Source organism: Neolamprologus multifasciatus, chromosome 19 (assembly GCF_963576455.1).
Source record: "Neolamprologus multifasciatus chromosome 19, fNeoMul1.2, whole genome shotgun sequence".
NCBI classification, from domain to species: domain Eukaryota; kingdom Metazoa; phylum Chordata; class Actinopteri; order Cichliformes; family Cichlidae; genus Neolamprologus; species Neolamprologus multifasciatus.
Genome location: NC_140457.1, coordinates 5,729,367 through 5,869,578, shown reverse-complemented (window position 1 = coordinate 5,869,578; position 140,212 = coordinate 5,729,367). Strand labels below are relative to the sequence as shown.

The window sequence follows — 140,212 nt, the reverse complement described above, 5'->3', positions numbered from 1 at the left end:
GAGAGTTTAGCGTTTCAAGAAGATTTTAACAGAGAGAATCCGTGTGAAATAACAATGTCTGCAACACAGGATTATAATACTCAAACCCCACTGGTCGTATCACCAGATGAGCTGTCACCGATTATCGATAACGCCTTCAACAAGCTCGATGATGTACAGTGGACTTTAATAGAAAATGGAGCTTGGGATTCTGATATTCAAGCAGTTTTGGCTGATATGATTTCTGAAATCATACAGATCACCTCAGTCAACATTTTGAGACGTGCTCTTCCCGTCATTCAGAGCGATGCATCTGCAGAAATAGAAACAAATCCATCATTTGGTGACTCCATCTCAATCACTATTGCAAACCTGCTCAATATCCCAAAGCAGATATGCGGCAGTGCTAAAAAGCTGACACAGATGGTTGAGGAGGAGATTTCAAATAAGGTCAAATATATAGTCGCCCTGGTCAGAGAGCGCTTCAATTTACCATCAGACCCCGCTGTTTACGTCAGTGGGGCAATTCGTAATATTAGAAAACTGCGTGTCATGGTTTCTCATGCTCTCTCATGCTTGAAAAGATATGCAAGTAAACTGAAATGCCCGTGCATGGGAAAGGAAAGCGATTCAAGTAAGTCTGAGTCCAGCAAAGATAGCATTGAGTCCAGCATCTCAGTCAAATCAGCCACCCAGGAGGTTAGTGAGATTCTGACCAAATGGTGTCAAGATTCAGATTTTGCAGATGATGAATTATCGGATGATGACAGCGATATGGAAATTGAGCCACCCGCTAAAATAGAGCAACTTTCAGAAAAGAAAGAAAGTTCAGAAAGTGGCGAATGTGCAGAAGCTGAAAGGCAGGCAGAAAGTATTCCACCTGAGACCCCAGTAGAAAAAATTGCAGCTGACATTGTCAATATTATACTTGACAATCTCCAGTGCACTGACACTGATTATTCTTGTCACAGTGAGAAATGTACCTCACCCAAATCTGGATTCAACGGGGGAGTCATCTTTGATAAAGTGAGAGAGTTTTTTACCTCACGTGCTCGTTCTGCACCGCAAAAATCACGCAAACTGCATTTTTCCAAGATTGCAGGAAAACATTTTGAAAAGATGAAAGGGGAGCTGAAAACAACAGTGAAGAAGAGCAAAGACTATTTTATTAGTCTGTCAAAGGTAACCCACTCCCCTGAAACTGAGAGAATGGGTTCCCACGACAGTATGAGTGTCAGCCTCCCAGGTTCAGCATGCGAAACTCCTCATTCAAATTCTAGCATGTCTGTCCGTGCCCCTTCTAGAAGCTCATCTACTCTGGGAAACATGATAAAATCTGCTACTCCAACTAGCTTTAATGTCATCAAATCTGAAATTAGTGACATATACAGCGAGTTCACAAAAGAGAAAGAACATGACAGTATCCAAGAAAGGCTCGAAAACATTCAAATAAGCGAGAAAGTGAAGAATTTCTCGAGAGAATTGACAGAGAAACTGTACGACCATTTAATGATAAGTCGTATATACCAAATTCCCACAACTGTTATGGGTAGAAGTCTATCAGACTCCGTCATCTCCAAGACACCACAGCAAGTAGCTGAATCCAGAGTTTTCTTTTCTCCTGAAGTCCTCTATGTAATCATAGAAGACGCAGTTGGAAAGTTTTTGCAAAAGATTCTGCTTTTGGTTGATGGTGAAACAATAAATGAAATTGTTCAGAGCGAAAAAGTGTCTGATGCTGTTGAAGAGATCCAAAAGGTCATTGCAAAGGGACAGAAACGGGCAAGAGACACAGAATCAGACTATTCTCAGAAAAGTGTCAGAGAATCTAAAAAACCCTGTCCTTCTAGACCAGCGTCTCTGGAAAAGCAGGTCAAGTCACCAGAGAAACGCTCAACATCCTCTTGTTCAAGTTCAACACCAGTTCTCGAGAGGATGGAGGAGGAAATGTCTGGAAAGTCAGAGGACAGATTCTCAGGGGACATACCCTTGGAAAAGTCTGAGGAGAGTTTAGCGTTTCAAGAAGATTTTAACAGAGAGAATCCGTGTGAAATAACAATGTCTGCAACACAGGATTATAATACTCAAACCCCACTGGTCGTATCACCAGATGAGCTGTCACCGATTATCGATAACGCCTTCAACAAGCTCGATGATGTACAGTGGACTTTAATAGAAAATGGAGCTTGGGATTCTGATATTCAAGCAGTTTTGGCTGATATGATTTCTGAAATCATACAGATCACCTCAGTCAACATTTTGAGACGTGCTCTTCCCGTCATTCAGAGCGATGCATCTGCAGAAATAGAAACAAATCCATCATTTGGCGACTCCATCTCAATCACTATTGCAAACCTGCTCAATATCCCAAAGCAGATATGTGGCAGTGCTAAAAAGCTGACAAAGATGGTTGAGGAGGAGATTTCAAATAAGGTCAAATATATAGTCGCCCTGGTCAGAGAGCGCTTCAATTTACCATCAGACCCCGCTGTTTACGTCAGTGGGGCAATTCGTAATATTAGAAAACTGCGTGTCATGGTTTCTCATGCTCTCTCATGCTTGAAAAGATATGCAAGTAAACTGAAATGCCCGTGCATGGGAAAGGAAAGCGATTCAAGTGAGTCTGAGTCCAGCAAAGATAGCATTGAGTCCAGCATCTCAGTCAAATCAGCCACCCAGGAGGTTAGTGAGATTCTGACCAAATGGTGTCAAGATTCAGATTTTACAGATGATGAATTATCGGATGATGACAGCGATATGGAAATTGAGCCACCTGCTAAAATAGAGCAACTTTCAGAAAAGAAAGAAAGTTCAGAAAGTGGCGAATGTGCAGAAGCTGAAAGGCAGGCAGAAAGTATTCCACCTGAGACCCCAGTAGAAAAAATTGCAGCTGACATTGTCAATATTATACTTGACAATCTCCAGTGCACTGACACTGATTATTCTTGTCACAGTGAGAAATGTACCTCACCCAAATCTGGATTCAACGGGGGAGTCATCTTTGATAAAGTGAGAGAGTTTTTTACCTCACGTGCTCGTTCTGCACCGCAAAAATCACGCAAACTGCATTTTTCCAAGATTGCAGGAAAACATTTTGAAAAGATGAAAGGGGAGCTGAAAACAACAGTGAAGAAGAGCAAAGACTATTTTATTAGTCTGTCAAAGGTAACCCACTCCCCTGAAACTGAGAGAATGGGTTCCCACGACAGTATGAGTGTCAGCCTCCCAGGTTCAGCATGCGAAACTCCTCGTTCAAATTCTAGCATGTCTGTCCGTGCCCCTTCTAGAAGCTCATCTACTCTGGGAAACATGATAAAATCTGCTACTCCAACTAGCTTTAATGTCATCAAATCTGAAATTAGTGACATATACAGCGAGTTCACAAAAGAGAAAGAACATGACATTATCCAAGAAAGGCTCGAAAACATTCAAATAAGCGAGAAAGTGAAGAATTTCTCGAGAGAATTGACAGAGAAACTGTACGACCATTTAATGATAAGTCGTATATACCAAATTCCCACAACTGTTATGGGTAGAAGTCTATCAGACTCCGTCATCTCCAAGACACCACAGCAAGTAGCTGAATCCAGAGTTTTCTTTTCTCCTGAAGTCCTCTATGTAATCATAGAAGACGCAGTTGGAAAGTTTTTGCAAAAGATTCTGCTTTTGGTTGATGGTGAAACAATAAATGAAATTGTTCAGAGCGAAAAAGTGTCTGATGCTGTTGAAGAGATCCAAAAGGTCATTGCAAAGGGACAGAAACGGGCAAGAGACACAGAATCAGACTATTCTCAGAAAAGTGTCAGAGAATCTAAAAAACCCTGTCCTTCTAGACCAGCGTCTCTGGAAAAGCAGGTCAAGTCACCAGAGAAACGCTCAACATCCTCTTGTTCAAGTTCAACACCAGTTCTCGAGAGGATGGAGGAGGAAATGTCTGGAAAGTCAGAGGACAGATTCTCAGAGGACATACCCTCGGAAAAGTCTGAGGAGAAATTCTTGGAAAAGTCTGAGGAGAAATTCTTGGAAAAGTCTGAGGAGCAAACCTCAGAAAAGTTAGAGGAAAAACTGTCTGAAATGTCTAAAGAGAAACCCTCAGAAAAGTTGGAGAAAAAGCTCTCAGAATTGTCAGTGTCATCTCAGGCAGCATCCGAGAACCTTGCCATGTGTCTTGTAGCTAGACTCATGGCTCAGTACAAAAAGAGCCTAAAAAAGCCGCTTTCATTACCTAACAAAGCTTTAGGAGACATCATTGAACATCTCAACAACTTGGTGCAACCTGAAATCAGCATTGAGGAGTCTATACCAAATCTGGACAAGAATGTGAGTCAATTGACCAAAAAAATGTTTAAAGGACTCGTCAAGGAGTTTGGCTCCACAGAACAGGTCATGAATGCTGCTTTTGCAGGTGATAGTTCATTTGATGAGGCTATTTTGAAGCATTTGAAAATCAATTTGGGTGTCCTCACAAGTCCTCCAAAAAAGTCCAGAATTGCCAGGTTCTTTGCAGCAGTGGGAAGAGCTATTATGAAACCCTTCAGGTGCTGTTTTAAGGGCAGCGATGACTAAAGACCTTGACTTTTCCACTGCCTTGCTTCAAATCAAAATTCCTAAAAGTCTTTACAGTTTTCCTAAAAAACTATTATATCTTCACTGTGTCTCCTTTGTGTTTTCCATCGTACCCAGCCAGCCGCAGCAGATGGCTGCCCCTACATGAGTCTGGTTCTGCTGGAGGTTTCTGCTTTTTAGAGCAGTTTTTCCTCCCCACTGTCGCCAAGTGCTTGCTCATAGGGGATCATTTGATTGCTGGAATTTTCTAAAGATGGTGTTTTGAACTGTAAGGTGGAGGTCCTACAGGCCCTCCACCTTACAGTTCAAAACACCTTCGGGAGACTTCTTAGTTAATTGGCACTAAAATTAAATAAAAAAAAAAAAATACAAATTAAAAACAAGTTGACTTTTGTTGTCTTTTCTTGATGTCAACCACAAATTAAAAAAGTGTAGCATATGTATACTCTGGTCATCAGTACTTGTATTTTAATGTATTACAGTATAATTTGATATAGTGATCATTCTGTGTCAAAACCAAACCTTCTGCTCAACTGTTCACAATGGAAAAGTTTAACGTTTATAATGTTTGCTGTAAATTTTAGCTTCATATATCAGATACTTTTGTCAGGATCTGACGGCGCCCTGACCGGTCGACCTGCCAATGTGTGTATATTTGTGTGCGTGTGTATGTGTCTCTCCTATCGCCCTGTCTTCCCCTCCGGCTCCGCTGTGTGTTAGGAGGTAACCTAGCAACAGGCTACCTCCGACCCGGAAGTGCTGTCGCCCGGAGCTGCCGCACCTGCAGTCAATCCACCAGCTGCTGCCCATCAACTACCATCTTCAGCAGGGCTACTTAATGGTGTGGCTGAGCGACAGACAGCGCTGGAGTATTGCACTAAAGCCTGGTAGTGTTTTCGAGTCGCTAACGTTATTGAAGTACTGTCTGATCTTCGTACTCATTTTGCTGTCGTCATTGACGGAGGATTTACGGACACAAAGGAAGCACTTGGAGGAGAGACGGGCACTCACTACCACGCACGGGCTTACACGGAAGGAGGGACGCACTATCACCATCGTTGCATATTTGAACTGTTGTCACCTTGCTGCACTGTAAATAAATGCGCTGTCATTATTTCTGAGCTCCGCGCCTGAGTCCACTCTTTAACAACCGTGACAACTTTCCTGTTTTCAAATATTGGTTTAATGTTAAGAGATATATTCTAAAACACTTCTTCAGCTGAGAATCAGAGAGGAGAAACACACAGTTTTACTTGTTGCTTAGTGTAACGGAGGGAAGGTGATGTTTTTCAGTGTTCGTTTAAAGGAGGGGAAACCTTCCTCCAAAACGGACAGAGCAGTGGAGCCGCCAAGGGAAAGCACGCAACTTTAAAACTGTATAATTAAAATATAATTTATTATATTTAAATAATTAAAAATGTAAAATGAATTAAAACAACCCTGGCCAGGGGACAACACAATAAAAATCAATAAAACACAACATTAAAATCCGGTGGCGTCCGCCACGATATAAGAGTCACTTATATTTAGGGGTGGCTGTAGCTCAGGTGGCAGAGCGGATCAGCCACTAACCGGAAGGTCGGTGGTTCAATCCCAGGTTGCTCCAGTCTGCATGCCAAATATCCTTGGGCAAGATACTAACCCCATGTTGCTCTCCGATGCATCCATCGGAGTATGAATGTTAGATACTGCGCACTTAATCTTAGAAGTGCTTGTGTGAATGGGTGTGATTGGGTGAATGAATTAGCTGTATAAAGCGCTTTGAGTGCTCGGACAGAGTAGAAAAGCGCTATATAAGAACCAGTCCATTTACCATTTACTAAAAAGTTAAAAATCCAGCGGAGCGGTGCAGGAGGGGAACCCGGCGGCGTCCTCGCCTTCCTCCCCACGTTCTGCGCCCCGGTGCGCCCGGGTGGGCAGAGCTCTCAACTCCGCCCGCCGCTTTTGTAACTGTCACTCGGCACCGGCCCGTCTCGTCGCCTCCAATTCTCTGCAGACGCGTACTCTGGCCTCGTGTTGCTGCAGCAATCGGCCCGCTCGCTCTGCGTCTCTCGTTGCCGGCGCTGTATCCTCCTCTCTCCTTGACGCTAAGCTCCCCCAGCCTTATGTGTCCCTGCGCACTCTGTAAATTACTACTGCCGTTCCTCTCAGGTGTGTCAAATTAATAAAAAGGGGGAAACGGGTGGAGTCTCTCCAGGACGAATTGACGGATGCAACCAAAACATGCGGCATAAATAAAAACACTCCACAAGATACAAAACATGCAATATAAAAAATAAATAAGCACACTTCACATTAAAACACAGCAAAGTAAAATAACATCCGTCTTCCCCTGGATGACATCCCCCCACACTGAAATATTAGCAGTCCCTACTAATGCTCCATCTCCCTATAACGCTCTGGTGGAATCCCACGCGTGGTCCTAGTGGACCGCCTAAAGGACATACCTGAGTCACTCTGGTGAGATGACACACAGTCAGTAGGGGGTGAAAACCCATAAAACACTGGCACTGGGAAATCCGAAGGGCCTGTGGTCGGCTCCTCCGTAGGAGGGGTAAAGTCTGGTTGAGGAGCAATGCACACTTTTAAGGCATTCCTATGTAAAGTTTGTATATTACCCCCCTTTTCTGGTTTGACCTTATACACTAAGCCCGTATCTCCCACCTGTTCCAGCACCACATACGGCTCAGGAGACCACCAGGAACACAGTTTTCCTTTGCCCTGTCTGTTTCGGTCACGTACCCAGACTCTCTCCCCGGGCAACAATGGGAGGGTACAACCTCTCTTCTCATACTGGCTTTTGTGTTGGGAGGCCGCACTATACATCCTCTGCCCAGCCAAACGGTAAGCTAGGGAGAGTTTCTGTTGATGAGAACACACCCACTCACTTACATCCTGCCTCGCCTGCTGGGGGGCCACGCCTAATGCCACGTCCACGGGAAGTCTCAAGTGTCGACCAAACATCAAATAGGCAGGCGCATAACCTGTGGAACTATGGATAGTATTGTTATAAGCGTGGACGAGTTCTGGCAGATTTCCTACCCACTGACTCTGTCTTACTGATTCTAGTGAGCGAAGCATGTTTAATAGGGTCTGATTGAAACGTTCTACACTACCATTCCCTGCAGGGTGGTAAGGTGTCGTGTGGCTTTTAGTTATACCATAGGTATCACAGAGCTGTTTCATTAATGCAGATTCGAAATTAGACCCACGGTCAGAGTGGAGTCGGCCTGGGCAACCGAATGGCTGTATCACATACTTCCACAAAGCCTTTACTGTAGTCTCTGCTGTTTGGTTTATTGTAGGGATAGCCCAAGCGAACCGTGTAAACAGATCAGTAACCACAAGTATGTTTTGATAAGTGTCAGTGGGCCGGCCTAAGGACAGAAAATCCATGCCTACAACCTCCAAAGGGTATGAAACTGAAATAGGGTGCAGTGGGACCCTAGGTTCTACCCTCTCCTTTTGTAGACTACAGGGGACACAACCCAGATGAAACTGACGTACCTGTGCTTCCATGTTAACCCAGTAGAACCGCTGCCGTATCCGAGAGAGGGTTCGATCTACCCCCGCATGGGCAGCAGCCTCATGGATTTTCCGCCACACCTCATGGCACCTGGAACTAGGACACACAACTTGATAACGAGTCTCCTGGGTATATTCGTCCAACACTTTACGGCACAGTATTCCATCTTTAATAAAAAGTCTTTTTTGTTGCTGTAGGAGTCGTCGCACACCATGTGACAATGTCTGACGTTCTAGCTTTGTGGGTGCGACCTGGGCTTCCAGAAGTTGCTTTACCACTTGAATATCTGGATCACGAGATTGTGCTTCTGCCCAGTCACTCCCCTCTACCTCACAAGTCAGTTCAATGGCTGCTGAAGTGACTCCACGCTCTGATCCAGCCCCCTCCAGGTGCTCTGCTGGGACAGTGGGGAATCGAGAAAGGGCATCAGCATTAATATTGCTCTTACCCGAACGATACTTGATCTCGTAGTCGAAAGAGGCCAGCTGGGCAACCCAACGTTGTTCTACTGCGCCCAAGCGAGCAGTCTGTAAATGGGCCACAGGGTTATTATCAGTATACACAACGAATCGTGCACCAGTCAGATAGTCTTTAAACTTTTCGGTAACTGCCCACTTAAGGGCTAACAGCTCCAACTTGAAGGAACTATAGTTGGCGTCATTCCGTTCCGTGTGGTGTAAGCTTCTGCTGGCGTACGCTATTACCCTTTCTTGGCCCTCTTGAACCTGGGCCAGAACAGCTCCCAGCCCGCGACCACTGGCATCAGTATACACAATAAATGGAAGAGAGTAATCTGCGTATGCTAAAACAGGTGCTTGCGTTAAAGCTGCTTTGAGGGCCTCAAATGCCGTTTGACATTCTGGGGACCACTGCACTTTGCGACGGTCTGTTTTCTTGTTTACAGGGACCCCTGTCAATAATGCATTTAAAGGGCGTACGATTTTAGCAAAGCCGGACACAAAACGTCTGTAGTAGCCAGCCAGGCCCAAAAAAGATCTGACTTGTCTGATGGTATCAGGGACCGGCCAATCCATAACTGCAGAAATTTTATCAGGGTCTGGTCTTACACCACACTTATCCACTACATGCCCCAGAAATTTCACCTCCTGTTGCAGGAACTTGCACTTGTTCGGCTGTAACTTCAACCCATGGCGCCACAGCCTCTGAAACACTTCATCTAGATGCTGTAAATGAGACGAAAAGTCAGGTGAATAAATGATAATGTCATCTAAGTACACCAATAAAGACTCTGCAATCTGTCCACTCAAACAGTGCTGCATCAGCCGTTGAAATGTAGTGGGTGCATTGCACAGACCAAACGGCATCCGCTTGAACTCAAACAACCCGACTGGGGTAGTAAAAGCAGTCTTTTCCCTGTCCGTCAGGTCCATTTGGACCTGCCAGTATCCGCTGGCTAAGTCCAGGGTGGAAAACCACTGCGCTCGAGTAAGGCTTGTCAATGTCTCTTCTATTCGTGGCAGAGGGAAAGCGTCTTTATGTGTCACCGCATTCAATTTTCTATAGTCCACACAGAACCGCCAGGTGCCATCTTTTTTTTTCACCAAAACAATGGGTGCGGGCTACAGCTTTCCCGGATAACTCCCTTTTCCATCATATCTGCCAAGAGACTCCTCATTTCTTTATACATTGTAGGGGGCAAAGGACGATACCTCTCTCTAATGGGAGCTGCATCACCTGTGGGGATACAATGATGCACCAGGTCAGTCCTCCCAAAATCTTCGTCATCTTTAGAGAACACCTTCTCCCATTTAAGCAATAAAGCACGTAGCTCGCCCTGTTGCAGTTCAGACAGGTCAGATCGTTCAATCAGTTTACTCATCTCCTCAGGTAATCTCTCCTCCTCCGTGGGGGCACCACTGTCGACCAGAGCCACCTCCACCACACCATCCATCCCAAGGGACAGGCTCAGGTCCTGTGAGCCATGTACGTCGGCCTCATCCACGCAGGATAGCTTTCCCAGTTTCTGGTAGCGACCTATAAAAAGAGGATAGGGGTGTGGGTTACAAATCCTCACTGGCACTCTCCTGGCCCTTACCATAACAAGGGTTCTCGCCACCCCCACATCAGGGGTATCAGGCAGTGCCTCCACCAGGGCACAATAATCCGTTCCTTGCGGACCCGTCTGAGCCCGGCCCCACACCATTATTTCACTCCTCGGGGGAACTTTAATTTTGCGTCGGCCAGCTAGCCGTACATACCCCACCATTCCGTCCTCCACTGTACTTGCTTCTATCCGTCTGCATGTTGCGAAGGCAGTCCTCCAGGCCTGTTGATTCGTTAATTGCTGTGGGACAGGAGCAGTCTTTTCCGGCCACTTAAATACATTCCAACAGGCAGTCACAACATTCATACCAACAATCAGTGGGTGCGTACAATGGTCATCTTTTACCACCACAACCCCGCGTCCAGGAACCTTAAAACCTTCTATTTCCATGTCCAGGACAGCATAGGTGGTATAGGGAATTTCCAGACCATTGGCGGCTCTCAGCTTAAAGGCGGTTGGAGTTTTCTCAAGCTTAGCCTGGGAAAAATGCTCATTAAACAAACTCTCCTGGATCAAAGTCACTTGTGATCCTGTATCTAACAAGCCTTGAAGCTCCACCCCCTCAATCACTATCTTCACTGTTGGACACTGCCCAATAAATGTTTCTGTGGCCCTTAATTCCTTAGGTGAACCAAAAGCCCCCGCCCCTCGGACCTCAGCAGCAGGGTCATCTAGTTTAAACTTGGCTGGGAAGACATGGAGGTCTGGCAAAACCTAGCTATATGTCCTGCTTGGTTACACCTCCGACAGATAGGCCGACCTTGCGCATCCCAGCTAGCATTCGATTGTCGCAGTCTTCTCCTAAACTGAGGTGCAGGCGGAAGAGTAGCTACAGCTGGCTGAGTGGAGCCTCTAATTTCTCTTACTAGCTCTTGTGCCAATCCCTTCATTTGTGCCTTGACATCCTCCAATATCTCCTGCTTTAACACCTCTCTCCAATCTTCTTTCTGTTCATCCTTAAAAGGAGCATGAGACTTATTTACAGACAGGCAGGTTACCTCAGACTGGGGCTGTACATGTTCTGAGTCTAGCAGCAGTGCCTCCTGGCGTATGGCAGCAAAATCTTGATCTGGGTTACGCCGCACATAGACCTTCAGTGCCTGACTTACAGGGCCCTCCCGCAATCCTAGCAACAATTGATCTCGCAGGGCTGCATCAGAGGGGACATTATCTGTAAAAAGAAATCCGTAAAAATACAGTACAATCTACTGTATAAACGTGAAGGAATTTTCCGTATTAATAATTTACAGGTATTTTTCTGTATTTCTCAACTACTGCAATGCATTGTGGGAAAAAGAACCCGAAAAGGAGGGAAAAGTAAGCGCAAGAGCAGCCATTAGGCTTCTTTCAGGCTTCATGTGGATTTTGAACTCTGAAGTTGGAGAAACTGCCTTCAAATTTCTGTGGTAAGTATTAAAACTCATGTTTCCCTTTATTAAAATAATGTTTTTTAAAAGACTCCACGTTTTTATTTAGAAAGAAATGTTAATTTATTTGTTAACTGGTTTCGGCTGTCTCCAGACAAGTCAGGAATATTTTGCTGACTCATTTTTTAAAATAAGTGTTATTTAGGTTTAACATGACTTAAGCTTTCCATTTTAGTTAATGTTAAAATAATTTTTACTGTGATACCACCAGTTTTGCCCTTCAGTGGCTGAACAAGTTTTCATATTATAGTTAGCTGTCTGTGTCTCTCTGGGTATTACACAGCTGTGACTGCTAACTAGCTAATTAGCGAAAGTCAGCGATGTGGATAACGGGAAAAGTGAGAAATTTATGGTTCTAGAAATTATTCTAGGACTCTAATAAGTACTGTATCAATACCTGTGTTTTACAGTTGGCTCTACTGTACACTTTAAAGGGCTTCAGGCAAAGTTACATTAACCCTAGTTTATTTAGCAAATGCTAATGTTAGCCTCTGATTTGGGCTGCTAAAGTAAATACTTTTAGCTAGCTGACCAGCATAGATTATTTCGGTGGTTAACAGACTGTAGTGGTAATATTATTGAAAGTATAGTTTCACCTCAGCACATTTACAATTATGTCTATTTTGTAGCACATAGAAATGTTTAGTTAATATTTACAGACAGACACATTTTCCCTGTAACTGTGTTTTTACTCCAACATTTGTTGAAAATGTAATTTATGAAATGCTGAGCAGCATTTCTAGTATGTGGAATATTTTTGTCACCCACTGTGCTAATGTGATTAAATACTAATAATTATTACTAAAAAAAATTCAATAATAAATCAATAATACCTATTTCTCGATTGAACTATAATGTAAGCGCAGTGCTGGTGTGCAGGGTATTTATATGCCTTGTGGGGGATGCTGACATATTATAAACTTTTGTGTCTATATCAAGCTTTTAGCCAAATATAAGCAGAGATATTTGTATCTTTCTTAAAAATCCAGATCCTTACAGATTATTTGAGAAATGGATCAACAGCTATCACTACTTGAAGCACTCTAAGTCCTGCAGTGGAAAAATATCCCTTATTTCACCTTTGATCACACACTTTGGTTTTCCAGTGCAGAGCAATGGCCAAGAAAAGGAAAGACTTCCCCGAGTGGAAAAAAAAGATGAAGATACAAGCTGGTGATGAAGAGCAGCTGGTCTCAGGAAATGAAGAAAAACCCTGATCACCTTCTCTACAGAAACAAGGTGAGTTTAATGTTGTGGTTGATTTAGTTTTTCAAGGTATGTATGTTACTTTGATTATAAACTGCTTTTGTTGCAACCGAATGGTGTTATATGTATGCAACTCTACGTGAATTATAATCCTTTGTAGGGCTGTGTGATATGACCAAAATCTCATATCCCAATATAAGACATATGTCTCCTGATAACAATATATATCACAAAATAGTGCATTTTCTGTAAATTCTGTGATTTAAAACGTTTAAATGGCCGCCATTTTCTTTCCGAGTATTTATTACACGGCGTGCTGCGAGGAAAAGCCTGTTCTAACGTTTGAGTCTAAGGATTATTTTGAGCACCTGACGGCTCTTTTTTGCTTTTCATTCGTAAACTCTCTCAAAACTCTTTCATGTGATTCTTGTGTTGGTGGTTAAAGAGGTTTGTTGTGTTTGAGTGGTGGTGGGGACCAGTTTGTGGCATAATTTGCATAGTACAGTTTTCTGGGGCGTGTCAGACTTTTCATAACCAAACCATTTCCATTGCCCCTCGTTTAACAATAAGGTCCTCGATTTGTTTTGACTGGTCCGTCTGTTTGGAGCTAGCTGGTTCTGCCTCATCCTTGCTGGCCATGCTGGTATTCTCTGTGCCTTCATCTGCGTGGTGACTGTAAGCGCCATTTATAGTCACTTCATGTTTTTATTTGAGGTCATTTGTTTGATGCCTATTCTGAAAATTTGTATGAGAATAATGTATATCATTTCAGTTTATTTTGAAAAGTCTCAACAGAAACTTGAGCTTTATTGTGAAAGGTTTATGTGGAAAATAAACAAGCGGACAGTGGAGCCACACAATGGTTTTACCATCATTGTTGGTAACGAAAGTACACGTAAAAACAGTCACTTGTCCGTCCATAGTGTGGTTATTGTAAGTATAAGAGAAAGAGAGAACTTTAAGAAATAATATAGCAACTACAGTGACCATCAAAATCATGAAAAAAATATTGCCGAAAACAGTTTATTTTGCAACACCACAAAACAAACAATAGTGTATAATATGAAACAATAGACATTTTTATATCATCATCTGATATATATCGTCATATCGCACAGCCCTAATCCTTTTTTGTTTATGTTGTTTATGTTCTAGGTAAAAAAAATATAAAAATACAAACTTTTTAAAAGTGTCTTGTTGTTTCTCTTTTTTTCCTCAGAATAAATTGCAACTAGTCTCAATGGCTGACATGGAGGAGCAACACAGCGACACGTTAACCCCGACTGCTGCAGTTCCTGTATGAACTGAGCAACTCTGAAAATCCAAGGAAAAGCTGAGTGTATTATATTTAAAGCTCAGATGGACCTTGATGTACTAACATGCAGGCAGCATTCAGGACTTTGTCACACTGGTATATGAAGAGTGGTAACAAGACTTTGTAGTAATTTGTCTTACTATTGTCTTATTTGTTGTGATTTAGGGTCTGTGCGCACAAGCAGAGATTTTTGTTTGTAACCATAACCTTGTTTTCAGAGCCTTGTCTAACATTTAATGGTCATGAAATATGTCAGACTTTTTCCTCTACTTAAACAGCTAAGAGCATTTGAACACCGTGGAGAAAAAGGTGTGCATTAAGGATTTTGAACTATGATGTTTAAGTGTTGTCACTGCTGAGGATTCGTGGACACAGATCCTTATTCACTACGCTGCTGTTTACAGTTTAACTTTTCATCAGAACAAGCACTTCTAATTGTACTTTGCTCCTCACTGACAAAACAAGTCCAGTAAATACACTTTTATCTTTAAGTTTGGGACAGTAATCTGTCTTAATTTATTTTGTGTTTTAGTTATCATATGGGGAAAAGTCCTGTGGTTATCCATCCGTCCTGTTCGAATAAACCCAAAGTTCAGGAACATCTTCTTTAGATCTGTTCAGTTTTGGCACCACTTAAACAGTCAACAAATTTTGACTCAAGTATGTTATAGTATGTAAGGTAAAGACCCCAAAGAGTTAATCTCAGACAAATGTTCACACAAATGTGAATTGCATTCACTTCATTAATGAAGTGAATGCAATTCAGTAATCAAAGGTGTTTGGCTATAACTGACTACATGTGTATACTGTATCATAAGTGGACAGACATGGATGTAAACCACACCTTAACCATTTGGCTGAGACAAAACTACCACAAGGCAGTGATTCTAACTAATAGGTACTCTGGATATTATTAAATGTGAACATGTCGTTAAATATGACATTTTTTGTTTGTCAGGTGTCCTGTTTGAAGAAAACACTTGGTAGCCACTTGAATGAATGTAAATAAACACATTTACATGAGGGCAACCTGATTTCGAGGAAATAAAAATGCTCAAATTTGAAAGCTTGTGAGTTATTTTGTTCATGTATCAGCTGTTTAGTCGTTTTATGACAAGATGGATGCTGTCATTATATTTTATAATGTGTTTGAGTTAAGGAGAATAAAAGAATATTTAACATTCATTGTACCAATGTTGTTGTGTACGAAGCACAAATTAATTTAAGTTTTAATTTGTAAATTTTTGAGTACATGGTGTACTAGGTTGTAATTGCATAGAAATATATGTTTAAGGATATAAAGAACTATATTTAATGAGTTACAGTGAAAAGAAGTGTTTGGAAATAGTAATATAAACAGAAATTTCAATTTTTCTATTAACGGAAAATATCAGTTAATGATACAGAAATTATACTGTGAATAAACGGAATTTTCCGTTTTATAGCTGAAGGAAATGTCCGTAAATAGTACAGAGAGTATACTGTAAATCTACAGAATTTTCCGTTTTATCATTTACAGAAAACTCCGTCAAACGTCCGTAAAAAAACAGAAAATGTACTGGCAGAAAATTACCAGGACATTTTCCGTTTTTCTACGGAATTTTTTTTTACAGTGTGGGTCATGCTTTCGCAACCTACAGTATAATTCTCTCAACCGCAAAATAAAGGAAGATACGGTTTCACTTGGGTTCTGAGTGCAACTAAAAAACTGTGACCTAAGAACTGGGGTGGGGACACGATCACCATATAAAGAGTCTAAAAAGGAAAAGATTTTTTGTACTTGGTCTCTTTCACTGGGTTCAAGAACACTGACCTGACGTTTAGCCTCACCTGCTAGCGCTCCCAACACAATAGCAACTTTCCTCGCTTCAGGCAAATCCTGTGATCCCAGCAGCCCCCGCATCTGCTCCTTCCAATCCTGATATTGCACATCTTGATCAGGCCCTTTAAATTTCGGCAGCCACGGGGCTCCGGGATATAAAGGCATCATCATCTTTGCTATTCCCCTGACTAACCCAACTGCTCTTGACTCCGTATCCTGTCAAAAATGCCAATTATGTAACGGAGGGAAGGTGATGTTTTTCAGTGTTCGTTTAAAGGAGGGGAAACCTTCCTCCAAAACGGACAGAGCAGTGGAGCCGCCAAGGGAAAGCACACAACTTTAAAACTGTATAATTAAAATATAATTTATTATATTTAAATAATTAAAAATGTAAAATGAATTAAAACAACCCTGGCCAGGGGACAACACAATAAAAATCAATAAAACACAACATTAAAATCCGGTGGCGTCCGCCACGATATAAGAGTCACTAAAAAGTTAAAAATCCAGCGGAGCGGTGCAGGAGGGGAACCCGGCGGCGTCCTCGCCTTCCTCCCCACGTTCTGCGCCCCGGTGCGCCCGGGTGGGCAGAGCTCTCAACTCCGCCCGCCGCTTCTTTGTAACTGTCACTCGGCACCGGCCCGTCTCGTCGCCTCCAATTCTCTGCAGACGCGTACTCTGGCCTCGTGTTGCTGCAGCAATCGGCCCGCTCGCTCTGCGTCTCTCGTTGCCGGCGCTGTATCCTCCTCTCTCCTTGACGCCAAGCTCCCCCAGCCTTATGTGTCCCTGCGCACTCTGTAAATTACTACTGCCGTTCCTCTCAGGTGTGTCAAATTAATAAAAAGGGGGAAACGGGTGGAGTCTCTCCAGGACGAATTGACGGATGCAACCAAAACATGCGGCATAAATACAAACACTCCACAAGATACAAAACATGCAATATAAAAAATAAATAAGCACACTTCACATTAAAACACAGCAAAGTAAAATAACATCCGTCTTCCCCTGGATGACATTAGCAAGGGCAGCTCTGAGACTGCCCTGGTCTTTATTTTATACATCAGTGGGTGTTTGTTCCTTACATTGGAATGTGGATGTGTGTGTGTGATCAGGGTTTGTATATGGACGCAGTGCAGCTGTTCCCTCATCACCTGCAGGAGTTTGTAGACCTGTTGACAGAGAAAGAACTGTGAGTGCGACTGCCTTTAGAAGAATTGGACATACTGCTGGAAAACTGAGCACACACACAATCTTAATTCAAGTGTGTGTTCAAATTGTCAAATTTGATGGGAAGAAAAGGACAAGCACAAAGGCAAACTCTACACATATACAGCTGCAGTAATTTGAGCAAAGAGCTGGGTTTTGGTTTTTTTTGGGTGTTTTTTGTATAAAGTGACACAAAATGCTTTAATTGCCACAACAAACCACTAAAACTGTATTCCTTTTTACTTGATATTGTCAATAAATACAAGATTGATCTATGTGACATGCCTTAAAAATCCAACTTATTAAGAAAAACTCTGTGGAAGTGAGAAAGGAAAACGCTGCCACTCGGCATATTACCATGTTGCCACCTCTTAAAGAGTTTTTAATATTTTTTTTAATCATAATAAATCAAGTAAGGATTATATTTTCTTTTCTTTGTTAACAAAACATCTACTGCGGAGTAAATGGGGACAAACTTGCAGGATAAAAAATAGACGAACTCTGCTGTGTTTCCGAGTAACCGTATTATGGAGAGAAAAAGAGCAACAAAATTCAAAGTGCGGCCGACATGACCGCAGCCGAACACGTGAGAGCTCACTGGACCAGTTTCTCGTTGATTCACAAGTCCAAAAGTTTAGGAAGACATCCCTCTTTTTATGTGTTCTCCTTTGAACTTGTACAGTATCTTAACTCAATTAAGAACTCCACTAACCCAAAAGTTATAAAAACTATTGGTGTTTGTGAAAAAATTAAGATCTTTCAATCACTTTATTCTTTGGCTTGATCAGTTACTTTTCCCCTAGCATATTTATATTGTTGTTTCTGAATACTGTTCTTGTATTTTTTTATCTATGCATACAATTCTTTTGTAAGTACAACACCATTATTGTGGTACTGTTTAATTCCATTTTTGTATTGTACTGATGTTTAAATAAAGGTTTAAGGAAAAAAAACAGTTTTCTTCTGCCACGCGCATCCGAGTTACGAGCTTAACGCGGGCGGTTGCGCATGCGCGAATTCTCGTGCATTCGAACGACTTACCTCATAGAAGGTTTTGATGTGTTACGTCAAAGAAGTCATTTAATGTGGTTTTACTTTGAACCGGGAAAGTCCTTAAATAGGAGCCAAGCGAAGTCAAAAAGTTATCACTACCAGAGACCCCCTCGACAGTAGTTACATGTCAAACTTACCACGCTCTTTATATTCAGAAAGTTTAGCGTTTCAAGAAGATTTTAACAGAGAGAATCCGTGTGAAATAACAATGTCTGCAACACAGGATTATAATACTCAAACCCCACTGGTCGTATCACCAGATGAGCTGTCACCGATTATCGATAACGCCTTCAACAAGCTCGATGATGTACAGTGGACTTTAATAGAAAATGGAGCTTGGGATTCTGATATTCAAGCAGTTTTGGCTGATATGATTTCTGAAATCATACAGATCACCTCAGTCAACATTTTGAGACGTGCTCTTCCCGTCATTCAGAGCGATGCATCTGCAGAAATAGAAACAAATCCATCATTTGGCGACTCCATCTCAATCACTATTGCAAACCTGCTCAATATCCCAAAGCAGATATGCGGCAGTGCTAAAAAGCTGACAAAGATGGTTGAGGAGGAGATTTCAAATAAGGTCAAATATATAGTCGCCCTGGTCAGAGAGCGCTTCAATTTACCATCAGACCCCGCTGTTTACGTCAGTGGGGCAATTCGTAATATTAGAAAACTGCGTGTCATGGTTTCTCATGCTCTCTCATGCTTGAAAAGATATGCAAGTAAACTGAAATGCCCGTGCATGGGAAAGGAAAGCGATTCAAGTAAGTCTGAGTCCAGCAAAGATAGCATTGAGTCCAGCATCTCAGTCAAATCAGCCACCCAGGAGGTTAGTGAGATTCTGACCAAATGGTGTCAAGATTCAGATTTTGCAGATGATGAATTATCGGATGATGACAGCGATATGGAAATTGAGCCACCCGCTAAAATAGAGCAACTTTCAGAAAAGAAAGAAAGTTCAGAAAGTGGCGAATGTGCAGAAGCTGAAAGGCAGGCAGAAAGTATTCCACCTGAGACCCCAGTAGAAAAAATTGCAGCTGACATTGTCAATATTATACTTGACAATCTCCAGTGCACTGACACTGATTATTCTTGTCACAGTGAGAAATGTACCTCACCCAAATCTGGATTCAACGGGGGAGTCATCTTTGATAAAGTGAGAGAGTTTTTTACCTCACGTGCTCGTTCTGCACCGCAAAAATCACGCAAACTGCATTTTTCCAAGATTGCAGGAAAACATTTTGAAAAGATGAAAGGGGAGCTGAAAACAACAGTGAAGAAGAGCAAAGACTATTTTATTAGTCTGTCAAAGGTAACCCACTCCCCTGAAACTGAGAGAATGGGTTCCCACGACAGTATGAGTGTCAGCCTCCCAGGTTCAGCATGCGAAACTCCTCATTCAAATTCTAGCATGTCTGTCCGTGCCCCTTCTAGAAGCTCATCTACTCTGGGAAACATGATAAAATCTGCTACTCCAACTAGCTTTAATGTCATCAAATCTGAAATTAGTGACATATACAGCGAGTTCACAAAAGAGAAAGAACATGACAGTATCCAAGAAAGGCTCGAAAACATTCAAATAAGCGAGAAAGTGAAGAATTTCTCGAGAGAATTGACAGAGAAACTGTACGACCATTTAATGATAAGTCGTATATACCAAATTCCCACAACTGTTATGGGTAGAAGTCTATCAGACTCCGTCATCTCCAAGACACCACAGCAAGTAGCTGAATCCAGAGTTTTCTTTTCTCCTGAAGTCCTCTATGTAATCATAGAAGACGCAGTTGGAAAGTTTTTGCAAAAGATTCTGCTTTTGGTTGATGGTGAAACAATAAATGAAATTGTTCAGAGCGAAAAAGTGTCTGATGCTGTTGAAGAGATCCAAAAGGTCATTGCAAAGGGACAGAAACGGGCAAGAGACACAGAATCAGACTATTCTCAGAAAAGTGTCAGAGAATCTAAAAAACCCTGTCCTTCTAGACCAGCGTCTCTGGAAAAGCAGGTCAAGTCACCAGAGAAACGCTCAACATCCTCTTGTTCAAGTTCAACACCAGTTCTCGAGAGGATGGAGGAGGAAATGTCTGGAAAGTCAGAGGACAGATTCTCAGGGGACATACCCTTGGAAAAGTCTGAGGAGAGTTTAGCGTTTCAAGAAGATTTTAACAGAGAGAATCCGTGTGAAATAACAATGTCTGCAACACAGGATTATAATACTCAAACCCCACTGGTCGTATCACCAGATGAGCTGTCACCGATTATCGATAACGCCTTCAACAAGCTCGATGATGTACAGTGGACTTTAATAGAAAATGGAGCTTGGGATTCTGATATTCAAGCAGTTTTGGCTGATATGATTTCTGAAATCATACAGATCACCTCAGTCAACATTTTGAGACGTGCTCTTCCCGTCATTCAGAGCGATGCATCTGCAGAAATAGAAACAAATCCATCATTTGGTGACTCCATCTCAATCACTATTGCAAACCTGCTCAATATCCCAAAGCAGATATGTGGCAGTGCTAAAAAGCTGACACAGATGGTTGAGGAGGAGATTTCAAATAAGGTCAAATATATAGTCGCCCTGGTCAGAGAGCGCTTCAATTTACCATCAGACCCCGCTGTTTACGTCAGTGGGGCAATTCGTAATATTAGAAAACTGCGTGTCATGGTTTCTCATGCTCTCTCATGCTTGAAAAGATATGCAAGTAAACTGAAATGCCCGTGCATGGGAAAGGAAAGCGATTCAAGTGAGTCTGAGTCCAGCAAAGATAGCATTGAGTCCAGCATCTCAGTCAAATCAGCCACCCAGGAGGTTAGTGAGATTCTGACCAAATGGTGTCAAGATTCAGATTTTACAGATGATGAATTATCGGATGATGACAGCGATATGGAAATTGAGCCACCTGCTAAAATAGAGCAACTTTCAGAAAAGAAAGAAAGTTCAGAAAGTGGCGAATGTGCAGAAGCTGAAAGGCAGGCAGAAAGTATTCCACCTGAGACCCCAGTAGAAAAAATTGCAGCTGACATTGTCAATATTATACTTGACAATCTCCAGTGCACTGACACTGATTATTCTTGTCACAGTGAGAAATGTACCTCACCCAAATCTGGATTCAACGGGGGAGTCATCTTTGATAAAGTGAGAGAGTTTTTTACCTCACATGCTCGTTCTGCACCGCAAAAATCACGCAAACTGCATTTTTCCAAGATTGCAGGAAAACATTTTGAAAAGATGAAAGGGGAGCTGAAAACAGCAGTGAAGAAGAGCAAAGACTATTTTATTAGTCTGTCAAAGGTAACCCACTCCCCTGAAACTGAGAGAATGGGTTCCCACGACAGTATGAGTGTCAGCCTCCCAGGTTCAGCATGCGAAACTCCTCGTTCAAATTCTAGCATGTCTGTCCGTGCCCCTTCTAGAAGCTCATCTACTCTGGGAAACATGATAAAATCTGCTACTCCAACTAGCTTTAATGTCATCAAATCTGAAATTAGTGACATATACAGCGAGTTCACAAAAGAGAAAGAACATGACATTATCCAAGAAAGGCTCGAAAACATTCAAATAAGCGAGAAAGTGAAGAATTTCTCGAGAGAATTGACAGAGAAACTGTACGACCATTTAATGATAAGTCGTATATACCAAATTCCCACAACTGTTATGGGTAGAAGTCTATCAGACTCCGTCATCTCCAAGACACCACAGCAAGTAGCTGAATCCAGAGTTTTCTTTTCTCCTGAAGTCCTCTATGTAATCATAGAAGACGCAGTTGGAAAGTTTTTGCAAAAGATTCTGCTTTTGGTTGATGGTGAAACAATAGATGAAATTGTTCAGAGCGAAAAAGTGTCTGATGCTGTTGAAGAGATCCAAAAGGTCATTGCAAAGGGACAGAAACGGGCAAGAGACACAGAATCAGACTATTCTCAGAAAAGTGTCAGAGAATCTAAAAAACCCTGTCCTTCTAGACCAGCGTCTCTGGAAAAGCAGGTCAAGTCACCAGAGAAACGCTCAACATCCTCTTGTTCAAGTTCAACACCAGTTCTCGAGAGGATGGAGGAGGAAATGTCTGGAAAGTCAGAGGACAGATTCTCAGAGGACATACCCTCGGAAAAGTCTGAGGAGAAATTCTTGGAAAAGTCTGAGGAGAAATTCTTGGAAAAGTCTGAGGAGCAAACCTCAGAAAAGTTAGAGGAAAAACTGTCTGAAATGTCTAAAGAGAAACCCTCAGAAAAGTTGGAGAAAAAGCTCTCAGAAGTGTCAGTGTCATCTCAGGCAGCATCCGAGAACCTTGCCATGTGTCTTATAGCTAGACTCGTGGCTCAGTACAAAAAGAGCCTAAAAAAGCCGCTTTCATTACCTAACAAAGCTTTAGGAGACATCATTGAACATCTCAACAACTTGGTGCAACCTGAAATCAGCATTGAGGAGTCTATACCAAATCTGGACAAGAATGTGAGTCAATTGACCAAAAAAATGTTTAAAGGACTCGTCAAGGAGTTTGGCTCCACAGAACAGGTCATGAATGCTGCTTTTGCAGGTGATAGTTCATTTGATGAGGCTATTTTGAAGCATTTGAAAATCAATTTGGGTGTCCTCACAAGTCCTCCAAAAAAGTCCAGAATTGCCAGGTTCTTTGCAGCAGTGGGAAGAGCTATTATGAAACCCTTCAGGTGCTGTTTTAAGGGCAGCGATGACTAAAGACCTTGACTTTTCCACTGCCTTGCTTCAAATCAAAATTCCTAAAAGTCTTTACAGTTTTCCTAAAAAACTATTATATCTTCACTGTGTCTCCTTTGTGTTTTCCATCGTACCCAGCCAGCCGCAGCAGATGGCTGCCCCTACATGAGTCTGGTTCTGCTGGAGGTTTCTGCTTTTTAGAGCAGTTTTTCCTCCCCACTGTCGCCAAGTGCTTGCTCATAGGGGATCATTTGATTGCTGGAATTTTCTAAAGATGGTGTTTTGAACTGTAAGGTGGAGGTCCTACAGGCCCTCCACCTTACAGTTCAAAACACCTTCGGGAGACTTCTTAGTTAATTGGCACTAAAATTAAATAAAAAAAAAAAATACAAATTAAAAACAAGTTGACTTTTGTTGTCTTTTCTTGATGTCAACCACAAATTAAAAAAGTGTAGCATATGTATACTCTGGTCATCAGTACTTGTATTTTAATGTATTACAGTATAATTTGATATAGTGATCATTCTGTGTCAAAACCAAACCTTCTGCTCAACTGTTCACAATGGAAAAGTTTAATGTTTATAATGATTGCTGTAAATTTTAGCTTCATATATCAGATACTTTTGTCAGGATCTGACGGCGCCCTGACCGGTCGACCTGCCAATGTGTGTATATTTGTGTGCGTGTGTATGTGTCTCTCCTATCACCCTGTCTTCCCCTCCGGCTCCGCTGTGTGTTAGGAGGTAACCTAGCAACAGGCTACCTCCGACCCGGAAGTGCTGTCGCCCGGAGCTGCCGCACCTGCAGTCAATCCACCAGCTGCTGCCCATCAACTACCATCTTCAGCAGGGCTACTTAATGGTGTGGCTGAGCGACAGACAGCGCTGGAGTATTGCACTAAGCCTGGTAGTGTTTCCAGTCGCTAACGTTATTGACGTACTGTCTGATCTTCGTACTCATTTTGCTGTCGTGTGTGTGTTCACCCAGGGATTGACGGAGGATTTACGGACACAAAGGAAGCACTTGGAGGAGAGACGGGCACTCACTACCACGCACGGGCTTACACGGAAGGAGGGACGCACTATCACCATCGTTGCATATTTGAACTGTTGTCACCTTGCTGCACTGTAAATAAATGCGCTGTCATTATTTCTGAGCTCCGCGCCTGAGTCCACTCTTTAACAACCGTGACAACTTTCCTGTTTTCAAATATTGGTTTAATGTTAAGAGATATATTCTAAAACACTTCTTCAGCTGAGAATCAGAGAGGAGAAACACACAGTTTTACTTGTTGCTTAGCAAGGGCAGCTCTGAGCTCTCGCCCGAGAGTGAGGGCTCAGGGACTCGCAGCTCTGAGACTGCCCTGGTCTTTATTTTATACATCAGTGGCTGTTTGTTCCTTACATTGGAATGTGGATGTGTGTGTGAGATCAGGGTTTGTATATGGACGCAGTGCAGCTGTTCCCTGATCACCTGCAGGAGTTTGTAGACCTGTTGACAGAGAAAGAACTGCGAGTGCGACTGCCTTTAGAAGAATTGGACATACTGCTGGAAAACTGAGCACACACACAATCTTAATTCAAGTGTGTGTTCAAATTGTCAAATTTGATGGGAACAAAAGGACAAGCACAAAGGCAAACTCGACACACATACAGCTGCAGTAATTTCAGCAAAGAGCTGGGTTTTGTTTTTTTTTTGTATAAAGTAACACAAAATGCTTTAATTGCCACAACAAACCACTAAAACTGTATTCCTTTTTACTTGATATTGTCAATAAATACAAGATTGATCTATGTGACATGCCTTAAAAAAACGAGTAATAGAGTTTGTCCCCATTTACTGCGGAGTAAATGGGGACAAACTTGCAGGATGAAAAAAAGACGAACTCTGCTGTGTTTCCGAGTAACCGTATTATGGAGAGAAAAAGAGCAACAAAATTCAAAGTGCGGCCGACATGACCGCAGCCGAACACGTGAGAGCTCACTGGACCAGTTTCTCCACAGCAAAAACTGTAGTGTTGAATCAACTCCCACAGAGTTGATTTTAACATTTTTTCAGGCTTTATATAGCTCCACAATTAACATTTTCAAAATAGTTAATTATTTAACACTTTGTCAGAGTTCCTTCTTTAACTCTTAAAACTGGGTTAAATTAACACTGAGCAAATTATTATTAACACCATGTCTGAGTTAATTTTAACTCACCAAACTGGGTTAAATTAACACTACACAAATTGAAAAATAACACTACTTTAACTCTTTACTCTTTTATTAAGGTAGTTTTAATCCCTAAAAGAACTATTTATGTAATAGATTAACATAACTTTTTAACGACAACAATTACAATTATGAGAATAATTTCAAGAAAACTGTACATTGTCCAAAAACATTTATTATCATGCTTCTTTTTCCCAGAAAGTGAATCAAAACATAATAAATGAAGATATAATGTACAAACTTTCATCTGCAGCACTGTATGAGTTTTGAATATCAAATGGTCTGTCACATTTGAGTTCAGTTATTTTTATGACACACCGTTCTTCAGTTTGAATGCATGGTGATGTTCATCAAAGTTTTCAGTAAAGAGTTTGTGTGTCAACAAAAAAAATGTCATTTTCAACCATAAGTGTATCAATTATTTGACAAAAGACTGGCATGTCTTCCTCCATTGTACTGCAAACAACGAGTCCAGCTTTGTACTCTACACCATCAATTTTAACCCAACTTGTTGAGAAAACATCTTTTGATAATAGCATTTCACTATTGACCACACTTTCATCTCTTAAAGAAAATGATTTAATTGGCCCAAACTCCTTCTGTTTAAGAGAAAAGGTTTCCCAGTGATAAGCAATGGCCATCTGATGCCGTTTAGCAAGCGATTTGGTGAGGTTTTTGAAATTTTTGAAATAATCTTTGAACAACTTGTGCTTAGCTTCAAACCTCATACTCCACATATACAGTAAAGGGCCAATTTTTCGAATAGAGGATGGGTAATGAATCATAAAATGATGCTTAGGAATCAAGTTTCTGTGTGGATACGTGTGCTTAAATAGTTTGTGGTGGTCAATAATCAAATTCTTCAAATATATAGTCATTCCCAGAGTGAGACAAGGTGAAAAAACAATGTTCATTATTTGAAGTAACAACAATAACAAATTCCAGTGTCTGTTCCCTGCAGGAATAATGTCACCAAACAAAAGTGGGATGTTTTTCACAAGACAGAATGTCTGGATAGAGTTCAAACCAATGCTATTGCCAGCACTGTCCAATATGATTTTAGTGGGCCGGTTTTTTCTTTCTAAAAATCCATAGTCAAAACCATAAATCCTAGAAAGCAAGTTCTGTTCTGATATGAAGTGTTGCGTAAGATACTCAAAAAGCAATTTGACCTCATACTGAGCCACACCTTCAAGAAGGTCATGCATTATATCAAATGAGTAGTTATTGCAAATATGGTAATACTGCAATGAATTGAGTGCAGAATTTCTTTTCAACCCATACAGTGACTTCAATTTAGGATTTTCCCGAAGAGACTGGCAATGTATGTCAAACAAATCTTTCCCACGAAGAATAATTTTAGGATCATCCTCACTGTACACCATTTGACAATCATTCTTCTCAATCAAACAAAAGGCGACAGAAATGACGGCTACTGAACGACTCATTAAAACCAAGAATTGAGTGCATCCCTAGGTTATCTCCAGTGATCTGTGATATTGTGCCATATACCTGCTCATCAGAAAATGGAAGACTTAGCCCTTGGCTTTGCAGTTTTTTTGACATCATTTATCAGTGGTTCCAGTATAACATCAAAACCATACTTTTGCAGATCTGGTGTGTGGAAAAGTGACACTAAATGAATGTTCATCAAAATGGAATTAAATTTTGGGGGCAAGTTTCTTATAACAAAATAAATACAGCCAATTTTGTGAATTCCGCGTTTAGAGCCAAGAGGATTGGCTGTTTCAAAATCATCATAGTATAGCTGAATTTGTAATGCATGCCTTTTGGCTGAAAACAAAGGGTGAGTTTTAAAGTAACTTCCATCACAAAAGTCATGATAAGCATCAGGCTCTGAGCTACACTCTCTCTGCAGGAAAACACAAATCTCTGGATTTCTAAACATGAACTTCAAAGACTCCAAAATAGGTACATATATAAAAGTATCCTTCACAGGTACTTGATCATAAGTACCAGACTTCTGATTTCGCCTGATGTCATACCTCACTCCAAGTGTTATTTCTCTAGGTTCTACAACTCCCCATTTTAGATTGAAGTATTTATTTCGTTTCCATTCTGTGTTCAGATTGGTGAAAGGGTTTACAAAATTTTCAAAACATTCATTTATTAAAGATATGCTGGAGTCCTTTGTGGGTAACGCAGAAAGAATGGCCTGCTTTGCTTCTGAGCGAAGCTCACTTGTTAATTCCTCCAAATCGCCTACAAGTGAGGATACTAAACTGTTAGAAAGGCCACTACCCTGCAGTTTGGCCACAATGGATGCACACATTTCTTTGGATGAATCCCTTGTAAGTACTGAATCAATGCTCACTGGAACACTGGAAGAACTAGACTCTGGAAGAACACTGGGAGAACTGTGAGGAAGATTTGAGGAATTAAACTGGTCCTCCAAAGCAGGTGAAACTGTGTCATTAGAAAAACAAGCAATGGCTGAAGTTCGATCATTTTGGTCAACATTGCTGTGAAAACTACTGAGGTGCTTCCTAAAGCCTGCATAAGTTTGGAACTGAAGCCTGCAGCCTGGCTGCCAACAAAATAACTTAAACTTAGGTCCAGGATAATAACCATGTTCACCTCTTAAATGTGAAATCAGCTGCTGACTGCTGGGATAAGCTCTCTTACACAAAAAACATGTCAGCATTTTAATGATTTTTACTTAGGTTGTGAGAAGAATTTCCTGGTTAAGGATTTTGGCTCTCAGGTCACGAACTCTTGGGGACTCCTTCATTTTCCCCATATCAATATTGTATACTGTTGTCTGCAGAAATGTGTAGAAATTCACAAGTGCAGCATCATAAGACACATTGAACACAAAATGAGCTTTAAAAAGCTCATCAAATGCCCCAAGGGAGCGGCTGGCCTGGCAGGGGATGAGACGCTTGTCTATAGCAACATAGAAGCTGTCGACCTTCCTCTTCTGGCGCCCAACAGCCAGGAGGTATGGCTGCTGACTCTGCTGATTCTGGAGATGCTCTTCCAAACTGCAGCAAGACTGGAGTTGAGACAAAGATACTGAGCATTAGACACAGGAGCAAGTCAGAGATAATAGCATCACAGAAATGAGTATGTAAACCTCCTTTGTAAGCTCAACTGTAATTTGTTTCATTCACCTCTTAACCAGTGACATGACAACTTATGATAAAAACTATAAATATTAAATTACCTTATGAAAGACTACAAGTCTCTCAACAGCATCAGAGGCACTGATTTTTTGATACTTTGGTCCTCCTGGAGGTGGCGGAAGGAGATGTAACAGTAACAACAGGGAGGCCATGTCTTGGTCAAAGGCTGCGGCCAAAGAGTCACAAGAATCAATTGACAGCAAATCTTTCAAATGCAATTTTTAAGGAGAACTAGAAAAGCACTTCCTAAGAAAGTTGAAATGTGCTGTCATAAACATTAAACTAACAGCTAAAGAAAACTGATGAAGCAAAGCTAACAGGTGAATGAATTGGTATTTATTAATAGAATCCTGATGCTATTGAACTTTAACTGCTTATAGCAAATCATATTTAACAAACTCACTTGCTGCCTCATCAAGATCACTTCCTGGTGGACTCTCTGCTGACTGCACCAATTGACGCAACTCTACTGTTGAGGTGAACTGCTTGGCCTCTTTGATGATTTGATACCTAAAGATTGGATCCCATTTCTGAAGCAGCCTGGTAGATATCTGTTAAGAGATATGTTCTAAAACACTTCTTCAGTAGAGAATCAGAGAGGAGAAACACACAGAATTTCTTGCTAGCAAGGGCATCTCTCAGAACTCACACCCCAAGAGTGAGTCTCAGAGAGTGGCCCTGAGGACTTGCCCTGGTCCTTTATTTATACACTTCAGTGGGTGCTTGTGTGGTGTGTGTGTGTGTGGTCAGAGTGTGACCCCATAAATGACTTCCCTAAACCTTTCTTAAAAGCAGAAAATGAGATTGTAGTTGTTCTTGGCTGATCAACACAAAACCTTTTTCCTATGATTATTTTTCATCTACAATGTAAATTTTGTCTCTTTTTCACTCTTTTTTTTCTTCTTTTCTCTTTACAATAGCTGGTGACCTGCAGAATCACTGCTCTCACAATCAGAGGCAATTACTTTTACACAGCGCACAAAAACACTATGACGTCAGACACATTCACACTCACTTTTTCATCTGCGTACATAAATCATTTGGCCAATGGCATGTGCCATCGTGATCCATAAATATGATCACAAATTTATTGAATTATTTTCAACCCAACAAAACAAATAAACAAAAACATGATGCTGATGCTATGAACACGCTACACACATGAGTCAAGATGCAGGAAAACTGCTCACGGAAACTCTGCACATTCCAGTTATCACAGTTATCATAGTTCTGTTTCCCTCTCTTTGAAGAGTTCTCAGCCAGCTCCTGATCTGATAATGTGTAGCTTGTTCATCAGCTCAGAAGAGACCACAACGCAACCTCACACAGTGGTTGCGTGCTTTGCCCCACAGTGGCAAAGACTTGCACTTTCATATTCAATTCAGCTTCTCCGTCATGTAGTTTTCAGCTGCTTCATACAGGGTTCAGCATATTAGTTGTTTTCATAGGTGTGCTCTATATCTCAACAATGGCTCATATTAGGATGACAGTTTTTCAAACAGGTCAAGTGCCTCTATGCACATCATTAGTTTAAATATTTACCTATTTTACTTCATATGTCATTGTACTGAATTTGAGCAACCCTAATCTTAATGCAGATTACTTTCAACAATTATCCACCTCACATCATAACTGACTGAGGTGCCTCTTCATATTAATATTATTTCATCATTAATACCAGTTTACAGGTTGTTATCCTTGCTATTATTAGTATGAATACATTAAAGATACGTTGTAATTTAGCCTTTTGTTTATTTTACTTTATTCCTCTTGTATTTATATCTATTCAGTCGGGTCTGTTTCCAACCCTTTTTAAACTACTTTAAACTACTTTGATCTCTAATTTTCACTTGGTGAGGGATTATTACGTTCTTCCTAGTCTGAACTGCTCTCTTCACCTGAGCTGCTATCCTATTCTGAGTTACTGTCTTCTTTGTTTCTTACAGTCACGTACAAAATGTCCCTCTTTTCCACACCTCCAGCATGTAGTGCTAAAGCCACTGTTTGGTGTGTGTGTAGCTCTGCCTCTATCGCTTGCTCTTCCACTATGCATTCCTCTCCCTTTCTTTTGGATTAGTCCTGCTCCGGCTTGTTGTTTTTCTAAACATTTCTCATCAGGTGTTAATTTCGCTTGTTTATTCTCCATTTTCAAAGATTTTGCTGGGCCGTCACTGGCACGCTTGACTTCAGAGTGGTTTACTGATACGGCCTTCGACTTCACCCTAACGGTGAAGTGGTATCAGTTTTATGAGATGAAACTCAACCGTTCTCCTTTGTCACCAGTACTTGAGCCTCAGCAAAGAAAACAAAAATGGAAGTAGTTCAGCAGCTTATTGTGCTGTAAAATCAACTTACTTCCAGACACACACATATATAGACATTTGCGCGCTAATTTGTCACAAAGTATTTCACGGCTACCTCTAAACCCAGTCTAAACACAGTTCCTTTTGGCGAACTTAAACCTAATTTGTCAAGAAGTATTTTCAGCTACCTCTAAAACTAGTCTAAACACAGTTCCTTTTGGCGAACTTAAACCTATTTTAATTTCTCTGTCTCAACGTGTTTTCATTTGCTTAAACGTATTTTAATTTGTCACGAAGTAATTTCAGCTACCTCTAAAACTAGTCTAAACACAGTTCCTTTTGGCGAACTCAACCTATTTTAATTTTTTTACGAAGTAATTACGGCTACTTCTAAAACCTAAATTTAATTCAGTTCCTTTCGGCGAACCCAACCTAATTTATCACGTGACTTTTAAACCTTTGCGGCCGTTTTATATATCAAAATAGTGTTTCTCACCCTCCGACATCTCACTGGTGGTTCGGATCATCAGACTGAATCCCAGTGCCGTGGACCAGGCCACTGGCCCAGACCCGAATTCACGTCCTGGGGCTCTCTCCTCGTCTAAGAGGGCTGCGCACAGGCTTCAGTGCTGGCTCCCAACGGCGTCAGGAATCAGTGCTGGATCTTGGAACAGAGTCACAGATAACAGTTCTGATGTTTTCTGCTCCGGCTACGAAGGACCAAATAATGTTAAGAGATATGTTCTAAAACACTTCTTCAGCAGAGAATCAGAGAGGAGAAACACACAGATTTTCTTGCTAGCAAGGGCAGCCTAGAGTGAGACTCAGAGACCCGCCCTGAGGACTGCCCTGGTCCTTTATTTATACACTTCAGTGAGCGTTTGTTCCATACATTGACGTGTGTGTGTGTGTGTGTGTGTGTGTGTGTGTGTGTGTGTGTGTGTGTGTGTGTGTGTGTGTGGTCAGAGTGTGACCCCATAAATGACTTCCCTAAAACTGCTGGTCTGGAAAGTCCAGCAGTTCACCTAAACAAAAGCACTTAGACTGGAAACAGATATAACTACGTTAATCCTACCGTAAAACAATAAAACAAGGTACGAACTTTCCCATGCTCCTAGGATGTGGGGGTGAAAGCCAGAACACCCTGGAATGTTACAGACTTCCTAGGATGAGACCAACTACATACTTCTAAACACAAATGATTACATGCAGTATTCTACCATATTCAAACTTATATCATTAAAAGATTATACTGACTACTAAGTACAATTTTCCGTTGACAATTTCGTTTTGCACCAAGTGGGTTCACAATTTCAAATTCATCTTCATAAAAATGAAGTCGTAGAGCTTGAGGATGGTCTCTGAAAAATGAGTGGTCTTTAAAATACATGCCATCTTTGTAATCAGTCAAAGCATCATCATCTTGATTTCTGTGGTTATCCAGAACAATTTGTTCCCACACATCCTCCACCTGACAGTATTTGTTTAATACCTGTGGGATTGGAACATACAAATAACTACCAATTTTCACACCAGAATGGTCTCTTACTGTGTAACTGATAGGTTCTGTCATGTTCATTTTTGATTTGCAGTGTTCTTTTATCATAAATGGTGAACGAATTGAATCACATGCTTTCTGGAAAAAATCTGAAGTAGACAAAACCTGCTCAAGTTCTGGACAATCACTGAGGCGGAAACCATGTTTATCCAAATGATAACGAATAAACGAGTCGTAGTTTTCTTTAAAAAAAAAAAACACACAAAAGAAAACTAAGATCATCAACGATGTCTTGCTGAACAGAGTGTGGAAGGTTATTTTTTTCAGTACATTTGAGAATAAAGCTAAATAAATGATCTCCTAAATTATCAAGCAAACGGTCCATACTAGGTGGTGTGGGCTGCTGAACTGTGTGCGTCTCGTCTGAACTGTGTGTGTGTGGGTCTTCAACCTCTTTGTGTGCACGGTTTTCAAATCCATCTTCAACTACCTCAAGGCTATTCAAAACAGAGGGTTTGTGTTTGCGATACACATGGCGTCGAAAAGAGTGATACTTGGAAAAAGCTGCCTGGCAGTCATTTATTCCACAAGTGATGCTGAAATGAGGCTCATGTGCGTGTACTAACCCAACATGTGTAATCAACTTCCTCAGAGTAAATGCCCTTTTTGAACATTTTAAACATTTGTGGAGTGGGGGCATATTTAATAGAGTTGGTTAAGTACCCTGGTGACACTTACTGGCAGGGGTTTGTCTCCCTGTTCTCCTATGTTGACAATGCAGTTCTGAAGAAAGACAAGTGTTTTCTTGAAGTATGCAGGGTAGGTCATGTTGAACACGAAGAAGGTAGAGAATGCTGAGATGTAGGCCTCATCCAGCGAGCGGCACGAGCAAACATCCACTCCTTCAACTGTCACAACACAGCGACACTGTCTTGAGAGGGCAGTTGTCCAACTCTTATCCTTCATTCAAATGGTTGGGTATGGACTCGTGGGAGTATTCTGCAGAAGAGGAAGAAAAACATTAGTATACAGTATGTTTAAGCAATATGTGCCAAGTGGATTTTCAACAGATTCCTCAAATTACCTTCTTTTTTTGATGCAAAACAAAACTGTCTATTCTGATAACCTGTAAACATGGCCCCTACTCCAAACAAAAAGCTTCTTGACCAATGACTGTTGTGGTAGTGTTTGATAAGCTGCTAAAGTTTGACATAATATTCAAGGGCAAAAGCAATCACCCGTCAGGGGTGATTGCTTTTGCCAAAGGCCATGCATTGCATCATGCATTTACCTCTCCAAAGATGATGAAATCTTCTATCTTCTCCTTGAAGATGGATGGCAAGAGGAGAAGTGCCCCCTTGAAGTCAATTCCTAGATCATACAGATGCAAATGCACTTCATTAGATTTTGATAGCATGCAAATTCCCATTAACATGCTCCTGACATGACACTATGGTACATCAATTATCTTTGGAAGAGAGAGCAAATGAATTGTCACAAAATTTACTATTTGTATGAGGTCAAATTAGCACCTGTAATGTCTTCAGCCAGTGCATTCTCTCTTGCCTCCATGTAGACCTTCTTCAGTGGCAAATCCTTGGTCATTTGAAGAACATTTTGAAGAACAGCAGTGAAGTTTTCGCTAAAGCGGCGACAGATGTTGTCTTGGCAGGGATGCATTAAATCAACCTCATCACACAACTGGAAATGAAAAGAGCAGAATGATCACATTTTACATTGAGGATTTAAACTTTTGACATGTTTAAAGACACAGACTGGAGATAAATGTAAAGTGCTTTAACCCTTGAACAAAAATTCTAAAGATAATGAACAGATTGATTAATCAGTTAGTACAGAAAATAATAATCAGATTTAGATGTTTCCCCAATCATCTTAACAATTTTTACCCCTTCAGATGTCCCCAGGAATGGATATCTCTTTAATAGGTCCACAGTACACATTCCTTCAGCTACCTCTCGACGTCTCCATGCAAAGGTTTTTGTCATGCGGTCTTTCACCAGTGCTGTGTCAGGATGTAGCTTCTTGTGCTGATCATTTAGCACCTTGATATGAGCATCAATGGAGGCTGCATCTTCCCCCACAAAGCACGAATCCTTTGTCAAAGCAGATATCAGTATTATCATAAGTAAAATCTGATAAGTTAATGTTACTCGAAATGCGGTAATTTGTACACCAAATGCTTTGAAAAAAAAAAAATGCAAAAATGTTGAATAGGAATTGCAAGTTGAGCTGACTTTTGTTACAGTTTTTTTTTTACAGACGGTAGGACACATTTCTCAATACTTAGGTCACTTTTGCAAAACTCCTCACACAGTGAGCACAACAGAAGTCTATGTGGGCTAAACTGAGGATCAGTTATCATTGTTTTGGCACAAAATGCATTCAATGACTACATCTCTCAAATTTCATGAATTATTTTCTCACTCAGACACAACAACTGCCAAAAATCTTTGTACGTACAGGACATTTTGCATGTACTTACATACTGTTTTCAAAACTGTTAAACGTATGGTCAAAACAATAACATAATGCAAAACTGAATAAGACAGCAAAATTCAACAGCAATATTTTATTGAAACATATTTTAAATCTAAAAATGCAGTTTAACCAGCCACAGCTGATTCTCATTGTAGATGAACATCTACACAGGTGTTACTCCTTCAATTTCATTACAAAAGGAGACAACTGCTGAATAGGTTTGTTTTGTGATGTAAACATGGACCCAGCCAGAAATGGAGAAGTGGCTGAAAGAGGAAGAAGAGTGGCTGGGAGGGGGCAAGGAATACGTATGTGTGGTGAAAGAAGAATAAGAGGAAGATCAAGAGCTGTAGTCTCAGATGAGATCAGAGCTACTGTAATTGATCATGTAGTAAATCATGGTCACTCAATGAGAGAGGCTGGTCAGAGAGTGCAGCCAAATCTGCAACGCTCTACAGTGGCATCTATTGTTAGAGTTTTCCGGCAAACCAACAGGTAACTTGTATTCTGCAAGGGCATTTGCACATTTCAGAAGTAAATAAGCTTTTGTGTAATTGTTGTTGCATTTCTGCTTAGGACTCAACGGTTACCTCACACAGGAGGGAGAGGACGGATTTTCACTGATGTGCAGGAAACTGCCATTGTTGATATGGTCATCAGAAACAATGGGATAAAACTCACTGAAATTAGACACAGAGTCTTGGCAGACAACGTTACTTTCGCAAATATTCACAGTGTAAGCATAACAACAATTTCTAGAGTCCTGAAAAAACATCAGGTCAGGATGAAACAGTTGTACACTGTGCCTTTTGAGAGGAACTCTGAACATGTCAAGCAACTCAGGAACCAGTATGTCCAGGTAAGATCACAATAAAATACAGATCTGTTTTTGAACAAAACCAAACACACACAAAGACAATTTTTACAAATTTACTACTGTAACAGCTTATGTTGCCTTGTGGATTTATGTTAGAGAGTCATGGAGATTGAAGGTAGGCAAACACACCACATTTTCATCTTTGTGGATGAGGCAGGTTTCAACTTGGCCAAAGCACGGCGACGAGGGAGGAATGTGATTGGGAAGAGAGCCACAGTGAATGTCCCGGGCCAGAGGGGTGCCAACATCACAATGTGCGCAGCAATATCCACTGATGGACTGCTGTTACACAGACCACTAATTAGGCCATACAACACTGAACGGCTCCTTGCGTTCCTGCATGATCTCTATGGAAGGGTTGTGCTAGGTGAGGAAAGGGATGCGGAGAGAAGGAATCAGCCAACATTTATAATTGTATGGGACAATGTGGCATTTCATCACTCCCGTGCAGTCACCGAGTGGTTTGCAGCCCATCCCAGAATGGAGTCTCTTTTCCTCCCACCTTACTCTCCATTCCTCAACCCCATAGAGGAATTCTTTTCCTCATGGCGGTGGAAGGTTTACGACCATCATCCACACGATCAAATGTCCCTCCTGGATGCAATGAATGCTGGATGCCTGGAGATATCAGCAGAAGATTGCCAGGGATGGATCAGGCATGCCAGAAGATTCTTTCCTAGGTGTATTGCCCTAGATGACATAAGATGTGATGTGGATGAGAACCTGTGGCCAAATGGAGAAGACAGAGTAGATTAGCATTACTATTGTATGTGGATGGTGTGTATACAAATTCTTGTATTTTGGGATTACTTAGTGCAAAAAAATAAAAATACATAAACAAATATTAACAAATTCTGCATGATGTCTGATTCATTCCAGTAACATATATTGAAATTATAAACAGATGTGTCCTTGTTTTACACAAGAAAACACTGTAATGCTACATGTTGTTAGTGTTTTTTAAGTCATTGTTTTGTGGGTGACAAAGTGTGTTTGTCGGCTGTCAACCTTTGCTAGTGTTCTGGAAGAATGAGTTTATTTGAGACCTGAATAAAGTGTTTTGGTAGTTGTAGTGCATTTTGAATGTGAAATGAACTGCTTTGCCAAGCTGAAGGTCAGTTAGGAGAATTGTGTGAAGAGTTTTGCAAAACTCCTAAGTACTGAAAAATGTGTCCTAGCGGCTGTAAAAAACTGTAAATCAACTGTGAAGTTTCTTTTTCTATGTTAATGTTATCTGTTAACATGTTTCTTTCAATTAATGTTTACTTTTAGCTTTACAGTGAACATAATAAGACTACATATGTTACCTTAGCTCTTAGAGGCTGAGGGTGTGAGGACTTACGAAAGAGGGCTTCAGTCTCTTCAGACAGGAGCTGCTGGATTCCTCTGTGGTCCGATGTTTCTGCGTGCGTCCAAACTTTTCTTTAACCCGGTTCACTTCTTCGTTGCTGATTAGGGGAGCCCGTTCTGCTTTGAACTTTCTCTTGAGTTGGCTGTGCCAGGTGTCCTAGTTGTTTCAAATGTATACAAGTAGTTAATTATGCTTACTTTATATTAATATAATCTATAAAAGAAACAAAAAAGGAGAGGTACTCACATAACCATTTCCGTGTACATCTCTTAAGAAAGGATACTTCACAATCAGGGCTTTGATGACCTGGATGTAGTCTGAGTGGGTTGGGTACCTGTTTCAAACATAAGAAAAACAACCTACAGTACACTGATTACTCTTATCCTTTCCTGGGGGCTTTTCTGTTCTTCAATTCTTCTAATTGTAACCCGTTCATGTGTTACACCCGTCTTTGCGTTGTGTTCCGGCGTGAAAGTAAGAGGCAGGAGACAGTACTGGGTCTTTGGCTCTTTACTGCACATCTGCAACACAGAAATAAGGGTCTGTTCTGTGTGTGTCACGCGACTGCCAGTACACCTCTCCTCCGGCCATGCTGAAAGGAGCTGTGACCGGGCACACATGCACGCGCCTATGTCACCTGCGTGGTGACATAGGCGCGTGCATGTGCGCACACACACACGAACGCACACAGACTCAGATCACACAGGTAGGAGATTGAGATGCAAAATGACATATTTAATTTAAAAAAAAAAAAAGTGTTTTGGGTGAAATTCAAAAGTATTTAACACATATGTTACATAATCATATTGTTATTACCGTAAATAGTATGTTATAGACCAATGTCAAATCAATGTAGCTAAAGTTGATTTTAATTTTTAAAAAATGGGCGTGGACAAACAGCCACACCTCTCCCAAACTTCATTAATTAATTGACTGCAGTCCTGAATTATTAATTTACTCTTGAGCAAATTCAAAAATAAACACTTTGATATCATAGTCCAGACAAGGTCTGGAGATACAGGATGTATGGTTTTACCACTATTGCCAGTTCATTGGAACAGTGTGTCACGCCAGACTCGAACGCTGGTCTCCAGATTGGGAGGCAGATAGGCTAACCATTTGTTCTCTGCCTCTCGTACAACAGCAATATTAATATTAAGAAATTAATGTAATTATTCAGAAAGGAACCCTTACATTGTGTACTGTGATAACATTTCATAAAGAGTCCCAATTATTTTGTTTCGGTACTTCTGTTCTTTCTGGACTGGTTCTTTGAGATCCAAGCGACTCTGGACATCTTGTGGGAATTTTGGAATGGAAATAACTGCAGGCAGTCTACGGCAAGAAGGTATAGAACTGCAAAACAGTAGGAAAACAGCATTAACTAGCCATTTTGCAAGCACTTAAATGCATATGCAAATTTAGACATTTATCACAACCTACCTCTGGTTTGCTTGGGACACTGGACCTTCAACTGTACCTTCAAATGGGTCGACCGGTTGTAAAGTGATGATGACTTCCTTGTAGCGGTTTGTGAAGTCTCTGAACTTCAGCTGCTTTTTGAAAGACTTGTCAAAAAGATATGCAACCATGGTCTCAGTGAGTCCACAGTCTACCGTCTCTCCATCTACATCGTTATCTGAAATATAAAGTACAGTATGAAATAAAAATAAAACCATTTTCAAATTTAGTTTTAAAGTGACATTATGGTCAATACATAATAATAATAATAATAATAATCATAATAATCATAATAATAATAATAAGCTATCATTGTGAATCTGTCTATATTCCCCAAAAGAAAGTTACAATTAATTCTCTTGATTAATTGTTAATATAAATTAACTGCTAATATAAAAATGTAAGCAAGTGTAAGTGTCCCTGCTCAGAGCTTACAGCTCTCATATTCGAAAATCCCACTAAGTAGGTGGAATGGTACAAATGTGTACCTTCCATTGTTTAAAATCCCTTTGAGCGGGAAACAAGTTAGATGCGATACATTTTGCTTAGAAAACGATTTTGTTAATAGCTATATTTACATACTAGCATGTTTTGAGAAATTATTGATTTTTTTACATTGTTGTACACGGTTAGTCACTATTTATTGATAAAACACTCGAATACGGCGGGCAGACAGACGTTGAACATTCCACCAACCATCTAAATAGTCCACATTTGTACCTTTCTTTGTTTAAAGCTTAGCTAACTGCTAGCTTTCACCCATGTTAAATCTAGCTCTTCGGACTTTTGCTAACTCTACTATAAAATTACACGTTGTAATTTTTATAAAAACACAAAATCACACCCGATTTACCTCTAAACCTTTGCGCCTCGTCGTCTGACACATCAATGCCTTCTTCCATCAACTTTTTAAGGAGCTCCTCCGTGGATAACCCCCGGAGAGTCATTTTCTGCGCCAATGCTAGTCAGCGCGGAGGCGGAGCACTCATCGCTGCTGGCTTTTAAGCCTTTGGGATTAATGCGCGTTGCGAATTTGACACATGAAAATACAACATTGTGGTATTAATGCGCAGTTGTTTAGAAACCGTTATGCTGTCTTGGCGAGCCATATTTGTAACTTACAAAAAATGTAGTCACCGTAACATAAAAACCTGCTTGACATTTTAACTTCCAAAGAACCTCGGTTTAACTTGATGTTGCAAATTCCATAAAAACCACACAATTAATGAACAATTCTAGGATGTAGTAAAAGCGAAAAAGTAGATGGCCAAACATAACAGTAAAATGATTTCACGTTTTTGAAGGCTACAACCAAGATTTAAAACATTAAAAATTATAACTGGAAGTTAATAAAATGGAAATGGACCACTTTTTTTTAACATCATTTGGTTGTGCCTGCATGTCATTGTGTGTGTGTGTGTTTTTTAAAATATAATTTAATATAACTTACACAGAGGTAGGTTACAGATATTTTTTGCATCATACGATAATTTACGTACAGAGGAGAGGACCAACAGATTTCATTATAACATGTAGCTTTTATGAGCACACTCACATCTCATATGAATTTTACAATTAACCAGGCCCATCCAGATTTTCCCATGCTGACCCATTACCACATTCTGCCACTGTCACTGCAGTAAAGGTCAAAATGTTACAGATTTGTACTTTATTTCAAATTGAACCTTTAAAGGGGCATTTCTGGACTTTTAAAGACCAGTATTGTGCTTTTAACGGAACATTTTTAAAAAAATGTACCTATAGGTACAAAAATGTTCTTCTCTCGTACCTCTATTTCTGAGAGTGAGTGACACAAAATGCTTTAATTGCCACAACAAACCATTGAAACTGTATTTCTTTTACTTGATATTGTCAATAAATACAAGATTGATCTATGTGACATGCCTCAAAAAACGAGTAAAATTTATACCGGAAGTTGTTACATTTCAACTTATTAAGAAAAACTTTGTGGAAGTGAGAAAGGAAAACGCTGCCACTCGGCATATTACCATGTTTCCACCTCTTAAAGAGTTTTTAATATTTTTTTTAATCATAATAAATCAAGTAAGGATTATATTTTCTTTTCTTTGTTAACAAAACATCTACTGGACTGCGGAGTAAATGGGGACAAACTTGCAGGATAAAAAGAAAGACGAACTATGCTGTGTTTCCGAGTAACCGTATTATGGAGAGAAAAAGAGCAACAAAATTCAAAGTGCGGCCGACATGACCGCAGCCGAACACGTGAGAGCTCACTGGACCAGTTTCTTATTGATTCACAAGTCCAAATATTTAGGAAGACATCCCTCTTTTTATGTATTCTCATTTGAACTTGTACAGTATCTTAACTCAATTAAGAACTCCACTAACCCAAAAGCTATAAAAACTATTGGTGTTTGTGAAAAAATTAAGATCTTTCAATCACTTGGCTTGATCAGTTACTTTCCCCCTAGCATATTTATATTGTTGTTTCTGAATACTGTTCTTGTATTTGTTTATCTATGCATACAATTCCTTTGTAAGTACAACACCATTATTGTGGTACTGTTTACAGTTTTTTACAGCCGCTAGGACACATTTCTCAATACCTAGGTCACTTTTGCAAAACTCTTCACACAATTCTCCTAACTGACCTTCAGCTTGGCAAATTAGTTCATTTCGCATTCAAAATGCACTACAACTACCAAAACACTTTATTCAGGTCTCAAATAAACTCATTCTTCCAGAACACTAGCAAAGGTTGACAGCTGACAAACACACTTTGTCACCCACAAAACAATGACCTAAAAAACACTAACAACATGTAGCATTACAGTGTTTTCTTGTGTAAAACAAGGACACATCTCTGTTTATAATTTCAATACATGTTACTGGAATGAATCAGACATCATGCAGAATTCGTTAATATTTGTTTATGTATTTTTATTTTTTTGCACTAAGTAATCCCAAAATACAAGAATTTGTATACACACCATCCACTGATACACATACAATAGTAATGCTAATCTACTCGGTCTTCTCCATTTGGCCACAGGTTCTCATCCACATCACATCTTATGTCATCTAGGGCAATACACCTAGGAAAGAATCTTCTGCCTGATCCATCCCTGGCAATCTTCTTCCTCTTTCAGCCACTTCTCCATTTCTGGCTGGGTCCATGTTTACATCACAAAACAAACCTATTCAGCAGTTGTCTCCTTTTGTAATGAAATTGAAGGAGTAACACCTGTGTAGATGTTCATCTACAATGAGAATCAGCTGTGGCTGGTTAAACTGCATTTTTAGATTTAAAATATGTTTCAATAAAATATTGCTGTTGAATTTTGCTGTCTTATTCAGTTTTGCATTATGTTATTGTTTTGACCATAAGTTTAACAGTTTTGAAAACAGTATGTAAGTATATGCAAAATGTCCTGTACGTACAAAGATTTTTGGCAGTTGTGTCTGAGTGAGAAAATAATTCATGAAATTTGAGAGATGTAGTCATTGAATGCATTTTGTGCCAAAACAATGATAACTGATCCTCAGTTTAGCCCACATAGACTTCTGTTATGCTCACTGTGTGAGGAGTTTTGCAAAAGTGACCTAAGTATTGAGAAATGTGTCCTAGCGGCTTTAAAAAACTGTAATTCCATTTTGTATTGTACTGATGTTTAAATAAAGGTTTAAAAAAAAACAGTTTTCTTCTGCCATGCGCACCCGAGTTACGAGCTTAACGCGGGCGGTTGCGCATGCGCGAATTCTCGTGCATTCGAACGACTTACCTCATAGAAGGTTTTGATGTGTTACGTCAAAGAAGTCATTTAATGTGGTTTTACTTTGAACCGGGAAAGTCCTTAAATAGGAGCCAAGCGAAGTCAAAAAGTTATCACTACCAGAGACCCCCTCGACAGTAGTTACATGTCAAACTTACCACGCTCTTTCAATTCAGAAAGTTTAGCGTTTCAAGACGATTTTAACAGAGAGAATCCGTGTGAAATAACAATGTCTGCAACACAGGATTATAATACTCAAACCGCACTGGTCGTATCACCAGATGAGCTGTCACCGATTATCGATAACGCCTTCAACAAGCTCGATGATGTACAGTGGACTTTAATAGAAAATGGAGCTTGGGATTCTGATATTCAAGCAGTTTTGGCTGATATGATTTCTGAAATCATACAGATCACCTCAGTCAACATTTTGAGACGTGCTCTTCCCGTCATTCAGAGCGATGCATCTGCAGAAATAGAAACAAATCCATCATTTGGTGACTCCATCTCAATCACTATTGCAAACCTGCTCAATATCCCAAAGCAGATATGTGGCAGTGCTAAAAAGCTGACACAGATGGTTGAGGAGGAGATTTCAAATAAGGTCAAATATATAGTCGCCCTGGTCAGAGACCGCTTCAATTTACCATCAGACCCCGCTGTTTACGTCAGTGGGGCAATTCGTAATATTAGAAAACTGCGTGTCATGGTTTCTCATGCTCTCTCGTGCTTGAAAAGATATGCAAGTAAACTGAAATGCCCGTGCATGGGAAAGGAAAGCGATTCAAGTGAGTCTGAGTCCAGCAAAGATAGCATTGAGTCCAGCATCTCAGTCAAATCAGCCACCCAGGAGGTTAGTGAGATTCTGACCAAATGGTGTCAAGATTCAGATTTTACAGATGATGAATTATCGGATGATGACAGCGATATGGAAATTGAGCCACCTGCTAAAATAGAGCAACTTTCAGAAAAGAAAGAAAGTTCAGAAAGTGGCGAATGTGCAGAAGCTGAAAGGCAGGCAGAAAGTATTCCACCTGAGACCCCAGTAGAAAAAATTGCAGCTGACATTGTCAATATTATACTTGACAATCTCCAGTGCACTGACACTGATTATTCTTGTCACAGTGAGAAATGTACTTCACCCAAATCTGGATTCAACGGGGGAATCATCTTTGATAAAGTGAGAGAGTTTTTTACCTCACGTGCTCGTTCTGCACCGCAAAAATCACGCAAACGGCATTTTTCCAAGATTGCAGGAAAACATTTTGAAAAGATGAAAGGGGAGCTGAAAACAACAGTGAAGAAGAGCAAAGACTATTTTATTAGTCTGTCAAAGGTAACCCACTCCCCTGAAACTGAGAGAATGGGTTCCCACGACAGTATGAGTGTCAGCCTCCCAGGTTCAGCATGCGAAACTCCTCGTTCAAATTCTAGCATGTCTGTCTGTGCCCCTTCTAGAAGCTCATCTACTCTGGGAAACATGATAAAATCTGCTACTCCAACTAGCTTTAATGTCATCAAATCTGAAATTAGTGACATATACAGCGAGTTCACAAAAGAGAAAGAACATGACATTATCCAAGAAAGGCTCGAAAACATTCAAATAAGCGAGAAAGTGAAGAATTTCTCGAGAGAATTGACAGAGAAACTGTACGACCATTTAATGATAAGTCGTATATACCAAATTCCCACAACTGTTATGGGTAGAAGTCTATCAGACTCCGTCATCTCCAAGACACCACAGCAAGTAGCTGAATCGAGAGTTTTCTTTTCTCCTGAAGTCCTCTATGTAATCATAGAAGACGCAGTTGGAAAGTTTTTGCAAAAGATTCTGCTTTTGGTTGATGGTGAAACAATAGATGAAATTGTTCAGAGCGAAAAAGTGTCTGATGCTGTTGAAGAGATCCAAAAGGTCATTGCAAAGGGACAGAAACGGGCAAGAGACACAGAATCAGACTATTCTCAGAAAAGTGTCAGAGAATCTAAAAAACCCTGTCCTTCTAGACCAGCGTCTCTGGAAAAGCAGGTCAAGTCACCAGAGAAACGCTCAACATCCTCTTGTTCAAGTTCAACACCAGTTCTCGAGAGGATGGAGGAGGAAATGTCTGGAAAGTCAGAGGACAGATTCTCAGGGGACATACCCTTGGAAAAGTCTGAGGAGAGTTTAGCGTTTCAAGAAGATTTTAACAGAGAGAATCCGTGTGAAATAACAATGTCTGCAACACAGGATTATAATACTCAAACCCCACTGGTCGTATCACCAGATGAGCTGTCACCGATTATCGATAACGCCTTCAACAAGCTCGATGATGTACAGTGGACTTTAATAGAAAATGGAGCTTGGGATTCTGATATTCAAGCAGTTTTGGCTGATATGATTTCTGAAATCATACAGATCACCTCAGTCAACATTTTGAGACGTGCTCTTCCCGTCATTCAGAGCGATGCATCTGCAGAAATAGAAACAAATCCATCATTTGGTGACTCCATCTCAATCACTATTGCAAACCTGCTCAATATCCCAAAGCAGATATGTGGCAGTGCTAAAAAGCTGACACAGATGGTTGAGGAGGAGATTTCAAATAAGGTCAAATATATAGTCGCCCTGGTCAGAGAGCGCTTCAATTTACCATCAGACCCCGCTGTTTACGTCAGTGGGGCAATTCGTAATATTAGAAAACTGCGTGTCATGGTTTCTCATGCTCTCTCATGCTTGAAAAGATATGCAAGTAAACTGAAATGCCCGTGCATGGGAAAGGAAAGCGATTCAAGTGAGTCTGAGTCCAGCAAAGATAGCATTGAGTCCAGCATCTCAGTCAAATCAGCCACCCAGGAGGTTAGTGAGATTCTGACCAAATGGTGTCAAGATTCAGATTTTACAGATGATGAATTATCGGATGATGACAGCGATATGGAAATTGAGCCACCTGCTAAAATAGAGCAACTTTCAGAAAAGAAAGAAAGTTCAGAAAGTGGCGAATGTGCAGAAGCTGAAAGGCAGGCAGAAAGTATTCCACCTGAGACCCCAGTAGAAAAAATTGCAGCTGACATTGTCAATATTATACTTGACAATCTCCAGTGCACTGACACTGATTATTCTTGTCACAGTGAGAAATGTACCTCACCCAAATCTGGATTCAACGGGGGAGTCATCTTTGATAAAGTGAGAGAGTTTTTTACCTCACATGCTCGTTCCGCACCGCAAAAATCACGCAAACTGCATTTTTCCAAGATTGCAGGAAAACATTTTGAAAAGATGAAAGGGGAGCTGAAAACAACAGTGAAGAAGAGCAAAGACTATTTTATTAGTCTGTCAAAGGTAACCCACTCCCCTGAAACTGAGAGAATGGGTTCCCACGACAGTATGAGTGTCAGCCTCCCAGGTTCAGCATGCGAAACTCCTCGTTCAAATTCTAGCATGTCTGTCCGTGCCCCTTCTAGAAGCTCATCTACTCTGGGAAACATGATAAAATCTGCTACTCCAACTAGCTTTAATGTCATCAAATCTGAAATTAGTGACATATACAGCGAGTTCACAAAAGAGAAAGAACATGACATTATCCAAGAAAGGCTCGAAAACATTCAAATAAGCGAGAAAGTGAAGAATTTCTCGAGAGAATTGACAGAGAAACTGTACGACCATTTAATGATAAGTCGTATATACCAAATTCCCACAACTGTTATGGGTAGAAGTCTATCAGACTCCGTCATCTCCAAGACACCACAGCAAGTAGCTGAATCCAGAGTTTTCTTTTCTCCTGAAGTCCTCTATGTAATCATAGAAGACGCAGTTGGAAAGTTTTTGCAAAAGATTCTGCTTTTGGTTGATGGTGAAACAATAGATGAAATTGTTCAGAGCGAAAAAGTGTCTGATGCTGTTGAAGAGATCCAAAAGGTCATTGCAAAGGGACAGAAACGGGCAAGAGACACAGAATCAGACTATTCTCAGAAAAGTGTCAGAGAATCTAAAAAACCCTGTCCTTCTAGACCAGCGTCTCTGGAAAAGCAGGTCAAGTCACCAGAGAAACGCTCAACATCCTCTTGTTCAAGTTCAACACCAGTTCTCGAGAGGATGGAGGAGGAAATGTCTGGAAAGTCAGAGGACAGATTCTCAGAGGACATACCCTCGGAAAAGTCTGAGGAGAAATTCTTGGAAAAGTCTGAGGAGAAATTCTTGGAAAAGTCTGAGGAGCAAACCTCAGAAAAGTTAGAGGAAAAACTGTCTGAAATGTCTAAAGAGAAACCCTCAGAAAAGTTGGAGAAAAAGCTCTCAGAATTGTCAGTGTCATCTCAGGCAGCATCCGAGAACCTTGCCATGTGTCTTATAGCTAGACTCGTGGCTCAGTACAAAAAGAGCCTAAAAAAGCCGCTTTCATTACCTAACAAAGCTTTAGGAGACATCATTGAACATCTCAACAACTTGGTGCAACCTGAAATCAGCATTGAGGAGTCTATAACAAATCTGGACAAGAATGTGAGTCAATTGACCAAAAAAATGTTTAAAGGACTCGTCAAGGACTTTGGCTCCACAGAACAGGTCATGAATGCTGCTTTTGCAGGTGATAGTTCATTTGATGAGGCTATTTTGAAGCATTTGAAAATCAATTTGGGTGTCCTCACAAGTCCTCCAAAAAAGTCCAGAATTGCCAGGTTCTTTGCAGCAGTGGGAAGAGCTATTATGAAACCCTTCAGATGCTGTTTTAAGGGCAGCGATGACTAAAGACCTTGACTTTTCCACTGCCTTGCTTCAAATCAAAATTCCTAAAAGTCTTTACAGTTTTCCTAAAAAACTATTATATCTTCACTGTGTCTCCTTTGTGTTTTCCATCGTACCCAGCCAGCCGCAGCAGATGGCTGCCCCTACATGAGTCTGGTTCTGCTGGAGGTTTCTGCTTTTTAGAGCAGTTTTTCCTCCCCACTGTCGCCAAGTGCTTGCTCATAGGGGATCATTTGATTGCTGGAATTTTCTAAAGATGGTGTTTTGAACTGTAAGGTGGAGGTCCTACAGGCCCTCCACCTTACAGTTCAAAACACCTTCAGGAGACTTCTTAGTTAATTGGCACTAAAATTAAATAAAATTAAAAAAAAATACAAATTAAAAACAAGTTGACTTTTGTTGTCTTTTCTTGATGTCAACCACAAATTAAAAAAGTGTAGCATATGTATACTCTGGTCATCAGTACTTGTATTTTAATGTATTACAGTATAATTTGATATAGTGATCATTCTGTGTCAAAACCAAACCTTCTGCTCAACTGTTCACAATGGAAAAGTTTAACGTTTATAATGTTTGCTGTAAATTTTAGCTTCATATATCAGATACTTTTGTCAGGATCTGACGGCGCCCTGACCGGTCGACCTGCCAATGTGTGTATATTTGTGTGCGTGTGTATGTGTCTCCTATCGCCCTGTCTTCCCCTCCGGCTCCGCTGTGTGTTAGGAAGTAACCTAGCAACAGGCTACCTCCGACCCGGAAGTGCTGTCGCCCGGAGCTGCCGCACCTGCAGTCAATCCACCAGCTGCTGCCCATCAACTACCATCTTCAGCAGGGCTACTTAATGGTGTGGCTGAGCGACAGACAGCGCTGGAGTATTGCACTAAGCCTGGTAGTGTTTTCGAGTCGCTAACGTTATTGAAGTACTGTCTGATCTTCGTACTCATTTACGGACACAAAGGAAGCACTTGGAGGAGAGACGGGCACTCACTACCACGCACGGGCTTACACGGAAGGAGGGACGCACTATCACCATCGTTGCATATTTGAACTGTTGTCACCTTGCTGCACTGTAAATAAATGCGCTGTCATTATTTCTGAGCTCCGCGCCTGAGTCCACTCTTTAACAACCGTGACAACTTTCCTGTTTTCAAATATTGGTTTAATGTTAAGAGATATATTCTAAAACACTTCTTCAGCTGAGAATCAGAGAGGAGAAACACACAGTTTTACTTGTTGCTTAGTGTAACGGAGGGAAGGTGATGTTTTTCAGTGTTCGTTTAAAGGAGGGGAAACCTTCCTCCAAAACGGACAGAGCAGTGGAGCCGCCAAGGGAAAGCACACAACTTTAAAACTGTATAATTAAAATATAATTTATTATATTTAAATAATTAAAAATGTAAAATGAATTAAAACAACCCTGTCCAGGGGACAACACAATAAAAATCAATAAAACACAACATTAAAATCCGGTGGCGTCCGCCACGATATAAGAGTCACTAAAAAGTTAAAAATCCAGCGGAGCGGTGCAGGAGGGGAACCCGGCGGCGTCCTCGCCTTCCTCCCCACGTTCTGCGCCCCGGTGCGCCCGGGTGGGCAGAGCGCTCAACTCCGCCCGCCGCTTCTTTGTAACTGTCACTCGGCACCGGCCCGTCTCGTCGCCTCCAATTCTCTGCAGACGCGTACTCTGGCCTCGTGTTGCTGCAGCAATCGGCCCGCTCGCTCTGCGTCTCTCGTTGCCGGCGCTGTATCCTCCTCTCTCCTTGACGCCAAGCTCCCCCAGCCTTATGTGTCCCTGCGCACTCTGTAAATTACTACTGCCGTTCCTCTCAGGTGTGTCAAATTAATAAAAAGGGGGAAACGGGTGGAGTCTCTCCAGGACGAATTGACGGATGCAACCAAAACATGCGGCATAAATACAAACACTCCACAAGATACAAAACATGCAATATAAAAAATAAATAAGCACACTTCACATTAAAACACAGCAAAGTAAAATAACATCCGTCTTCCCCTGGATGACATTAGCAAGGGCAGCTCTGAGCTCTCGCACGAGAGTGAGGGCTCAGGGACTCGCAGCTCTGAGACTGCCCTGGTCTTTATTTTATACATCAGTGGGTGTTTGTTCCTTACATTGGAATGTGGATGTGTGTGTGTGATCAGGGTTTGTATATGGACGCAGTGCAGCTGTTCCCTCATCACCTGCAGGAGTTTGTAGACCTGTTGACAGAGAAAGAACTGTGAGTGCGACTGCCTTTAGAAGAATTGGACATACTGCTGGAAAACTGAGCACACACACAATCTTAATTCAAGTGTGTGTTCAAATTGTCAAATTTGATGGGAAGAAAAGGACAAGCACAAAGGCAAACTCTACACATATACAGCTGCAGTAATTTGAGCAAAGAGCTGGGTTTTGTTTTTTTGGGGGTGTTTTTTGTATAAAGTGACACAAAATGCTTTAATTGCCACAACAAACCACTAAAACTGTATTCCTTTTTACTTGATATTGTCAATAAATACAAGATTGATCTATGTGACATGCCTTAAAAAAACGAGTAAAATTGACAGTTTATACCGGAAGTTGTTACATTCCAACTTATTAAGAAAAACTCTGTGGAAGTGAGAAAGGAAAACGCTGCCACTCGGCATATTACCATGTTGCCACCTCTTAAAGAGTTTTTAATATTTTTTTTAATCATAATAAATCAAGTAAGGATTATATTTTCTTTTCTTTGTTAACAAAACATCTACTGCGGAGTAAATGGGGACAAACTTGCAGGATAAAAAATAGACGAACTCTGCTGTGTTTCCGAGTAACCGTATTATGGAGAGAAAAAGAGCAACAAAATTCAAAGTGCGGCCGACATGACCGCAGCCGAACACGTGAGAGCTCACTGGACCAGTTTCTCGTTGATTCACAAGTCCAAAAGTTTAGGAAGACATCCCTCTTTTTATGTGTTCTCCTTTGAACTTGTACAGTATCTTAACTCAATTAAGAACTCCACTAACCCAAAAGCTATAAAAACTATTGGTGTTTGTGAAAAAATTAAGATCTTTCAGTCACTTTATTCTTTGGCTTGATCAGTTACTTTCCCCCTAGCATATTTATATTGTTGTTTCTGAATACTGTTCTTGTATTTGTTTATCTATGCATACAATTCCTTTCTAAGTACAACACCATTATTGTGGTACTGTTTAATTCCATTTTTGTATTGTACTGATGTTTAAATAAAGGTTTAAGGAAAAAAAAACAGTTTTCTTCTGCCACGCGCATCCGAGTTACGAGCTTAACGCGGGCGGTTGCGCATGCGCGAATTCTCGTGCATTCGAACGACTTACCTCATAGAAGGTTTTGATGTGTTACGTCAAAGAAGTCATTTAATGTGGTTTTACTTTGAACCGGGAAAGTCCTTAAATAGGAGCCAAGCGAAGTCAAAAAGTTATCACTACCAGAGACCCCCTCGACAGTAGTTACATGTCAAACTTACCACGCTCTTTATATTCAGAAAGTTTAGCGTTTCAAGAAGATTTTAACAGAGAGAATCCGTGTGAAATAACAATGTCTGCAACACAGGATTATAATACTCAAACCCCACTGGTCGTATCACCAGATGAGCTGTCACCGATTATCGATAACGCCTTCAACAAGCTCGATGATGTACAGTGGACTTTAATAGAAAATGGAGCTTGGGATTCTGATATTCAAGCAGTTTTGGCTGATATGATTTCTGAAATCATACAGATCACCTCAGTCAACATTTTGAGACGTGCTCTTCCCGTCATTCAGAGCGATGCATCTGCAGAAATAGAAACAAATCCATCATTTGGCGACTCCATCTCAATCACTATTGCAAACCTGCTCAATATCCCAAAGCAGATATGCGGCAGTGCTAAAAAGCTGACAAAGATGGTTGAGGAGGAGATTTCAAATAAGGTCAAATATATAGTCGCCCTGGTCAGAGAGCGCTTCAATTTACCATCAGACCCCGCTGTTTACGTCAGTGGGGCAATTCGTAATATTAGAAAACTGCGTGTCATGGTTTCTCATGCTCTCTCATGCTTGAAAAGATATGCAAGTAAACTGAAATGCCCGTGCATGGGAAAGGAAAGCGATTCAAGTGAGTCTGAGTCCAGCAAAGATAGCATTGAGTCCAGCATCTCAGTCAAATCAGCCACCCAGGAGGTTAGTGAGATTCTGACCAAATGGTGTCAAGATTCAGATTTTACAGATGATGAATTATCGGATGATGACAGCGATATGGAAATTGAGCCACCTGCTAAAATAGAGCAACTTTCAGAAAAGAAAGAAAGTTCAGAAAGTGGCGAATGTGCAGAAGCTGAAAGGCAGGCAGAAAGTATTCCACCTGAGACCCCAGTAGAAAAAATTGCAGCTGACATTGTCAATATTATACTTGACAATCTCCAGTGCACTGACACTGATTATTCTTGTCACAGTGAGAAATGTACCTCACCCAAATCTGGATTCAACGGGGGAATCATCTTTGATAAAGTGAGAGAGTTTTTTACCTCACGTGCTCGTTCTGCACCGCAAAAATCACGCAAACTGCATTTTTCCAAGATTGCAGGAAAACATTTTGAAAAGATGAAAGGGGAGCTGAAAACAACAGTGAAGAAGAGCAAAGACTATTTTATTAGTCTGTCAAAGGTAACCCACTCCCCTGAAACTGAGAGAATGGGTTCCCACGACAGTATGAGTGTCAGCCTCCCAGGTTCAGCATGCGAAACTCCTCGTTCAAATTCTAGCATGTCTGTCCGTGCCCCTTCTAGAAGCTCATCTACTCTGGGAAACATGATAAAATCTGCTACTCCAACTAGCTTTAATGTCATCAAATCTGAAATTAGTGACATATACAGCGAGTTCACAAAAGAGAAAGAACATGACATTATCCAAGAAAGGCTCGAAAACATTCAAATAAGCGAGAAAGTGAAGAATTTCTCGAGAGAATTGACAGAGAAACTGTACGACCATTTAATGATAAGTCGTATATACCAAATTCCCACAACTGTTATGGGTAGAAGTCTATCAGACTCCGTCATCTCCAAGACACCACAGCAAGTAGCTGAATCCAGAGTTTTCTTTTCTCCTGAAGTTCTCTATGTAATCATAGAAGACGCAGTTGGAAAGTTTTTGCAAAAGATTCTGCTTTTGGTTGATGGTGAAACAATAGATGAAATTGTTCAGAGCGAAAAAGTGTCTGATGCTGTTGAAGAGATCCAAAAGGTCATTGCAAAGGGACAGAAACGGGCAAGAGACACAGAATCAGACTATTCTCAGAAAAGTGTCAGAGAATCTAAAAAACCCTGTCCTTCTAGACCAGCGTCTCTGGAAAAGCAGGTCAAGTCACCAGAGAAACGCTCAACATCCTCTTGTTCAAGTTCAACACCAGTTCTCGAGAGGATGGAGGAGGAAATGTCTGGAAAGTCAGAGGACAGATTCTCAGAGGACATACCCTCGGAAAAGTCTGAGGAGAAATTCTTGGAAAAGTCTGAGGAGAAATTCTTGGAAAAGTCTGAGGAGAAATTCTTGGAGAAGTCTGAGGAGAAATTCTTGGAAAAGTCTGAGGAGCAAACCTCAGAAAAGTTAGAGGAAAAACTGTCTGAAATGTCTAAAGAGAAACCCTCAGAAAAGTTGGAGAAAAAGCTCTCAGAAGTGTCAGTGTCATCTCAGGCAGCATCCGAGAACCTTGCCATGTGTCTTATAGCTAGACTCGTGGCTCAGTACAAAAAGAGCCTAAAAAAGCCGCTTTCATTACCTAACAAAGCTTTAGGAGACATCATTGAACATCTCAACAACTTGGTGCAACCTGAAATCAGCATTGAGGAGTCTATAACAAATCTGGACAAGAATGTGAGTCAATTGACCAAAAAAATGTTTAAAGGACTCGTCAAGGAGTTTGGCTCCACAGAACAGGTCATGAATGCTGCTTTTGCAGGTGATAGTTCATTTGATGAGGCTATTTTGAAGCATTTGAAAATCAATTTGGGTGTCCTCACAAGTCCTCCAAAAAAGTCCAGAATTGCCAGGTTCTTTGCAGCAGTGGGAAGAGCTATTATGAAACCCTTCAGGTGCTGTTTTAAGGGCAGCGATGACTAAAGACCTTGACTTTTCCACTGCCTTGCTTCAAATCAAAATTCCTAAAAGTCTTTACAGTTTTCCTAAAAAACTATTATATCTTCACTGTGTCTCCTTTGTGTTTTCCATCGTACCCAGCCAGCCGCAGCAGATGGCTGCCCCTACATGAGTCTGGTTCTGCTGGAGGTTTCTGCTTTTTAGAGCAGTTTTTTCCTCCCCACTGTCGCCAAGTGCTTGCTCATAGGGGATCATTTGATTGCTGGAATTTTCTAAAGATGGTGTTTTGAACTGTAAGGTGGAGGTCCTACAGGCCCTCCACCTTACAGTTCAAAACACCTTCGGGAGACTTCTTAGTTAATTGGCACTAAAATTAAATAAAATTAAAAAAAAATACAAATTAAAAACAAGTTGACTTTTGTTGTCTTTTCTTGATGTCAACCACAAATTAAAAAAGTGTAGCATATGTATACTCTGGTCATCAGTACTTGTATTTTAATGTATTACAGTATAATTTGATATAGTGATCATTCTGTGTCAAAACCAAACCTTCTGCTCAACTGTTCACAATGGAAAAGTTGAACGTTTGTAATGATTGCTGTAAATTTCAGCTTCATATATCAGATATTTCCTGTTTTTAAATATTAGTTTACTCTACCCTCATGTGTGGCTCTCCAGCCCATGAGACAGGCATAGTCTCCATCTTCCTGGTTGTGGGATTTCTCCAGTGGTGTAAGTGCTGCGGCGCAGTCTGTTGTCACTCTGATGTGGCGCTTTTGGCAAAGGTTCAGTGATGTAACCCATCTCTGACGCTCCCTCATATGCAGTCCACCTAGTGGCATGATTGCCAATAAAGATGCCATTAACCCCAGCATCTGCAGGCATTGTCTGAATGTTGCCCAGGGCATCTTTTACAGTCCCTTGGCAACATGCCTGGTGTTTTTTTTAATAAGATCATCAATCCTCAGGTGGTCAAGCAGATCTGGCATCTCTTTGGAAGGACAATCAGACATTAGTGTCAGATTCACTTGCAGGTGTTTGTAGGAGGTGACCACTATCCTGTAATGGACTGATACATAGAACTGAGGAGTGTGATACAGGTGGTGTGCAGAAATGGTGTTTAAAGTCTGTAGATTGGGAGACATACATTTCCATTTTGGGGTCTAAATTTCTAGAAAGCAAGCAGTTGATCAGGCTGTGCTGAACATGATCATTAAATACTGTCAGCCGCATAACTTTATAGAAGATGAGGGGTTCAGAAGCTGCTTCACCTCCTTGACCTTCCCTTTCAGAAAGGCATGAGAAAGAGATGTAAAGTGTGCATAACCACTTTCACCTTGGTCCCAACATATTACAAAAACGTCACATTTTTAATAAAAATTGTGTAAATTGTGCCTTTACCCCTCACTTACAAGTACACAACCACTCCCACTGTCACAAGCATGTATTTTTCCCAACAAAACTCACTTTTATTTCACATTTTTTTACTTACATTTCTTTGCAACAAAGATTTCTGTAAAATCATTTGACATACTTTTACAGTTAGCTGTTTCAGTCTCTCCACACTTTTTTATCTGATCTTTCTTTGCAAGCTCCTTTGAATCCGAGCTGCATGGGATTATTTTTAATATCCAGCAGATGTCGCTATTGAGCAGCACACTAACGCAGTGTCGACACAGTAAGGTTTCACACACTCCATGAGACGTCATCTACCCATTACTACTCTTGCAGGGTAACACAGTTTATGAGCATAAGGAAACAAAAATGATGATCTCCTTTAGGAGTTTCTGGCAGAGAGCAGAATTCATGACTCCATCAGTTAAGTTGTTCAGTTGTTCAGGTCCTGAACTACCTCAGACCACTGAACTATCCCCACGATGTTTGACTGTTGCTGTGTTCTTGTGATAAAATGTTTTGTTAGATTTGTGTCTGATGTAATGAGATTCAACCATTCCAAAAGCCTCAGATTTTACCAAATATCTTCCCCAAAGTCTCGTACATTTTGAAGATCTTTTTGGGCAAATGTGAGATGAACCTTTGTCTTCTTTTTGGTCAGCACTGCTTTTTGCCATGAAACTCCCCCATTAGATGTTCTTCAGATTTTATTATGGGTTCTTCTGTGACCACCTGGATTAGCTGTCCATGTTGGAGTAATTCTGGTAGACCGGACACTTCTGGGAAGGTTCACCACGGTCCCAAGTTTTCTCCATTTGTGGACAAAAACATCCCACTGAAGTTTTCTAGTCTTCTTCTTCTCTATATTATTTATTGGGGGTTGGCAAACAGCAAAATGTTGCATTACCGCCACCATTTGGTGTGGGGCGTGAACCAAAATGTAAAAAAAAGAAAAAGAAAGAAAAAGTAAAATAAAATATATATATATATATATATATAAAAAAAAACATTAAAAAATCGATAATTCAAATCCCCCCCCCAAACAAATTAGTCTGCCTTAAAATAAAATATGGCCTGATAACTTTCACTTCTCAACTTCTTACAAAATAAATCAACTAAGTCCAGTTTCACTTTCATATCACCAAGGTTTTTGATCAGTTGTCTTCTTTTGGCATCATATTTCTGACAGTGCATTAAAACATGCTCTATTGTTTCTTCTTCTCTATATGCTGAGTGACTGTCTTGAATTCAAGTCTGAGCATATTACAGATCTTAGTGGTCTTGCATCTTCTAACAACTAACAGTATTGAAACTATACACTGATAGTCCGTCACTGATCCTTTTCCTTACTTTGACATTAAACTCAGGAACAATAAATACTATCCCACTTTGGTTGGATGTATTCCTTGATGCATCTGTGTAGATTCTGACATAACGTGTGTGCCTGCACTGTATGTGAGTTTAATATAACACGCCTATTCTTGTTCGTTTTGTCCAATAGTTTGAAATCTGCTACAGCATCAGGGAGTATCCATGGTGGTATTACAGGTAATGGTAGAGATTGATTCATGCTGATGTTTTCCAGATGAAGTTCAGCTGCTTCCTGTTTCACTGTTCACCCAAAGCTCTTCAATTCTCTTTTTCCCAGCAGGGTTGGAGAATAGTTTTTGTTGAAAGATCTTGACCATGTCCCAGTAGTTCAGTGTTAACTGCTCTCTTCTGATTTCTAATGGCATTTCTCCCATTTCTACCTTTAATGCTGCTGTTGGAGTCGTTTTAAACGCACCTGTGCAGAGTCTTAGCCCATTAGATAGTATCCAATATCAGATTGGATACTATCTAACTTATGAAGACTTGTTCCGGCGTTTGCTGGAGTCCACAAAAATTTAGACTTTAGAAACTTTATAACTATTTCCAGACTGATAGATGTATGTTACTTGGTTTCTTTAAAATGTGACATGATGATAAATATATTGTAAAGTGACACCAATACATATTTTTGACACCTTTAGTCTACTTCTCTTGAGTGTGGTTCGTAAAATTTAACTTGTGTTAAATGTTGTTAATCACAGTTAATTCACGATTTAAAAGCAGGGGGCAATTAGTTTTTCAAACAGAGTCAGAAAACAAACAAAACATTCATGCAGACAGTTTTAACTTTCAGGTGGATATCAGTTTTATTCTATTACTCAACAATTGTACAACAAACTTTGTTACAAATACATTTAAAAGTGTAATTTTAAATAAAAAAGAAGATAACACATATTAATTTCTGCTTGCCACACACCTGTAAACTACCTGGCAGATCTTACCCGCCTTCCGGTCTGTCTACAACTGCGGTGGAGACGCGTTGTGGTTTGACGCATTGCAGATCCCCTCCTGCCAATCAGCAGCCTCTTTACAGCTTGCAGCACATTGCGGGTCCGCGCTGTCCAATCAGAATCCGGCTCTCAAAATCAAAACTGCAACTGTACCCAGTGCCGTCAGCCGCGCTGTTTAGAGCGTATCCTTCCGCCTATATAAAAGATCGTTACACAAAGTAGTCCGTCAGTTTCTGCGCGGCCGCGCTAGCGTGTTACTGTCGCGTTATTGAGGTCATAATAATTATTGATATTCATATATTTTTTAAATATTTTTAATTGTCATGAAACATAATGACGCCAATAGATCGCCACATGACATTAATTTTGCCTTAAATGTAAATATATGTAAAAGAGAAACCACCTTGAGATTGATAAAGAGAGGTTTTTATTTAATTGGAGAGTGGACAGGTGCTGACAGGTAACAGCACTCTATTTAAAATGATACTTTATCCAGGATACTTAGACTGGATAAGATCTAATAGAGAGTTTCTCAAAGCCAAAAATGTAGGCTGGCAACTCCTAAATTATGTGATGAAAATGTAAGTATATTATTTCTGCATATACATAACCTGCACTACTATTCCTAATCACTGTAATATGTGTTAATGTGACCAATAAATACAGAGCAATCCAAAACCATATGTAGAAATCATTCCAGTGGCTTCAGCATAAAAGGAAAAAACTAATGTTTTAAGCCTTTTTTACATTTCGAAAACAGCAAACCATATTCAGAAAGCACCTCTCATTATTCTTGCGACAAATGACATTTGAAATGTCTGGGCTGACTCACCAACTGATGCCTCAACCTAATGGGACTGTCGATGCTCTTAAACAGTCAAATTGTACGGAGTGAAACTGCAAGTTTTGTGCAGTGGGCAGACTAATGTTTAAAGCCAAACAATATAAGATCCACATATTCTCGTAACCAACTGTTGGAAAATTAAGTAAGAGCCAGTGTTCCATCTAACCCTAAAGTAAATACAGAAAATAATTAATGGCCATAAACAACACCCAAACACATACCATGCTATGCTTGTGAGCAATGTTATTTTGTAATTTTTTTTAACTGCAATTAAAAATAATAATAATTAAACCTTAACCTGTATTTGGTGGCGATGGCAGAAAGTGGGCAGGTAACATGCTGATTTAAATGTTTTTAGTATTACAGCAATAACTAATGGGAGGAAAGTGAAGCTTGACTGACACATGAGGCCAGTCCTGCTGGTTTCACTAGTTAACATTAACCTCACCATGTGTAATTAATTACATTTAATTAATTAGATCCCAAATTAAGACTTGATTGTCTGTATTGTGCGGTAAATATGTTTATTTCTCCTCTAAACTTGGTAATCTGAACATGCTAGTGTGTTGAAATCAGACGTGACACCTGAGCGGTAGATATGACTGTAAACCAGGTACATTGCAAACTCATGTCCTGGATAATCATCCTGGTAATCTTTAAAGTTTCCAAAATATTTTTTTTTTCATTGTGACCTGAAAAAAGCAACTGAGGCCATGAAGATGTTTCTAACTTTTCCAGTAGGTGACCATTACAAAAATGTTTAAGGCATTTTGGCACTGCCTTTGCTAATGAGAATGTACTGCAAAATCCTCCTTTCAGAGTAACCAAACTATACAAAAATTGACCAAACGTTTTCTTAGTGATGACCCGAAATGGGATATTAAGTCAATCACAGGTATCCCGCCCTGGTGGCCAGTATAATGAAAAAATGGTTTTGGGGGACTTTATGAGAACGCCACTTTGCAGAGCCGGAAGCTACATCTATCTATGTTTACCATTTCTTTTCAGGCTGTAGCATTTTCCCCCCTATTTCCTGGAGCGTGATCTTTTGTCACACAATATTCTTATTGTGTGACAAAATACAATAAGTGTGAGAGCAGCATATAGGAGTGGTTGTGATTTAACAGGTAGAGTGGGTCATCCACCATGATGTAAGCTCAGTGCTATGATCCCCCGGCTCCACCACATTGTCAAAAATGGTGAAATAACATACCCTGTCCAGGTGACGGATACTTAAAGCTCAACATTTCATGCAACTAGGGTTACCAGGTGTCCCACTTAAAAATTTTAAAGCCTACAGCATATTTGTCATTTACATTCATGTTTTAAATACATTAAAAAAGTCCTTATAGTCATTTAAAAAGCAAAATTTTATGTTATTCCTACATTTAAATTTTGAAACTCAAGCAGCAAATGTTCTGCAAAAGCACATTTACATTGACAGTAAAGTTCTAGTTCTCCAGAGTTTCTGAAGATCTTTCTTGTTTTCTTTGGACATTGGCTGTTTGTACCTGACCATTTTCAAAATAACATATTTTACTTGTTTATCAAGCCACTCAATACTGAGCAGTGAATCATTCAAGGATGAAAAGGCACCTCACTCACAGGATGAACCAGACCAGTGTTGTGTCTACAGATCATTTGTATCTTTAGGCATCTCAGCATTGTGGTTCCTTAAAAAATAATGAGAGAATGGGACAAGTCAAAGACAAGAGAAGAAGTGCCGACCTGAAAAAATATCTACAGCAGATGAACCATATCCAAGAGTCAAGTATTTAAGAAACAGGGGAACAGCAAAGACCTAACACAGGACCTGAGAGATGCATCTGGAGCTTCAGTAGATCCATCTCCTGTTCATTAAAGCGTTATCAGAAACGGTCTCTGTGGAAGATTGGCTGTCAAGAAGTTATTCTTAATGAAGAGAAACAGAACAAAAGACTGAGACGTGCCAGATTACACAACTGCCAGATTACACTCAACAGTGAGTGTCTACCCCCCAGCAGCAAACATTTAGCGACCTTGGGAAGGAAAAACTCCCTTTCAACAGGAAGAAACCACTAGCAGAACCATGCTCAGGGAGGGGTAGCCATCTGCCATGACTGGCTAGTGACAAATGGAGGAAGACAGGACAAGACTTGTGTACTATATTTCTGTGCATATTTGCACATGTTTGAATAAATTTCCGAAGCCGTTTCCTATTTTCCTGGCAAAATAAAAAGAAACGAAGCCTGCACCTATTGTATCACACCCTTTCCTTAAGTATATGTACTCCCAACACCACCAACCTGTCCAAGCATTGTAATAATATAGACCTTACCATTCAATTAAAAAACAGTTCCACTTTGATTTACTTCCTGATTTCTAACTAAGTGCGGTTATTCCAACTCCTAACTTCTCTGGATTTAAATTAAACATGACAAGATGGTGCGTATGAACGCGTGGAGCCATACTCACAGGTCTTTGCGGAGGAATACCGTGAGAGCTGTGCGGCGGTGCTTTGTCCTGCGTACCCGCCCCCAAGCAGCAGCCAGCCCTCCTGCTCTGTGGCGACCGTCCATTTCCCTCTGTTTCCCCGTAGCGTTAGCAGACCCGCTGTTGGAACTCCGCACAGACATGGTGAGTATTTTAACCAGCCGTGCCTTGAGATGTGTGTGGATTTAAGCTGTGCGAACTTGACTGGAAGCCAGATGCGGGGTTGACATATCTCCGTAGTAGAGCGCTCAGGGACGGACGTTAATACTGTGGCGGTACTAGACAGAGACCCTGCGGGCGGAGCAGTTTATTACCACCGCGGCTTTTTCCTCCCCCCCCCCCTTTTTAAGAGCCCACTCTGTGAAATTGCAGCCGATTTTGGTGCCGTAAGCACCCTCACAAACTGAGAACTGAGAGGTAGTACTCGTTACAGGTGGCCACAGTTGGTAGTTGTGGTAGAGCTTTTGGCTGGTTAGCATCACAGCTAACACCTCGCCGATAGCCTGATTTTCCGGTGGTTTTTTTTTCTTTTTTTTTTAGTAAGGATGTAAGGATGGCTAATTTTCTCAGGAGGAGAGTTGCCTCTCTCTGCTGATTATTCTGAGACATGGAGCTGTAAAATAAAGGTGCACATCTGCCCTCCATGTTCAGACCATTTATGTAAGGGTGCATATTTTCATAGGCGTTAGCTTAACAGTTGTAGATAAGAGCTGTCAAAGTCCAACGTGTAACCATTGTAAAAGCCGCTGATAGTCCTAATTAGGCCAGAGGTTATAGTGTACATACATGCATACGCTTTACGTAGAATAAAACGTGTTTGACCTGTTTTGACGTCACATTTTTAAGTACAGATTGATGATCCTAGATGAACAGTCTGGTCTGCAGTGGATGCACACTGCAAGCACCATGTTACACTATTTATACTATTTAAACACGCACATACACCAGTTGTGTGTCCATGAATGCACTGTGCCAGTCTCCAGGGGAGTGGTAGCATCCCACCCAGGTTTGTCGTTTATAGCTTGTGGAGGGAGTTGCTTGCGTTTACACATTCAGGACCATATTGTTAAGTATAAAAATTGATCCTTTTGTAGCTCATATTTTTGTTCAGTGTGTATTTGATGTCATGTTTTTAAAAAAACATTTACTGAAAAAAAAAACATTTTTGGTTAAAGCACATAAATGCACCTAAACCTCTCTGGGTGGCTTTTAGTGTTGTAACTTGCCTGGTTATGTTTTTACTGCATACCCTAACGAAATACCCCTTATTACCTAAACCTAACAGAGTTCTCTTTGGTGTCATAACTTCACCAGGTGGTTTTTAAGAGTGCCATAACCTAACTGGTAACTAACCAGGTACTACTACCTGACCTTAAAACAGTACCTTAACCTAACCAGGTAGTCTGATGATAATTAATAACATATTTAAAATAAAACTGTAAACATTTCTTTCTTTTATGACTCTGGCTGTGGTTTCTAGTGTGAAGAGTGAAATTATTTACACCACCATTCCTCCATCTTCCAAGTTTTGATATATATATATATATATTGCCCTTCAATAGTGGAAAATATTTCTCTCGTGAATCTTTACATATCGGTCCAATCAGGTAAAATTATGTCTACAAATAAGATTAAGGTGTGGAACTTCCCAGTGTAAAGTCTATAATAAAGCTAGCATGTGTCTAGGCTTCAAAGAGAGGAAGTCAAATACATACAACCATAAACTGCTGCCTAAAAATATAATTACGCATGATATAATTATGTGAGGGGCAAAAAAAACCCCAGAAAACCCCAGACTCTTAACAGTAGTGCAAACAGCGGTCCCAGGTAATTAAAGTTCCACTTTACCTGTTGTAGCAGCTTTTGTCCTGGTTAGCACTACAGCAGGGAAGTCAAACTCATTGCACATCGACTGGGAGAGGTTTATGCCCTACTTGGGTGGGCCGGTTTTGAGTGTTTCTAGGCCTTACGTTTCATATTCCTGCTCTGCAGTAGCACATTTAAAGTTAGTGTTAGATAATTGTTGTTGGAGCTTCTCTTATTTGAATTTTTTGGATTGGCTACAGGGCTCTGAAGTTGGCTTTATTTTTTTTTTCTGTAGGAATAAGCAGAAAAACGCTCTCCTTACAAAAGGAGAGCGTTTTATTTTTCAGCTTGTTTTTATTAGGGCTGCATAATGGATTAGTGTTTGTTTGTAGTTTTTTTTTTTTTTTTTTAAACTGTTTGACACAGGAGATGTAAAGCTCTGTATCTGTGTGTGTATTTACTGTATTAGACATATAGAGAACAAGCGTGCAGATGTTGACTGGCGTTCTTCAGCCTGTAGATCAGAATATAGTTTACTCTGGCTGTTCTTCATAATGTTTATTTTTGTCATTGTGAGATCATGTCCAAAAAAATTAGTCATCTGAGAGATGCCTGCATCTGACAAGGAACACAAACCAACAGCCTTCAGGTTCAAGGTGCACAACTGTTATTTCAAGCTGCCCTCCTGGCGCTGATAAACCCTCTAAGAAAGAATTTGAGGGGGAAAATCGCTTCAGGTCCTGAATGGTTCAAGTTAGTCGAATGACCCCCAGTGAAGACTGTTGGCTTTATCTTAGATTTGACATTGTTAATGTTTGTTTCAGTCTTGCTTCTAATTGGTTGATGTAATTCAAGCTCCAGAGTTTGTACTTTAATTATCTAGTCCCCGAACCTAATAATGACCTCTAAAAGCTGCTTTACAAGGCCATTTCCTGCGGGGGAAATTACCCAGTGGTTAGTTTGTGGTTGCTATAGCTACGTACGTGAGAAAGCTGACACAGGAAGTAGGCTGAAGCTGTACTTCCTGTACTTCCTTACATATGCAGGATTTGTTTAAAAGCAGACAGACTTGTCTTGCGTGACATGTCCATCATGAGTCCACTTTAACTGTCAAAGTACAGGGAACAGAAGCTGTTGTGTTCAGCTTTAATCAAAGCCATCTGCACGGAGTTTAATTTTACATTTCAGAATAATACCCATGGGTGCTGTAGAAGGAAATCATAGAGCCCTCATACTTGACGCGGCTCTACTGCCAGGCGTCTTGAGAGGAATTTGGCCTGGATATTAGAGGTGTTAGCAGCTTGTTAACCATCGCTCAGCCTGACACAGATCAGTGCTGTCATTAGTGTCCGCCTTTCCCTTGGGTCACATGAGTACACAGCATATTTTGATTCAGATATCAGTGCTGTGCAATTGATCATTTTACCATTTTAGTTTCAGTTTCAGGTTTGGCTTCCGGCATTTTTTATTATTAAAACAGGATCATGTAGATAGTGCTGTTAATGTGCCCGACCTCTCGCTTTCCCATTGAGCATATCCACAAAGTTCAAGGAAATCTACTTTATTAAAAAATAGATTTCTAATTAGGTAACCAGTCTGCAATTATGCTAAATAATTAGGGCCTTAATATCATGATAATATTTTTGTATTTGTATAGATTTTATCTAAACTACCATTTCTTCCCATGAACACAATAAAGTTCATCCAAAAACAAATATAAAGATGATAAGATCTTTCACGAGGAAAGCAATGATGAGGTCAGGCTTGATATTGTCTTCCCAGTGAGGATTATAGCTTATTAACCCAATACCCGTATCATATTAATGGAATGGAAAACTAAACAAATGAACAGGATGCATGTACTATTGTTATTCCCCCTTTGCAAGCTACATATTCATTGTAGAAGACGTAGTAATCAATTACAGGCACTCTTATCGTTATTTATGACCCTTGTGATTCAAAAGTGAAGCTGAATTCCCTAAAGCTGTATAGACGTTGATAGTCTTGGCACCTTAGACAGTTTATGTAGAAAGTTTAATCTAGAAACAAACTGAAAATTTAAAAAAATCCCATCTGCATTGAGGAGAAGGTGTAAGTTTGGCCTGCTTTGGGGACAAATTAGTAAGTGGAGAAAGGGGAACTTCCCGAGGGGTCCACCTGGTGTGAACCATGATGCTTTGCAGGAGGTCAGATGACTAGCCAACCGATCCTCCCTGGGAGCTGCAAATGCAGCAGTGAGAGGACAGGTGACAGATTAGCATATACATGTGGAGACGCATACACACACTGAACTCTCATGACCTCCCCCCTGGTCTGGACCCCGTTACTCTCACACACCTAATGTCAATTTTACTGACAAGTTTCACTGACCTCCTCCAGCCTCGATTTCTTTGTCCCGCTGCTCTTCATGTGTTGAGCTCCCGCAGGAGGTTTTGAATGTCCATGTGTCGGGGAGGCTGAAACACTGCTAAGAGAGGGGTTCTCCAAAGTTGTTGGAGGCAGTTGAAGCCAGGGAAGAACGGTGCCTGGTCACTTGGATAGAAAGCTTGGCTGAGCGACTGACACACAGGAAAACGTCAACAGGTGGAGCAACTTTTCCATCAACCTGGCTGGTCAGTGTCAATCTGCTGACTCCTTCTGCTCTGGGGAAAACTTCTGTCATCCATCTACACTGGAATGACTGAAAGACGAGACGACTGATGCATCCGTCGGCCCATCCAGGACAACTAAAAACATCTTTTAGCATCTTATAATCCATGTTCCTGAATATGTAACTATTCAGAGACATGGCAAAGTCTCCTCCTTCCATCCTTTCTGCCAATCAGAAGCAACGGATAGATGTCTAACCATTTTTTTCATCCACCCATTCCTCCCAGTTCCTGCCCTTCCTGCTATCACCCACTCGTCATGCTGCCCAAGAAAATCGCAGTCTACCCAGCAGAGGACGAGCTGGTGAGCTTGTCCACCGTTTATGACCTCCTGGACGAACAGCAGCACTACTATAAAGAGCTGATCCAGCGGCAGGAGAGGAGCTACAGGGCCTTCCTGCAGATGCTGATGGACTCGTCATCAAGCCGCATGGATGGCCTCGTCAGAGAGATGCAGGACCTGAGGAACTGCCTGCAGAGAACCAAAGCCGAGCTGGCTGAAGTAAAAAAGCAGGGCGTCCAGACCAGCAAGCAGGCTGAGTGCCTGGCTGAGGGCTTGGTGATGGTGCGGGGAGCGCTCGATGGGCTGACCATGAAAACTGGAGGAGGTGGTGGTGGTGGAGCAGGAAGAGGTGTGGATCTGAAGCAGCGCAGAGGGCCTGGAGGGTTAAGACTGGATGGAGGAATAGGAGGTGGAGGCAGGGATGTGAAAAAAACAGAACCAAAAGCAATGAAGCTGGTGGCAGACCTAACAGATATCCACTTTGATGATATAAAGGTTGGATTCAAGTAATGAGATCCCTGATTAATCCCTGCATTTGCTTCCTAATATCATTATCAAAAGCCTTGAAGCCTTGTCAGTGTTTTTGTTGATGTTGTGTGGAGTTTGTCTTTCTTTCTTTCTTTCTTTCAAAGTAACATAATCCTGGGGTTTTAAAATGGGCCTTTCGAAATAAGGAAATTTTAGATCACTAAATGACAGTAAAAGCAGTAAGCTATGGTAAACTGTGAAGATGATGACTGGAGATGAAGAGTTCTGCCAGGCAAAGCTTGCATGTCACAAGTCGACCACAACAAAGTGCTTACAGAAGCAGTTCTCACCACTGTTTGTGACGCCTGATGAGGCAGTATCTGATTAATCTCAATTTAAAAGATAATCAAGTCTCACTAAAAGAAAAAAATGCTTAGTTTGTTGAACCAAAACGATTGTATTGGATTTCTTTTTTTTTTTTTCTTCAATCAATCTTGGTAATAACATAGCATATTAATTCACTCTTTGGTGTTTTTGTTTTGTTTTTTTAGGCTGACCAACTAACAGAAGAGCAGATTGCTGGTAAGGTGATGCCATAAAAACACTTCTAATTTTATTCACGTCTTTACAGCTGCAGTTTAAATGTCCTTTCTTCTTCTCTTCGTTTGCCTGTTCAGAGTTCAAGGAGGCCTTCTCCCTGTTCGATAAAGACGGAGATGGTACCATTACCACGAAGGAGCTGGGCACTGTCATGAGGTCACTGGGTCAAAACCCGACCGAGGCAGAACTCCAGGATATGATCAACGAGGTGGATGCTGATGGTACGCTGCTGTCCTCCCTCGACACGGGGGAAGGATTCATCTGTCTAACTTGTCTTTTTTAAAATAACCCTTTTATCAATGATGAGTCATATTTTCCTCCTACTCCTAGGCAACGGGACTATCGACTTCCCCGAGTTCCTGACAATGATGGCGAGGAAGATGAAGGACACTGACAGTGAGGAGGAGATCAGGGAGGCATTCAGAGTCTTTGATAAGGTGGGCCTGGTTTAAGTGTTTTTCATACGTATTTTGACGTATGAATGCTGCAGTCAGTATAACAGCTGCGTCAGGCACTTTGCAAGGTATCAGAACACTCCAACAATCGGTGGCACTCGCGGTCTGATTTCTGATAATTGGGAATTTATGAAAGATGGCATACTATGCTGCTTTTCGTAGCAATTTCCAGTCACTGGAAACAAGAGAAATTGTGTAGGTCTTCCTGTTGATAAGAAGAGTAGAAAAGAGCTGGTAAATTCAAAAAAACTTCCATACGAGCCCTGGGTGTGTTCTCAGCACTCGTCCCGATGCATTTGAAGCATTTAAACGACTCGACTTAAGTCTGTGTGGGGAAACTGACTCGCCTCATGTCATATTCAAAGCAGGAAGTCAGAAATAGGAATGAAGGAAGTGGCCAGTCAGTTTTCAAAATAAAATACCCCTTTCATAACAACACTTCTGATATGAAGCCACAGCTCCTAAATGACTCTTAACTAATCCAGCGTGCTCCTCGTTGGAGGATGTGGTGAAGAGTAAAACGTGATCCTTTTTTTTGGATTTGACCTCCTGCCTCACAAATCCAGAGTAGATATGCAGAGAAACACTGAAATGGCACGCATGTTGGTCTGATCACTTTTCCCCATCTCTTTGTCAGGATGGAAATGGCTACATCAGTGCAGCAGAGCTGCGTCATGTGATGACTAACCTGGGAGAGAAGCTGACAGACGAGGAAGTAGACGAGATGATCAGGGAAGCAGACATCGACGGGGACGGACAGGTCAACTACGAAGGTGAGCTTGGTCATGATTGTTATTAGAAGCTCCAGAGCTCTGATTGGTCCTGAGGCTTGCTGTGTTATAATTCCTGATGGCTTTTCTTTCTCCGCCTCTTCGTTCTCCACAGAATTTGTCCAGATGATGACCGCCAAGTGAACTGGGCTCGCGTTAACGACAAAGAATCCGTCAAAAGTTTCACTTACCTCTTATTGCAAAAATCTACATTTAATCATACTGTTCTGTATCAACAACTTAAACTGAATGTTCAAAATCTCAGATCTGTCCATATTAAACAAGTTCACAAAAAGGAAAAAAAAAAAAAACTAACTGAATCTGCATGTACTGGCTTGTACCCCCACCTTTCCGTCCCACTCCCCTCTCCCATCTCAGCGCCAAGCTGCCCAATCAGATCTCAACTCAACAGCCGAGCGGTCGCCGCGCAGCTGGCTTCCTGACGTCACTGCGATGTTTCGGGACGGCCGTTCGCCTTTCTTCCTCGACTTCCTGTCTTCTTTCATTTCTGTTCTTCATGCATGAGGCTTTTCGTGGGTTAGCGTCGAGAGCACAGCAGGAGAAAGCAGTCGGTGGTCCTCAGGTCGGCCTAGGAGGTGTTGGTTAGCTGAGCGAAGGAAGAAGCTTTCACAGTTTGCTTACCTGAGTGAAGTCAGATATTTTTTAGAAAAGCATAAAAATAGAATAAATAAGAAGTCATTTTAGATCTTGTGTTTCGGGCATGTCACTTTTCCTTCGTGTGTTCACCTTTTGTTCAAGGCGGGGTGACGATTTTGAGCCATGTTGGGCGGCGAGTGTGTCGTAGGGTTTCAGGGCGGTTGGTTAAAGATGATCGATGTACACAAGCAGCTTTTGACGCAACATTCAGTAAACAAATGGTTTTAGATTAACAGGAAGTGATGAAAGAAAATAATGTCATTGCCTCAAATGCTGTGTGCGTACACGAGTTCACTTTAGTGGGGATGGGGGTCGGTGCTTTGCGGTGTTTCTATCTTCTGTTTGTGCGTGTGCGTGCGTGCGTGTGGGTGTGTGTATGGGTGCGGCGAGGCCCGGCCCAGTCCAGCTGTTCTGTTTGGTTCAGTTGATCTGCATTCCAAGATGTACATGCTCGTCTTTACATTTTGTTTTTCCAATAAAAACACAAACATGAACTGAGATGCCACTTTGTGTGTGGGTTTTTTTTTTTTTTTAAAGCTGACTTGTGTGTTTTCCTGCAACTCTGTGGGGGAAGTACTGCTTTAAAATGACTCATTGGTAATCGGTGTGATGTCTTACTGTGAGCACAGACTCTGAAACCCACCTAACATATTTTGGGATGAGATTAACAAAAACTACTTTCTGCGAAAGCACAAGACGGTGATAAAAGGATGCAACCATGGACTGTATAAAAAAAGATGGTGTTTGGGAGCCATATATCGATAACAGGGTGGCTTTATCAACTTACACTCCCATTATTGGCTAGAAAGTCACGTCAGTTGTTGGCTTCAGTTTGTGATGTTTTGTTTCAGTCTTACTTCACTGACTCGTTAGTAAACCCACATTCATTTATTGCCAGGCCATTGAAGGTAAATAAAGTCTTAGAAAATCAACTGTTAATGAATGTATATTTTATAAATCCACTAGTGAACCATCCATTCAGTCATCTACCAGTTCTTTGGGCCAGGTCCTATTTCCCTCGACTGATCCAGGGGAATACAGAGGTGTTTCCAGGCTAGCTGACACGTTATCTCTCCAGTTTGTCCAGGGTCCATCCCGGTGTCTTAACCCGGTGCCAGCTCTGATATGAGGAGTAGCAGCTCTACTCCCCGAGTCCTACCAAATGTTTGAGGTCCTCACTCTAAGGCAGGGGTGTCAAACTCCAGGCCTCAAGGGCCGGTGTCCTGCAGGTTTTAGATCTCACCCTGTTTCAACACACCTGAATCAAATGATTAGTTCATTACCAGGCTTCTGGAGAACTTCAAGACATGTTGAGGAGGTAATTTAGCCAATCAGCTGTGATGGATCAAGGACACATCTAAAACCTGCAGGACACCGGCACTTGAGGCCTGGAGTTCGACACCTGTGCTCTAAGGGATGGAGGGTATTAGCCCTGACCAAAACATTTGTGTTAATTTTTCCCATAACTGATAAATTCTGGGTACTATAGGGAGATTTTGTTTGGCATTTCCAATCTAAATGCTTCATAGGGCACTGTCACTCCTTTTTAGTGACTCAGATTAGCATTAGGCTATAGACTAGGCTGCAAAACACAAGGCAAGACCATAGATACTCATGTTAAAATCCCCAACTTAAGAGCAGAAATAATCATACAAATAACAGTTCTGACCTCTGTGTATAAGCAAATCACAGCACCGCCTGATGTGCCTGGCAAAAATGTGTTTTGTTTTTTTTGGTAATGATAGAGTAGTTGTGATCAGCTGGCCACGATAATCCTGTAAATGTAGCAGAAATTTAAGAAAACAAACAGAAAATCAAAAATGGGAACTAAATGATTAAACTTCCTAATGAGGGGTAGATGAGTAAAATCCTCATCTTCTGCAGTACCCCCATATAAGTCCATCCCTCAGATACTCGCTCCTCACTACATTCTTCTAGCTGTCAGGTGAAAGGCTGAAATATTTATGAGAGCAATCTGGAGCCAGCAGAGCTGAAGGCGAGGGGAGAATCTTCTGCACTGGAAAGCCCGTTATTAATGCTGGAGTGGCAGCTCACTAATAGCAAGCAAAGAGCAGCAAGATGTATTAATACACTTCAGACTGTTACATAACTCCAGCTACTAACTCTGTGTGTGACAGAGGGATGCATGGATACATCCAACACCTCCTACACTTCCCCGTCCCCCTGTCTGCTCCTCTGCAATCCCACAATCGCCACCTCAGTCTTAAATATTCAAGATGAAGCTTTTCATTTTGACCTCCTCATACAAGTCGTCTTCATCATCGCTCAAGCCCCCCCTCCCCCCTCCAATTCCTTCTCCCACTCTTTCCTCCAGCTCCCACAGTTTTCTGCTCCCTCCTCTCGTTCTGTTTTGCCCATCCTGTCCCTGGCTCTGTTGCCTAGCAACAGCTCTTCATCTGCAGACAAGACATTCTGGGCTATCTGGAAAAGTCCCTCTGACACCCTACACACACACACTCTCACACACATTGCACATTTGCATTAAAGAAATGTTTGTAAGAGCAACAACTCAACGCACTGGAACATAATCATGTTTTTATTTGTTCACAGCTGCATGCAAAAAATAAAAAGCATCACATTTCACTTCCTATCTTGTGCAGAGTTTCAGCATCGTTGCTTCAGCCCTTCCTAAAGCCTCAGACTAGCTGCGGCAACTTCCAGCAACTGAACTTCTTCTAGTGGCCACTAGAGGCTGACTACAGGAGCGAGTCAAGGTGGATGACAACTTCCTGGCAACTTCTGGTCACTAAGGAAAAATGTGTATTCCCCTGACTGGTTGGGGAGTGGCTCCTCATGACTGCATTGGTTGCTAGTAGATTGGCTTAACTTTACCTCCAAACACTTGCCAACTAGTCTCTGAGTGGCAGCAAACCTTGAAAAAAGTTCATTCGCCTTCAAAGTAAACGCCCTTCCTTTAGAAATATGATTGCTGCAGCGGTGTTTGCAGACAAGTTCGCATCACTCATGCAGACTGCAGGTGACCGTGGCCGCCTAGCAACCGCCAGCAACCACTTGGCAGCTGGTCGAAGAGTACACATTTTTTCTTAGTGACCTGTGGTTGCCAGGGGGTTTTGATTTAGTTTCAGTTATAATTTAGGCATCTAAATTCTTTCAGTTTTAGCCGACTAAACATGATAAGTTTATAGCAGACTAAATGTGAGTGTAAAGTTTGTCTTTATCAATTGCTCCACATGGTTTACAATGCGTCTTATTTTCCTTAAATGTTTGTTTTGTTGTCTTTTCATGAGAAACACTGGGCCTGTTGTACTGTTTCCCAGGAGCAGATCAAATCTGCTGCTGCCTAACCTTAATGCACATAGAGATTATTTCTGATTGGACCAATTCCAAACTTGTCCCGCCTTTCTACACAACTTAATTAGTTCTAGATTGGATTTCGTCATTCGAGAATATTGTCATCTCGTTTTTATTCGTTGACGAAAGCATCAGTACATTATGCCCTCATGCATTCGTTTTTATTTAGTTATTGTCCTGTTGATGGACTCACATTTGGAGCCAGCCTCAGGTGGCCATTAGAGGGACTGCAGTTTCATTTTTGAAACAAATTACAACAAGCTTCATTTTGTGCACTAGCCAATAATAAGAAACCCCAGTGAGCAAGTACTTTGCGTCATTTTTAAACTGAAATTGTGGCAGCAACTGCAGGAATTGTGCAAACGTTTACACCTGGACCCTGGTGATGACCTTTATGAGAGATTAACCTCTAGTGACACCTGAGAGTCCAGCAGAGACCTCAGGACTGGGCGGGCGGGAGAGACTGAGCGGGGGCTTCCTGACGCTCCAGGACAAAACCTGTCAGCGCTGTAATCCTCTGATAAAAACCACACAAAGGAGCACGCGTCGATTTGCTGACAGACACACACCTGAGAAAGTAACACACACCGCCGACCCCAAGGTCGCTGCCGGGAGGAGTACCACACACACACACACACAAGAGAACCAGAGAGCATCAGACATCTTCTTTTTATCCACTTTTATTATCTTGGTCTTCATAATCATTCATTTACAGCACAAAGGACTCACAGCCTGAGCTCAGGAGGATGTCCTTTCATACCTCGCTCTCTCTCAGCAACATCATTCTCCAGAAAATAGTTATAATTTACTCTCTAAAATAATAATACACTAGTGGAACAATGAAATATACAGCAATAATTCTTTGTATTTATAATCAAAAACAAAATAAAAATATTAATCTGGTGATGGGACACAAAGACAACACAATCACTGCGGGTGCATTTGCGCTCAACAAGGAAATCTGATTTCCGGAGGAAAGATGTGGCACAGATTCCAACAGTTTTCCGCAGATTATACGTTGTTGCTGTTTGAGTTGCTCCAGGTGGCACTTCGATTTTTTTCCACTTAAAAACTTCACAAAAACACTTTAAGATCAGCTGCAGGAAATCAGATTTCCCGCGAGGGCGAATGCAACCCGAGGTTTGGCATTTACACCGATTTATTTCTCAGCGAAAGTCCGTCGATGCTCCGCTGGATACCTTAAAGACCTGGCTGATCCTGAGCCAGGTATACAGTAACAACGATCCCCCTCCATGCAGATGCAGATAACATTACACGAGCATCTTTCCTGAGTGGATACAAGCACCAAAAAGTGGCACAGATACTTTTGGAAAATGATCTTAGTGTCGAGTCAAACACCATTGACCACTCAGAAGTCTGAATTTACTACAGTGGGTTCCTGTCTTCAAAATTTTAACAATGCTAACACGGGTGCAGGGCTACAGTACAGTGAAGGCAATACTCATCAGTGGTTCGACCCCCAGCTCGATCTGCTGCTGATCTATAGTGTTTGTGCGTGCATATAAAATGGGATTGAATTTTTGTAGTGTTAAAAAAAAAAACAAGCATATACATACAGCAATATTTATCACTGACTAAACCAGGTGAGGGCAGAACACAGAGACTACACAGAGTTTTATCTGATGAATTATCAGAAAGCAGAAAAGATGCAGGGCAGCAGTGCTCGTTCCTGTCGCAGATGTTAAACTACGATATTTCCCATGATGCTCAAAGTCGACTGTAGAAAAACAAGATTTCAGCTTCGATTCTGGAGAGGGATTAAAAATGAAGACATGAACCCACTGAAAACAGGGTCCACTGGTGGCTCTAAATTGTATGGTGCTCTCTCATCTTGCTGAACTCAGTAAATCATCATAAGAAAACAAAACAAAAAAAACAGGAAGGGAGCGGGACGGACAGGTTTTGGCGCTTGCATCCACTTTTGAAAGATTGTTTTCTGCTGCATCGATGTGAACAGTACCAAGTAAATGCATATTTGGCTTTTAACGGAAATCGAATCCATTTATGTTAAAATTGCTCAGAGTGTATGTGTGTGTATTTGGACTAAACAACATGTAAACACAACTTTCAGGCTTCTGAGACTAATGACGAAGGAGACAACACGCAGCGCGGGAAGGAGACACGCACACTCACGTAGACGTGGGACATGGCCACAAGAAAGGCATTGTGGGAAGCACGGGTGGACAGAGGGAAGCCTGTTTATTTGTACTCTTTGCATTTCTATATACACTCTGAGTTTATGTGTGTGTGAAGGTTTGGCAGTACACCTTTTCACAGGTCTGTGCGTGTGTGTGTTTGTGAAGTGGCATGCAGGCACGCTCTGTGTGTGTGTTTTTCTCATAGCGCTCTGGGAATGATGGTGAAGGGCAGGATGGGGCTGCTGGCTTCCAGCTCCAAGGCGGTGAGAAAACACTCAGTGGCAGCGGCGGTGTTTCCCTGAGCCTGCAACACCTCGCCAAGACTGTTCCACACATCGTGAGCCGTGCTGAGGAGGACAGAGGGATGAAGAGGTCACAAGAGGAAGAACAGAAACAAATTTAAGGGGGGAAGGAAGAGTAGAGGAAAGAGTATAGTGGAGAGGAAAAACATGGAAGATGAGAAGGAAAGAAGGGGAGGAAGAAGAGATGAGAGTAGAGGGAAAGCAGGATGGCAAGGAAGCGAGAAGATGGGAAATAGGAGGAGAGGAAAGCAAAGAAAAAAAGAAGAGGAAGAAAAAAGGATGAGAGGAGAACAGCAGCATAGAAAGAGGGAGGAGAAGTAAAAGAAGAGGAGAAATTAAAGGGATGTAAGAGGAAGTGGGAAGGAAAGATGAAGAAGTGAGGAAATAGAAAAATGTTGAACCACAGGTGCCTTAAAGAAGAAAACTTACAAACATCACCATGTTTAAACACAAACAAACTCACCTGTTCACCTGCACGGCGTCTCTCAGCACCTTTTCCGACAGACTGAAACGCTGCAGCTGGTGCAGGATCAGACCCTGCAACAGAGAAAACAACAAGAGAAGAAGAGAACGTCTCCTTTTTTATCATGCTGTGTGTCAATGATTCAGCAGTTGGCTTCATTTAAAAAGAAGCTCTAAAGTTACATTTAATATCGGTAACCGCCACCCTCCTCTCACTTTTAACATTTATTATTCATGAAGAATTTAAAACCAGAGATTCAAATTTACACAGTGCGCCGTGTCATTTATCTTCTACCGCAAACTACCTGCCGTATTTTACACACTTCCAGTTATAAGATGAGGATTTTCATTGGGTCTGAGCTCTCTACTCCCTTTTTTTTCTTGCATGAGAGCTATGGAGATCAAATTCAGCAAATGGGAAAAACTAATGGAAGTAATCTTCAACAGGTTTATTATTGAGGGACAGCCACCTCCACAGCTAATGCGCCAAAATGTGCAGTTCCTCGAGTGGCCACTTGGTCTTTATCGACGCCTGTGTTGCAAGGAATTCATTTACAGCAGCAATGTCAAACTCCTTTTACACGGGTGGCCACGTCCAGCCAACTTTCATCTTTTGGTAGTTTATTCCTGAGACTGTCCACTAAAAATAAAACTCTTGCAGGCTCCGCCGGGCCGATTCTGGCCCTCGGGCCTTACGTTTGACACCTGTGCTTTTCGGTGCCACCCACCATTTTTTGTGTGTCTTATTGTCAACCACGTGTCTTAACAGAATTTTAACCCCATGGAAACAGAACAATGGAAAACAGTGGCTGGAGACCACAGCATGACCCAAATTATTTGTGAACATGACTGCAGTTGGTCCAAGTCTGGAGACAGGTTGCCTCTCAAAAGGCGACCCCAATCGAAAGCAGTCGAAGATCGAGGGTGTCCCAGTGATCACCTCAACTGGCAATTTCCGACTTCTTCCAGTCACAAAGAGGTTGCCGTCCTACTTTTACAGTAGCGCGAGTGAGTATGATGAGGGAAGTGTTTCTTCTTCTTGTAAGTTGGCGTCATTGCAGGTGATGAAATCATCTGGTTTGGGGTTGCTTCACTGCCTCATGGCGTCCGCAGATTATTAGCAGAGTAACCCGGAAGGAGACCCTTTAAACTAATAACGATGCCAGGCACACCAAGAGATCCAGAAGAGAAGAAATGGATCAGAGTTGTCGAGTAGTCCTGTCCGGATTATTTCTGTTTATTCGTGACTGGAAAGCACTCTGACTGAACTCCTGTTGTTTTTAACTTTTATAAATAAACATGAATTCCTCCTGTTTTTAGTTGCTCTTAACTTAAGGTTGCATCATATTTTTTTTCCAACCTACTCTTTTTCTTCTCTTTGTTCCATAACTGCACTTTTAATCTCTCCTCCTTTTCTTTTTAGTACTCTTCATGTGCTTTTCATTTTAGTCTCAGCTTTTACTTCCTTTGATTTACCTGATTTAACTTTTGCAGACTGATGTTCCACCGTGGGTCAGTCAGCTCAGTTCTTTATTTCACTTTTATTATTTTCACTCTTTTCATCTATTGTTAAATTATCACTTAACATTAAATAAGCTGAATAAATTGGAGAAAAAGCCAATTTTCTTTATAGGCATGTTCAACTACACCATCTTTTTCCTGCAAACACGCATTCAAAAGATACAAACAAGCTCGAAACTTTCCCCACAATTACCAAGCAGAACCCTTTTTTAGAACTCTAAAAAACACAAAATCCAGTTTTCAAGCTAAAATACCAACTACACAAATTGTCAAAAGCCTCCAAATGCATGAAAACATTTTAATCTGCACTCGGGTCAGATGGACACACTGACTACTGACGTACTGATCCTCCTTCAGCTGCCATTGCTGTGGAGAGAATTTTTGTGTGTTACTCTCTGCATCAGCAGATCTGTTCGTTTCTGGCCTGCCAACATGAGTGAATGCATTGACAAGGGCAGACGGCGCAGACTGAAAACAAAAAACAAACTTGCTCTCCTCAGGTGAGGTTTAACCGTCCCAGCAGACTGTAGGTAATTACATAAAAACACACAAAACCCATCAGGGTGTGAGGGCACTGCAGGCGGGCAGGTGGAGGACAGAGTGTCTTACCAGTCTCTGCATGGTCTTGACGTGAGTCGGGTTGATGGACAGGGCCTCCTCGTACCAGCGCTTGGCTTCGTCTATGTTGCCCCTCAGCTCGGCTATCTGCCCCCTCATGTAGAGGACGTTGTGGGACGTGGGGAAGAGGTTGGCGGCTTCCTGCGTGCACGCCGTGGCCTCAGCAGGTTTTGACATGCCGATGTACACCTCAGCTGTTCAACAGAGACACACGCAGAATTTAAAACTGATAGAAACACTGTGAACCTCCAGGGCTAAAAAACAAATTCCTCCAACTGTGACATCTTAACCGAAAGAATTTTATGAAAACATCATTTTTGTTCCATGTTTTTCCTCAAAGCATCTGAAGCCCATTCGGTGCAAGTTTACACATGTTGATGATATATGATCTCTCGTATCTGTTGATCTTTTGTGGATGTAATCAGACATTCTTCATCATCTTCTTCTTTCTTCTGCTCCCTTTGGGGCTGGCTACAGTCTGCCTGCATCTCACCCTATCCCAGCATCTTCTACTGACATACTGATCCTCTGTGTTCTTCCTCTTTTCCTCTTGCCTGGTAGCTCCATATTGGACCCTTTGTCCAGTATATCCGCTACTCCTCCTCCACACATGTCCAAAAAACGATCTCAGCCTTAGTTCTCCAACTTTGTCTCCAAACTCATCTACCTTCTCTACCTACACTCCTTGCAGCTTCACTATTACACCCATTGCTCTCTCATTCTCACACATATATTCAGTTTTTCTTCTACTGACTTCCATTCCTCCTCACTCCAGAGCATACCTCCACCTCCCCAGACTTTCCTCCACCTGCTCCCGACTCTCAAAGTCCATCATCGTCCACAGAGACTCCTGCCTGACCTCATCTGTTAGCCTGTCCATCACCACTGCAAACAAAAAGGGGCTCAGAGCTGATGCCTGACGTGTAATCTATATCTCCAGCGACACACCTCGCCACTGACCTGCCGTCATCATATATGTCCTGCACATATGTGCAGTTTTTGTTTGTTTGAATGACTAATTAAATGTGACTTTTGGACTGCTTTTGCTGCACGGACATGGTAATACTCTTAACATAATGCAGAAAATAAGAAAGGATAAAAACATTTTTCCCTTCAAGCTGCACGAGCAGAAAAAAAAAAAAAAGACTTCTTCACTTCATGCCCAGCTGATGCTTTCACTGCGCTGGTGTGATGAAGACAGAATCATACGAGTAGAGACGGAGGAAATGAGCCTGAACTGGCTGATTACATTAGCCGTATCGCCGGGCTGGACATGGCCAACCCTGACAGGAAGCAGCTGGACAGATAAACAGGCGGACAAACTACCTCAGCCCGAGTGTGTGTGTCTGTTTGTGTGGACACCGCAGTCTGGTCGCTGAAATCAGAATCTGAGCTCAAGTGAGGGCAAATCTAATATATCCAGTACATATCTAATCAAACTGCTCTTCAATAAAGTCCTGCAGGCTGATGCCGGTGCACTCACTCTGACCTCATATCTGATTCTCTGATGAAGCAAATATCGACCACAAGCCACAGCGAAAGAGGTGAGCGGACAGCGCCCTGCTGTATTTGACGGCTAGTTACAAAATGATTAATTATTAAGGCATAAAATAACTTTCATGCGTGCGCTGCGAATGAGTAAGAGGATACCTGCATGGAGCCAGATCTGAGCCAGGGTCATCCAGGGGTGCAGGGGTCCATGTTTGGGGGCACTGCTCTGCAGAGAGGAGGCGACTTCGGATAGAGCCTGCTCCACACGACTGGCTGCTATGGAGGTAGCGTGCACCGAACCTGGAAGGTGGAAATCAAACCATCACAGACGAATACGCCATCTTCCAAATGTTGTGACTAACCACTACAACAGCAGTGTTAGGCAGCCATGTGCCACAATGCAGGGTGATTTTAACTGAACAAAACAACAGCAGAGGCCACTGATTACTGTGGTTCTGCAGTGTTTGGTTGCAGTAAACAGTTGGAGTCCACACTGGCACACAGTTTTTCAAGCCTTAAAATAAGTCCACGCCATTCAGCACTCGGCGGCACAGTGTTAGGGCCCTGAGTTACAACGAATTAGTGTCACCATCATGCATAAAACTGCATCACTCTGCTCATTAGTAACTAAAAGAAGTGTCGCTGTGATGGTCTGCGTATCCGCGGACTATTACAGGGGCCAGCATGGGAGGAAAAGCAGGTCCACAAAAGCCAAACGTATCACAACGCCACACAGAACGACCCCCTTACACATCACAAAATTTGATCTTTGTCTTGTTTCGCTAAACTGTCATATGCATTACAACCTAAAGGGATTAAAAATGAATAAAACGTGCTTCTTAGAGTCTTTTCTAAATTTAAAATGAACACAGCTTGCTTTAATCTGATCTGTCCCTTTCACTGACTGAAGCAATAATAAAAAAATATTTTAAAAAAGGAGAAGATTTGAATTTTAAAGATTTCTAAGAGAGGACTACGTGGCAAAAGGATGTCTCGATTCAGCTGAGAATCCTGTTTGCTGTAGAGTAATTTATTAGATGCCACCATGCAGCAGCCCAGCCGAACGCAGCACAACACGGGCAGGATGGCGTGTAGCGCTCCCTAAATTAAGCCGATGATGGCGAATAAACACCTTCAGCCTGCAGGTGGAGTTTGTTTCGGTAATTTGAAGCTTTATTTGATTTATTTCAGTCTTACTTTGTTTCACTTTGCTCTGTGCATCGTCTGTCTGCAAGCCTGTTTCTGTACTGCAAGATGGCAAATGTGAATTTTTACCCAAGGCCAGTGAACACCTCCACCCCTAGAGGAGCTGGAGGAGGTGGCCAGTGAGAGGGAGGTCTGCACGAATGTATTAAATACGCCAGAATTACACTGAATTAAAGATCTACAGATTACATGAAGCCCAAAGTGTTCCCTGCCTCTAGATTCTTCAGATCTGTCACCCTGTGACCTCCCCATCATCTATCTGTTGCTTACTATGCTCCCGTGCACCTCCTTTCCTCCGATCCTCCTCCAGCTGCCGTTTTCTTTTTTGTTTCTACCCGCAGGTCTTACTGTTTGTGTGTGCTGCTCTTTGTTTGTGTTGGACTTCACATCATTCGTGGAGTGTTTATTGTTGCACGTTATGCTTGTTGTGATTCTACGAAGATGTCAGGGTGTGTTTGAATGTTTTCCAGTGGTGTGTTGCTGCCACCTCTTTAAATAAGAATTTTAATGACTCCTCTGGTAAAAAACCACTGCAGAGTCCACGCCCTACTTGGTCACTGAGGGTTTGTAGAGTAGTAGGCTGGGGCGGGCTGATCGGTGTAAGTCAATATTTCGATACAGCTTGGTCGATCCATATAAAAAAAAACCCAAAAAACAAACTTGGCTAAATTTGCAAGGGTCAGATTACCATGTGGGATATGTGGCTGCTCAAAACGAGGTCTTCTTTTTATCCTCAGTTTGATAACAGGCTCACCTTCAACCCGTGTTTCCTTCTGGACTTAAATGTGCTTTTCAGTTATCAAAAAATAAACAGACCAAAATAGTGCCAAATTCCATGGTATGAAGGTTAAACTTAGCTTGTAAGTTATGGTACACAGTTGATTTTGAGGGCGTCAGGCGGGAGGCACTCACTGAAATAACGCAAAACTTTGCAAAGACCCATATTTGACACGAGCGGTACTTTGACATCATGTGAAAGATGCGATCGTTAGCCTAAGTGTCAGAATACAGAGAAGGATATCAGCTGTACAGAGCTGATAATGCCTTTCATGAGAAACTGCACCACTTCCTCATTTGTGCGACTTCCCACAAACCCCTGTGGGAAGTCTTCCCACAGGGGTTTGTTAGATTTCAGCCAGATTACGTTAAATTGATTACAACACTTGAGCATCTGTCAGCAATTTGCCTCGAGCTTGTTGTAACAGTTACTGTCACAACTACCATCACATTCGTGAGAAGGAAACTGCTTCCTGGTGAGTTTTTGTTCTCTTTCACGTTACCGAAAAAGATAAACGCATCAGAAATAACACCTGTGTGCTGGAAAATAAGACCCTCGTCTGGATTGTGCTCTAAAACAATCCAAACAAGTTGTTTCCTGAACACCTTCACGCTGCTTTAATGTGACAACATGCAAAAGATGCCTGAGCTCTTCCTTCTAACTCACTGTGGGCATTTGGATCAGCCACCAGCATGATTTAAAAAACAAAAACAAAAAAAACTGTTTACAGATGTCACCTTAAAGCAGAAGATATTTGCACATACTCTCGTTATATGAATATGGCACATATCTGGACCTCTTGGGACAAAGGGGGAGCAATGACGGAAGAATGGATGAGGGGGAGAAAAAAAAAGAAAAGATGGAGGTTAGATGGCTACTTACAAACAGAAAACATGGAGGAAAGACCAAGAGTGTTAGCGTCCTGAAGGCCGCCTTAAAACGAAGGGATGGAAAGAAACAGAAAGACGACTGTTAATGATTGAAAGAGAGGAAGAGACAGAAGAAATATCCAAAGCATGATGAGGAAAAAAACAAAAGAATCCACAGAAGGTAGACTGCAGCACCCCGCAGGGTTTTCATTCTTCACACCGTCACTTTTAGACCACATGACAGCAGGCGAGCTGCTTCCACTCATGCACCCTTTCTAATGACAGAGATTTGATTGAACATGTGAATATGGAGGACCGAAACAGACCAAACTGTGAATAACTACATTAAAAAAAAAAAAAAAAATGTAAAAAGAATTCTCATGGAATTAGCAGTAACTGAACTTTCAAAATAAGAGGGCTGTTTCTTCATAGATGGAAAAAAAATATGTATAGAAAATTTAAAAAAAAAATCAGTATGTGTGGAAATACTGAAATATTTAGGTCAAGAAAAAATAATCGGTAAATAACAATTATTTGTAGGAATAAATGCACTAAAAGGAAATTAAAATAAAATAATAATAAAATAACTGTAGGTAAAAGCTCATTTTTATGTGCTATAAAACACTAATTATGTTTTAGTTTGTTTGCTTAATGGAAAATTACTTCATTTTACTGAGTCATTCATTCTTTTGGGGGGGTTTTTTCTGTTTTTTTAAATGTTTGGCAGAGTCAGTCCTCCATAAATGCACACCCAGTGGCCTATTAAGTAGTTAGTGCCATAAAGCTTTTTTAAATACCAAAATGTCGAGAAGGCCCATATTTCAAGTCATGACAGGTTTTTGTTTCAAAATTTGGTGAGGAACATTATATTTTACACCTCATGATGTGGTGCACCTGCGTATCTGAATTAGCTTTTTACTGAACTAATCATTCAAAAATCTCCTAAAGAAAGTAAATTTATCATATTTTCAGTAACCATGATGATCGACTAGCTGTCACCGTTCTGTGGCCTGCGGGAAAAATAATCTAAAAGACAACCATTACCATTATTATTATCATTAGTAAGAGAGATGGCAACAAGGACGGTCAACATCAAAACTGGGAAGCACGACAAATTAATGCTGGCTGAGATGGAAACACTGAAAATTATTAAAAACAAAAACAGAGGTGCAGAGAAAGTGCAGCTGTGATCTGTGGAAAAAAAATCTTTTATAACATAAACTGCCTCCCCCCCCATCTGAGCAATAAATTTTAGCTAAATAAAATGAGTGTGTGTGTGCGTGCGTGCATGTTTAAGTAACAAAATATGCAAAGCAAATGCATCAAAACTCAGCTCAATCCACATCAAAGTTTCTGCAAACATGCCAGGATTTACAGCAGCTCTGTGGAGTTTGTCTCAGCCAAAACTCCAAAATGGTTAGTTTCTTTAGTCTCTTTGTCCAGGCTTAAACAAATCTCTCTAATTCACGATCCGCTCAAGCATCAGTGAGGGTGAAAGCACAAGAAGGATGTGGCTGCTCATAAGAGGAGCTTTCTTAGATATCGAACAATTCAAAGATAGCTGGTGGTTTATGGGCACATTATATTAAGCCAGGAACTAACAAGTGATGCCTTTAAGTAAGAAAATAATTGCAAAGCAGGTAATTAATATCTTCTCCAAAAAATACAGAAGCATTTTTTAACTTTTAAGATTTTTCTTTTGCCTTAAAACCACATCCAGGAGGATTTGAATGTGTCAGGAAATGGTGCTGCCTCCGTCCTCTTTAAGTTTTAAATATCAGTGAATTTCTCAGCATTATTAAAGTAATACAGCTTGGCCTGACAGTACTCTGCAGTACTGGAAATTTCATGACTTCATGAGCATGACAGAGATCCAACTGGTCTCTCAGGAGGCTCCGAAATGCTTCGTAATATAGTTTGGATCTTTAATTCTATTCGTGTTTCTGGACATAAATTTTTACGATGTTATAACTAACTCATAACATATGTAGCTCGAAAATCACAGAAACAGGCAAAAGTAACTAGTGACGACATCTGTTTGTGGTCAGTCTCCACACCGTGCTACAGGCAGAGCGGAGGAGGATTACAGTTGGAGGACAGCTGGCGGACTATGGCGTGGTTGCAGAAGGAGTGAGTCCTGGTCTTTGTGCGTGGAGGTGGAAGAGGAGGAGGAAGGGCAGGGGGAAGGGAAGGAAGAGGAGAGCGGAAAGGTGGTTTTCGGAGTGGAGGCAGAGGAGTACGGGGAGGCTGGAAGATGAAGACAGGGGAAGAAGGGGAAGACAGCGGGGAGGAGACGGTGGACATGGTGGAGGGGGAGGTGGGGGAGACTGGTTCGAAACCAGAGAGCGAAGATGAAGAACCTGAGACTTAAAAAAGAGGAAATAAAACAGAAATGAGTGAAATTAATGAAGGATTAAAGAAACAAAAAGACCTTTTTTCAAACAACATTTTTTAAAATGCTCCCATTTTTTAAATTTTATACATTAAGTTAAAAGAAATCAGATTCTTTTATAGACTTTTCCCTCTGCTATCTGTAAAAAAGACATCAGGATGACCATTAGATGAGAAAGAATAATTAAACAAGTTTACTGATGAACGCCGAGCACAGATTTCAGGTGTGTGTACCTACCAGTCTCAGGGTCACTGAAGTCAGGCAGGGTCATAGCGTTGAGCTGTCGCCTGTCTGCTATGGCTCTATCCAACAGACTGCTGCCACGCCCCGAATCACTGCCACGAAACACACGTGGAATTAAACAAAGGGAAAAAGCACATCCGCACGCACGCATGCAAGTACACACACACATGCACACACACGGCCTGGGATTGAGCTGCTGAGCAAACATGACCTCCAAAACAAGGAGATAAAGCATTTTAGTGCCTTGGTTACCTTTTGTTTTCTTAGTTAGATTAAGCTTCAAGGGAACTGTGTTATTAATGAAGAGACAACGACTCATTGCCAGTTATTCAAATGCTTGATTGCAGCTCTTGCTGCCAAGAATGGCACAACCAGTTATTAGATTTAGAGGGCAACAGGTTTTTCACACAGGAACAGGCAGGTTTTTCGCCGCTTAATAAATGAAATAATTTAAAAAGTGCATTTTGTATTTACTCTGGTTATGTTTATCTTGTATTAAATTCTGTTTGATGATTGAAATATTTAAATGGGACAAATGCACACAGACAAAAAAACTAAGAAATTACATATTACTAGCATTGGCTAACATTAGCTAGAAAAAAAGATGGCTTAAAGTGATCTGTAGTCCTGAAAACTATGGATTAAATGCCATATTTAAAGCCACATCAGTGTTTCCTTTTTCTTTTATGTTCCTGTTGTGCCTGTTTGTTGACATTAGTGATTAGTGGACACCATTCATAAGCTAATGTTAACTTCCTCACTGTTGGCACTGGGAGCGGCACTCGGGAGCGGGCGTAAATGCCACATCCTTTGGATATTTGCAGAAAATTCCCAAGTTCTTCACAAAGAAGTCACTCCACAGACTGTCAGAATCAACAGAGAGAGTCGGGGAAGGTCTTATATTTCATAATTACGCTGTAATCCATTCAGAAAATTTGCAAAAAGAAGTGTGTAAAACATTTTTTTTAAAAACTCACTAAATGCACATTTAATTAGGGCAAGAGTTGCAGGATCATAAATATAAACTAATACTAGCTTAAGTTTTCACATAGTGAGGTTTTGATTAAAATTAAAAACAAACCTAACATCAGGTTAACATCAACAGTAAACTTTATTTACCGTTTATGTTATTAACTAATATTTTGCCAAGACCATTAGAATAAATTAAATGCTTCTCCATGAAAGTGCTCAGTTGGTAGTTCAGTGTAATCCAGTCTTCACAAAGTTAGAGTCTTAAATTCTTTTTAAAAGTCTTAAAAATGTTACATTTGGTGGCCAGATCCTTCAAGGTAGTCTCCTTGCACACCTCTGCACCCATCTCAGAGGCACACCAGTCCCATTATGACCACACGAAGGTGCTTATTTAGGACGAGAGCTGCATCTTCAGATCTTCACAGCAGCGACCCGTCAGCCTTAATATTATTTTGGAATAGAGGTCAAAGCCACAGGGAGCTCAATCTCAAGAGTAGAAGAAATGAGAAATCAGAGCCACCTGCCTTGTTTACAAATGCTCTCCCTCCAACTCCTCAAGACATTAGATTAGACGCCCAGTTTTACCCCGGGGGATGACATCATGGTGCTCAACATCTGATGCACTTTGTTTGGTTTTAAACCGCTGATCACAAGTAATAATCTGGAAGTATATATTACCTTAAAGGGGATAGTAATATTTAAATCAGGTATAGTTATTGTTTTTTTTATTGGCACCGTATCCTAATTATTTTAAATAAAATCAAACAAATAAAAAAGATCAAACTCTTTGTTTTGTTACAGCTCCAGCTACGGCACCAGAAACAAGAGAAGCAGCGATTCCCAAAATTTAAGGGACTATAAAAAGGAAACAACAATAAAACAAAGCCATGTGATTTGAACCATGTGTTATTGTTCATTTATCTGACCAAATAATAACTATTTTATTTCTCTTGACTTTGGTGGAGCCGTTATTGGATAATCATCATCAAAAATCAAAATTGGAACCCACTGAATATTAAAAGGACGACTCACAGAAAGCGAGTACCTCCCGCTGTGACTTTACTCCCATGTGCAGTGTTTTTCTTAAGTTTGGGAGGGGCTGACATAGAGCAGAGAGGTTTTTTGGGGGGCCATTTACTGGTTTTGCTAGGAGACATGACACCAATCCTGCCTTCTAGCCACAGGCTCCGTGTTTTGTAATATTTATGTATGACTTGAACATTTCATCGATCTTTAGATCCTCGACTTCCAAAGTTAAGACTTACATCTAACGTCTGCTGCTACTTTGAGGCCCGTTGGATTTGAAACCACCTGCCTGACGAGATGACGTTCACAAAAATCTGTGACCACCTTCTATTACATGATGGTTTTAACCATCTGGTGTCTGGTTTGTCATCCATCTTGCACCTTGGTGTTGATGATATTCTAGTTTTGCCTGTCTGCATTTTGTAAATTCTATCCTCATTGTTACCATTATTATTATTAGCAGTAGTAGAAATAGTAGTGTTTTTATCTGGGGGGAGTGTGTGCGTACCTGGGGTTGGTAAGGTTGTAAAAGCTCTTCCAGATCTGCAGCATGTGTTTACAGGTGAGCAGAGCTTCTTCGGGTCCTCTACACATAGCCTCCAGCTTCACCTTGGTATACAACAGACTACACAGACACACACAAACTCACAATCAGCCTGTTCCAGCTAAATTAAAAAAAAAAGAAAAAGTCATGAGACATCGTGTGTGTCTCAGTGTGATGTCTGTGAGCTCACTTGAAGTTTTCAGGGTACTCGGAGAGAGCCATCTCTATGATATTGAGAGCATCGTGGTAGTGTTTCTGGGCAGAGAGAAGCAGGGCCAGCAGGTGAAGGGAGTGGACGTCATCTCCTTGAAGCTGCAGCGCCTGTCGAACATAGCCTAGCGCCTCGGGGATCTACACACATACACACACATATGTACACAAACTACAGGTTTTCACAACATTTGGGATAAAAAGCATTTTGTTAAATATGTGCAACTCCTTGGAGTTTTGATTTTGGACGTCTGCCTTTAGTGTCACAAACACTTGTGTTGATTTTCTCTTGCTACGACTGTACATCGCATTACCTGTCTGGACACGGCAAGCTGCAGCGCCAAGTAGAAGGCTGCCAAATGGTCAGTTGGAGACAGACTCTGAGCTCTACAGATGAGAAGAGAAAGGAGATGTTGTGTTCAAGAGGCAGCAAATAAAAAATTAAATAAGGTTAGATAAAACTTTAAAGATCCCAGTGGAAAAATAAGGTCAGCGCTGCAGCAAGACGGGTGGAAAAGGGAAGCAAATGCTGACCATTTTTATGGGAATAAATAATGTCAAAGCCAAACACTGCGCACAGATTAGTCATAGCACAAGCATGAAGGTTCAAATGAGTCAAAAGCATAATGTAATGGTTTGGCAGGGTGGTAAGTTTAAAGTGTAAAAAAGAAAACAGAGCATCATAGCTCAGTCCGAACCTCTGGAAGGCTCCCAAAGCTTTCCTCTGGTATTCCTCCTGTGTGCTCCGCAATGACGCTAAAGACATGCAGAGACACAAACACACCGATGGGTTTTACAGTAACACTGATTAGGAATCACTGCAGCTTTTTGCACACTTCTTTTCATACTGCAAAAACATCCGGGCCAGAAACAGATGCTGCATCGCCTCATGTAAGCAAGCGCTCTATAGAGATCTGCCATCATACTCATCACAAACAAAAAGAGTCCCTTGACAGCACACATACCCAAAAGCAAAACCACTTGAAAAGTGGCTGAAAACTCAAGAAGGTGAATGATTTTAAATGAGGAGAGAACTCATGGCTTCAACATAGACTTACAGAACTATGACTCACACTTCCCTTACTTTGAATTTACTCAGAGTGAGCAAAGCTGTGATAAATTTGCAACAGTATACAACAGGGGTGTCAAACATAAGGACCACTGGACTGTGAAGTAGGGTAAAAATTTTGGACTTTTAACTGCGTTTTTATAAATTTTAAAGTCTGTCCTGGTGCTAAAGACTTCCTACACAGCTATTTGTACAACACAAAACTTGTGAAGCAATATACAAACAACAAAATGACAACGTTTGTACGACGTGTCCACAGGAAAATAAATAAAATATGGCATTTTCTGGCAATTAACAAAAGCCTTCCGCTTTCTAATTACAGGACAGCATGGGCTCTGAGCTACCAGACCCTTTACTGTATTTTTACACATTCATTTCTTACAATTTATGCCCAAAGAGTCGTGCCGACACACTCCTTTCATTTAAATAGAGCAGCATTTCTTCAAAATGTAATAAAATGTGAGGTGTGGTGCTTAAACTGCACTTCTTTTTTCGCAGGGATTAAATGTGCAGTTAAACTTCTTTACACTGACAGAAAGACGATATTCACTGGTCTGGCTCACTAAAGATCAAGTGTAATATGCATAAATAAATGTATAAAAAAGATGGAAGCAGCATTTGGGTCTGAAAAGTGAAGACCTTAAACCTGCATTCATTTTAATGGCCACCAGGGGGCAAAAAGAATTATGATCCCATAGAAACCTCATCGAAACGGTCAGGACCTCGTAAACCTTGGTTTATGGCCTCAGTTGCTCATTTCAGGTCATACTGTATAAAACATTAGGACCATTTTGTAAATACTGGTCTGTTTAAGTGTTACAAAGGAGGATTACACAGATATGATCACTGCAATGACCGCCCAGTTTCATATACAGCTCCACCCCTTGCTTGTCATATTAAGTGGTTGAAAGTTGCTTGAACGGGAAAGAGCAGCATCGAGTTCACCGCGAAGAGGAAGGAGCTCAAAAAAAAGAAAAGAAAAGAAAAAAAAACCATCAAACGTTTTCATTGTTATCGCAGTTTCACTTCACTTCACTACAAACAAAAATTCTTTGTGTTTGCGCTGTTGTTGGGCAATAGGTGTCATAACAGACAAACTAACAGGCTCAAAAACATCTCACGACACTGGCCCCTGTTGACAGGTCTGCAGCTGAGAATTTTTAGCCACGCCCCTGCATACATTAAGTGCTGTGATGGATTTTTTGGAAGTCTTTTCATGGCCTTTTGCACATGAACTGAATTCCTGACACTGCGACAAAATGACCCTACAATTTAAATTTTAACAGTGTGAAATAGGCCATAGGAGGCAGCAGGGACAAATTTATGATGCACAACCATTTGAAGGCTGGAAAAAACAAAATCACAAAAAAGAGAAAGCCCTCCTGACCTGGGCTAGGCTTGAAAAGAAAATGTATTAAGGGTGATTTGGACTCTGGTCCAAATCAGCCAATGAGTTTGCAAACTTGTAGCTTTTCCTGATTTCTTTTCACCCAGAAAAAATAAAAATCTTGCTCACACGTTCGCACCAAGAAAATGACTCAGAAGATGGAACTTCTCCTGAACAGACTTACCATCAGTGGCTTTGAGGCTGTAAACCAAACCTATAGCCAAGAAGCCTTTGGCTCTGAATTCAGCTGCTTTCTCTCCCATGTCAATCACCATCTTTGCAAAGCACTCTCCTTCATCCAGCTGAATGATGACAGAGGGAAATTTATAGGAACAGAAAGAGAAAGTTAGACACCGGTGAACATGTTGGAGGCAGTTATATTAAGAACTAACAAACCGCCCTCACAGGGCAGCTCAGCTGTACGGTTCGCACCCAGTGGAGAGGTCCGATGCACAGCTTTACGGCCAGCAGCGGGATGGTGGGGTCATCGGGCTTCAGGCGGATACACTCCTTGAGAACCTTAACGGCACGAGCTGATTTGCCTGCTGCCATCAGCGACAAGGCGAGCTGATACCACAAGTGGAACTCCTCAAAGGCGAACTTCATGGCTCTCTCCAAACACTGAAAGAAGGTACATTTTTCTGTTTTATCGGGATGTCTCTGGGTACCAACGTTTGTTGAGGAACAAAAGCAGTGAAAATACTATCCCCACAGTCACTGTGACTGCGGTCCACAGAGGGGTCATTCACCTCTGACAACATCTCATACTGCCCTCTCCTGCCCAAAGCTATGGTCAGCAGGTCATACACCACCGAGGCCGACTGCAAACTGATGATCCGATCGTTGTTGTGTTCAGGAATTCTGCTTAGGACGGCATCACGGTTGGCCTGAAACACACAAATACCCATGTATGCATAGGTATGAATACGGAAAAACCAGCTCAGTGTTCTGGCATGGTTTACTCTGCAGAGAGTTTGTGCCTCACCATGGATTCGCTGATGAGCAGCAGCAGCAATGCTTCTTCTGTGTTCTCCTGAGGGCAAAACAGACTGCGAGGAGAGGAACGCAGCGGGAGGCCGATGGAATTGGACGAGGATGAGAGGGAGAAAAAAAAAGGGAGGGAAAAAATGGAGAGAAAAGTGATGAGAACAAATTGGTGGAAAAGTACACTGGCAGCAGATTTAATCTGGTATCCACGCCGAGTGCTTTGCTTCTTACTTCTCTCCCGAGTACACTCGTGGGCGTCGGCTTAGGCTGTAGCTCTTGCTATGAGTGTGTCCTTGGCGTGTCGGATCGTCCAGGGGCGACACGACGGGTGGGTCTTCAAGAGGAGACCAGTAACTCTGTTCGCACATTCCTCTGAGCAAGATCTCTGCAAGCTGTCTGGCTATGGTCTGTACGAACACAACACTTGTATATTAACTTCTTATAGCACAGCACAGGCTTTAATCGGGACCCTTTTGTCATTAACGTGCATCCTTATAAAAATTTACAACTATTGGATGTCTAACAGCCTGTCCTGGGATTCTTCCCAACAGACAGAGACAGACAGACGATACAGTTGTGGTGCAATTTGTGGAAGCAGTGACGTGTTTAAAGGAGCAATTTGACAATTTGGGAAATTTTTAAACGTATTACTTCTTGCTAAGATGAGAAGAAGTTAAAGTCGGCTGCCACAGACAGAAAACGGGTAAAGCCTCTGCGTTGGGCTCTGTCATTTGTTTGTTGGTTAAGTGTTTGACTTTCAACTTTGGGGATGTGTAGATATAAATCATTTGCATTTTGGTGTCAGTGACCATTAGTTAACCTCACTATTGTTGTTACAGGTCAGATTTAGAAACCTTTTTCCTTTTGAAGTACAAATCAAAAAATCTGTGGACAGCAGTGCCGTGCAGTGTAAGTTCTCTCTCCTTCTGTCTACCACTCGCTGAGGCATAACTCTAACTTTGCTTAGAACAAAATCTTACTTCTAGTACCTTAAAGTACCTATGAAGCAAACAATTATGTTCCCCAAAAATTCCAAGCTGTTCCCTTAAGTGTTAATAAACTGTTCCTCACCATTCGTAGGTTTTGGGTGGTTCTGGTCTCAATAGCTCGAAGAATCTCTCGAAACCTGCCCACACCTTGTGTCAGGTTGCTGCAATGATGGAGACAGGAAACAGGAAAGACAAAAAATATTACCAGCTGCTGAACGACACTGAGTCCAGTGCACATACTCGTCTAATTTTGTGTGTATTGGTTTTCTTTGACCACTTGAGTAGCTTTGCATGACTCAGAGTTCAAAATAATCCCAATTTTTCTGTTTATCTTCTGTCTGAAACAAGTTGATTTAGCTCAGTTTCATTGGCTTCCCCTCGGAAACAAACAGAAACCGTTAGATAAAAGTGTTGAATTAGGTTCCACTTACTTAGTTTATTCTGATTACATTTTGTAAAAGGCAGTCTATGCATGCACCAGAACACAGCTGTTTAGGAGACCATACTCTTTCACATCATTTACTATTTTTTTTAAACAATTTGAAAATGGTGCAAATATAAACTCACTAATTCCAGACACTAATTTCCAGCTCCATGTTTTTATACTTGGACTCTCTGAATATCTTTGCATGACTATCAGTTTAAAATAATTCTGTTTTTATATTGTGGGGACTCTAAGTTTGAATTAAACTGTTTCAGCTCCACCAACCTTTCCTCTGACTGGCTGCTACTGCTGCCACCAGCAGGTGGGCTTTCTGCTCACAGGCAATGTCATGTGACTGAGATTTCCATACTGGAAATCTTTAACCATCCAAACCATATCATCCCCACATTTACATCATGCAAAGCCAAAAGAAGAAGAAACTCTCTACACAGGATGACCTAATTTTTTAAACCTTTGGCCAAACACATGACAGGAGAGTTAAAGAGTAACAGGCCTTATTTAAAGTCACATTCCAATATATACACACACAATATATTTTTATGGACATTTAATGCTGTGTGAGGCATTTTTTTTTATGCTAGAAGCTTCAAATGCAACCATGTTATTCCTAGAAACTATGACAAGTTGCTGTGTGATGTCATATTTATACCTGAGACCAGACTTTAATATTTACAAAAACAGAGTATGTATACTGTCTACATATTTTTGGTTTGCTTCACAGCAAAAACACGCAGGCAACTTCACGCAGGCGACTACAAATCTATCACGAGGCGTCCAGCAGCTGCTGCAACACTGAAACCACCAGCAGCATTTAGCGCAACACCGCTGTGTGAACTGCTCTGAGCTCAACCGTGAACATTACTTAACCGTATTCACACCTTTTTTTTGCTTTTATTCCACCTGTCAGCAGCTCTGTAACACCACAACTGCTGAATGAGTGAAGAATGCCCACAGAGGGCTGCTAAGATTAAAAAAAAAACCATCAGCAAGAGCCAGAGAGGTAAAAACTTTCCTGTCTGATCTCTCAGGTACACCACCATGTGTTCCCCGTCCCCCTTACCCGTTCTTGAAGTGGATGACATGAGCTCTCTGAAGGCCCGTCTCTAGGAAGTAGCCCAGCTCCTGGTCCTGAGCTGTCGGGCCAGGCTTTGGACTGCGGTTCTGAATCCCTGCTGACAACGCCTATGCAACAGCAAACAACAAAAAGAACGAGAAGTTTACTCAGCCCCCCCTAACCTGAATCAATAAGACTTATTTTAATCTCAGGCGGCTCTGCATTTAAAAAACAGACACGATTCTGCAGTGGAAATCACTGCATGACTTTTAACTGTTTACTTCTATTGATTTTAATTAGATTTTTCAACCTCCGCTTTATTTGATTTGATTTTGTCCCTCAGTGAAAATTAAACGTCCACAACCATCGTTTCCGTTGCAGAATTCTTCCACAAATTTCAATTCAGGATTATTCAAGTTCCACGTCTCTCTCTTATAATGTCTGTTTTTAGTAAATAACTTCTAAACTGGTGCTAAACTGGCTCATTGGCAGTCCAAAGAGACAATATATGACAAAGAATCTGATATCAGGCTATATCAAAAAACTAAATCTGGTTACTAAATTCTTCCTTTTACTTTTTGGACGTAATTAAACAAGCCTGAAACAACTTCTTGAGGAGCAGTCAAATTTTAACATTTAACTTTCAGGGTCAGAGGAGTCCACGTTTAAGGAAACGTAACGGTGTTAAAAATACCGGACCACTTCTGAAAGACTATTGACATTGTGCTTTTCTCCTTTTGAAAACTATCAAATAAGCAAGTGAACAGTCAAACCTGCTACTGCAGCATTTGCTCTCTCTCCTTTTTGATTATTAACTCTCTTTTTATTTCAGAGTTTTTAAAATATTTAAAGACGTGCAAACCACCAGAGAACAAAAGACAGCGATAAGGTAGTTTTGGAAAACAAAAATTAAAAACAAAAAATCTCTTATAACTATATATATATATATAACTATATATATATATAACTATATATAACTGTATATAACTATATATAACTATATATATATATAACTATATATATATATAACTATATATATATATATATATATATATATATATATATATATATATATATATATAACTATATCTATATATATATAAATAACTATATCTATCTATATAACTATATCTATATATCTATATATCTATATATCTATATATATATATATATATATATATATATATATATATATATATATACACACGAAAGGTGGAGGAAATCAGTCTGAAAGCTACTTTGCATACTTTTGAATATAAACTACAATACAGTAAAATACTTTAACTAGCACCTGTAATATTGCACACGTTTTGTTGAATTTCTCACAAGTATCACTACATCCAGGTTGGAATATTTGAGCTGCATCCTTCTCAGTTTTACTGCAGTTTGCTCAGTCTGTGCTCTCGGCAAATAAAGACGAAGAGATTTGTTTGCCAGTTGGCTGTCGAGGGCGGTGGCGCATCAGTCAAACTCAAACGCAGTCAGCAGGATGTTCATCACACGCCCATGAGGACAGCGAAAATCAACAACACGCAGAGAAAACGCTGCACTCTGTGAAGTCATCACAGCCTGACAACACACCTTCTCGGCCTCCTGCAGATAGAGCAAAGCAATGTCTCCAGACTTTTCGTAGCAGGTGATGATCTCCTGCTCCCGCTCGGTCATGCTCCTGTTGGACGCCGGAGACCCGGTGTTCTTATTGGATAGAGACGGCGAAGCAGCTGGGACTTTCTCTAGGCACAAACCTGAGGAAGAAAGAGAGAAGAAGAAACATGGTGTGACTTGGAGACATTTTGCTCTATTTGACACCATCACCTACTGTCACTGATGAATGTTTTCCCAGATGAAATCAGTTAAACACATTCAAAGACAAACAGTGCAGTCTGCGGCTTCTTGTTACATCTGTGGCACTGCACTGCCACCGTGTGGAGAGAAGAGGTGCTGCAGAGATTAGTGCTGATTAGCTTGATGACAGTTTAAATGAGGTTAAGGAGGACACAAACAAGGACTGTGTATACCTTTAGTCGCATAAGACTCTGCTATCATAGACAGCCTGTACACAGGAGCTCCAGCCAGCTGCATGTCGTCCAGGTTAACCTTGCTGTAGTGCCCTGTCAAATCACGAATTATGTATTAATAAACTGACCAACTTATTCACTAAAATGAGGGGGGAAAAAATGTTGAATATGAGAAATGTGAGTCACCTAAAGCATCTTTGTATTCTCCCTCCACATAGCAGAGTTTGGCCATTAACAGGCTAGCTTCCTGGATGTAATCCGGCTAGAAGAGAGGAATAAATAAATAAATAAATTAATAAATAAATAATAAAGGATGTCTCTATGTTCGGAGTTTTGATTTTCAGCCCAGTGGTTACCTTCAGGTTTCCTCTGTCCAGAGCAGCAGTGAGATGCTTCCTGACCTCCAGCAGTTTTGGCCGTTGGACCCTGGGACTCGTACCTTGCTTGATGGGATTCTCCTTCAGGTACGTCTGCAGCTTGCATTCACCCAACAGCAGCTCGCCCAGGTCATCTGGAACAAGCAGGAGGTCAGAGCAACCATGACATCACATCCTCTTGACCTCATCCAGCATGTCTCCAACACTTTGAGAGCTCACAGTTGATCTATTATGCTCACGAGCATGAGACCCAGTTCAAAATAATCCTTATTTGTCTTACACTAGGTTTCTCCCTAACCTGCCTATTTCTGGTTGCTTGGTGTGCAGTTTGCATGTTCTCCTTGGATACTCACCTGTAAAGGTGAGTATCCAAGCCATTTTCATTCATTATTTGCCTTATGACTTTAAGGCCTAATGCAGGGTGAACACCTGGTTAAAGTTCTCTCTCAACCACCTGAGTTTGTCAATGAGGCATTAACATCAACGCAGTACATGTAGTGCCTTCATCTACTTTATTCTTTGATCTAAGTTTCCTATAGCCAAGCTGTCTCTACAACCACATGCCAACAATGGCAAACCCTGTAACCTGTGTACGCTCACGCAAAATATCTGCCAAGCAACATGGACTTAATTTAATGCCATAAAAGTATGCAAAGAAGTAACACAGAAGAAAATATGTAAGTAACAGGGGCTCAAAATACCCTGAGTGTAAACTATGATGCATGAACTGAGGCTTAATGGTTATTCAGAAACTACTCAGGATTACAGTGAGAAAGGCAAATCTGCACACGGAGAAACACTGCTTTGTTTGCACACATACCAGACAGAATTATGCACTCCGGGCTCTGATCTGAATATCTTTACTAATGACTCCAAAACAAACAAACAAAAAAGGTGGTGGATAAAAATGCAAAAATGTGGAGACCAAACCTGTGTATAAAGTGATAGTTGCTACTTCCTTCTTTTGTATACTATCAGTGGTGATTCCCCAAATCCACATCTAGTCTACAGTGGACTTGAATTTAGGTCTTGAATTTACTACGGACTTACGAAACATCCCGAGGCTTCAGGTCATCATGAACAGACTTTTACGCTCTGTTATACAAAAACAATCTGGTGCTCACTAAAGGGGTTGTAGCTTAAACAAAGGCCAATTATGGCTTTTCATATACGTGAAATTGAATTTAACAAAGCTTGTTTTATTTTGTTTACTAAGTGGCCAAAATAATTACAGGAATGCCTCTGCTTCTTTTAACTTCACTGATGATATCACTGCGGTAAGTCTTATCTGTGACAGGAAGGGAATCTGCATACTGGAGTGAGGAACAGCAGCTGATGAGGTGGTGAAAAGACAACAGTTGGACCTACGACACATCTCAAACTAAAGAGCTTACTGTTGACTCTAAAAGGGAAATAGTTCAACATCTCTCCTTTTCCACCACTGGCCATGTTGTTGGAGAGGGTCTCGTCCTTCCGCTTCCTGGGCAGCACTATACTTCAATAGTTATCAAGGGACACGAACACCATTGTCATTGTTAGTAAAGCCCACCAAGACAGCTAAGAAAATACAGCATCAGCTGGGAAGGTATGATCCATGTTTATAGAACCGTTACAGAAAGTGTGCTTCCTTTCTCCATCTTGACTCAGGAAGCACAACCAATCAGGACAAACAACAGCTTGAAAAAGCAGTACATATAGCTCTCAAGATCATTGGATGCAGTCTACTTTCCACAGCTTCACACTATACCACCACTGACCTTGCCTAATCTGCAAATCACCAGTTCAGTCTTCTCCCATCAGGCAAAAGATACAGGTTTACTGGGATTCTGTTTACAGTTGTATCTTCACTACTATATTTAAGTTGTTTTTAATTTAAACAAAAGTTTTAATTTTTTTAGTTAAGGTGTTTTTACAGAGGTCCTGCTTTATTGTCTGCTTCTTTCAAATCTCACAATAAATCTCTCTCATTTCCAGTTTCATATCCTTTACAGATGCAATGATACAAGTTTTAAACCAACGTATCCTTGTATAACAATAATGATGTTTAAACATAAAAGCTAAGCACATTTAAATTGCATGACAAAGGTTGGCATATAAATGAGTTTGACTATAGTTCTGTTAAAGTAGTTTACATCTTTCATCTTATTTTCATTTCATTCAAATGTCATTAAGAAAAGTGAGAAAGTCCTTCTTGCATGTAACTTTTATAATAACCAAAAAAATAAAAATAAGAATAAATTAAAAAAAAAAAAAAAAAAAAAGTCTGTCGTGAGTAACACATCAGCCTTGCTTAACTGGTTTTATCTTTTAAACTAAAATATCACACTGCCGTTTACTGATACCCTGAGAAAGCGGTTTGACAGCTAGCACGTATTGTAGCTACCTTAGCCAACCAGAGAGAATTTGAAAAACTACCACATTTAAATATCTAGTGGTTTGAGCAAACGCATGGCCGTCATTAAATAAATGTTAAGGGGTACAACTTAGAACTATAACCTTCTGGAAAATTCGGCACAAATAAAAATTGGCAGAGGTGATATTAATTTATTAAAGTCTCGAGTAAGTACCCCGATAGCGCCCTAAATCGGTTTAACTGGTGGCAAGGGGACAGTGAGCTGAAAAGATAAATAGATAAATAAAAAATGTGAGATAAATCTGTCGTTTTACTCTAGCGATGTTTCTTGAAGTACAATTCATAAAACGTTATTGATCCTCCACACTAGTCAAACACATCCAACGTTAAATGGATACATTTCTGAATGAAGTTCTGCGTGACAGGAAACTGAGCTGTCAGAACACAGGAACTCAATCACAGCAGCGAGAACTGTTCACATCTTTAGACTCAAACCTTCCTAAAGTTTAACAAAGACCTGTCACATCTCTTTCTTAAAGTCTTTACGAGGTAACTGGCTCTTAGCAGAGGCGACAACTCGCAGCATCGGCTGCCTCTGCCAGGAAGTAGCGAGGACTGAGGCCAGGGAGGAGGCCCCATACACTGGATGAACGAACAGCGGAGAAACCCGGCACACTTCCTACCGTTTGATATCAGCTTAGCCGAGAGCTGTCGCACCAACTCTGGAATCTTGTCCCACTGGGCTTCCGAGCGGCATCGCTCTATCTCTATCTCCAGTCGTGAACCAGACTTCCTCGCTGTCATTTTGGCGAGTGAGGAGCAGCGCCAACTGGACCAAAACACCACCGGAGGAGCAAGCTAACGCTGGGTGAACCCCAGCATCCGGTCCCCACTTTCAAAATAAGACACACTAATTGTTTTATTACTATAAAAATGAAATAAAACACTGGTTGATTAAACTTAGCTGTTATTTTGGCTCTTTGAGTACTGTCGGTGCCATTTGATCACGCAGAAGAACAATTAAAAATGTACCTTTAATGTTGTAAAACATTTATTATGAAGCAATCAGAAAGGAAATTTGTTTTTCCTGACGATAATAGGAAGTAGCCCTCAGAAACACGGTGAGGTGTAAGTAGGTGTAATGGCAGATTTGTCGTTGTATTTGGCGAATGTCAATGTTACATTGGGACAAACTATGGAAACTGAAAAGGTTAGTTGATGCTAATAAAATGTTTACTATTTTCTCTTTATGTGACAGCTCATATAAAGATTTGTAGTATTAATAGTTAACTACTTCCTTAGCAACGAAGCTAACGGGCAACAAAAACAAAGCAACTGAAGTCACTTAAACTCTCTAACCAGTACTTTGATGTCGCAAGTTGTATTTTGTGTGCAGTCAGCTCTTAGAAAAACACATTAGACCACTTTTATTTTTGTACCTGTAAGGGTTTTATATAAACAACAATTTAAAGCCCGATTAGTACTGGATTTTAGGGAAGACAAGATACTGATATTGTTGTCAATGTTTTTACATACATCCCCACTAATCCCAAAAATGTGATTCTGTTCATCTGGACGTATCGTTTTCGATACTCATCCAAGTGACTTCTTCAGTCTCAGAATCACAGAATCAGCTTTTTGGGATTTCCTTACCTGGATGATTGAGCATGCATCATGACATCTCCACTAATGTTTGGTTAAATGTCCCTTAGTAAGTTGCACCTTGACCAGATGCTTTTGTTAGTCATAAACAAGCTTCTTGCATAATTTGTTGGATATTTGACCACTCATCTTGGAAAAATTAGTAGAGTTCATTTAAATTGGTTGGTTTCTTGGCACAGACCTGGCTTTTAAACATTGATCCCAAAGTTTCAAGAAGTTTAGGTCAGAGCTTTGGGAGGGCAATTCCCATTCCGAACCCAGTTTATATGTGGTTTGGGTGTCATTCTCCATCTTTGTCCACATTTCAACTGTTGATTTGAGGTCAAGTTGAAGAATTTGGAGGTAGTCCAAATGTACCAGTACCACTAGCAGCAAAATGGTCACATCACTATCATCCTTCACTGGCTACCTGTTGGATATAAAATACATTTTAAAATTATATAAATTACTTTTAAATCAAATTCCAGGCCTCAATCCTACTTTATGAACTGATCTGCTACCTGTTTTTTACATTAGGCCTGAAATTGAGCATTGTCTACTGTCTAATAAAAGCTTTTACTTCAGTAAATTCTTCTATCAATTCTTTATTGACTTATATATGTGTTTTATTAAAAATATCATTAGTAATACAGTTTCAAATTATCATCAGAGTACAGGAGGGGAAGCAGAATTTGATACTGTGGAGATGGGGGACCCTGTGGGAACGCCAGGGAAGGTGAAGGTTCCTCGCAGAACCATTTACTTTGCCAATGGAGAGACCATGGAGGAGTACAGCACTGATGAAGAGGAGGAAGAGGAGCAGACTGCAAAGAAAGAAGTTATTTCTGTGGATCCGGTATGCTATTGGCACAGCAAGAGTCGAATAACAACAATCAATTAGGTTTTTCAAGGATTTTTGAGCCCGTAGTTTTAGTTTTTAAGTCTCACAGCTGAAGTGTACAGCTTCCTGGTGAACACAGTAGACCAGCAGGTTAAGATACAAAACTGAGCAACTATATCATGTTTCAGTCATTTGGAACTGCAGTGTTTCTTTATACTTCTTTGTGTTTCCAAATATAAAAGAGGAAGGAAGTTGAGCTTATATTGAAGGGAAATTCAGCTAATATTGTTTGTTCCAGTCAGAGGATGAACTCAGTTGGAAGGCCCAGTATGAGATACTGTACAGATTGTTATGACTTGTGAATACTAATATAGTCCAAGAAGAAAAAGATGCACCTGAAACACTGATACACATAATACGTGCAGTTTTAAAATTTTTCAACATGCTTCTTGAGATTTATTTATTTTTTAATCATATCTCATGTCCACATACCTGTTTTAGTCCAAACTGACCTGGGGTCCTTACTTCTGGTTCCAAATGTGGAGGATGGCCACCTCCACTGTATCAGGTAAAACTCTACATTGTAAAATTACTCATAAAACACCAGCTGTTTCAGGTTGAAAATACATTCTAATACCAGAGAAATTTAAATAAAAGTAGAAAATGGAAGCTAGAAGGTTGTCCTGGTGTCATCGCTACATTAAGGCTCTTTAGAGCCTTTCAGGGAGTTTTAAAAATAGCTTTTTGAAGTGGGAATATCAGGAAATGTTATAAATACTTTAGAAAGCCTGAAATGAAATGCATATTTCACAAATTGTTTTATAATTATTGTATTTAAAACATTTTTTTAAGTGTTTAGAAGATGTCTCTAATTTGTGGGTTTTTTGGTTTTGTTTTGTTTTTTGCAGTATGTGACTACATGGGAGAGAAACTGGCCTCTCTCTTTGGCATCACTACACCTAAGTACCAGTATGCCATAGATGAGTACTACCGTATAAAGAAAGAGGTACAACACCATGTCACAGCTTAAAAGCTGCTTACTCAAACGGAGGAGCAAAACCATTGACATTAATCTGGCTCCCTGTTGCTTTCCTGCAGGAGGAGGAAGAGGAGGAGGAGGATCGTCTGGCAGAGGAGGCGGAGCATCGGTTTGGGGAGCAACAGAGAGGCAAGCGGGGCGATCCCACAGCTCCTCGTCTGGCTACGGTGGAGCAGCCTGAGGTGTCTCCGGCCTCCTTTGTTAACATCAGCTTCGAGCTCGAGCCGGAGCCTCCTCTCAACAACCAAGACCCCAACAGAGTCCCGTCTCCTCTCCCCTCCTGAAGAGTGACGGTGGCAGACAGAAACCTCCAAAACACACACACTTCTGTTAGCTGACAACCCGTTAATCTACCCAGCTATGTAAACTAATAGTTTTGTTATTTTTTTACATTTTTTTTTATTTTATAAAGGAAGATCTTGGAGTGCAGGGAAACATAAAAAGGGCTGGAGGTGGCTGCACTAGCCTGACCTGTGAATGTATATCTGTGTATGGCAGGGACTGATATATGTACTTAGGCTGTTAAACAGGGCCTAGGTTCAGCTCACTAATGAAGTAGATCCTCGAGGCAACAGTCAATTATTAATTACAGACTGGTGTGAAAATCCATCCAGAACTGGACAGAAATAAGAGAGAGAGTTGGTCCTACCCCCTCTGCTAAACAGAAACATGTTATGTTATAGTTGTTGCCTCACTGATATGCCAATGAAGAGATTGAGTAGTTTTGCACTCTTATCCAGTTCAGCCTGTCTTTGCTGCACTGTCATCTCTGGACAGGCTTCAGAAAAAGCCTTAACATGTTTATAGAAGACAAACCGATAGACCTTATATATTAACTTATATATTCTTATAGGACTGTGTATTAATATTTTGGGTTTTCAAGGTTAAAAGTAGTTACAAAATGAAGACTAAAGCGTTTCAGTACATGTTATATAGTCTGTTAATCAGTCTCTTAGATGTTTATGAGTGAATCGTGACCCTTCACCTTTGCATGCTTACCTCATTCATACTTGATCTTTCCTGACGCGGTGTTTTGATTCATAAAAGATGCTCGGTGTGAAAATAAAAAACGTCAAATTTGTGCACATAGCTCTGTTTACACACCTGTGTTGTTTTGGTGTGAGATGCCCAATTTTCGAGGTATCTGATGCAAAGATGTCTGCCTCTCTGACGTTACTGCTGAACCGTCAACCATAACTCTCCAGTTACCCGTGACCAGAGGCTCAAGATGGCGCGAGATGTAAATGCTCTCAGCTGAGCTGTACCAAGCTGGCTGTGCTCAGCTGCACTGTTATTTTCACTGGCGAATGTAGAGTTCCTAAATGAAACAGCTTGCATTTCATCCTGGGTTTTTAATGTTTTTGTGATTTGATCACCATGAAAGGAGCGTCGTTTTAGTTCTTTATATAAAAGAGAAGGAAGACATTTCTACAGTCTTAACAGAGCAATTTGTAAAAAGCCAGACTGATCAGAGGAGTAATTCAAATGATTTGGGGGTAAACTGGCCCTTTAAGGAGGCACCTGCACTGTTCACATATAGGCAGCCAGACAGATTATGGACCCAAATGGAAAAACCCAAATCAGGTCATCATGGGCAAAAACGTTTTTTAAAAGTGGAATTTTCAGTGTCTTAGAGTAAAACAGATATATTTTCTTCTTCTCATCTGTCTAACAATGCCTCATTTTGGATCCCGCCAATTACTTCCTTGCATCTTTTCTTTAGTCATTGCTGTCACATTGTTCATGAAACTCATGCACCACAGGCTTGATGGTGTGTGCTAAAGACAACGAAGATTTAAATGCCTAAATGCTAAATTAAAAAAGAATCAGGTCCCAGCTATGAACAAATCGTCCAAAGCTCCTGCGTGGACCTAACCAATTTCTTTCATCCAAAAATCTTTACTACTTACAAGTGTTTTAATATATTTAAGCGCTCCATCGTCCACAATGTTTCACCTCTGGCCTCCATAACTGTGATGTTTAGTTATTTATTGACCTGATGCACATTTATTAATTTCTGAACAGCTTGTTTGAGTGTTACATTTCCACATGCCCTAATGTTTCATTCATTATTTCTGTGCCACTTAAAGATGAAGTCAGCTGCTTCCCTTTCTTGAGATGCCACAGTAATCAGCTGCGTTTCTATTTTCCGACAGTTAAATCTGACTTAATCGCTAACTGATGCTCTACGCTGGTGTGAACAGTGGCTCGTGTATACTTCAATCTTTGAATGTCCTTGCTTGTGCCAGTCTAAGCCTCTTAGAAATTGTTTTAATCTTCTCTTTGGCTGTGACGTGTGATGGCAGGCTTCAGATCTCAGCTTGCAGAGTAGCAGCGCTTACAGTCAGAATCGGTCCACAAGCAGACTCCAATGAAATGCCAGCGTATCATAGCAAAAGATCTGTACACTTTGCAGTTAAATGTCTTTCACCAAGTATAAATGATGTTTTTTCTCTATGTAAAGCAGGCTAACATATGCAAAATATTTTCTGATTTAAAGTGAAGCTTTTAATGAATCTTTATATTTCTATTCTGTGTGTAAATAAAATCTTTAAATAATCAAAAGGGTGTTTTGTTTTGAAAATTGTACAGTGTGCTGTGAAAAACTATCCCTGTGCCTGTGTGAAAAAGTAATTGTCACCTAAACCTGATCACTAGTTCTGCCACTCTTGGCAAGAACTGTAATCAAGTGTTCGTGTAACTGGCATTTCAGACACATTGGAAGGTTTTTAAACAGCCTGTTTAAGGTAATCTCTAATAATCTCATTCTTATTTAAACCCAGATTATGATTGGGTCACTCTATAATTCTTATTTTGGGTTTTTGAGTCAGAGGTGGGCTTGCTGGTCTGTTTCAGATCACTGTCATGCCACATAATCTAAGTGCGCTTGAGCTTCAGAGCATGAACTGATGGCTGAGCATTCAAGATTTTCTTGTTTCATCAATTACAGCAAACCAGATGTAACAGGACTGTAAAAGTTCTTTTGTCTCGGCCGTCCACAGAAGATTTTCCCGAAAGTCATACTTCATTTTGTCAGACAGGTTATATTTATCAAATTAACAGGTAATTTGTAATCTGTAATCAGGCCTGGGTGTGGCGAATAACATTGAACTCAGATTTGAAAAAAAATAAATTGTGATTAATTCATGATTAACATCACAACAAATGTACAGCAACTGTGTGATGCTGTCATGTCAGCATGGAATGTTTCCAGCAACTTGTTGAATCTACGCCACAGAGAATTAAGGCAGTTCTGAAGGGAAAAGGGGTCCATTTATCATTTCATGTTTAATTTTACAAAAATTTACAAAAACATTTTCTTTAGAACTAAAGTAGAAATTTAAAGGAGCATTTTTCACAAAACGTACAAAGGAAATCCAGTAAAAACAACAACAAAAAAAGAGCCCACATGTAAATCAGAGGGAGTTACTACGAAGCTAATTTAATGAGCCAGCAGGTCTTTTTAACGGAGGATGCCAAAATTAAATGTAAACAAGCAACTCAATGTAAATTAACTGTCAATTAAAGAGAACAAATTATTACCAGGTGTTAGTAAAGCTGTGCTTATTTACCATTTTATAATATTTCCTTTTGATTTTTTAAATTTACTCCTATTCAATTTTATTCCCATTTGAACATTTTAAATTTTGTGAGGTAGAAGAAGCAGCAGCTTCCTCACAGGACCAGATGAAGAAAGCTATATTGAATTACCTTCGTAGTAAACCCACCGAGATTTCACAGGTAGGAACAAAGATCAGTATTTACACAAAGATCAGCATTTGCACGTTCCTCCTTTTTCCTTCAGAGTCTTCCAGCCTTCGAGGCCTTCACATGTGTGCGAGTGAGAAGGGTCAACGTCCTGCCATTTTTTGGGAGTAAAACATGAAATTCTCTTTACGTTTCAACCCCGAAACATCTTCATGTATCGTCAAAGTCAGCCATGCTGCTCCCGCCAACCCCGCCGCTGCCGCTGTCACTGTCGTTGGTGACCAGCACTTCTCTGTTCTCATAGGTCCAGAAACCGTTGAGGTCAATCAGGATGCTGACCACTGTGTCGCCCTGACAGCTGTTCACCAGGTCCTGCAGGGTGATCTTGAAGGGGTCTTTAGGCTTCACCATGTCAAAGATCTCATCCTAAAGAGAGAATTAAATGTTCAAAAACATCGCCCACAGCCATTATGGCCACATAAGGTGCTGTTTGTCTGTGATGTACCTTTACATCCTGGAAGGAGACCGGCTCCTGTCCGTGCAGCTTGATCTGTTCCTGAATGGCCTGAAGAGGAAGAAAAATGCTGAAAAATGATCAAGAAAGACTGAATGAAAACAAACTACTGAATCAATCCTTTTGCTTTTGTTTCACGGAAGCGTGTGCAGCCGATACCCTAAAGAAGTAGTTGAGGGAGAAGACGTTGAGGTGTCCTTGATTCTCCATGTCCAAAAGTTTAAAGATGTACTGTAAAGCTGCTGGCTCCTTCCTGTTCTCCAGAGCCAAAACAAAGTCTAAATAGGTCTTATAGTCCTGGAAAAGAGAAGGAGAAACATTCAAGTCAGACAAATATTGAAATATTTAAACCACAGGAATGATGTTTTGGGAAGTAACACGTTGGTTTTTGGAGCCATATTTGGACAAGAGGGTGGAGTGAAGTTATCAGCTACTGCTTAGCCAGTCTGGTTAGATATTTGCTGATTAGTGCTAAATAACAAGCTAATAAAATACTTGAATAGTCTGTTAATACAGTAAACTGCACAGTGAGGCAAATTATTCGTCAGTGCATTTAAAATGCTTCAAAAAGGAACCACAACACAAAATAGGTCCAGTTCAGTAACGAGAGCCAAAGAATAAAAACAGCATGTGAATAAGCCCAGCTTCAATTTGATGCAGTGAATCTTCAGCTCTATAACAACTGAGGTAATGAGGAAAAGGTACAATCTTCATAAGCAAAGGTTCGATAAACACCACCTAGTTTCATCTGCACTTTGCGCTGAATTTCTGGGAAAACAGCTTTAATTGAGTCTCAATAAAGTTTTAAAGCGTTAATCATCCCTGGAAAGTATTTACAGACCTATAGAGGCTGTAAATAGGCTTATTTCTAATGTAAAGTTAGGCATTTAAACATGGGAGCCGTGGCCAGTATAGTAGATTTATAGCGACCGCTTTTAGACGTGCGTGTGTGTTAGCTGCCTGAGGAGATCACACAGAGTTCACTCAGTCAGCAGCTCAGGATTAAATCTGTTTGCTTGAAGATGTGTGAGAAAGTCCTCACAGTCACCTGATCTCACCACCAAAAACATCTCTGCCACAGCAGTCAATACTCCAGCGGTTAATGTTATGGACCGTACCATTTCACCCTCGTAGGTAAGGCACTCCTGAAAGACTCTATCCAAAAACACAGAGGTGAGCGTGGCCGTGCCGTAACGTGAAAGCTCCTCTTTGCTCAACATGCCATTGTGGTCCTTATCCAGGTTCAGGTACTGGCCTGCACAATTTAAAAACACAGATGTAAGCAACAGTACAGGGCACTGATACAGACACATGCCACACAGAGCACTCCAACTTCACTGACCCAAATGCATGCATAATGGACCTTCCAAGCTATATAGTTTATGTCTTCCATATTTCAACTCCAACTATATCCATAATCACATACTGTGTATGCTACCATTGTATATAGTGTATTATCTTACTTTTTTTCATTGATTGTACTTATTTGTATTTCCTTCATATATCTGTACCTGAGCTGAGGTGACGCAAAAATTTCCCCGTTGTGGGATCAATAAAGTCTTATCTTATCTTATCTTAAAATTGGGCCTTTCACCAACATTCCTCTAAATACAGAGGAATACAACTGCCACCGGTATCCTGCTGTGCAGATGTGTCCAGATGTTATCTCACCATAGACTCGGAGAGCCGACGGGGCTGAGAACCAGTTGGAGTCCTGACTCTCCTTAGACAACTCCTCGTCTCTCAGCTGGTGACAGAGAAAGGAGAAAAAGGATGACATCAATAAGAGGAAGAGTTGCTTAGGGTTCAATGTGAACATCCTATTGTTATTGGCATCCTGTAACAGACTGTGTGTGATCAATCAAGGAAAAATAAATAAATAAAAAATACCTCCAATAAGTCATCCAGAAAACTGCAGGCCAGGATGTCTTGGATTTTAATCTTTCCTGGAGAAAAGTAAGATAACTTAAAACAAAACAACAACAAAAAAACCACCAAACCAAAAAACCAACACCTCGACAAAAAAGCCACAAATATTATGTGTGATAACCAAAATCAACCTTTTTTACACTAACACAACCTAAACACAGGAAACATGGCAAATAGCTCCATATAAAGATCAAAATGATTATTTTTCCTTATATCTTGCCTATTGTAATTATTATTGTAATAACTGCAAAGCTGCAGTTAGTTAGTCCTTACAGTGACCATCAGGCTCTGGTTTCAGAAATCAGGATTAACAAATTTTTACTTTAAACTGAGATTAAACTTCAGCTGATCTTATATAATTAATGAGCTGTAAGATGACTGGTATAAAATAAAAATGCCATCTGTGACAGGCATTTTCTTCTCAGTGTGACTGTGACAGTGACCCGACCCTGACAAATGACAGATCACAGACTTTTACATACCTAAAGCATCACACAGAGCAGTTTTATTTAAACACTGGTTTTTACAGTAATTTAAGGCAAATGTTTCAGTGCAGGGAAACTGACTGCAAACCTAACGGCTGCGTTACAGCAGCCTACAGATTTTATTCTGAGGAGATAATAATATTTTCTTTTCTTGTACAGATGACAGATTGATTATAAATGTTAAACAAAAGACATTAATCACTGATGCATAAATGGAGGAAATGAGTCAGCTGCTGCAGATACAGCTGGAGGGGAGGAGGCATAAAGAAAACCTAGCAAGCAAGCAGATTAGGCTCAGAGAGTTACTCAGAGTTAAATCCAGAGTTTTCCTTATTTCAGGTTTAGCAAACCAACTCTGTCTTGCTCTATAATCTTTCAGCACTTGTCCTGGTTCATGCAAGTGTCTGTTATATGTCATATGTAGCACCATGGTCTTGGAGGAATGTTGTCTTGCTTGTGTACTGTACCACTGCACATGGCTGAAATGACAATAAAGCCACTTGACTTGACTTGCATGGTAATATGCCACGTTCTTATGGGGTTTACTCTCACCTGTTCGGAGTGGGTCGAGGAAGAAGAAGAACTTGCGGACAGCGGTGCAGACGTAGAAAGAGTAGAAGGACTTCTCCAAGCCGTCCAGCTGAGGCAGAGTGGGGATCAGCTCCAGGATGTAATTTTCTAGATCCTACAAAGAATGAGAAGAATTATCATTTTGCTGCATTTATATTTTCACTTGAGATAAAACGGTTTTGTTTTGTTTTAAAGTCACTTGAGCTGAACTTACCGACTCTCTGAGGTACCCCTGTCCAGCCACATCATACAGACTCAGGCCTATCCGGGTCTGATGCAGCCACACTGGATGTAGATGAGAAGGAACAGAAAACAGAAGGGTAAGTCAAAACCTTTTAATTTGCGTATATTATTGTAATATTTCTGAGCCCGCAACAGGATGGTTACAGTGGTGAAAAAAGAAACAATCTAAACCTAAAATCTTTTTTTTCCTTTCAGGAACTTAAAGTATAGTTTTAATAGCAAATTTGCACCAGTTTATTTTCTATGGCACAGAGTAACAGAAACAAGCATTAGTAGTATGGATCTTTGATGCCATTTTGGGTCATATCCTCATCTGGGATAGGTGGTTGGTGAAAAGAATTTATATTGTTTAGGAGGCTCTGTGGAGACAAAGCAGAGGAAAAAAGGTCCAAACCTTTCCTCATGACATAGTTGAAGAACTGCATGATGGAGATCCGCCCGTAAGGGTCACTGTGCAGCAGCTTGGCGTAAACTCTGGCTGTGAAGAATTTTCTGAAAGTAAGAAAGAAAAAAAAACAATTAAAACTTTACTCAAACATATTAATGGCTTCACGTCAAAATCTGTTTTCGCTTAACACAATCTTTCTGCTTCAGGCTCTGAGCACGCTCACATTAAAGGTCACTCTTCCTTCAAAAGAGTCCCGTATTCTTATTTTTCATCACAATTTTTCCCAAGTTCAGTAATTTGGTTGCCTGCTGCCTTCGTTAGATGAGGTAGTTGTTTCTCAAGGACCAATTACCCATGGACACCGTGATAGACATATAATGTAGCACCAAAAGTTGATAGGGCAGACATTTAAATGAAACAGTGATTGGGTTAAGGTTATCAAGATTGACCAAAGTGTCTGATGCACACCCTGGAGGGACACCTACATGGGTTTTGTGCCTGATAAATACCTGGAGGGTCAGTGATTGTTTACATGTATTAGCTCTAGAATTGCCTAATAATACACGTGCAATCAAAGGAAACCATAACTGTGTGCACTTGGACCCACATGACTTAAACTTTGATGGGAGCATAGACTACTAACTATTACTACTACTAACTAAATTTCCCATAGGTGTTTTGATATGCTGGTGATCAAGCCTAAGGGAAATGCTTTTTACTGGTTTAACATCCTCTGTGATCAATATCTAACAATTAGACTGAATAAGTCCAGCAGTGTAATACAGACTTAAATGAATTTTAGGGTTGAGAACTTGTTATCACTCACTTGCACTTGCTCCCAGCCTTTTCCCCCACCTCCAGGTACGCTTCATAGTTGATCATGGCCTCTTCTCCAGTCAGTGGAGGCACCTGGTGCTTATCGAGCAGAAACCACAAATTCTGCAGAAAATAAAAGGAAACATGAGAAAAAACAAAGTTTGTGTTGCTTCACCTGCAGAAGAAGCAATGATATATTTGTGTGCGTTTTACCTGCAGTTCCTCATTATCAAGCAGCTCTCTGCTCTTCCTCTGGAGAAAGACAGCTCTGGATTCCTCTCTTAATTTCTGAAGCAATACTTCATCTTCTGCTGGCAGCTGCAGAAAAAAAAACACAACATCTATTAGCATCACACTTTCCTCTCTTACCACTAATTAAATGATTAAATTGACTGGATGTAAAGGTCTGAATACAACTGTGTGTGAACTGTAACGTTTGCTTCTGGATGGCGTATGTAGACATTGGAAAGAAAATAGTTCCAAAACTAAGGTTTTTGTTTGACTTTTACAGATTTCATATGTATTGAACTGATTTCATACCCTGTAGTAGAACCGTGGGATGGTGTTGTAGGAGTTGCCGCTGTTGCTTCCTCCTTTCCACTCGGTGTAATATTTGGAGAAAAGCTCAGTTTCTTCTGATTTATTTTCCTCTTCGCTCTTCTCGTCTTTGCCGGAGAAAAACAGAATATAAAAACCAACTTAAATATTAACTATCCGGCAAAAGAACACTCTTATTAGTTAATAAGTGTACAATCGATAGTGTACATTCAAGTTAGCCAGCTAAACACAGTTTACATTGTTTTACCTCTTTTGGAGTTTGCTAACCTCCTCTTAAGAATATCCGCCCAGTTAGGCCGTTGTTCGGTAGCCATCTCTGCTTCGGAGACAAACTAACAGTGAGATTTCTTCATTTTAATAACGAATCTTCACTTGTAGTAAAAAATAGCCGTGCTATCCAAACAACATCAAGCTAATAGCTGTAAAGGGAACTTTTTTCCGGTCGGTGCTTTTCAAAATAAAAGAGTAACGAGAAAGAAATTAATTTCCACCTCTTCAACCTGCTCCCTGTTAGTCCACACAGCGACTACTGCCTGACTTCAACCTGTTCATCGCCATCGCAAACAAGGAGAGACTCCATACTTATCCCGATTTAATCCCATATCTCCACAGTATGGCTCATTATCCTTATTAACTCTATCACTCTGCATTTACTCCAGCTCTGCACATCGCCTATGTTCTTGAAAATTATCTGGACATAATATGATACAAAAGCTACATGTAAATAAAATCAATGTAAAAGTTAAATAAATATATAACTATAAAATGTATAACTAAAATTATTCTCATGATCAATGGGTGATGACTTTTCCTTTTTTATTTTGAAAAACTTGATACCTCACAAACGACGTTGTCTAATGTTGATGACGTCAGGTGTGCGACTCCTTCCATGCCTTCTTGCCGGTGTGTTTTGTAGAAGGATATGAGCTGAATGAGTTCCTCAGGCGCTGTATTTGTAGTTTTATAGTTATGCAGATTTATGGACGAAACGAGAGCGCGAGAGAGCCTTTGAAGGACGCGTAGAAACAGGAAGGTGAGCTTCTGGTGTCACCTGCAGGCTCATTTAATTCACGTCATGTGTCACCTTTATGCTTAGTTTGTGTATGAGAAATAAAACAGTTTAAATTTAAAGTGGGATTACAGCTGCTGTGCTCATAAATCATTTGCTATAATCATCCAAACATGGGCTCTACCTTCATACTGAAAGTCAGAACATCTCTAAAGTCCTCGCAGCTCTTTTTCCAACATGGACGTCCAGCTTTCTCTACATTACAGCCTCCCTGGGTTCTCTCTGTGTGCAGCAGAGAGCCCAGCCTCACCTTGGGTGTCAGACGGACACACAAAAGCAGCAGCGGACAGACTGAAGGGCAGGGTGGGGTTAGAAACAGCATCATCAGAAGCGGTGAAGAGGATGCTACAGTGAATGGAGGAGGAGATAAGAGGTCTACTCCCCGGCAGAGGATCCATAAATCTGTGTTTGCTGCTGGGACGGCAAAGAGGACGGCGGATATACTGAGGAGGAGGGCGCCTCTGGTCTGTGAGTATAAGGATGAAGAGGAGCCTGAACGTAGGTCAGCCAGGGGAGCAGGTGAGCATGCATCACCACCTCTCTTCAGATGTTTAACAGCTCATGATGTGTTTGGATGACTATTTGGATGTTTTACAGGAAGGCTGCAGCCTCCTGAGCGACCGCTCCCTTCCAATGAGTGGAAGAAGCTGAAGGAGTCTCAGGGAAATCCACCTCGCTTTGAAATCCAAATGATGAAAGCTCTCTTCACCTCTGGGGGCGAGCTGGATGTTGCCAAGTAAGAGTTAAATGAAAGATTTAATTTGCCCTACGGTGATTAAACAGATACTGACTCTGGATGACTTCCAGTGGAGCTGTGAGGAACCTTAAAGGCATTTTAGATCAGTCGCTGTTCTAAAAGCTTCCTGAAAATCCTTCATTTAATCCAGAATGCTGCGGTGAGAGCATTAAAGGACTGAAAAAGCTCCATGTTACTTTCATTTAAAATCCTCCTCTTTAGGTCCCTGCTGACTTTTGTAGCCACGGAGACTGGCACACTGTCCTACGAGCTGCTACTGCGATACCTGACGCTGTGTGTGAGCAGCGGCCATGACGCTGAGGTGTTTGACGTCTATGACATCATGCGGGGAAGTTTCCCCTCTCTGGACACAGGAGCTTCCAGTCTTTTTATCAAAGCCTTCAGCCGGACGGCGAGGTGGAGGGAGGCTCTCAACATCCTGCAGGAGCTTAAGAAAGTAAGCAGTTTTTTTTTTAGGAGAAAATTAAACTTGTGAAAAGTATTTCAGTGAGAAAAAAATGCACTTTTAGTTTAGGCCGGAATTCATCACGTGTGTTTGTCATTTGCTAAGCTAAATATTAACTTAAAAGTTGTTTTTCTGAGGCTTAAAATTAATTTCTTACACTTTTTCACTCCTTTTTTTCCTGTTTGTCTATACAAACCAAGCAGCCATGCTTCTGTTCAGTTCTGATAAACTTATAAATGTTCAATCGTGGTTAGAGATAAACTTTCTCAACCTAAACAAACCTGAACTGGCTTGCTCGTAGGGGGTTGTATACTTGTTGTGATTTTTTCTGTTTTCTTTGTTTTATTGTAGGGTCGTTACCTTAGAACGTAAAGCACCTTGATTCAAAGGTTGTTGTCATTTAGCACTATATAAACAAAATTAAAATGAGTTGAACTTTGTCATCTGCAGATGACGATGGTTGATTTCGTGATATTAGTGAGGTAGTTTTATATATTTCACGTTGTTTCAAATGTGAGCGAGCTCACAGGTGAAGCTCGCTTTTCCTCCATAATCATCACCTGATTTTATTTACTAACAGACTTTTAGTCCATCACCACGCAACTACGGCGACGTCATCGCGGCGGCAATGCAGCACGGCGACACAAGCACTGCCTGGGCTCTTTATGATGAGCTAATCGACAATGGACTGAGTCCTCACCAGGAGACATGGGAGACTCTGTTTAAAGTGGCAGGGAAAAAGGAAGTAGAAGAGGGAACGAGTGCCATGTCACAGGCTGAACAGCAGGAGAGGCACCTGGGAATTCTGCTGCACATGCGGAACAACCAGATCTACCCTCAGCAGAGCCTCGCCAGCAGCATCAAGAGCTGGTTTGAGAGGTAGGACCGTGATAGGGAAGCACATGCATGCAAAACAAATCCTGTTTCTTAAAATGTGATTTTTTTAATGCTTTGTTCTCCTGCATTTATTTTCAATGTGACGTGTATTAAAGGCAAACCTCAACATGTTGAACATAATCACTCTAGTGTATATTCTCCTTGTGCTCCTTCCCAAAATCAGCCTGACAGGACAGGAATGGACAGGCAACTGGACGACCGCCACCCCGAAGTAATAAAAACCACTTCTGATGTATGTACGTACCTCCATTATGATAGTGTGTGTCATTTAAACATATATATGTGTGTGCATGTGTTTAGGGGAGTATGTAGGAGTTGTGGGTCTGAGCTGGAGTCCATCCAGCTGACTGCTGAGGAGTACCAGCAGCTTAAAGACAGAGTGATGGCAGACATCATTGAGGGACAAGATGTTTTCACCAAGACGACTCCAGAGGTAAAACGCACACATACACACAGGGACCTTGAACTTTAATTTATTATCATTTATTGTTATATTTAAGTGACAAACAAACAGCTGTAAACATAAAGAAGCAGCCCGAAAAAAGCACATTCAAACATCCTCTATGAGGGAGATGAGATTTTTCTTTGTACACCCCGCCACCACTAGGGGGAGTAGTGCTGCTGCCAGTTAGAGTGATTTAATGTGGGGGGGTGTGATCAGAGAGGCATTTCGTTTTGTTTGTGGTTGTTCCTTTCATGTTCCACAAAGGTCTGTGTAGACTCTGTAAATAAGGCTGCAAAGATCGGTTAACGTTTTTCACCACAGCTGTTTCAAAAAATCTAAATTTTAGAAAAGTGTCAGATAAAAAGTAGAAGAAATGTGGAATGACGGATAACGATGCTAAAGAGAGAAACACGTGGTCAACCTGCCTATCACAGGTGTTGCCTGACAGACTGTGCTGTAACAGAGTTTGTTGTGTGATTAGACTCCTTTATTGGAAACAGCTGGAAAATAAAGTGTGTAAAATGAACCTTGTTAATGGAAACTAAGGACATTTTTCCTAAACGAGCGTCCTACAGTTTCTGTTTTTTGCCTTTTTTAAATGCAATGCTGTCGTTATACGTCCTCCCTTCATCACGACCCACTCGGCTCATGTCTGACTGCAGTAAGGCCTCGTTGTAGTCTTTCAGTTTCAGTGAACGTCTCCCACCACTCCAGAATTTTTAATGCCATTATCTCAACCCGTGAATTAAGTATTCACATAATTTAACATAAAGAGACACAAGTATGTTTTAAAAACGTAATACAAACCTAAATATTTCTTTTCCTTAATGTTTCCTTTTTTCTCTTTGTCTCCTTTGACCTGTTACGTTCCTCTTCCACCTCAGCTTTGCTGTTTTTGTTTCCTTTTGGTCACTTTACTCTGTTTTTCTTTTACATTTGCTCATTTTTTCTTTTCTACTCTTTTCTTCCTTTTCCTAGTTTTTTTAGTAGAAAAGTAGAAAATGCTAATATTACCACAATACACAAAATCTGTGTGAGTGTTTTTGAATGATGGTGTCATGTTGCCTAGCAACCACTTATCTTTGGGGCACAATGGTGTGTTTTTTGCAGTTGCGCACCTATAACACCTTATAAAACAGTTATATTGTTTTCATTTTACCACAGTTTCTAATTTAGATCTGCAACACTTCTGTTATGCGTGATAAATTATGACCCCCATTGATGTTTTCTTTTTTCTAATTAATAAAAAGAATAATAGTTCATTCATGTAGATGTTTGAAAACTAAAAGTAAAGTAAAATATTGAAACTAGATTTTTATGGCGCACTAGTTTCTCAGTTGTTTTCTTGCTGTCTTTTGCTAGATGGCGTCATTGTTACACCGGCTGGCATGTCAAGCTGGCAGAGTCTGAGCTGGTCAAAAGAATAGATCTGTGTTTCAAGTTTTATAGACATTTTTAGGTGCAGTGAGGCAGCTGTTTGTTCCCCTGGTTCCAAGACTTTATTGATTATTTCCCTAAGCTGGGCTGTATGCCTCTGATTTTTAATAGTTAACCACAGAGGAGGATACAGTTCTGTTATCACCACATCCTTTGTGGTTTTCTGGCCTTTGCAGTCTGTGTTTTTTTTTTTTATGTTAATGGGATAATATTATCAGAGACAGCCAGTCATCCGGAAGCTGTACTTTCAATTTATGATTTGTAGATAAGAATTACATTCGATTATGCGAAACTTAAATCACAGCAGTTTTTTCGGATTTATCCTGTAAATTTGGCCAAAATCAGACTCCAGACAATAAAAAATACATCGCAAAGGCCATTCTGCACCACAGAAGCAAGCACAAAGACCATTAAAGTGAACATTTACGCTTAATGTGCAGGAAAAGGCAGGTGATTTTTAATCGGACCACAAATTAGCCCAAACACTTTGCTCTAAAAATGTAAAAAAAAAAGAAAGGAAAATAACAAAAAAACATTTTTTTCCAGTTTTAGACATGACATGAGGTCATGTAATCACTGTTTGTGACTGGTAGGGGCCACATCCTGCCGCCTCAGTAGAATATCCCTCCTGGCTAACACCGAACAGAATGATAGCACCTGTCTTTTAGAGGCCAGTAGAAACGCCTCATTCCCACTGATGCCAAACAGAATAAGAAGAGGACCAGGGGCCAGCGTCACATTGAGAATCCTGGACAGGGTATGGAAAACCTCTGTCCAAAACTGAACAAGACTGGGACACGACCAGTACATGTGGATCAGTGAGGCTTCAGCAGTTTTGCGTCTGTCACAATATGGAGAGATTTCAGGATAGATACGAGATAATCTGGATTTTGAGAAGTGGGTTCTGTGCATCACTATGAATTGAATTAAACAATGACTTGCACATAGAACAGTCTTTCTTTAAGTAGGCTTCAGGGATAGTTCTCTAGGCTTTGCTTCAGTTAGATGACCCCACACTGCTTTAATAATCTTGAGGTCCAACCTCCTTGGAGGCCAATCCATGACTGATACTGTTTCATTGTCTTTTTCCAGGTATGCTTTTAATGGATTTTTAGTGTGTTTGCATTCATTGCAATACTTAAAAACGAAGCTCTTGCCAATCGAACACTTTCCAGATAGTATTGCCAGTGAATCAAAATTTCATGGTACTTTACTGCATAATTTCATCAGTTTTGCTATAATGCGGCACCAAATTATGATGGAGCCTCCACCAGCTTTTACTCACTGTTGCTTTCTCTATAATAAGAAGTGCCCCAAGACTTGTGCACAGTACTTTAGGCCAGGCAAGGGACAAAAGTTGCATGAGATTGCATTGCACAAAAAAAAAAATAACCCAACTAATTTTTATCAGATGTAGGCTCATATGAAAATGACCCAAGTTAGAACACAAAAGATCAGATTCCATGTGGTTTGCGCTGTTCATGCTGTTGTGAAAAACCAGATATGAGTCACATGTAAGCCAGAAATATCATATGTGGGCTACTTTTGTCTGCAGAGTGAACTAGAGATTAAAGAAGATGATTTAAACGACTGTGAGCCGGCAGTGAGCTTCACTGAGACCCAGCAAGCACCTCTAAAGTTCACTAATTAACATATTATATGTTGTTTGCTTAAATTGTGCAGAAGCTGAACTATTTGCAGTGCAACAGACCAGTTTGCACACAGACTTTTTTACTACCAATTCATGTTCATGGAATACATGCAGAATGAGATTTGTCTTGCTGGATAAGCAAGGCAAGAGGCAGGGTACATGCTGGACATGTCTCCAGTCTGCTTTGGGCTAGCACAGAGACACACTCACATTCACATTTACACCTATGGGCAATTACTGTGTACCCTGCCTCTAGCCATATGGCTGCTGGGATAGGCTCCAGCCCACTGGTGACCATGAATTGGATGGCTGACAAAGGCCTTCTGTACAAAAGTAAGTCATGTGGGTTGGCCACAAGGTCAGTCTTCCTCTTTATTTCAGTGGAAGTTGCGAAGATGATTTACTTATTTACACAGCTAATCAAGTTGACTTTAGCTAATTGATTAAATTGAATAAACAGGAAAATAACAGAGGTTGTGGTTTTTGCAAACACCCACCCAATTCAGAGCAAGGTGATTTAACTATTTAAAATTTCCACTCAATTTTCACATGAACTAAACAAATGAAGGGTGTATTTGTGAGCTTCAGAGGAAATAGGTGGACTTCGTTACCTGTGAACGTAGCCTGCGTGGACATTTCCTCGCTGTCTTTGTGCTTGTAGCTTGATGTTGTGTATGTGCGTGAGTTTCTTGGCAACAAAGTAAATGATCCCGTTTCCCATGAATTTATTTGTTTAAGGTGAATGTTTGGCTTTTATTCTGCTTCGTGAATTTTCCAAGTAACATGAAATGAAAATGAGATCATTTACATGCGTTCAGCTGGATTCTTTATGTGACTGCAAATATGTAGACAGACAACAGCAGACAGACAGCAGTGCACTTACAAACAAGCTTAAAACGCCGAATTATGGCTGTGTTGTAAGAGCCGTATTTGCTGTGCATGCATATGTGCAGCGTCTGTGTCGAGAGCCAAGGTACAAGCTTTTCATTGGATTGGAATGCACTCCTTTTTTAATAATGCAATTAAAGTAAACATAAAATGAAGTTTATTTAAAAAAAACAACAACTGGGCAACACCGGCAATGTGCGGTTAATAATATGACATATTTAAATTATTAAAATAGGGCTTGCTTTGCACATGTTCTTGTGTCTTTTTCTGGCTCAGTTATAGTTGGTTCAATTAAGGGAATTTCCAGCATGCGGACGGCCATGTGAACGTAGCCCACAGCTACCTCCTGCTGAGCAGACAGACAGTTTAAATGAGCTTTGTTAATTCCCCATTTAAGGCAGTTTATTTCAAGTGCAAACAGAGTGCTTCAGAGGAGAGTTAAGCAACTCGTGAAGGAAGGAAAAGGGGTAGAAGAAGGGCATCAGCACAAAGGGGAAGAAAGGCGGCAGTTTGTTTCGGTCTTTGTTTGGTGAAAAAACAAAGTGTCTGTTTACTTTTCAAATAGCACTCATATATATTTAGATAGCAGAGGTCAAAGATTCACTATTAGAGCGGAGAATGCAACAACACATCCCTTTATCCACAAAGAGACTCGCTGTGAATAATCTCAGAATGCACTAATCCTCTTTTTAATTAAAAAAATATTAACATTAGCATGATTTTAATGCAGAGCCTCGCTGTAGGAGCAATTTTTGGTTTGCTCATTTGTGTTTAAGCTTCTGGCCACCACTCAGTTATGAATTTGACATGTACTGAGCCTAAAGTCAGACTTTTCAGTGTAACGGAGGTGGGTCTCTTTTAACCTGGTGAGATCACCACATTAGCTTATTCTGATTACATAAGCTGGTGCAGAGCAGGGTTTTTTTTAGTGATTAATGGAACATGATAATACTAACCTAGTACTAACTCTTTCTAGTGCCCCTTTTGCATTTAGAACTGCCTGAATTCTCCCTATTTCCACAACAGGGTCGCACAGAGGATGCAGATTTGTCAGCTTTACATCCAGCTTTAATACTCAAATAGGCTGTGGTGTGAAAATAATGCTCAGATGGAACTAAGGGGCCCCAAATATCCCCCAAATCATTACACTACAACCACTGGCCTAAACCTTTGACACAAGGCAGGATGGATCCATGCTTTCATGTTGTTCGTGCCCTATTTTGATCCTACCGTTGGAAATCAAGACTTACAGGGAATGTTTTTCCAGTCTTCTGTTGTCCAGTTTTGGTGAGCCTTTGTTTATTTTAGCCTCAGCTTCCTGCTGTTCGCTGACAGAAGTTGCATCTGGTGTGATCTTCTGCTGCCGCAGCCCTTCTGCTTCAAGGTTTGACATGCTGTGGATTCAGAGAAGCTCTTCTGCGTTCCTTGGTTGTCATGAATGTTTTTTTTTCAGTTCCCGCTGTTTCCTATCAACAGTCTGCTCATTTTGACCTCTGACCCCTGGCATTAAAAAGTCATTTTTATCCAGAGAGCTGCAGCTTACTGGATATTTTCTCTTTTTTGGATCATTCTCTGTAAACCCTCGAGATGATTGTGTGGGAAAATCCCAGCAGATCTGCAGTTTCTGAAATACTCAGATCGCGTCGTCTGGCACTTACAGCGGCTTGCAAAAATATACAAACGCTGTCCATCTAATCTGACTGAGCTGGAGCTGTTTTGCAAAGAAGAATGGGCAAGAATTTCAGTCTCTAGATGTGCAAAGCTGGTAGAGACATACCCTAAAAGTCTGGCAGCTGTAATTGCAGCAAAAGGTGGTTCTACAAAGTGTTGACTCACTTGTGGAAAAGTTCAAGGGGGCCGAATACTTTTGCAAGCCACTGTACAGTCATGTCACCTTCACAGTCACTTAAATCACCTTTCCTCCTCATTCTGATGATTTGAATTTCTTGACCATCTCGGCCCTTTCTACATCCCCAAAAGCAATGAGTATCTTATGATTGTCAGGTTAGATATTTGTGTTAACAAGCAGTTGAACCGCTGTACCTACAAAAGATGAAAAAAATGCGGTTTTTGTTTCTGTTTTCTGGCGCAGCTACTTGTCCAAGCTTCAGCCACCAAATCAAGAGCGGAAGCTTGAAAATTCCAAATTTTCCCACAGCGGTATCTTCTGCTTTTTAAATTAACTCAATTTCAGTTCGCTAGTGCAAATTTTTCACATTAATATATTTTTAAAAAGCAGGAAATTAGACATAATAGAATACGGTTTCTGTTCTCTACTTGACCAAAATTTTGATAAAGTGTTGTGGCTGTAGTACGCTTTAACATAATGCGAAATAGCACAGTCTAGGCTGTGTTTTATGAAAAAGCAGATTGTTTGCTTCGTGCAGGAGCACATCATCATTAGTACTCATATAGGATTTCAACTACTGAACAATTCAATGCCTCCTTTGTTGCTTTTGTTGGTTCATGGCTCTACGGTCTGGACTTTTACTGCAGAGCTGTGCTGCTGGACTGTGCAGAATGTGGCTGCACAGTCCAGCAGCACAGTGGCTGGCTGAAAAACGCAGTGAACATAAACTGGCTCTTTTAATCTTAAATATTTATTTGGTGCTTAAGCAGATAGAAAATGTGGACTCCAATCAAAATGTAAAGGGGGAAATGATGACAAGTGTCAGAAGTGAGATAACTGAGAAGTGAGATGAACTAAACTCAGCAGGAAGTTTTTTTTAAATAGTGTTTGAGCTGAAATTGATAGTTAATTGTGTGCACATGACACAGCTCAGTGGGAATGTTGTTGGATATGTTTACAGAACCCTACTGTGCTTTGTGTAATAAAGGTGGTACTTAAGTTATACTATAACCTTATGCATTTGTATGAGTGTGTGTGTAGTCGTGTAATCCACAGCAGCACAGTGAGCTGGTTTCACATATCAGCTCTGGAAAGTCCCTGGATAATTATGCTGGACTTTGTCTTTCTCTTTTCTTCTCCTCGTATTCTTTGCTCGTCTGCGGCTTTCGTTTATTGTCTTTCTTCCTTTTCTTCTTAATCAAACATCGCTGCAGAATGAATTAGTGAGTATGACTGGTGTGTTTAGGCAGTCAAAATTAATAAGAGCATGTGGCAGTTTAAAAAAAAATCTAGATCATGACATTAAAGACACTCATTTTAATGTGCGTTCATGATACTGTGGATGCAATCACGATTCACTCCAGGGGAATTCACAGCAGCCTATTTCCATATTGCTGTTGGTGATAACTGAAAGCACTGACAGGTTCCCATGCAGGTTCAAAGCAGCTTTCCTGTTATGGCACAAAGCTGCCTGAGAGTTTTTACAAGTTTTGACCTGAGTGGTGCATAAAAATCATAAAATGTGGTGTGAAATTTATAAGAAATGCAAATTGAACAAATTCTGCATAGATGGAGCTTTTTACCTCCTCTGCGGTCTGCATGTTTTGGGTGTTATGAAAACAACTGCAGATGTCCTTAGATTTCTGTGTAGTAAAGATAAGGGCTCACATATTAGTCTGACTAGTCTGAGGCAGCTTAAAAGGTAAAAACAAAACACGGTTATCTATTATTGATAAGCATTATTTGAATATGCTATTAAACTTTATGTTAACACAGAGGACTAGCTGGCACTCTGCCATCTGCCTGCTGGGAAGGAAAGTCCAGCTTGATTTATTACTGGCAGTCCTTTGATCAGTTGGTGAGAAAATCAGCCAACCATCAGCTCACAGGTGGAGCTCAGATGCGCTCTTTGACTCAGTAGCAAACTAACCATCTATGATGTTGATAGAAACCTCAGCAGATGTTTTCTGCACATTAACCGTGCTCTCGGGTCAAATTATCAATCGGAAACATTGCACAGAGGGCAACTGTGCTTTTTGCTGAACATAACATAGGCTTTACATAAACAATGGATGCAGCTACTGCGATGTCATCCACTTGTTTGTGAAGCTTTTTGGCTCCTGTGTTGTTGTAGTTGTTGTTTTGGAGCCAGAATTGCTCATGCTTGATGAAGAGGTTACCGGCTAATTCTTGCAAACCTGCCACAAACTGTATGGGTGCAGGACATAGTTAGCTGCTAATTAGTTCAACTTAATAAAATATTAGAAATTAAATACTCTCGGATGATCTTTAAGTACAAATGGACCAATGTTGGCTGCTTTTAGATGATCCCACACTGCTGTTTCATTGTGTTTTTCCAATCCAGGTGTGCTTTTACTGCACTGATAGTGCACTTGGGATCATTGTCATGCTGGGAACTCAAGCTAATGCTAATCAGATAACTTACACATAATTCTGCATGGTGGATTATAATCTCAGGGTACTTTTTACATCATAATTTCATCAGTTTTGAAAAGATGCCTAACACCACTGCCCGAAATACCACTAAACCCCACTAGAGCCTCCAACATGTTTTACAGATGGCTGTAGACACTCGCCGTTGTACTTCTCTGATTTTCAGTGCTGTTTTTGTGTAAGTTTTTGTGAACAATTAAGTTAGATGCCTTTTGTGTCGTATCTGTTGTACCTTCATGGATCACTTTCTTTATAAAAACTCCTCACTGACTGTTATTTCCCTACACATCGCTCTCTTTACATATAATAATTCTCCTTTCTCTCTGTTTGTGTGTCTGTTCAGGAGCTGCAGCGGTTCAAGTTGTTTGTGAAGAGGAAGCCAGCCTTTGATGTGGTTGTAGATGGGCTTAATGTTGCAAATAGCAACAAGGACAAAAGCAAGCAGTCAGAGACAGTAAGAATATGCACAGGTGTACATGCATTAAAAGTGTGAGATGCACATTTACCCACAGGGCAGACCCTATCTGTAAATCCGCACTCACTCACACATAGTTACACAGTCTTGATTTTAGTGGTTTCTTCCTACATGCATATCTGTCCAACTCAGGGGCTTTTCTGCCAGTCACAGAATGAGTAAACCTGCAGTGTGTGTGTGTGTGTTTTTTTTTTAAAGCATGCATGTGGGAGATGCACGTAAAACTGCCCAGTACCTGATTTTAACAGTAATGAGAGTACTTGTCAGCCTGCCTACATGTGTCTGTCAGGATGTGAGTGTGTGATGGCTTATTCTGCCCCAATTTTCTCACATATGTGGCTGCAAGACAAAGGAAAGTACAGACTGATGAGCCTATTTCCCTATCTAGTCATATAGTTTGTGGGAAAGTTAAATAATTTATGAAAATAAATGCAAAAGAGATCGAAATTTACATCAAGCATATTATTCAAAGGAAACTGGAGGACAGCCGTACTGCTTCAATATGAATTACCTGCTGAATTCACTATTCAGAGTTCTGGGTGACTGCTTACATGCTATCAGCAGATGAAACAAGCTGAATGGCTGCAAATAGACAGTGCATTGTGCATTTGCAGCTTGAACATCAGAAACTGTTTTATAAACAACATTTTTCACACATAGTTTTGAGAGACATTGCTGACAGTGAAGTTGAGATAAGAAACACTGGAAACGTTGGAAATGTCGTTAAATATTTGTGAGCAGCCTGCAGCTTTGGCTGTTCTTTCCCGACTGCAAATATCAACAAATATTTACAAAGAAACGGCTTATTTAGACTTGTGAGGTTGATCTTTGTAGAGACCGCAGCGTAACCTGCTCAAGTACCCGACAGCATTGCCAGCATTAATGTTTGTGTTAATTATGTGTTAATTTCTTTGTAGTTATGTCCTGGTTTTTTGTATACAGTGTCAACCAATATAGATGCAAATAAAAGGCCAGGAGTCATGCAGTTTTCATTTTTCATGTTCTCATTTTATTGCTATTGTAAGACGAGCACGTGCAAGGCGAGTTGCAGATAAAAGTTTAAAAATGTTCCAGTGAAATCAGAGAATGTGGCTTCATAGTTTTCCATTTGTAGGCAGAAAACTATTTAATTGAAGTTAATTGTGTTAACTATAATTAACTTGGGAGTAGACGACTCTGAGTGTCGAAACATTTAAAAGAGCACATAAAACCCTAAATTGGCATTTCAGCCAGTGCGTTCCTGTTTTTTACAGTCTGGTTATCTAAAGCTTGCTCAGCCATGACTAGTCAGTGCTACTCAGACTAGAAATAGAAACTATAAAGCTTCCAGTAACAAAGCATCTTGTCCGTTGGCTGCCAGTTCTTTAGATGTCTGTTTGTAGAGCTTAAAGAAGTAAACATTACTGCAGTACACAGACATTTTACTTCATTTTTATTGAGGCAATGAGCCTATGTAGGCCCACACATAGGAAAATAAATACATAAATTATACATATGTAAAAATGTATGTGTATCTACATCCAAATGTATGTAATTTTTATGTTGTATGTCTTTAATGACTCTTCCTGGACCTACACGTCCTTTCAGTTTACTCATTATTTTTATTAATTAATGTTCTCGTTTTGAAAGTGAATATAAAGAAAGGCATATATTTGTGTGTTTCAGCTGCTGCTGGTGGTGTCAGAGCTCGTCGACCGTCAGGGCCTGACTGTCCTGGTGCTGGGAAGGAAACACATGCTGCGACCCTCCAGATCCTGGGACAGGCACAACATGAACCTCATCCAGCAGAAGGCCCACTGTTTCTTTACCGACAATATGTGAGCATCTTATGATAATAATAATGATAACGATAATATAAAAAGAACAGCATGAAATATGTTCCATTGGATAGACAGGAAACCAGTACTGGGAATGTTCCTGTTTACTAGTTACTCTGTAAAACGGTAATCAGTAACTATTTTTACTGCTTCATGAAAGTAATCGGTTGCATAATCTGTTTGTTTCACCGGAGCGCTACCTTCAGCATGCGCTGGGTGGTTAGCAGCCGGGATGAAAACGGTCGATTGCTCCTTCTGGTTTGGGGGGGAGAGTTTGTGCCTCAAATGAGTTGAGGTGTCTCGGGATCTTTATTCACAATGATGCGAAGGTGGATTATAAGGTCGGCTGGCAGATGTAGAGTCAGCAGAAATGTGGGCATTGTGTCAGACTGTCAGGGTAGGAAGAGAGCTGAAGTTTTATCCCTACAATGCCTGCCAGGCTTGGAGATCAGAGGGAAGCCTGGAGTAGTGCTGCTGCTCCTTTGTGTTAATAGGAACCAGTTGAGGTGGAGGTTTTTTTTCCAGCACATCCAACTGGAAGGATATCCAGACCTGGGAAGATCCCAGGAGGATCTGGAAGGCATTGCTGGGGAAACAGACAATTGTTGTATGATGGAAAATTGTTTTAAAAAACATCTTTACGGACTGTAGATGTTTCAGCCACAGCTTGTGGCTGTATATACATAAATGCGTCATCCTGAGTCGTCTCCTCGGTATCCTGAGGCTGAGATGGTTTGGACATGTGCAGAGGAGGGATATAGGCTATTCTATACAAAGGAAGTTAAGATGAAGCTGCCACGCAGGAGGAAAAGAGGAAGACCACAGAGAAGATTCATGATTGTAGTGAAGGAGGACATACAGAGGATTGGTGTGATAGAAGAGGGTGTTATCGTTAGGGTGAGCTAGAGGAAGGTCATCTGCTGTGGCGATCCCTAAAGGGTGCAGCTGTAAATATAAATAGGTTGTGTTAGAGACAGGGTGAGAAGCTGGGTCATTTGGGAGGGGCTCAGAGTAGACTCTGGAGAGAATTCAGCAGTGGTGGTTCAGCATTTGCCTAGGATGGCTCATAGATGAGATGTTTTGGGCCTGTCCCAGTGGGAGGAGACCTCGGAGCACAACCAGCTCACTCTGGAGAGATTACATCTGTTGGCTGGGTTGATAACACCTTGGTGTCCCTCCAAAAGAGCTGGAGGAGGTGGCTGAAGAGAGGGAGCCCTGGGTTACTATTCTTGACCCGAATAAGCAGCAGAAAATGGATCAATGTAATGTAACACCTTAGAAATGTATTTGTTTTGTGATGTGTTTAAGTTGATGTAATACCTGCCTGTTTAAAAGGCAGCACACAAGCAGAAAAAAAAGATGTCATTAAAAATCATCCAAGAATCAAAAGATCCTCTTTAAATGTGTTTGTGGGTGCTGCAACACAATCTGGGTGGCTGACATATACAGGAAACAATAACACAGACTATGAATTCAGATGTAGAGCTCTGCTTATTTTCTGCATTTTGTGCTTTTCAGTTCAGAGGATGACCCCTTCCTGTTGTACGCTACTTTGCACTCTGGGAACCACTGTCGGTTTGTGAGCAGGGACCTGATGAGGGACCACAAGGCCTGCCTGCCAGATGGAGCCACCAGGCGGCTCTTCTTCAAGTGGCAGAGAGGGCACCAACTGGTGGTGGACGGGCACGTCACAGCGGGCAGGAGGGTCCGATTTCAGGTGGAGAATGAGACCATGAGAAGAGAGGGTCAAGGCTCAAAGAAGGAAGCATCACAGAATTAACTCTGTTTTCATTTGTGTTTTCCCAGAGTATTCCCAGCTATGACACCATTGTCCAAACCTCAGGAAGAAACTGGCACATCCCTTATGATGAAACAGAAGACAGGAGCACCTATGAAGTACCACAACACTGGCTGTGTCTCAACAAAAAGCTCTGAAGACTGTCTTTTTTTACAGTTTGGAATATAAAAAAAATGCTGGTACTGAAGACTTTTAATAAAACTGTGGGCCTGTAAATAAACATTTATCGTCACTGCAGTGTCTGTACCGTTTTAATCATATTTCAATTTAATATGATTACATATTAGATAATAGGTACAGCCAGATCCATGATATCTGAACAAGATGTACAACAAATGTAATTTTTCAAATTTTGGCTATGTGCATCCACTAACATTGGACTTCAAATAAAACAATTAAGATGTGATTGAAGTGCAGACTTATTACATTAACTGCTTAGGAATTACAGCTATTTGTATACACAGTCCCCCATTCACAGAACTACAATAAATAAATATCTCATATCCTGTTGGAACAATTTGGTTTTTACTCAGAATATAAACCAAATACAAAAACCCAAACACTTTCTTTTAAAATATTAACCAGAAGGAAAAAAATGTAAGGAAGTACAACTTTAATTGTGCAGCACAAGTTTGAATATAACTTGAATTTTCCAGAATCTATTCATATACACAATCTCTCAGGAAACATTCCTTCTTAAAGGTCAAACGGGAAAAGAAAGCAAATCTAACACTAACAGATAAGGATTGGTTAAATCTTCATCTGTAGCCGGTGAAAAGGCCTTTTAGGAAAGAACTTTTAGGTTTTGTCTTTACTCCAAAAAGAAAATTGCACAAACGTCATATTCTGTAATTGTCAAGAAATATAGTCTTATTGCTCCGAGATAGTAAAAGACATTAAAATAATATTAGTTTGTGATATTGAGTAAAGTTTTGATATTGTATACTTACGAATACACCACCTGATTGAACTACTTCTCGTTACAAATAAAAATACAAAAACTACAGACAGTTGACCCGGATATGAAAGCTCTCGTCTGCTTCCGGTGCAGAATCGTGCCATGTTTTGCTTCTGTTTTTAACTCAGTTTAGTTTCAGATTCGGTCTAGACCACTTTACCTCATTTATTTCCTGCCGTCATGTCCCGGGGGTCGAGTGCGGGGTTTGACCGGCACATCACCATCTTCTCCCCGGAGGGAAGGCTCTACCAAGTCGGTCAGTAATAAGAGAACCGAACAGAACCTTAACCTGCTCTGTCATCACTGCCTGCTAGCAGGCTAACAGCAGCTATTCACAAATCTCAAGGCTGATTAAATATGTCACCACAGGGCAGTGTGGCAAGAAAATAGCTATTATGAAAATTAATTAAATGTATTGAGGCAGTTAATCCGACTTAACGGAGCAATTAATGAGTCATATCATTAAAGCAAAACATTTCAGGTAGCTGCAATTATAGACTAGTAAAAGCTAGCTAATAATGTATAAAGGAGACTAAATTAAACGTTAGTTCTAGCTTAAGGTCCATACGGCCGGCAGGACCACGCATGCGCTTGTTTTTAATTGAGTATTGTTTTTATTCTAACAGCATCTCTAAACTTCTTAAAGCAGGGGAGTCTAAAATGCAGCATGCATTAATGTGCATTAGTCATTTTTTGTTCTTTTGCAGATCCACATCTCACCCTGTCGCTAGCATCCTACTCTGTCACACCAGATCTCTGCATGTCTTCTGTCACTGCATCCATGAATCCTCTCTGAGGTCTTCCTCTTTTCCTCCTGCCTGCTAGCTCCATCTTCAGCATCCTTTGTCCAATGTATCCACTATCTCGCCTCTGTACATGTCCAAACCATCTTAGCATTGTCTCTCTAACTTTGTCGCTAAACCACAGTCTGAGCTGTCCCTCTGATGTACTCATTTTTAATCTTCTGGGATGAAAATATGAGCATCTCCAGCTCTGCCACCTCCAGATTGGCCCATTTTTCAGTGCCACGTCTCCAAATTATACATCACAGCCAGATAACAAAAAATTCAACAAATAACTGTAGTTTGGAAACTGAACTAAAAGAACTTGAAAACAAAATTTCAAATGAATAGAAAGAAAAACACAAAATCATAATTACTCTAATAAATTATAATGCTTTAATTTGTGTATCTATTTAAAGGCTAAGTGAAACAAGGAAACTCTGTAAGCAAATGTAAAGAACTGAATAGCATATAACAAATAGTTTCCTCATATTCTATTCGAGTTATAATTGCTTTCAGTTCAATCATGAAGATATGGAAATATTTTGTCAAAAGAATCTGACAGCGATGTGTTAGCACTGAAGAAAGAGAAGAAGCAAAATGAAAAAGAAAATAAGTAAAAGGTGCCTTTCTTTATCAGCACCTCAAAGAGTGATGTATTTGTGACACCAGGAAGTGAAATTTACAGGTCATTAACAATCATCATCAATTTACTGATAAGAAGAACAAGTAGCTAGTTTATTACTTTTTTAAAATGTTCAGTCATGAAGTTTGTGTACATTTCATTTTACCTGCCTCTCTTCACTCTTCAGAGTATGCCTTTAAAGCGATAAACCAGGGCGGACTGACCTCTGTGGCCGTCAGAGGGAAGGACTGTGCTGTAGTCGTCACGCAGAAGAAAGTTCCTGTGAGTTTGCGTTTCTTTCACATTCGTGTGATCCAATTCCTAAAACGACATTTTGATTGGTGTATCGATGGTGGCCCGTGTGGCGAGTTCATCTGTTAGGGGCGCCTTTCTTTGTGTCTTCCTCAGGACAAGCTCCTGGACGCTGCGACAGTCACCCACCTGTTCAAAATCACAGAGAACATAGGATGTGTTATGACCGGCATGACTGGTAAGCCACAGGAAGCTTATTATCTACTCTTATTATGGGGGACAATGTTAAGCTTTTTTTCTCCAGTCTTCTTTGTTGTTTTTGTATAAAATAATAAGAAAATGGGCTGATCTGGCCCTGATGCAGCCTCCAGTGTATTAGCAGAGTTGTGATTTGGAGTTAAGGTAACAGACATACTCTATATTGCCAAAAGTATTCATTCACCCATTTGAAATCAAGGAATCCAGGTGTTCCAATCACATCTATGACCACAGGTGTAAAAAATCTAGACATGCAGACTGCTTCTGCAAACATTTGTGAAAGAATGAATCGCTCTCAGGACCTAGTCTTGGCAATATAGTGTAACTGAAGTTGCAATATACTTTCCTCGTGATGTTGCAGCTGTACATTTTAGTTATCCTCTTCTTTCCTGCAGACTGTTCAGAGTTACTGAGTTACAAATGAAACTTCAAATAATGCAAGCTTTTTCAGTGGCCTGCGGCTAAGCTTGCAGAAGAGCACCAAGACATTTCCAGAAACTGCACATAAACACTTGCTTGAAATTTGAGACAGAGTGTATAAAAAAAATAGTTTTTTCAGTCGACAATAAAGGTTGTAGAACAAAGAAGAGCAGATTTAAGTACAGGAAAAAGACAAGACAAACAGCGCTGTATGTGAGTAAAGAGATGAGGGTCATGTGAAGCTTACATCTGTTTCTGTTTGTGGGTTTTATATAAGAAGCGGCAGTGTTTAATACGAAAACTCAGGTTTGTCATTAAAGTAGCAGATTTAGCCACACACACGTATATTCATCAATAATCTGTGGCAGGTTTATGGTTTATATTAAAAAAAATTTTAAGATGAAACTGCACACAAGCTCGTAAGGACTGAACACTAATAGAATAATAACATAACAGTGGGTAAAAGTCGCATGATGAAATCACACACTAAAGTACAAATGAATGGAAAAAATAATGAAACTGATTATTCCTGGTAAGCAGTGTCTCATCTGACTTATGTTCCACAGCAGATGCTTGTACTTGAAAAACTGCTGATATATGCAATTAAAACTAAACCACAAAGGTTGTACTGCTTCTTCTCCTGCTCCAGCACATCCTGGAGATTCCCAGTCTCGGGGCCGATGAAACCTTTAAGAGCAACATATTAAGACAACAAGTTAATGTCAGTCTCTGCCTGCATAAAAGTTGATTTCATCTAATCATGAATCGGCAGTGGCACAGCTGGATGTGTACCAACCCAGAAAAACAATCAACAATACTGTGATCGATCTGCTTGGTAGTAAACGTGTTGTGTAAACACAGAAAATTAGACAAATTAAAGATACTTTATTGATCCCACAAGAACAGAAATTCAAATAGTGTAATAAAAACAGCATGGTTAGAAGTATGCAAGCCCATAATGAAGGCATTATTATGTTAGGTAGCACAACATTTTATATACAACAGTTATCCATCCATCTTCTTCCACTTATCCAATTCACAGAGAGGGCCTGGAGCCTATCCTAGCGAGAAGTACATCCTGGTCAGGGCGCCAGTCTGTTACAAAGCTCACACTGAGTGACAACCATTCACACTCACATTCAAATCTAGGGGCAAATTAGAACTATCAGCTAACCTTATCCATGTAACTCCAAAGACTGGTAGATAGCCAACCTCTTGCCGCACACTAAACGATCTGAGCTTCCTCAGAAAGTAGAATCTGCTCATCCCCTTCTTGTACACAGCATCACTGTTGGTCCTCCAGTACAGTCTGTCACTCAAGTTTACACCAAAGTACCTGTAGCTGTCCACATGATGTTAATGATGTTAAGTCAACCCACATCTCTTTTGTGTTGCTGACATTCAGGAGGAGGGTTGACGTCTCTGGCTATAATATTATTAACTGTAATGCAATAATAGCAGTGTAGACATGGCATTTTCTCTTTTTCAAAGCTCTAGCAGTCCATGTAAGCACTCAGCCAGGAATATGCTCAAACACACAAGTTTAAGTGCCCACTATGGCGTAGCTCTGTGTTGATTCAACAAAATAACTAACCTGTAACCTTAAACAGAAGTGGTAGAAAACTCTTAATCAAGAAGGTCCAGAAAGTCCCCACCATGCAGTACTCCCTCCTTAGGTATAAGGAGTGATCCTGAGCTTATAGTCTTGCCTGTTTCCACTTACAAATTAAAGCTACAATAACTATTCCTAGTAAGCAATGTCTCATCGGACTCATCTTATGTTCCACAACAAACCCTAGTATTGGAAAAACAATGCTGATATATACAATTAAACTAAGCTTCCTGTTAAGACACCTAGCTCTTAAAAAGGTTGGCAGAAAGCTACCTCTAAGAGCCTGCTACCACTTCTAATGAGACCAACTTACCATATCATACCAGCTGTTAATTTTTTAAAAAGTCGAAGCACTTAAATAATTCTGGCCTCCAGCTTCATCTGACCAGACTGATCCTGGATGAGCCCTCAATTTTTACAGAGGGAGACCACATGAGCTGTAACTAAAAATGTTTATATTACACAACTAAACAGAAGTGAAACACAAATGAACATAGTCGGATCTCCTGCAGGGAAATGCCTGACCCGAGGGCTGTATTACTTCAAAGTAATTCATTTATTAAAATGAGCCCGTGTCCCATTAGTGAGAGAGCAAATGTTTTAAATGGCAGTTTAAAGTGATGTGAGCTGCTCTGTGGTCGTCTTGTGCTCTTTTGTGTGACATGATTTTCTTTCCCTTCCTTCTGTCCAGCTGACGGCAGGTCTCAGGTGCAGCGCGCACGGTACGAGGCGGCTAACTGGATGTACAAGTACGGCTACGAGGTGCCCGTGGACATGCTGTGCAAACGCATGGCCGACATCTCCCAGGTTTACACCCAGAACGCGGAGATGAGACCGCTAGGCTGCTGTACGTAATGTGTGTTAGTGTGTGTGTGTTTGCATTTTGATATCACTCCATGTATTAAAACTGAAATTGAAACTTTTTTCAGAGCATTTTCTTAATGTCTGCAAGCTTCAGTTTACACAATATCTTTGAAATCTGATGCAGAAAGTTGTTAAATTTAGTCTTTTTTTGCGTGTCTAAAAATGTGGTGTGCAAGGAGCGTATATGACTTCTTTCTTTTCTTTTTTGTGCTCTCCTGTTTTCATTCCACCCTGCAGGTATGATAGTGATCGGGATTGATGAGGAGTTGGGCCCACAGCTGTTCAAGTGCGATCCAGCCGGCTACTACTGCGGCTTCAAGGCCACGGCAGCTGGAGTGAAACAGACAGAGGCCACTAGTTTCCTGGAAAAGAAAGTGAAGAAGAAGCTGGACTGGACTTATGAGCAGACTATAGAGGTAAAATACACCAGAATACACAAAATAATTCCATATTCTTTTCTGTTGCACTGGAATTTTGTCCAAAAACGGCCCGGTAACAATGAACGCTGCAGGGCGTTTCCACTCTATGGAGCTTCGGGAATGTTGGGGATTTTACAGGATACTTTCTGGACAGCCGAGTAAGGGGAGTTAGGTGATTTTTATTGACGTATCAGGAAATGTGTGTCAATTTTATAGCTGTGACTATGTGGGGTAATTTCAGTGAATTGCTTGGTGTTTTCCAAGCCAGTTGACGTTAGGGAAGGTTGTTGATTTTTGGAAAAAAATTTCAAACAAGGCCTGTTGGAATTAGAAATCAGTCTCTGAATGGTTTCCTATGGTCTCTGAATCAAAAAGATACTGACTTATTGAAACCCTCTTTAATATGGTAGAGTATATATATCAGAGGTGGGTACATGAGAAACTGGGACTGTTGTCTTCCATTAGCTGAACTCAGTTGCCCACCCCTCGTATGTATGTATAATGAACGCATATATAATCACTTTTTTCTTTTACTTTAATTTTCTGTATCATGTTTAAATATGAAGTTCTCCCCTTTGTCTCCAAACAGACGGCTATCTCATGCCTGTCTACTGTTCTGTCCATCGACTTCAAGCCCTCGGAGCTAGAGATCGGAGTCATCACGGCACAAGAGCCCAAATTCAAGTGAGTGTTTTTCTGAAACAAAGCTTCTCGATAGCTTTGAGTAAGAACGTGATCTTGAGTCAGCCACTGCATCAAATTAGTTTTGAAGAACGAAGCAGGCCGTTGCTGATTAAAAAGTTGAAAGCGCTAAAACGCCGGTAATGTGTCGGCTGTGTTGTGTTATTGCTAAATAATTTGAGAAAAAGAGGCCGGTGTTGTAATGGAAATTCCCTAAAACTAAAAACAGCCAGAGGTTGAGATCAAAGCAAGGGCTTACATGTGGAGCTTGTTCTCGATACATCCGTATGTGTGTGTGTGTGTGTGTGTGTGTGTTGGCAGAATGAAAAAGTATGACCGTATAACTGTGCGTTTGTGTTCCAGGATTCTGTCAGAGGCCGAGATCGATGCTCACCTGATGACTTTGTCTGAGCGGGAGTGAAGAACGGAGGATAAACAGTAAAAAGCATCAACACATAAAATGTCTCAGCTGGAAGGAAGATGAAGGAGGAGCTGGTATCATCTTCTTCAAAAAGAGATGAACAGTAACAGATAACCCCGCCCCCACCCCTCCATGCTATCTGGTCACAAACAGGACATGATATTATCCGCGTACCCAAACCCCTGCCCACTCCTGTGTTTTCCTTCTGCAGCCAGCTGCTAAATGTCTCAGATCGTGGACGGGACATTCAGATCAGTCCCTGACGTGACACATAAAGTGTGACGTGGCAGCTGATGTGACAGACGGCCGCAGCGCAGCAGCTCAGCCTGAATGACTTCACCTAATGAGTGTGACATGAGCAGATTGGAAGGTGGAGGTGTGGTAACACTACAACTTACAGCACAATACCTCTTAAATGTGGACTCAGTGGTCCTGTAGCTTCACTGTGCTCGGCAGTGCTTCCTGACCATCTTTTCTCAGGGCTACCACTTACATATGTGTCTCTCTTCTTCAGTGTTTAAGCTTTCCCCTCTGCACTGTCTTCAGTTTCAGGATGAAATTCATGCTCTGTACTCGATGATAACCCAGGGAACAGCTGTGGGAATTCTCCTACAGCAGCAGGTCATTGTCACACCCCTGTTTAAATCTGCTCAGGTCACTAGAAAGCTGGTGTTTTGATCTACCTGCCCTTCTGCTGCAGCTGCTGTACATTTCCACACTTCTATTAAACACACTTTTTATTTAACACAGGTGTTTGATTCTCTGCGCACATTCATTCCTGTCTGACGGCTCTTAGCTCTCTCGAAATTACTCGACAGAGTGTACAAGTGAGAATGCAAATGTCTGAACAGTCAGCTTCCACAGTAAATAATCTTTACTATGCCTGCTTCCTGATACAAAGCGAGTATCATGTACCCATGAAGGAATAGCACAGTTTGTTTACACCCAGTGAGACCTGCACCTGATGCAAACGATTATTGTGCTGCATTCTGTTTAGCATTAATTTGATCGTTTCGCCTAACAACACATCTTCTTTGAAAATGTATTGAATCCACTATTTTCTCACGTCTGGGAGAAATTATTTTAAATAATCACGATCTCTGTGTTTAACAAGATAATTGGGATTTTTGCCCCAATTGAGCCGACTTTTGCTGTTTATTTCCAGTACTGGAAACGCTCCTGCCGCGGTCAATTGCTTTGCACATATCGCGACCTATGTGCTCACTCAGCAGCGCCATTAGACCGGAGTACCCTCACGCTTACAATGCCCAGTGCTGTCTGTGCGTTAAGTCTCGTGATCAGCCTTTTGTGGGTACAAAGTAAACAAGCACTGAGGCACCGTTTACTCTAGTTAGGCTGAAAATGGAGCAAAGTTCAGGCAAAAGAACATGTGAGATGATCCATAGTCGTTAATATGTTACTGCGTGGTCTGGATACTTGCTTTTAAAAAGTGCAGAGCCTAAGCTTGACGTCCACACTGAAACCTTTCTTTCTCTTTACTTTTCTGAAGCGTTCAAGCATCTGTAAGGTGTAGCACGCAACGTGAAACACAATATTATACTTTGTGCTCCATGCCAATTATTTAAAAGCTGTGGTTAGTGTTTTAAACATAAATCTGCTGATACTTTATGCCGTATGATTACAGATGAGGCTACCCAGCAGAATACCAGTCCATAAAATCAACATTACTACTTTTACTTGAAGTGTACATGGTGAGTAATAATACTCACCATGCATTTTTCATTTGATTGTAGCTATTGATTCATTAATATGCCTATCACTTTAATATTGATTTTAAAGCGTTGTCTGCTGTTGAGTAGATGTACAGTACATTAAAACTGTACTGGTCCAATTCATTGGACACATCTACCCTGTTTCTGTTTCCAGATTTATCCTGCGCTCAATGAGGCTTTTGTCTGTTTAAGAACAGCTCATTCAGTCGTTTTGATGCTAAAATGTTTGTCCTGTTGAGTAAGAGTTGAGTAAGAATGTGACTTATAGCCTAAATACCCTTTTTTTAATATCTCTTAGCAGAAGACTTATTCAGTAGAAAACAATTAAACTCTTGTGCAGCATCATTCTTCATGTAATGCTTGTGTATTAAGGTGCAGGGCTGCCCTCTGACGCAGTATTCTGATTTGTTGCAGGCTAATTAAAGTCCTGGGTTGCCTTGTGGACCAAGGTTTACTATAAACAGTCATGACATGAACTTTAGTTCATGTCATTACTTCTTTAGTTTAGTTCATGCCTTACTTCTTTTGCGTAAGGGAGGGGAAAATATTTCATGCCTGCTAAAGTATTAAAATGTAAGGTTTAAACACAATTCTGTAGTAATTTAACGACAGTGGATATTTATTTTACATGCAGCTCCCTTCCTTCCCAACTTCTGTCACTTGACTTCGGCATCCTGTTGTTGCTGTTCTTCGGAAGGTGAATGACAAGCAGGAATGTCGCCAATAGCTGAATTGTTCCGTTCCTGGGAATTTCCTGTCCCTTCCCTCTTAGCCACACCCTCCAGAAAAACTTCCTGATTTAAATGACAGGGCAATTGACCTCATTACACACACAGAAAAATTCCCGAAGCCTCTTATCTCTACAAACACACACACACTTAAAAGGAGGAATTCGCAGCTCAATTGACTACCAGTTCCTCATTCAGTGGAAAGGAGTTATCAGCGCTTTCCTGTATTATATGAAAATCAGAAAGGGAAAAAAGAAGTGTCCGGTCAGGAGTGAAGTTGAGCTGTCATGCTTTGATGGGAGCGTTTATACGAGCAGACTCAGTGACGGCAGCAGGAGGCCACGTGGTTACGTTCATTTCCCGTGTAATTGCAGGTTTTTATTGCCGTCAGGCGCTGCCGATTACGATTACACGCCGGATACGACTACTTCTGATGTCTCGTGTTCACGTGTAAAAGTATTCCCATCCCAACAAATAACACGGTCACACAGGAGGCTTTCACTGTTAAATATGAGTGTTTTAATTTAATGGAGTGTGCTGAACCCATTTGCTGTCTCACATATACAACCTGCTCAACTGTACACATTCACAGCTTCCATAAAAAATACATCTTTGTATACACAGCATTTACACTATCATACAGCAGAGCTGCTGGAGGAACATCTTCACGTATGTATGGACGTCCACAGAATACAAGCGATCCATCCCGTCGTTATGTGTCACATGCGATCATGCATTCGCCGGCAGTCTGTTTAATTCTTCCTGCTCAGCTGCCTGGAAGCGGTCACGTCACCTCGCTGCATTGCCCGACCCCATCGTTGTTATCCACGTCATAGCAGAAGTAAGGAACGTGCCCGGCCCCCCGATCCGTCCATCCTTCACCGTCACAGCCTCTGGTCTCTGTAACTTCCCCCGCCCTCTCGCTTCCTGCTAATGTCCATTCCACTGGATGTCATCGTAATTCACCTGCAGACACATGGGAGGAAATAGAAATGGTCACACACCAACTAATGACACACTTCATTTGTGCCAGACCGGCGCTACAATTTTGAAACGTACCTCATCGTCAGAGCTCATGTGCTCCTCTTCGTCACTGTCGTCTGACTCGCTGTCTGGCAGCTCTCTCAGGTCAGGATGGGTCACAGAGTACAGCTCTTTGTTGATTTCCCAGTTATCCAAACCAATGGTGAGGTGATAGGGGCTGTGGCCCCCGAAGCTCAGGAGGTTTGGGTTCGCTCCTTTTTTCAGCAGCAGTTTGACCAAAAGGAGGTTCTGCTGGTCCACAGCCAGGTGGAGCGCGCTGCGACCGTTATGCTGCTCCTGTAAAACAGCAAGGAGGCAAAGGCATTAGTATTAACAAAGAATTTATTTTAATTTTTTTCCATACAGAAGAGGTGTAAGTTACCTTTGCATCAATGTCAGCTCCCAGATCTACCAGTCTCTCCACCAGTGAGAGGAAACCCTGCACTGAAGCCAGGTGGAGGCAGTTTTGACCTGCACAACACAGAAAAGGAAAAGAAAAATTAAAAGTTGATTCCAGAACGAGACTGCAACAGAAATATTCTTTCCATATTCCTTTGTTATTCGTAGTAATTAGCAAAAACTGCTGGGTGTGGGTTGTGAAACACATGCATTCATATCAATGTCCTTTTTTTGGATTTGATTTACTGCCTTTTTTAACCCCCCAAAAATACTGAGTATGCACGGCAGTGCTTAACGGAAAAATGTTTACACAAAAATCTTAAAGAGAGGTGTCCACCTTTTTTATTTAGACATTAACTACTGCATAATAGATGGGGTTAAGCTCCTCTTGGTCACTTAACTGCAGTCTTCGGGGCTAACTAACAGCAAGCGGACCCAAAAACTAAAATGTTAGCGTGTCTCAGGCGAGGAAAACATCACTTACCGTTATAGTTGCAGGCAGCCATCGCCGTGTGTAGGTGCTCTGGTCGGCTTTTCTGTGTGATGACGCTGAAGCAGTGCAGGTTACCGTGGCGACAGGCAATGTGGAGAGGCGTGTCTCCATTGTTGTCCACCAGCGTGGGGTCACAGCCGGACACCAGGAGGTTGAGACACACCTCCGGCTGTTTTGTTATTACCGCCAGGTGAAGAGGAGTCTGGAGAGGGACAGGTATTTTAGTAATTTCATGATGGCGGATGCAGGTGGGGGTGGGGTGTTAAGAGCTGTGTTGTGCATACCTGTCTCAGATCATTCTGTCTGTTGAGGAAGTCTGTGTTTTTAGACTGGTCGATCATGGTTTTGATGAATTCTTTGGCCTCATGGATGATTGCCAAGTGGAGCAGCCTGCAGAGACATAAAACAAAACAATTTAAGTAACAAACCAAAGATAAAATCAAATTTTACACAACTTTGTGCCTTTTCGTCTACATCAGATACAGTTACAAAAAAAGTACTAACTATGAAGAAAACACTAAAAAAATTTTCATAAATATTTGTAATAATAAATTTACAAGGAAAAAAACTTATTTTACACCTAAAGAGAGTAACTTCCTGTGATTACAGTAAAATTGTGTAACTGTAAAACTTAAATGATTGATGTAACAGCTTCAGTTCAGAAGTGTCCCTTTGTTCTCTAACTTGGCTTTTATGCGTTTGTTTGAATTGGTGTAAAATACTATAGTGCTGCATAGAGAGTTACATTTGTTACACAAAAAAGAAAATGCACTCACTCAACAAGAATGGCCAATAGAAACATGTCATACATAGGGGTGTCATAGTAACTGTTTATCAACGGTAATCCAGGGTTTTTCCAGATTCTTGTGAGGGTGACTTTGCTTACATGTAATCTCTCTTATTTTAACAAGTCTGCATTGTCCAGATCTTTCTGGTTTACTGATAAACAAAAGTGGACTTTTATTACAAATTTTTTCTTTTTCTTTTGTGGAATGCCATTTTTGGTGGGTACCAATTGCTTTTTTGTATCTGCTTTTACTTTCAATAATATGTTTGCAGGAAAATAATTAGAACGTTTAAAATGTATTTTGCCTTTCAGAAAACTTAATTTGAATTATTATATATTATGTGTCACTGCTATACTTTTCTTTGAATTTGTGCAACAAACACAAGTGTTGTACTTGTAAACAAAGGTTAAGCATCTACACTTGCATCATTTTTTAAAAAATACAAACCTATTCCATTTGCCTGTATAATTTTGGCATAAAAGTACTTCCATAAATTTCCGGTACACCGCTTTGATTATTTAACTTATCTCTGGCCCAGTGTTAATGCGCGAGCAGTAAGCCCATTTAAAACACTAGGAACTATATTCATCTGCGGAAGAACTTTGTTAAAATAAAAGTTAGGTTTCGGGGACTACTTTGTTATTACCCTTGAGTTATATGTCAATAATAACCCGCACGCGCCTCTTGGAGAATCGGGTTTCGCCCCCAGTGTCCGCTCACTGCATTTAAGGTACTTTTTTCACATTTTTCTTTTCATCCTCTTTCACTTCACGGGAACGCGCGTCGGTTGGATTCCTTGGTGACGCGCCCGGGACTTTCCCAATCTGACCCGCGGCCATAATAGATTCCCTCCTGATAATAGCCTTTTGTTTACGTCCAGCAGCGCCGTGTCTGACCACAGGCTGACCCGTTCTTAATAAAACCGGACACTCGTTCGGTGTATTGTTAACACCGCGGTATGGTACCCCTAAAATCCTGGCTACTTAAAAATTAATCCCCCACTCGGGTTAAGGTAGGCCCGGGCCTCACTTGGAGCAGAACTACATTCCCCACAGGAAAGGCATCAAATTACCTCCAAGACCCGAGCTGGGCCTTCTCCTAGCCTCACTGTTGCACCCCCCGAAAATAACTGGTAAACATCCGAGCTCGGTAACCTTATTCCGGGTCAAACTTACGTGTCTCCGTCTTCTGTGATCTGTGTCTGCCACTCGTACAGCTCTCGGGTTGCAGCGGGGAGCTGCTTGTGCTCTGGCGCCTCGCATTCCAGCTGGAGCCGGCGGATCTCGGCGGCCACAGCCTGGTACTCCTCCTCCTTCAGGGAATCCAAACCGCTGTCGAGCCGATCCTCCGTGGCCTGAGCCGTTTTCCCTTCTTTTGAGTCCCGACTGTAATCCATTTGGTTTAATATACTGGTCCTGTGAAGATCCATGTTAGTCCGAGGTGCGTTCAGTTGTGTTTTCCGACAGCGCTGCACTGCAGTAAATGCCCTCTGCTCTGTGGCTGCAGCGGGGCGGAGCTAACAGCTAGGTGGGGGATTTCCAGAAAACTGTCACTTAGAATAACACAGCACACAGATTGCTGGCTCCAACAGGGGATTTCTGTTGAGACACATATAAAATACACTAGTCAGTTTGTCACAGAGAGAGCGAAAATACTTCTGCAGACTGCATGTTGTGCACGTAAATCATACAGCCTTCAGGGCATTTCACATTCCGACTTATTAATCATGTGAGTAATTGGATTTGGATGCATGCAACATAAAGTCATTTCTTGGTCATGCAAATTGATTAAATCACAGGTTTTGCACCTCACCAGTGAAACTGCCCAACACCACACATCTTTAGATGTACCTGCAAGATATGGTAATTCTTCAAGAAAGGGAAATTTTAGTTGGGCATTTGGTGTTATGAAAATAATGACAATAATAAAAAAAATTAACATGGAGCTCGGGGAGGTGAAGAATATTCAGAGGAAAATCTCAGAAATTCCCAGATCAAAGCAGTTAATTTTCAAGCAAAAGTACTTGTGTATTATCTGAGATTTAAGTGGTAAACTGAGAAAAATATAAATGCGCATTAACCCCCCACCCCAAATTTTCTAGGTTTAGAGTGGCACGTTTAAGGGGAAAAATTAGAATATTCTGTTTGATTTAGGAGTAAAAACCTGGACATTTTCTGGGATTTAAAGTGGTAAATGTGAGACCACCAACACCACCACACACACACACATATATATATATATAAATCACAGTTAGGATCTGAATATATATTTTTGTTAAGAATCCACATGGCTTAAGTTTCCAGTCAGGCTTATTATGACTGCAGTTGGTAAGCTCATCAAATTATACTGCAGTCTGACTGAGCAATAAGGAAATGCCAGTGATTTTCGCTCTGAATTACCATCGTACAGTCAGAAACAAGGACTTTGAAGAAGCCCGTTTGTGATTGGGGCCAACAGATTTGACTTCTGTGCATCAGTTTTTGTTGCAAATCCACTGTGTAACGAGAATCATTTTATTCCAGGTTCTTCTTATATATTTATGTTTTTAATCCTGAATTTTTCTCCCTCTTTAAAAAAGCCCCTAATGCACCATCTTGAATGTGTCCCAGATGTTAGAAGCACAGTTTTAAAAGTTTAATAGCTTATAATAGAGTTCAGATTAATGTGTGTTTTTCTCTTGATGCACGCATGCAAACGCCTTCAAGTGCACCTTCATTAGCATGCTTCTGCTAAACCACTCGAGAAGCAGCAGACCTGAAGGAGG

At 40.8% G+C, this 140,212-nt stretch overlaps 12 protein-coding genes and 3 long non-coding RNA genes across 21 annotated transcripts; 10 read left to right on the top strand and 5 right to left on the bottom strand.

Moving 5' to 3' along the window:
- Window positions 1-10,369: 10,369 nt before the first annotated feature.
- Window positions 10,370-15,269, top strand: LOC146495795 (uncharacterized). 2 transcript variants are annotated; one of them, XR_014871211.1, is made up of 3 exons: window positions 10,370-11,542; window positions 12,670-12,802; window positions 13,989-15,269. It is a non-coding gene; the product is annotated as an uncharacterized LOC146495795 (long non-coding RNA). The 2 variants fall into 2 exon arrangements; XR_014871210.1 differs by lacking the exon at window positions 10,370-11,542 and having other exon boundaries at window positions 11,567-12,802.
- A 2,926-nt stretch (window positions 15,270-18,195) lies between these two features.
- On the top strand, window positions 18,196-23,403 carry LOC146495794 (uncharacterized). Its single transcript, XM_085144000.1, has one exon. It carries the CDS (start codon window positions 18,290-18,292, stop codon window positions 22,862-22,864), a length of 4,575 nt encoding a protein of 1,524 aa, XP_085000126.1. The 5' UTR covers window positions 18,196-18,289; the 3' UTR covers window positions 22,865-23,403.
- Window positions 23,404-23,417: 14 nt separating this feature from the next.
- LOC146495793 (uncharacterized) lies at window positions 23,418-23,997 on the top strand. The gene is made up of 2 exons (XR_014871260.1): window positions 23,418-23,749; window positions 23,831-23,997. It is a non-coding gene; the product is annotated as an uncharacterized LOC146495793 (long non-coding RNA).
- A 1,387-nt stretch (window positions 23,998-25,384) lies between these two features.
- On the bottom strand, window positions 25,385-32,972 carry LOC146495792 (uncharacterized). Its single transcript, XM_085144254.1, has 4 exons — window positions 32,745-32,972; window positions 28,609-28,759; window positions 28,247-28,371; window positions 25,385-28,075 (listed from the first exon to the last, which is right to left on the bottom strand). Exons 1-4 carry the CDS (start codon window positions 32,970-32,972, stop codon window positions 27,740-27,742), a joined length of 840 nt encoding a protein of 279 aa, XP_085000380.1. The 3' UTR covers window positions 25,385-27,739.
- LOC146495791 (sterile alpha motif domain-containing protein 3-like) lies at window positions 28,821-39,442 on the bottom strand. The gene is made up of 11 exons (XM_085143913.1): window positions 39,048-39,442; window positions 38,177-38,372; window positions 37,928-38,089; window positions 36,980-37,067; window positions 36,725-36,889; window positions 33,914-34,120; window positions 33,539-33,707; window positions 33,298-33,377; window positions 32,745-33,005; window positions 30,741-31,172; window positions 28,821-30,667 (listed from the first exon to the last, which is right to left on the bottom strand). Exons 1-9 carry the CDS (start codon window positions 39,139-39,141, stop codon window positions 32,973-32,975), a joined length of 1,194 nt encoding a protein of 397 aa, XP_085000039.1. The 5' UTR covers window positions 39,142-39,442; the 3' UTR covers window positions 28,821-30,667; window positions 30,741-31,172; window positions 32,745-32,972.
- Window positions 39,443-47,006: 7,564 nt separating this feature from the next.
- On the top strand, window positions 47,007-47,762 carry LOC146495790 (uncharacterized). Its single transcript, XR_014871288.1, has 2 exons — window positions 47,007-47,560; window positions 47,625-47,762. It is a non-coding gene; the product is annotated as an uncharacterized LOC146495790 (long non-coding RNA).
- A 2,287-nt stretch (window positions 47,763-50,049) lies between these two features.
- LOC146495789 (uncharacterized) lies at window positions 50,050-53,148 on the top strand. Its single transcript, XM_085142603.1, has one exon. It carries the CDS (start codon window positions 50,139-50,141, stop codon window positions 52,776-52,778), a length of 2,640 nt encoding a protein of 879 aa, XP_084998729.1. The 5' UTR covers window positions 50,050-50,138; the 3' UTR covers window positions 52,779-53,148.
- A 6,572-nt stretch (window positions 53,149-59,720) lies between these two features.
- LOC146495787 (calmodulin-1-like) lies at window positions 59,721-67,978 on the top strand. Its single transcript, XM_085144040.1, has 6 exons — window positions 59,721-59,930; window positions 65,543-65,573; window positions 65,669-65,812; window positions 65,922-66,028; window positions 66,684-66,819; window positions 66,932-67,978. Exons 1-6 carry the CDS (start codon window positions 59,736-59,738, stop codon window positions 66,958-66,960), a joined length of 642 nt encoding a protein of 213 aa, XP_085000166.1. The 5' UTR covers window positions 59,721-59,735; the 3' UTR covers window positions 66,961-67,978.
- On the top strand, window positions 59,997-65,497 carry LOC146495788 (uncharacterized). Its single transcript, XM_085144041.1, has one exon. It carries the CDS (start codon window positions 64,431-64,433, stop codon window positions 65,031-65,033), a length of 603 nt encoding a protein of 200 aa, XP_085000167.1. The 5' UTR covers window positions 59,997-64,430; the 3' UTR covers window positions 65,034-65,497.
- A 3,492-nt stretch (window positions 67,979-71,470) lies between the features above and the next one.
- Window positions 71,471-97,158, bottom strand: ttc7b (tetratricopeptide repeat domain 7B). 5 transcript variants are annotated; one of them, XM_085144019.1, is made up of 23 exons: window positions 96,962-97,158; window positions 93,905-94,059; window positions 93,735-93,810; window positions 93,549-93,641; window positions 93,112-93,275; window positions 91,537-91,658; window positions 90,114-90,192; window positions 89,274-89,449; window positions 89,041-89,104; window positions 88,805-88,942; window positions 88,488-88,676; window positions 88,240-88,357; window positions 86,298-86,355; window positions 85,914-85,986; window positions 85,580-85,740; window positions 85,354-85,470; window positions 83,609-83,710; window positions 82,842-82,939; window positions 80,226-80,276; window positions 77,519-77,659; window positions 75,860-76,062; window positions 73,731-73,804; window positions 71,471-73,312 (listed from the first exon to the last, which is right to left on the bottom strand). In XM_085144019.1, the coding sequence occupies exons 1-23, from the start codon at window positions 97,080-97,082 to the stop codon at window positions 73,165-73,167; spliced, it is 2,721 nt and encodes a 906-aa protein (XP_085000145.1). In that variant the 5' UTR covers window positions 97,083-97,158; the 3' UTR covers window positions 71,471-73,164. The 5 variants fall into 5 exon arrangements, with proteins under 5 accessions (XP_085000145.1, XP_085000150.1, XP_085000146.1 ...); XM_085144024.1 differs by lacking the exon at window positions 83,609-83,710 and adding an exon at window positions 82,300-82,578; XM_085144020.1 differs by lacking the exon at window positions 80,226-80,276 and having other exon boundaries at window positions 96,962-97,157.
- A 192-nt stretch (window positions 97,159-97,350) lies between these two features.
- fam177a1a (family with sequence similarity 177 member A1a) lies at window positions 97,351-104,131 on the top strand. Its single transcript, XM_085144038.1, has 5 exons — window positions 97,351-97,488; window positions 98,590-98,775; window positions 99,262-99,328; window positions 99,669-99,766; window positions 99,859-104,131. The coding sequence occupies exons 1-5, from the start codon at window positions 97,420-97,422 to the stop codon at window positions 100,081-100,083; spliced, it is 645 nt and encodes a 214-aa protein (XP_085000164.1). The 5' UTR covers window positions 97,351-97,419; the 3' UTR covers window positions 100,084-104,131.
- ppp2r3c (protein phosphatase 2, regulatory subunit B'', gamma) lies at window positions 99,649-109,463 on the bottom strand. Its single transcript, XM_085144030.1, has 13 exons — window positions 109,258-109,463; window positions 108,993-109,117; window positions 108,666-108,770; window positions 108,463-108,575; window positions 107,643-107,740; window positions 107,220-107,290; window positions 106,988-107,120; window positions 105,912-105,967; window positions 105,693-105,768; window positions 105,140-105,276; window positions 104,181-104,318; window positions 104,013-104,072; window positions 99,649-103,933 (listed from the first exon to the last, which is right to left on the bottom strand). The coding sequence occupies exons 1-13, from the start codon at window positions 109,322-109,324 to the stop codon at window positions 103,718-103,720; spliced, it is 1,395 nt and encodes a 464-aa protein (XP_085000156.1). The 5' UTR covers window positions 109,325-109,463; the 3' UTR covers window positions 99,649-103,717.
- A 391-nt stretch (window positions 109,464-109,854) lies between these two features.
- Window positions 109,855-125,539, top strand: prorp (protein only RNase P catalytic subunit). Of its 2 annotated transcripts, XM_085144027.1 has the most exons (10): window positions 109,857-110,598; window positions 110,677-110,815; window positions 111,038-111,272; window positions 111,862-112,160; window positions 112,342-112,389; window positions 112,479-112,611; window positions 121,246-121,356; window positions 123,043-123,194; window positions 124,713-124,911; window positions 125,001-125,517. In XM_085144027.1, exons 1-10 carry the CDS (start codon window positions 110,193-110,195, stop codon window positions 125,127-125,129), a joined length of 1,851 nt encoding a protein of 616 aa, XP_085000153.1. In that variant the 5' UTR covers window positions 109,857-110,192; the 3' UTR covers window positions 125,130-125,517. The 2 variants fall into 2 exon arrangements, with proteins under 2 accessions (XP_085000154.1, XP_085000153.1); XM_085144028.1 differs by lacking the exon at window positions 121,246-121,356 and having other exon boundaries at window positions 109,855-110,598; window positions 125,001-125,539.
- Window positions 125,540-126,013: 474 nt separating this feature from the next.
- Window positions 126,014-133,029, top strand: psma6a (proteasome 20S subunit alpha 6a). Its single transcript, XM_085144037.1, has 7 exons — window positions 126,014-126,206; window positions 127,545-127,639; window positions 127,766-127,847; window positions 130,591-130,746; window positions 131,001-131,179; window positions 131,772-131,866; window positions 132,227-133,029. The coding sequence occupies exons 1-7, from the start codon at window positions 126,131-126,133 to the stop codon at window positions 132,282-132,284; spliced, it is 741 nt and encodes a 246-aa protein (XP_085000163.1). The 5' UTR covers window positions 126,014-126,130; the 3' UTR covers window positions 132,285-133,029.
- Window positions 133,030-135,241: 2,212 nt separating this feature from the next.
- On the bottom strand, window positions 135,242-138,965 carry nfkbiab (nuclear factor of kappa light polypeptide gene enhancer in B-cells inhibitor, alpha b). The gene is made up of 6 exons (XM_085144032.1): window positions 138,624-138,965; window positions 136,945-137,050; window positions 136,652-136,862; window positions 136,151-136,239; window positions 135,805-136,065; window positions 135,242-135,711 (listed from the first exon to the last, which is right to left on the bottom strand). Exons 1-6 carry the CDS (start codon window positions 138,875-138,877, stop codon window positions 135,676-135,678), a joined length of 957 nt encoding a protein of 318 aa, XP_085000158.1. The 5' UTR covers window positions 138,878-138,965; the 3' UTR covers window positions 135,242-135,675.
- Between the last annotated feature and the right edge of the window lie 1,247 nt (window positions 138,966-140,212).

Coding starts and splice junctions, on each gene's coding strand:
- LOC146495792 (XM_085144254.1), bottom strand. CDS start 32,972: ATGAAGGATAAGAGTTGGACAACTGCCCTCTCAAGACAGTGTCGCTGT. Junction 28,760..32,744: donor AGGGAGACAAACCCCTGCCA/GTAAGTGTCACC, acceptor CATATCTCTTAA/CAGATATCTACCAGGCTGCT. Junction 28,372..28,608: donor TGATCTTGATGAGGCAGCAA/GTGAGTTTGTTA, acceptor CTTTGGCCGCAG/CCTTTGACCAAGACATGGCC.
- LOC146495791 (XM_085143913.1), bottom strand. CDS start 39,141: ATGACTCTCCGGGGGTTATCCACGGAGGAGCTCCTTAAAAAGTTGATG. Junction 33,708..33,913: donor TCCTGGGGACATCTGAAGGG/GTAAAAATTGTT, acceptor TTTCATTTCCAG/TTGTGTGATGAGGTTGATTT. Junction 33,378..33,538: donor ACTGGCTGAAGACATTACAG/GTGCTAATTTGA, acceptor TGTATGATCTAG/GAATTGACTTCAAGGGGGCA.
- fam177a1a (XM_085144038.1), top strand. CDS start 97,420: ATGGCAGATTTGTCGTTGTATTTGGCGAATGTCAATGTTACATTGGGA. Junction 97,489..98,589: donor AAACTATGGAAACTGAAAAG/GTTAGTTGATGC, acceptor AATTATCATCAG/AGTACAGGAGGGGAAGCAGA. Junction 99,767..99,858: donor ACTACCGTATAAAGAAAGAG/GTACAACACCAT, acceptor GCTTTCCTGCAG/GAGGAGGAAGAGGAGGAGGA.
- LOC146495789 (XM_085142603.1), top strand. CDS start 50,139: ATGTCAAACTTACCACGCTCTTTATATTCAGAAAGTTTAGCGTTTCAA.
- nfkbiab (XM_085144032.1), bottom strand. CDS start 138,877: ATGGATCTTCACAGGACCAGTATATTAAACCAAATGGATTACAGTCGG. Junction 137,051..138,623: donor ATCACAGAAGACGGAGACAC/GTAAGTTTGACC, acceptor ATGTCTCTGCAG/GCTGCTCCACTTGGCAATCA. Junction 136,240..136,651: donor GGCTGCCTGCAACTATAACG/GTAAGTGATGTT, acceptor TGTGTTGTGCAG/GTCAAAACTGCCTCCACCTG.
- ttc7b (XM_085144024.1), bottom strand. CDS start 97,082: ATGACAGCGAGGAAGTCTGGTTCACGACTGGAGATAGAGATAGAGCGA. Junction 89,105..89,273: donor CGAGTGTACTCGGGAGAGAA/GTAAGAAGCAAA, acceptor CTCTCCTCGCAG/TCTGTTTTGCCCTCAGGAGA. Junction 76,063..77,518: donor TCAGATCTGGCTCCATGCAG/GTATCCTCTTAC, acceptor TCTGTTGAACAG/CTGAGGTGTACATCGGCATG.
- LOC146495787 (XM_085144040.1), top strand. CDS start 59,736: ATGGTGCGTATGAACGCGTGGAGCCATACTCACAGGTCTTTGCGGAGG. Junction 59,931..65,542: donor TGGAACTCCGCACAGACATG/GTGAGTATTTTA, acceptor TTGTTTTTTTAG/GCTGACCAACTAACAGAAGA. Junction 65,813..65,921: donor CAACGAGGTGGATGCTGATG/GTACGCTGCTGT, acceptor TCCTACTCCTAG/GCAACGGGACTATCGACTTC.
- psma6a (XM_085144037.1), top strand. CDS start 126,131: ATGTCCCGGGGGTCGAGTGCGGGGTTTGACCGGCACATCACCATCTTC. Junction 126,207..127,544: donor GGGAAGGCTCTACCAAGTCG/GTCAGTAATAAG, acceptor TTCACTCTTCAG/AGTATGCCTTTAAAGCGATA. Junction 130,747..131,000: donor GATGAGACCGCTAGGCTGCT/GTACGTAATGTG, acceptor TCCACCCTGCAG/GTATGATAGTGATCGGGATT.
- LOC146495788 (XM_085144041.1), top strand. CDS start 64,431: ATGTCTAACCATTTTTTTCATCCACCCATTCCTCCCAGTTCCTGCCCT.
- ppp2r3c (XM_085144030.1), bottom strand. CDS start 109,324: ATGGCTACCGAACAACGGCCTAACTGGGCGGATATTCTTAAGAGGAGG. Junction 109,118..109,257: donor GTTAGCAAACTCCAAAAGAG/GTAAAACAATGT, acceptor TCTCCGGCAAAG/ACGAGAAGAGCGAAGAGGAA. Junction 105,277..105,692: donor GTCGGCTCTCCGAGTCTATG/GTGAGATAACAT, acceptor TAAATTGTGCAG/GCCAGTACCTGAACCTGGAT.
- LOC146495794 (XM_085144000.1), top strand. CDS start 18,290: ATGTCAAACTTACCACGCTCTTTATATTCAGAAAGTTTAGCGTTTCAA.
- prorp (XM_085144027.1), top strand. CDS start 110,193: ATGGGCTCTACCTTCATACTGAAAGTCAGAACATCTCTAAAGTCCTCG. Junction 111,273..111,861: donor TCCTGCAGGAGCTTAAGAAA/GTAAGCAGTTTT, acceptor ATTTACTAACAG/ACTTTTAGTCCATCACCACG. Junction 112,390..112,478: donor TGGACGACCGCCACCCCGAA/GTAATAAAAACC, acceptor GCATGTGTTTAG/GGGAGTATGTAGGAGTTGTG.